The sequence below is a fragment of the Rhinichthys klamathensis genome, unplaced genomic scaffold (genome assembly GCF_029890125.1).
Source record: "Rhinichthys klamathensis goyatoka isolate OS25496 unplaced genomic scaffold, OSU_Roscu_1.1 h1tg000210l_1, whole genome shotgun sequence".
In the NCBI taxonomy this organism is placed as follows: Eukaryota; Metazoa; Chordata; class Actinopteri; order Cypriniformes; family Leuciscidae; genus Rhinichthys; species Rhinichthys klamathensis.
This window is the reverse complement of record NW_026606735.1, coordinates 3,064,035-3,203,453: the sequence shown is the minus strand read 5'-3', so window position 1 is coordinate 3,203,453 and position 139,419 is coordinate 3,064,035. Positions and strand designations below refer to the sequence as shown.

General features: G+C 38.1%; 1 protein-coding gene across 1 annotated transcript; it reads right to left on the bottom strand.

The window, feature by feature from the left end:
• Window positions 1-19,491: 19,491 nt before the first annotated feature.
• Window positions 19,492-115,132, bottom strand: galnt9 (polypeptide N-acetylgalactosaminyltransferase 9). The gene is made up of 11 exons (XM_056263924.1): window positions 114,268-115,132; window positions 102,962-103,142; window positions 83,691-83,857; window positions 77,436-77,610; window positions 60,371-60,568; window positions 53,415-53,532; window positions 31,969-32,154; window positions 26,252-26,389; window positions 25,034-25,129; window positions 20,746-20,913; window positions 19,492-19,963 (listed from the first exon to the last, which is right to left on the bottom strand). The coding sequence occupies exons 1-11, from the start codon at window positions 114,506-114,508 to the stop codon at window positions 19,817-19,819; spliced, it is 1,815 nt and encodes a 604-aa protein (XP_056119899.1). The 5' UTR covers window positions 114,509-115,132; the 3' UTR covers window positions 19,492-19,816.
• Window positions 115,133-139,419: the final 24,287 nt, after the last annotated feature.

The window sequence follows — 139,419 nt, the reverse complement described above, 5'->3', positions numbered from 1 at the left end:
TTGGCCTTGTTAAAGAGCATACGAATAATTTCAGCTTGTTACTCCTGTGAATGCAGCTTTCTTTCTTTCTTTCTTTCTTTCTTTCTTTCTTTCTTTCTTTCTTTCTTTCTTTCTTTCTTTCTTTCTTTCTTTCTTTCTTTCTTTCTTTCTTTCTTTCTTTCTTTCTTTCTTTCTTTCTTTCTTTCTTATAACTTATCATCAACATTGCACTCTCTATTTTCAGTACACCAGTTTTTTTAACAAAAAATGTAACCCAATTTTCAGCTAACTCATTTGCTCAGATTCAACTAAAGCTATTTCTGGTAATCCAGTAGACCGTGACTGATTTTATTGCGTATTCTCTGTGAGTGCTTGACTATTTCTTGCCATATTAGCAAAAAATGAATTTGCACACATTATAGCCTGAAGTCTTTCTTGTGTTGAACCTCTTTTTATATTGATGATAATCTTCTTCTCCAAGAAGCCTGGAAATGGTGATTAAATGTTGATTTTCCATCAGTGGAGCGGCGGATGAAATTTTACATCCCCGTATCCCTGAAATCAGCTGAGGACTGATAAAACGAGCCATCTCAATGCAATATCCTCAATGTTTTAGGGGTGATATGGTCTGCTTTCTGTGTAATAAATTATCTTATTGCTTTTTAACTAAATGGCAAAATAAGAATTAGCAATTTCGCTTTAAGCCACATCTTTGTAATGAAGTTCTCTACTATCTCAACATATTTATGTTCTTCACTTCCTGGTGGAGAATTACACACAGGCTGCTTTTAAGTCCATGGGTGCTTCTCAATACTCAAATTGATGCTTCCTCGTGTCCTCGCTGCTACGTCCTCAAGCCCGTGACCAGGAAACCAATCAAACTCAGCCATCTTAAAGGAAATCTCAATTCTCTAATTGCACTGTGAGGCGGCGAGGAATGGGGAGCGAGGAAGCTTCCTGAGGAGTCATGAGCGAGGATGCATGGGTGTATCCTTCCCAAACATCCTACTGTGGAGCTAAGAAGCGGGGAAAGGAAGCGAGGGAAGAAAACGAGGATGTACAAATAAGAAATGAGAAGCACCCCAGTTTTTATGCCCTTCCCTCGCTACCTTTTCTCCTTCTTGTTCACTTGGATGTACATCATTGCATATATGTTGCATGAGAGCCCACAGCTGGTGGAACCCTTGCAATGTGTTTAATGGAACACCCTAAGCCCTTGATCACTTGGAATCCACAATGGTGCTTACTTGTTATTAAAAAAATGTTTCCTTAATAATTTGTTTTACTCACCATTCTATAGGCCTGTATGTATGCTTGGGCTGTTGGAAAAAATATAAAAAGTGTAAAAACAGTCAGCTTAAGGTAGCTACAAGTACTATGCGGTTAAATGTTAAAATAACTCCAATATCATACACTAGAGTTGTGAGGGGTGGGGGTAAATTAAGAGAGATCTGCTGTGACGTCACAATCATGTTGCATGGTGATCTGCCTGAAGTGTATATATTGAGTAGACTCGCTCCCTCTGTCAAAATCAAGGGGTCGAGGGTCTGTCCAACACTACACTTCCCTTGCCCACTTGACGAAGTTTAACATACTTCAAAATGGAGGAGGGGATTCCTCCAAGAGGAAGTGCCTAGGGAAGTTCAGGAGTGTGTGTGTCTCAATGTCTAATCTCTATTCTTGCACACAAACAGATATTTTTTTGTTTAAAGCCAGTTTGCATGTTATAGAGCAAATTAACAACAATTAATTTTGTTTAAACAAAGAAAAAAACCAACAACCGGTACCAGAATGGCCAATTTGCTTGTGAAAATATCAGAATTGTTCATGAAAAATCATGATCGTTGCATCACTAATAATAAGCAATGCGATATTCCATGAAAATAAAAAAAAAGAATTGCCAATTTTAGTTCATGGTGACTTCAAGCTGCAGTTTTGAAAACAGCTGAGTTACTACTGTTACTGTACTGAAAATGTATTTTAGTGAGGTCACAAAGATGCTTGAAAACGATGCATTCTTCCCCTTTGCAGTATCCGCTCCGAGTACTTTACATTCATTCATATCGTTTGACTTCCTCCCTGTCAATAATACATTACATTTATCCAGTCTTTATTAAAGCCAAATTGTCCTCAACAATTTCATACTTTTGTTTATGAGTCTATCATTGAGTGAGTGCTAGGTCATTTCTGACTCCATCACAAAACACACTTCATTCCGCCACTGATGTCAGGGAAGATGGAGCACTCTGCTGCAGTGTATCATCGCAGGGCTGGACGCTGCCCAATAAGAGGACGCCAACTCTGACAATTCAATTAAATCATCCAGCGCCCATACCGTGGCCAGCTGACCTGCTTGTCCGCACTGAAGCTGCAACAAAATGATGGTGTCATTTGCCTGAGTGTTAGAGAGTTAAAATCCATTTAGGCAGCTCGAACAGCTATTCATCAGACTAACTAGAACTGTACTAATGGAAGGCAGTGAGCTGAGAAGAAATCCATATGTACAATGAAATAAGACGTATTGTATGATGTACTCATTTAATTTTATTTGAAAGAACGGAGTGTTCTTTTTGGAACCGCATATTTCCGTGGCACTTGAGCGTGTGCAGTACAGCTTAATTGTGAAATGAAGTAATTTCCTGCTAATTGTCCTAGGCAGAGAGGGACTTGCCTCAAGTGCTAAATTACCAGTGTATTTCTGACTTCATTATCAAATTGTTCTTCTGTTGCTAGAGGCAGAATGACGATGCCTCTGCGCTTTTTTTGTATGCTTTGTATGCGCTCACCATTGTAAAAGTCATGTGTTGAAATTCCATGTTAGTTTTGCAACAACAAATAGTTTCAGATACATTCTTAAATAGCTATTAATGTGTGTTTGTTACATGAGCTGTTCATCAAATTATAATTATTATGTGTGATTGCCATTTCAATATTGTGATTGTGTTCTTGTCTGTGTACAAAAGTTTTCGCACAAAATTTTCTGACTGTTGTGGCGATTTCTCTGTGACTTTTTCTGCAGGTTACATATTTACCAGTAGGTGGTGGCATGTGATTGCCTTTGTGAGTCACTGAATCATTCCTTCAAATGATTTGTTCAAAACGCTGTTTCTTTCAGGAAATAAGTAACTTGCTTTATGAGTGAGTCATTTATTCAAATGAGAGCCCAGTGCTTCAGCTATCCAGCTCTGAGGAGTTGGATGTGCTCAGTATCAATGCAGGAGAGGTTGAGGATTCGCCACCTCACTCTCCTGCCTAAAAGTAGCTGGTGGAGGTTATAACTCATGCCGTGGTTAAGTTAAACATCATTTGGCTGGCCAAGAGGCAGTATGTCTGTTCCAATAGCAAACTGGAAATACGTTTCCTGCCAATAAAATCTCAACCTTCACATCGGTACTGCCATTTTTTCCCGATCTCCATACTGAGGTGTCGAGATCGTGGATGAAACCCTCTTCAGCCCGGCTTTACAGTCCCCAAGTAATGAATTGTTATAATTTAAGGGGACTGAAAGAGCTGGTATGGGGCCTAAAGTGGAACAGATACTTGCCAGCTATCTGTCTCCTAATACGGCATCGTCCCTTGAGGCCCCGACATTACAGAACAATGTTGGTTTTGGTGGGTAAGACTTATACGGCAGCAGGTCAGGCCGGTGTGTGTCTGCATACTATGTCACTGCTGACATGCTTTGAGATCTAGATGAAGGAGAGGGGGTTTCGAGAATTGCACTGGGCCGCAGATTTGTCTCTCTGGGCCGCCAAGGAGACAGCCACAACCATTGCCGTTCTATGGCAGCCCTGGTGGCTATACGGAGAGATATTTCTGGCACAATTTATCTGGATTAAAGGAAAAAGATAAATCCTTTTTGTTGGATGCTCCACTATCGCCTTCTGCCCTCTTTGGCGACTCCAAAAATACTGTCGTCGAGAGATTTCAGGTGACTAAAAAGCAAGCGGCAGCATTTCAATGCTACCTCGCTCGCCGAACTCAGGTCTCTGGGGCTTCTGGGCGGGGGCAGCCCAGCCGTCAGCCAGCTCGTACAGGGCGCAGTAAAAAGAGAGCGTTGCATCCTGAGCCCCCCACATTAAGAACGGGGGTCGGGCCGGCTCTCTCAGCTGGATCTGAGGACTGCCATTCTCGCGAAGAGGGCTTCGGCAAAGAGGTTCTCAGAGGGCAGATGCCTCTGGGAGGGAAGGGTCCACACCTCATTATACGGTGCCTGTTTATCCTCTGTGTCCTCAGGGGACTGTTCTGCCAACCCCACCACCCTTGATGTTTCAGGCACCCTTGAAAAAAAATGTGCACAACATTTTCTGACTGTTGTGGCGATTTCTCTGTGACTTTTTCTGCAGGTTACATATTTACCAGTAGGTGGTGGCATGTGATTGCCTTTGTGAGTCACTGAATCATTCCTTCAAATGATTTGTTCAAAACGCTGTTTCTTTCAGGAAATAAGTAACTTGCTTTATGAGTGAGTCATTTATTCAAATGAGAGCCCAGTGCTTCAGCTATCCAGCTCTGAGGAGTTTCCAGTGAATTCATGTCTCAGTGTCCGCCCAGGTTCGTAGCGGCACTGGGAGACCCACACCCTCAGAGGAGGTTACTAGAGGATCCAGTCTGGTTGTTCCCTGCCGGTTATCCGCTTTAGAGCGGCGAGTTGACTTCTCACATAACATCAGAGGCCAGTCTCAAGAGCCTTAATAAACCACCTGGCAGCTTGGAAACTTCTGCCAAATGTGTCTCAAGGGGCCCTGCACACTGTAGAAAGAGGCTACAGAATCCAATTTGGTTCTCGCCCGTTTCGATTCAATGCTTCCCACTGTGGTCGACCCCGAGCAGGCTCTGATAATGAAAAAAGAAGAAGTGACTCTCTTGGACAAAGACACCTGAGAGAGAGCTCAGGTTCTACAGCCCATATTTCCAAAGAAGGTTGGGAGTTGCGTCCAATATTTTTGCATTATTGCGTGCATTTAAATGGATTGATCAAAGATTTAAAGTTCAAGATGTTGACATTGAAACAAATTGTGGCTCAAATCAGATCAGAGAATTGGTTTGTCACGATAGAACTCAAGAGCGCATACTTCCATTTATCCATCCTTCCACAACACAGGAGAATGAGGTTTTCTTTCATGAAGTTTGCTTTCGGGGGCGAACCCCAGCTCTGGCTCCAATGCAAGTCCAGGGCATTCACGTATTAAATTATATCGACGATTGGTTGATATTAGCTCAATCAGAGCAGATGGCAGTTCGGCATTGAGATATGGAAGTATGGAAGTGTTGGGTTTGAGGCTGAAAGCAAAGAAGAGTGTGCTTTCTCCAGCACAGAGGACCATTTTTCTGGGCGTGGTGTAGTATTTGACGACGATGCAGGTACGTCTGTCTTTTGCTCATATTGTTTGCAATCCTTACAGCCGTAAACTCGATCCAGCGTCCAACATGATACCTTTTGGTCTTTTGTACATGTGACCTCTGCAGTCGGTGGTCAAGACCAAGGGGTTTTCCCTGAGCGGGAATCCGTTTTGCATGATTAAGGTCACACACAGGTGTCTTTGTACCTTGGTGATGTAGAAAGTCCCTTGATTCTTGTCCCAAGGCCCCATGCTGGGAGCTCCTTGTCGTCGCATGACACTTACAACAGACGCATCTCTCATGGGCTGGGGAGTGATCATGAGTGGTCACTTAGCACAGGGTCTGTGGAGGGACCACCATCTTTCGTGCCACATAAACTGCCTGGAGATGAAATCTGTTTTTTTTAGGTCTGAAACACTTCCTCACAGACCTACAAGGCCCATCTCGTGCTTGTCCGCACAGAGAACACATCGTATATAAATCACCAGGAGGGTCTGTCGTCATGCCCACTTTACAAACTAGCGCACCAGATCAGTATCATGGCTCAGGGAAAGCTGCTCTCCCTGAGAGCAGTCTACATCCCTGGGCACCAAAACCTGGGGCAGACATCCTGTCAAGGCAGGGGCTGAGGCACAGGGGGTGGAGGCTCCTGAAGAAATGACACACTGTCCTTTCAAGAAATGACACACTGTCCGCTATGGTTCTCCCTCATTCATTCAGCTCCGCTTTGATTGCAGACGTGGCCAAGTTCTGGAGAGGGTTCATCGGTACAGGGCTTGTCTGTTGCTAGCAGCCCTGTTCTGGCTGGCCCGAGTTTGGTTTTTGGACCTTATGTCCCTCCTTCCTTGGGAGATTTCAATCAGGCGGGACCTACTGTCTCAGGTGGGGGGCTTAGTATTTCACTCCCACCCAGAGTTGTTAAAGCTGTGGGTTTGGCCTCTGAGGGGGGAACTTTATACCCTGAAGTGGAGAGTATTCACTCGCGGTGCGAGAATCGTCAGCTGGACTCAGCAAACTGCCTGGTTGGTACAGTGCTAGAGTTCCTGAACGGAACTTATCCCCCTCTACTTTAAAGGTTTACGTGGCGGCCATAGCGGCTTACCACACACCTTTGGGTGGTGAGTCTTTGGGGAGGAATCCATTGATGACACGTTTCCTCTGTGGTGCTGCAGTCTGCAGTCAGCACAAGTGTATCGGCCTGGGATCTGGCCGTTGTAATGGAAGGTCTCTCTTTGGCTCCCTTGTTCTCTTCTCAGGGAACAATGGTTACAGCCGTGTCTAATTTTTTTTCAAAAATGAAGCACCAGCTACTGTGTGTGTGCTCTGAAAAGTACATTTTGCTGTAGTTTTTATTTTTTACTTTTTTCTAGTTAAAATGAATAACCAAACTTAAAAAAAAATGTTTATAATATTTGCTAATTTACTTGAATCTACTTGAATGAGGAAAAAACTAAATCTCCAAAAAATAGTTTTGATTACAGTTCTCTAACATATTTCAAACAAGGAATAAATCAAATTAGACAACAAAGTTATCACATTTTGCTTCTTTAGCTTAACTCAATGGCAATTGGTTCTTTTAACTGGAAAGGTTGGACTTTTATTCTTTCTACTGGCATTTTGAACTGTATTATTAATTTCATATATTGAACACATAGATTTAGATAACAGTTAACTGCTTGCATTTTAAGCATTTATTTCTGACTTTTAGACAAGACTTTCTGCCAGTATGCATATCAAACACTGTCCAATATATATATATATATATATATCTTCTGTAGAGGGACCTCAAATGTACTTTCAAATAAAATATGGGAATCACATCCTCCAGGATCACATCAGAGAGCTCTTCTGTTTTTTCAGTCTTCTAAGAGGCAACCATTATAACTGTCACTTCTCATGATGCATAAAGGACTCTGAGCCGATTGGATGACCTTGGCAGAACTAATTTGCATAACCCTCAGCACCCCACCACTCCTGCCAGTGTGCCATTCTCAGTTAAGACATGAAAATGCAGCTTGCATTTTGGAAAAGAAACACACACACCCTTTCCCCCTCTCAGACACACAAACACTCCAAGATATAGACACAGTTAGTCATTTGCTGGAGAGCTTCAGATATTATGAGATCTGCAGCTTTCAGTCTAAACTTATGACTTTGCAGAGTGCTCACTGATGCTGATCTTTTGTGGCGAATTCATCCTTTATTGGTCTTTAAAAGTAGAAGCGAAGTCGCAATGCAATTATTTGAATATTGTGTATGTTGCCGCAAAGCTTCATGCAAGATCATTAAAGAGTTTGTGAATTGCAGACAGAGAAGGGGGAAAGACAGACAGATGATTGCATCTTTGCAGTAAATATTTAGCATAATAACCTCATAATTAAATCAAAGGCTTTTCGATAAAACAAAAAAAATATCATTTACAAAAAAATTGAAAGTAAAGACCTTTATGTCCTTTTTGATGTTCAAACAAAACCTACATCACTGCACAGATCAATTTTAATCTCCTTTATATAACGTATATGTTCTGATAGATTATTAGTTTGTGATATATTTCTAGCATCAGCTGATAAAAATCGATATTTCATATCTATCGGTTGTATGCTTTCACAATAAATCTCACATTTACACAGGATTTTTGTGAGTAGGTGTGATAGTCCTTCCTTTCGAGTAATTGTAGTGCTTTTAATTAGATTTTTCAATCTTGGTCCAAATAAATCCTTACATTCCTACAATAGAGATTTACGTTTAAATCGACATTTTATCATGAGAGACTGGCAGAAGTGCTTTAGCACAAAAGAAGATGTTGCATTCTCTTTTCTGATGCTTTTCAGTCTTTGTTGAATTCAGTGCATCGGATATGTGGGCATGTAGTAAGGGTTTAGGAGATCTCATAAGCGTGTTCTGTATCTTTAAATTAATTGTTTTAAGTGTGCATTCATTTACTGTGTTATTTAAATTTGGATTTTCTGAGAGCTTATGTCATTTATATTGGGTACAGTATGAATTAAGCAAATCATACCAGCAGACCGATGCCCAGATGAATTGTACACTATCATAAAATAGTATGATAGCTATTTTTTAAGATGGTCTAGTTGGTCTCCTTGCCGATGTTCAGCTGGTTTATGATCTCAAAAGTCTAAAAACCCTGTTAAAAATTAGCATAACAGACTAGCCTTACTGGGCTGGGAAACCATCTAAGACTATGAACTTAGGCTGGTTGAAGCTAAAGGAATATATAGGGCCAGTTTTTTAATTACAGTAAAACCATGACCAATTTTGTATGGTTTTAAAATTGTTCCGATGACATACATTTAAGGCAGTGCTGTGGATCAATAGAAAATCAACAGCGACCAATTGAAAGTCTGAAGTAAAAATACAGGACCTTGCAAAGATCACTTTAGAGAACGAGTGCTACAGCTTTATTAGAAAAATGAGGAGTGCAGACTCAGAATCATATACGAGAGCACTTAAATGCACCGCACCCCACTTATAAATGACCAGCAGTCGTGCTGCAATTCAGCCAGAATCTCAGTCAGTGACCTTGACGTCTCAGCCAAAGACGGTCCCACATATAAAAAAAAATAAAAAAACAGATGTGAGACCAGTGGCCTGCTGTGACCGGCAGGCAGGAGGCAGCATCAGCCAATCAGAGGTTAGACGCACTGATATGGGCACACAAGTGGTTGTGGTAATGAGTGTTCTGCACATTTCTAAATCAAGGGCAGCAATAAAAGACACAGTGGAATCCTGGGAATCATAGACATTCAATCAACTCAGAAGTCAATTCGAAGATGATGATATTTCAGTTTTTTTATTTCTTTCAGGTGTCAAAAATCAAAGAATCATTTAACATGACATTCCAACGCTATCTCACGACCAATTCGTACGAATTCGTACGAGTGAGTAAAATGTGACTGATTTGTATGAATTCGTACGACCTCACTCATACGAATTCATACGATCTGTCTAAACCCCAGTGACGGTTAGGGTTAGGGGCGGGGTCAGGGGTAGGTCATTCCAAAAATTCATACGAATTGGGCAACTTGTAAAATATGTACGATTTAGCAAAAATCGTACAAATTCGTACAAGTGAGGTCGTATGAATTCTTGCAAATTAGCCACCTCGTAAAACTTTTGACGCAATCAGAATTCAAAATGATTTTATTTTTCAACCTAAAATATTGGACAACATTTTACAGGAAGGTTGTATACATTAAGCATAGCGTCAGTTCTGGCAGGTCACGTTAGTCAAGCTCGCATCAGCTGACTCTCAGCTGATCCACGTCTACTTATATGAATATAACGCCTATCACAGCATCCATATATAAGCTCCCTTATCAGCAGCTATCGCGTTTCTCAGGAGCGAATTACCCTCCTCCATCCCCAGCTCCTCCTCTCGTCCAGTCAGGATTTGGCATTCTGATTCCCCTAGAATCAGACGAAATTTCTCAAATTATGTTGTGCATTGAAATATTGACATTAATATATTTAATACATTTATTTTGGTTCTGTTCTATTTACCCAAAGGGGGGTTATTGCTCCTCTCCCTGCTCTTATTCATGCTATAGGCTGCATGGATCCTCAGGGAGTTCTTGTCCAGAACAGAACCATACTGCCAATCCAAACTGTATGATAATTGTCACACATTTGACGATAGTAGTCCTGACAGGTGTGTGTGTGTACACGAATATATGAAAGTCACATTGAGGTGTCTACATATTGCACTAGACCAGATTTCAATAGATAAATGAGAAGGGAGTGACCAGCCGCATCTGATCAAAGCAGTCCAGTTGACGTGTATAGTTTGTGAGAACAGGTCATTGACTGCATTGAAGACCACAAAGTGTCTTGAAATGACTCCTGGCAGCTGCGGGGCAAATATGTGGTGGAAATTCATGAATGCTCAATCCAAGTCAAGAAGTGGTATTCTCAATGTTGATGCAGTCAGACCAGAAAGGAATAAGTTAATATAACCCCGGTGCGTGTATATTGTGGGACACAGCGGCAGGAGCTGGAAGTAATATTTGACAAGTGAGAGCAGTTTTTTGTCTTTTACCATGACTGTTAATCTGTACTTTAAAGGAAAAGATTAACATATTAAACTTTAAATTTATGCTCCCCTGAAGTCATTAAGCACAACTGTAAAAATGATGACTTTTTTTTCAAACAATAGGCTTCCTGAACCCCTACAGCCACCCCACCCCCGAACAAAATCGACAAATATCAAAACAAACTCACAAATCTCTCGTTTATGAGATTCTCTATGCATTTTAATATATCCATGCAGTAAACAACTTTAAAAATAAATGATTGCTGTGGCTACTTTATTATAATTGTCAAAGCTCTTTCAGGTGTATTTGCATACAAATACAGTCATGCAGGGTCTGGTTTTAATTGTGTCTTGGAGCGGCATCTTTCTCTCTCTCCTCTGGAGATCTCATTACGGTTTCTGCAAGCTGTTCTCCTCAGCGGTTGTCGCATGCTCATCATTATAACACGGCTTTGCACACTGATCTGAGAACGGTTGTGGTGGACCACCTACTGTGTCTAAAATTATGTTGAAAGTGCTCATTCGAGATCAGTGTTTAGAGGCACATCCACACCTATATTGTTCATATTTATTTTTATTATATACACATCTAATGAATGACAAATATGTACTTACCGCCAGTAACATTTACAAGATATCACTTGATTCACTTCCTGTTTTGCCAACAACACCTTCTCACTAGAGTTTTATTCCCACCGGTTCCTCAGACTTCTAAAGCCAGCCCTTACAAAATAATACTATGGCAATGTGGGGGTTCAGATGGTAATACTACAAAAAAAGCTTTGATATAGACAGTGGTACTGAAGGATTGCCATATTCATGTAGGCCTACTGTTATTTTATTGACATTCAAAGTACTTTAAAGGTGCCCTAGAATGTTTTTATTTTATTTTTTATAATGTTTCCTGGGTTACCCTTATAATGTTAGTATGTTTTTTAGATAAAAAATAATCATAATTTAGAAATAAATGGCATTTTTCCTAGCCTGCTTTTAGCCTCTGATTTGAACACTCTGTTTGAAGGGGCGTGTCTGCTGTGGGATTCAGTGTAACCGCGGCCACTGCTGTGATTGGCTGACATGCTTGCATATGAAATAGCTACTCATTACATGTGAAACTCTCTCCCGAATACTTTTACTACTGCTATTATACGTTTTTACTATAACAGCTATCGAGATTAACGAATCGTGAGATGTTTTTAAAGTATTTAGATCTATTCCCATCACATAAAATGTTGCTGTGATGAGCATTGAGCAGATGACAGTGTTTTGATCGCGAGAATGAAGATCTTATCATTGCAAAGCAGTTTCTGCACTCTCTCTGCTTTCACCAATGCAAACACGATGATGTAAATACAGTAAGAGCTTCGTTGTGCAGTAACGTGCGTCATTGATTTCATAACGAGTTTGGCAAGTGTCCAGATAAACTCGCGCTGTGTGGAAAGATTGTTCTTTGATCGCTTTCTGTATATAATTTGTTCACAATTTAAATACGATTATTTTCATCCTACTAAAAGAAACGATTTGAAGCTGATATTTTAGTCACTGGCTTGACTTACTGATGCATAAACAGTATTGAACGATTTTGAGAGAAAGATTACCTGTCTGAACTTGAACAATTACACATCAGAAAGTGTTGCTTGGTAGCTCGATCCGAGGCCAGCTCTGTATTGGCCCAAGTTGAGGAAACAGTCGGTGAAATGTTTGGAAATTTCCAGAGAAAATAAAATGAACCCATTGTTTCTTCAGAGGCTCAGATGAAGGAACTAAAAAATACTTTTGTGTTCATGTGTACATCCACACTGAGTAACTGCCATGCTTCGGCTGCTCAGTTCCGCCTGGCATTGAGGGCTGGCATTTTGCAAATATTTGGAGGCGTACATATTAATGATCCCGACTATTGCGTCACAGTCGGTATTGTGTGGAGAACCGACCGTTTTTCAGGGGTGTTTTTCATAAACGTGAATTAAATGAGAACGCGAAAACAGTCCAGTTTGAGATTCACTCTATGTCATGTCCATGCACTGAACTCTTGTTATTTGACTATACCAAGGTAAATTCAATTTTGAATTATAGGTCACGTTTAAAGAATATTATAGAGTAATTCTGTGCAAATTTCAGAAATTTCCATGGCAAATTTTTTATTTATTTTGTTAATATTTTTCCTGAAGAAAGACTAACCTAATAGTGTTGAAAGCCAAAATATGAAATGCCATGGATATTTAGAGTTATCAAGTATAAATATATATATATATATATGTATATATATATATATATATATATATATATATATATATATATATATATATATATATATATATATATATATATATACCTTTGGTCTAAGACACTGGTTTAGGCTGAAAATAAAATAGAATAAAATAAAATAAAAATTAAGCATTCTGTACTCGCTCAAATGTTTCTGACTGTGATGTAATTTCCTCTTGTATAAATAAGAGATAAAATAAAAGTATGCCGGTTCCAGCATCTTTACCAAGAGGTTTGAAAAATACAATAACGTAAAATGAAATAAAGTGACAGAGAAATTCTGAATAAAATTAAAAGCATTATGTATTGTGGAAGGTAAGCACCACAGAAAAAAAACATCAAAAAACATAAAAATGTTCCACTTTCACTTCCCTCCGTGCAAGTATTCTTGGCATGGTGTCCTTGTGACCTGCTTCTCTACTTCTTCTCATTCCCATCCTGCCTTCCTCTTCAAAGCTCCCTATTACTCTGTCCACCATCCATCCTGAGTGTCAGAGGAAAGAATGGAACGGATAATGTGAGCCATACATCAGTTTCCACTCTCCTGTGTTGTGAGGGGAGCTGCCCTTGTCAAAGGCGTGAACCTGTAACTGTCCTTTTTGGGTAAATTGAAAGCTGTCTCTCTCCTTTTGTGTCCCCTGGGTGTTTAACAACTCTGGGAGTGAAAACATTAACATTTCACAACTTCTGCTTTTATCCTGCAAGGCCAGACTACACAACACATTTATTTTGTCTCTCCCTTTAACATGAAAGAGATACTGTTATGGAGACACTAGTTGTTTTGAGACATTTACAATCATAATATCTCTTCTGACAGAGTGAAGATAAAAGTAGAGACATTTATTGTGGTTTTAGACAATAGTTCACCCATGAAAATTCCGTCATCATTTACTCACCCTCAAGTTGTTCCAAACCATGAAGATATTTTGAAGAATGTTGGTAACCAAACAGTTGATGGACCCCATTGACCTCCATAGTATGGAAAAAATATATATATATATCCTATCGGAGTCAATGAGGGCCATCAACTGTTTGGTTACCGACATTCTTCAAAATATCTTCTTTTGTGTTCAGCACAAGAAAGAAATTAATAGGGGGAGACCGGGGACAGTTTCAACAGGGGATGGTTGCAACATGTAATTTTTCTCCAATCAGAAACAAGCTAGAGTGATGACACTCACACTGCACATGCTCAGCTGGATGCCCCGCCTTCCAGAGAAAATATCGAGGAGATTTCTGAGCTGCTCCAGGATTTATTGACGAAAAACTATTTTTGAGATATGAAAGTATTTTTTTTCTTGAGCTTTATTTTTGTTAAACTGCATGTTGTCACTGTTTTTGTGATTGAGCTCAAACTTATATGGTTTAAATGAGTGATATGTTAACTTTAAGCTAGTATGGTTAGCATGTATCAAGGTAGCCTTGTTTAGCTAGCACATGAGGTTTTATTGAACTGACAGGAACGGGGATGGTTGCAAAAACTGTTGCAACTGTCCCCGTACAATGCATAAATAAATAAACAGACCACAAAAATGATAATATAAAAGTTTTTAAAAAATGTTTTACATGACAATAGGCTAAATAAAAGTTAATTGCCTCACAAATTGTTCCATTCTTCCTATGTCACTAAAAGCCTACTGTTTTTTATATCAGCTTGAATATTTGACATCTGCACATAAGGCCTAGTCATCTAGACAAATCTATAATTGTCATCTAATCAAAGCTGATGAATAAATAACACTGTAAAATTATTATAACTTACATTTTTGATAATAATCATTTTTCTAACACGGACATATATTGTAATATATTGTATTTGTAACATGTTGCAACCATCCCCAAACAATGTTGCAACTATCCCCGGGCCCGGGGTCAGTTGCAACATCTGACTCCTTACATTCAAATGCAAATTGTGAAAAATGTAGATTCTGTAATTATCTTTAAATGGTTTAGACTATTAACAGACAGATGTAAGATTATTGTATAAACAATTGGTTTGTCTAATCCAAACCATCTCTGAGTAACAGAGCCAAATACAAAAAGTGTTGCAACTGTCCCCGGTCTCCCCCAGGTTTGAAACAACTTGGAGGCAAGTAAATGATGACAAAATTTTCATTTTTATGTGAACTATATCCCTTTAATGTGAATATTTTAGAATTTGTTAAACGAATCATTGTTAAAGGAATTTAGTATTTAATATTTAGTATTTTATTTACAGGATAGTCTTTTGGAGCAGCCAGGGTTTATTTAGTATTTAATATTTAGTATTTTATTTACAGGATAGTCTTTTGGAGCAGCCAGGGTTTATAGTATTTAGTATTTAATATTTAGTATTTTATTTACAGGATAGTCTTTTGGAGCAGCCAGGGTTTATAGTCAACATCAAGGGAATATTCACCTTATGTATTTTGAAAATGTGTGTTATACTGTAGATCTTATTGTGACCGATCATATGTGTGTGTGTATTAAAAAAAAAAAAAAATTTGTTAATATATATATATATATATATATATATATATATTAATAAATAAAGATTATTGTTAAAGCAGCTATTGTAAATACTATAATATGATAAAATTAAAAATGTGTGACATATTTAAAAAGTGTATCTAGACAAAGTATGCATATTTCTGAATGTGCATCAATGTAGAAGAATGCTTGGAACCAGATGATGTAGTTACTCTCACCAGCCAAATTCTGCCTCCCTTTGCACTTATAGAGCTAAACTCTTTTTACAAACTTGAAGGCATAAATGGAAGAGATATAAAGAATGTCTTCTGTTGGCTAAGTTTTTAATTAGCTAAGGGGGGGGGATGTGCTGGCAGTGGCCACCCAATATTTTGTTGTTTACAAAGCCTATGGCTGTCACAGAGACTATGTGAATTCTCAGGACACTTATTTCAGTGATATCTGTCAGGCAGAGGGACATTTTATGCATGGTATTCAAAAGCACCTAAACTTCTCCTGTCACAGTTTAATGTGCAGAAACAAAGTAAGCCTTTTGTAGGCTAATTTCCCCAAAGACTGTAAACACTGTGACTCCATGGAGATGCTGTGCTGTGCTTGTTTGCGAGCTCCCATATGTCAACTTATTGATCTTCCAATGGCATGAGTTTAGGGTGGAACTAAATGTTCACATCACTGCAGAAAGGGGGGCAAGTGGAAGGGGCAGTAATAGTGTTTTGGAAACCTACTTGAAAACAATTTTTTGGGGGTTATTCTCAGGGAATGTCAGTATCTCATCAGTTTTGTAAAATCACCCCACAGCAATGTTTGGATTTGAACTTTATCATAAATAACCAAATTTCACTGCTATCCACCTTTTGCTCAGCAAACCATTTATATGTTTACGTAGATTTCACATTCCACCACTTCAGACACGTCGATGAGTCCGCCATCTTGGAACAATAAGAATCAATGATGCCACAACATTGCACAGCTTCTGGTTATGAAACCACCGAGATATAAATTCCCGAAGAAATGGGATTATCTTTCACAGGAAAGAATGTGTTGGCTTGTGTTTTTATATGCATTTAAATAAAAAATACAGTAAAATTATTTTAGGAAATATTACAATGTTTTAGATTTTAAATACAATTTATTCCTGTGATGGAAAAGCTATATTTTCAGCAGCAATGATGATTTGGCACTCAAGAAATATTTCTTATTGTTATCAATGTTGAAACGGTTGTGCTGCTTAATAATTTTGTGGAAACAGTGATTAGCTTTTTTTCCCCAGGTTTCTTTGATGAATTGAAAAAGTTAAAAAGAACAGCATTTATTTCAAATAGAATTATTTTTTGTCATTAACTCTTTTTTAACACAAGCTGTAATTATGAGATGTGGCACAAACAAATCAATAACAGCAAAGAGTGTAAATAAAACTACCAATTACATTGTCTTTCAACATCTTGATCAATTCTTAATCGCTTGTAAATATAACAAAAACATCCTAATTACAAGTAAATTACAGTTTAATTCATACAAGTTTTCTTTTACTTATTCAATAAAAAAAGGACTTATTCTTTTTAACTACAAAATTGTGTTTTTCACACTACTGGCTCAGAGTGCAGGACTCAGCAGGTCTACTGCATTATTTGGTCATCCTGAAGGAAGCAGATTGTGGAATGATTCATTGGTGCGTGCTCACTGTGCGTTTCCCCCTATGACTTCATCGCTGAACTGCATCATGTGTAAAAAGCATGAGGAAAAACACAAGCGCCCCAGCCTGGTTATATATTTCTCCTATTTGTTTCATTGCACCACATGCCTGCTATGGGCACATTTGCAGCGACAGCGTTTGTTGGGTCTCCAGTGTGGTTTTAAATAAGATCTTCTCCTTGTAGACGAGTGGAGGGAGAAGACGCTTGTTTAGGAAACCATTCAAGCTGAACAGCTGAAGCCTGGCATAGCAGGTTTCTGCAATCTCTCTTAGTAAACACAAGGGTTGGGAATTGTTAGAATTTTAGACATTCCGATTCTGCCTATTGATTCCGATTCTTTTCGATTCCCATTTTTGATTCCAGTAAGGTAAAAACATTTAGCCAAACATTTATATCAAACATGTTTATTCTGTGTCTTTTGGCAAAATGTTTTGTTGCCACTGATTTCCATGAACAAAAATCCTCAGCCTACAAAAAAATCAGCAGCCTAAAGAACACTAACATTTTCCTATGGTTTTAACAAAAAGACCATTTTTAACCAGTTTTAACAAAAACAACTAACCGATATAAATTTCAAACATTACTAAAGACAATTTTTTTTTGGCAAAAATAAATACAACTGAAAACCCAATTCACTATTATGCACTATGAGAGGCAGACTTTGGATGTGTGCGTAAAGAAAACAGTATGTGTAGCCGAATTGAGTTCTCTTTCGCGTCTTCTTGTGCTTGAAAATGGTTAAAAATCACATTAATATGCACACACAGGAATCGATAAGCGGGATCGAAATTTTTATTTTATTACAAGTATACAATTTCTGACATTAGGTATTCGATTCCAGAATTTGAATATTTTTTTTTTCAGATTCCCAACCCTAAACAACACTCTGGAAAACAAAAAAAATGCCTAGAGAACACACAGGTGGTCATATAAGAAGTGCTTACAGTTGGATGGCTTCTTTCTGCAGTAGTCAGACATTGTGCTCTCTTTCAGGACTACAATAAATACCTGAGAGGAAAGTAATCGAGTGGCTTTCTCTGCAGATGAGAGAGGAAAAAAGAATGCATACATCAATGAAAAGCAGTAACATTTATTTTCGAGAGTTTTTGAGTTTGATTAAGAGGAAAAAAAGAAGCTGCGCGCTGAGATTGATCCCTTTGAAAAGCGCTCAGCGCTCCGATTGTGTGTTGTGTGGTTTGTAATGATTAGACTGCACATCCTGTGGGGAAAGTGTGTGTAAATGAAAAGCTTTAGTTTGGTTGTCTTTTCTGTGTCAACCAACTAGTTTCTCAGGCCTCTGGACATCGACAAATATGCCAAGATTTAGAGAATACAAAGAAGGCAAAAGGAGGCAAAAAAAATAAACAAGATTCACTTTTTAGCACACATTTATGGTCTTACTTTGATCGATTTATCAGTGAAAAGTCAAAAATTTCATAAACATGTACTAAAATCAAATCCTTGTATAGTTTTTGGTATTGACGACCACATTTACTTACAGGTGTAAGTAATCTCAAATGTCCCGTTCACACAGCAACTTACAATAGCATCTCGAATACTGTGTAGTCAAGCCTATATTCTCTTACCAGTAACCATAGCGACTGTGACCAAAGTAATGTCAAAGATGGCGAGGTCCATAAAACTGAAAAATCTTTCACTTTTGACACGACGAGAGCCAATATATGCAGCTTGTATATCTGGGCAGAGGGCGTAACACTCACCCCCCATCCGGGTCACGGCACCAAATGTAACTGGTCCTACTTGCTACTCGACCTGCTCCGAGTGGGATTCGAACCTGACCTCCATTGCACATAGAACACACAACTGACGGGAGCAGCTTTGGTAGAGAACAGTGACTGGATTTACAACCTTCAGATGACACACGGCTCATATCTCTGTCGCTGTAAGTTACCGAAACCACACATGAAAACCCATGACACATTGTAGACACGCATTTGTGCAGCGCAGAGCGCCTCTCGCACTGTTTGTGACAGGCAACTCCGTTCACACAGTGCAGGTTTTCTGAGAATGCAGTTGTCACTCCGGTAAATAACCGTACTGTGTGTGTGTGTGAATGTAACCGTATTAAGGACTCAAATACAGGACTGATAACCATATTCTGCTGCTGTATGAATGTGGCCTTATCGCTTCCAAATGTGATGTCACCTATTCTACAATATGAAACAACTGACATTTCACTGCACTGATTTTCACATAAAATACATCATACAACATTGTCCAAAAGAAAAGAAAACTTGTTTTTATTGTTTTGATCTTCCTGGATTATCATGTTTTGAGTATTTTACAACGTGTTTCTACAATAAGACCTCTTAACATTATATTCATGTTTTAATTAATTTAAAAATCAAACATTTTGTACATGCTTAGGGAGGAACATTCCCTGGTCTGATGGCATAAAGATGGAGAAAGGCACATGAGTTCATGAGTGAACACATGGTTTTTGTTGTGCATTAGCAAATAAGTCTGTAAATAAAGGAAAGAAAATACTCAATAGATAAAATAGCTGAAACTATTGTCAGATTAAAGTCTATACTTTTTTTTTTTTTTTTTTTGTAGCACTTGGGATTAAAGTTTCAATGTGGATAATCAATTATCCAAAGCAATTCATAGCCTGAAGAAATAAGTGTTGATATGGCAATTGATAAGAAGTAAAACTCAAGACTTTTGTTTCCGCAACTCTTTCGAATTTTCCTCTTGGAATTTCACTATAACAGCTCATCAGAATTATGCTGTAGTACGCTGGGAGTCTGAACAGTGGACTTGCAATGAACCAGTCTTTCTCCTGTGATGACGGTCTTCTGATTTAGCTGCTCGTTCAACAGTAAATGCGTCCAAAGATAATATTCCACCTTTGGACGTCTATATTAAAAGCATTTTACCCTGAAAGAGAGTATCTTGCACGCGAGTTCATCTCCTCTGTCTCAACCCCATACTCCAGGGTTTGTCTATGGATTCTCTTCAGCTCAGGGAGGTTATTTATCAGGTTGGATGTTCCTCAGTGTCTGGGGTGTTTTATCCAGTTCCGAATCATCCATTTCTGCCCTGAGCAGCGCTGGACGACCAGCCGCAAGCCAAAGTTCGCATCTTTTGACATTTCAACCTCCAGACAACGTCCTGTGTCTCGACTTATGATGGGCCCATTCTAAGAAACAAATATTCAAAAACACTGTAAATATATTTAATATATAAATATATCTGGCATCACACACTACCTACAAAAATTTGGGGACAGTAAGATTTTTTTAAAAGAAAATGTATTGAATTAATTGACAATAAAAACATGTTACAACATATTTCTATTTCAAATAAATGCTGTTCTTCTGAACTCTCTGTTCATCGAAGAATCCAGAATTTTTTTAACTTTTTTTTTTTTCCAGTTTTCAAAAAATACTAAGCAGCACAACTGGTTTCAACATTTCTAATAAGAAATGTTTCTTGAGCAACAAATCAGCATATTAGAATGATTTCTGAAACAGTATTTTAGTGTCACGAATATAACATTATTTTTTCTGTTTTCATTTTAATTTTAGTTAAAGTTTTAGCAGTTTTGTTGTGTTTTTGCCCTTTTTATTAGTTTTCTGTCTCTATTAAGACAAAATATTACTAAGTATTTATATTAACAAAATATTGCTGTTTTAATCTATTTTATCAAATAAATATAGACTTGGTGAACATAAGAGAATTCTTTCAAAAACATTATAAAAATCTCCCAGACCCCAAACTTTTGAACGCAAGTGTGCTATAATAAAATATACAGTATATTTTAAGAATCTAATATAAAACACTTGATGCTTTTCTTCGACAAAACAACAATCTTCATTTAGGGAAATCAAATACTTAAGTCTCAAGTGGAAAATAAAATATTAGTATGAAGCGTTCAGCAAGCTTATGAATAAATTGTTTTGTATGAGTGCATTCTCTTACCTGAGTAAAATCCCAGAGCCTCTGGGAGGACCGGGTGACAGAATCACATTTTTTCAAGCTGGGAGTCCTTCCTCTTCCATCATCCACCAGGCATTTTGTGTCAGGCAGAAACGTAGTCGACCCCAAGGGTCCTAACTGCAATAAGCCCTCGGTGGTGTACCTTGCCAGCTGAAATGAAACATCAAGTTACAATGCGTAAAAAAAAGAAAGAAAAAAAGATATGGTCAGAAAAAGAAAGTATGTGATGTATAAAATGAAAAGGAAGATCGTAGATTCAGTTTAAAGGAATAGTTCACCCACAAATGAGAATTACATTTTCTCACATTCATGTTATTTCAAACCTGTATGACTTTCTTTGGTGCACAAAAGAAGTTTGTGCACGAAAAATGACTTAGTGTCTTTTTGTCCATATAATCATAGTCAGTGGGTTTTCACAGTTTCTTCCAAATATCTTATTTTGTGTTCTGCAGAAGAAAGTTAATGTTTGGAACAACATGGAGATGAGAAAATTGATGTAATTTTATTTTTGAGCATAAATTGTTGTAATTCATGAATGCTTTAGAATACAGACATACTGTAAGGTTGGCCTCTTTATTTTTTTTTATTTATTTTTTTTTAAAGACACTCAGAAGATTAGTGTAAAAGTCTTCAAAATATGAAAGTTATAGAAGTTTAAGTATACTTGAAACAAATTTTTATTTCATGCAAAATATATTATTAAAAATAATTTGAACTCTGAACTTACTAGAAAATAAAAACCATGTCTAACCAAGTTGTGTTCCAAATTTGAAGTTATCACAAAAAATTAGGTAAAAGGTTTTAAAAGACGAAACTTTCATATCATTCGAATGATACCTAATTTATGATTACTAAAATATGTGATGGGTAAAAAAGGCAATAAAAAGCGTACCAAATGTCCCGCTACCCATTAACAGGCTATAGAATAACTAACATTAACCATTTTTAAAAAATCATATTTTATAGTAAAAGATTTATACCCTACACCTCAGCTAGTTTACAGGATGGAAAGCATTGGTCTGTCCGGTAGAGATTGGCAACATGGACCATCAGAGCTGGGAATCCACGGCCAAGCCCTGCACCAGATCATCAAAGAAACAGCAACTACAGCAAAACACTGCAGTCAGAGGCCCAAGATGATGGGAACACACACCCAGGCCTGATCAGCCTAGGGTGGGCCTGCCTTTGCAGAGCGATGCGAAGGTACACAACTGATGATGTGTCCCCTACATCAACCTGGAATCTATTAGTGGTTGGCGCATTTCAGCATTAGTGCAGTGTAAAACACTCTTAAGACTTATAGGGATAGTTCACTTTGAAATTAATTTTTGGTATGTTTTAGCTTACCTCAAGGGCATCCAAGATGTAGGTGTCTTTGTTTCCGCAGTAGTTTCAATTTTGATATTTTTAGGTCAAACCGTTCTTGTCTGTCAGTCATATAATGCAGGTCTATGGTCACTTCCTCAAAGAGCATGCAGAGAGAAGTCCAAATTAAACATGATTTAATGACTCGTAAATGTAAGTACACATTGATGGCCTAAGACACGAAACGAGCGGTTTGTGTGAGAAAACGAACAGTATTTATATCGTTTTTACCTCTTGTAAACACAGCCACGTCCAAGTGATCTGAGGGCGCGGGCGCTTCGGTCTTTTCCGGCAAGCGCCGGAAGTGATCTCTCGCGCGTGTACGTCACTCATACAATTGTTTTATTTTTTATTTTATTTTAATTGTTTTCTTTTACGACGGTTTAAACATCCTGGATAAGCGCAAATTAGTACCATTTTAATTAGCCGTCTTACCTACAATCTCTGTTCTGTGTAAACAATGAGTGACGTATACGCGCGAGAGATCACTTCCGGCGCTTTCCGGCGCTTGCCGGAAAAGACCGAAGCGCCCGCGCCCTCAGATCACTTGGACGTGGCTTTGTTTAAAAGAGGTAAAAACGATATAAATACTGCTCGTTTTCTCACACAAACCGCTCGTTTCATGTCTTAGGCCATCAATGTGTACTTACATTTACGAGTCATTAAATCATGTTTAATTTGGACTTCTCTCTGCATGCTCTTTGAAGAAGTTACCATAGACCTGCATTATATGACTGACAGACAAGAACAGTTTGACCTAAAAATATCACAATTGAAACTACTGCGGAAACAAAGACACCTACATCTTGGATGCCCTTGAGGTAAGCTAAAACATACCAAAAAATTTTTTCAAAGTGAACTATCCCTTTAAGTTTAAAAGGGACAATAACCATCTTGTCCTGTGTGTTCAACTCTTTAGTTTTGAACACTTATGTTTTTTTGGGGGGTTTTTTGCCCATGTTGGATTTTTATATATATATATATATATATATATATATATATCAACACATAACCATAAACATGATGTGATTCATTTAAAACCTCAGGCGATTCATCCAGACATCAAGTACGTCACAAGCTGAACTGTTCCTTTAAGAAAACTCCAGGTATGAGCAGTGCTTAGCTGTATGATTAAAACCACCATCATACTAGAGTTTACACAAACTAGCCAGAGAGATGGAAGTCTAGATAGCAGCTATCTATTACGGTAAGTACACTGCACTGAATAACACAGGTCAATAATTCAGCTGAAAGTCAATCTCTCAGACATCAGATCCCAAGGTCGGCACATCACAATGAAGTACAAGTTGACATTCATTGAAAATCAAGCTCGCTCTATTGAGTAAAGTTAATCTATAGAACCGAGGGTAATTGCCCAGTGACCAAGGTGAAAACAGTACTAGGACAATAGAGTAAGCTCATCTTCATGCGTACTGTAACCCGATTATATACCACATGATGTACCAGAAGCGCTCATAGAGGACGAAGCAACAAAGGATTTTTCATTAAAAGGATGAGACGGCACGCTGTTTGAAAATGTTTGACAATCAAAACGATGAAAGGAAAAAATGATCAACCTTTATTTTTTCTCCAAGAATCTTAGAGATCAAATAATACAATCAAGCCACAGCAATTATTCATACCAGACACCATAAAACACTTTGAAAAATGTTTCTGATTCAATTTGTAATGCTACAACCAATATTAACTATGAATTTGGGATTAATTTAATTTAAACATCGTTGAGCAAGGAAATGAAAAAACCTGGGAAAAAAATTAAGCTTAGCTGTATCATGTAAAACCAGACTTTATTGTAATTTGATGATACAATGGGAATATACTTCAATTGCTTTATTTTCCTTAGGCCTGGATTATGGACTAAGGCTGTCATTCCCTTACAAGATTTAGGGGGGAGGAAAAGAGAGAGAGAAAGAGGGGAGTAGAGAGAGAAAGATTGTATTTTAAATTGTTCAAAGGATCATATCTCTCTTGTGCATGGATGACAGTGAAAAGGTCACATCACACTGTCAAAGGTCATAGCCCGGTAGAAAAACTGTTTGATTATTCCACATCCATTTAATCCGAATGAATCAAAAATGTCAGATGTCAAAGTCACACAAACTAATGACTTATAACCACTGCTTTGCAAGGGAGGCAGTTATGAAAGGACAGGACACAGAAATTGAGATACAATCAACAGGTAATTTCAACCTAAGAGGCTCTCTGTCTCCAGGCAATGTCAAATAAGAGTACATTGAGGTTGACAAGATGTTTCAATTACAAATCTCATTTAACTCTTGCAATTGGCATCAATATGTGCTGGTGAAAATGGTGAATTTTTTCCCTCTCCAGACCGCTGCATATGTCAAAATTGATATAGTGATTTATCTTTACAAATGTGGCATATTTTTGGCTCCCTGTCCATGCATTTGCCAGTAACAAGATTTTTGCTGTCTGTTCAGGGCATAAATGTAATGCGAATGCAATGATGTAACCACATGAAGATTGAGAACAAGATTGAGGGGATTTTTTTTTTTTTTTTTTTACCATTGAAAAAACAAAACAAATCAGGCGACTACTAATATAATAAACATGTCCCACTCATGTCTATGGTGGTTAATATACCACTACTAAATGAAGACTATGACATATCAACACATGGAAATATAAGAATTATGCAGTGACTGCAAATATCAAATTTCACCAATATTGTTTTTATTAATATAAAAATGTATTATGCGCTTTAATTTAAGGGTATATATACTAAGCTAAAATGTATTCCTGAAATGTATTAGTTGAAATAGAATTTTTTTGCAACAATTTAAAAGTCTTAACTGTCACTTTTGATCAACTTGATACTGACCTATACAAAAACAAACAAACAACAACAACAAAAAACACTTACCTGTGATGACATGCCATGGCATGGGTAAAGTATGGCCCTGTCATCCTCCTCTGACCCCTGGTCAAGGCAGTACCCACTGGCTTTACTGTTTCGCACCTGAAAAATGAATAAACAATAATAAACACAGACATCTAAATCATGAAGCATGAGCACAGTGTACTATTAAGTAACCCAATTAAGCCTATAGCATTTGTGCTGCTCTGAAGGTTGAATATAATTGCACATACACATGCTTTGTCAAATCTATTTGGGAGATGACAACATTGACCGTCCATAAAACCTAATACTGGGCAGAGGATGAGATATGTGGAATCTGTGATCTAGCGGGGATATTTTCAGAGACAAACTATTCCAATACAGCTATAGATTTTCCGCCCCTGCAGTTCCAGAGATCAATGTAGAAATGCAGGTCTCATTTTTTCTCCAACAAATTGAAAACGCTGTTAGATTTCTCTTCTATTGAGATCTAGGCCTGTTGAATTCTAATACACACATGTTGGGTTTCCATGTTTTATTGAGACTTTTCATAGACAACCCTAAACACAACCCTCACAGAAAACTTTCTGCATTTTTACATTTTCGACAAAAAAAACAACACTCTTCTTTATGATTTATAAGCGGTTTTCCTCATGGAGACCAAAAAATGTCCCCACAAGGTCAAAGATTTCCAGTACACACACACACACACTCCTCCCTTCCTCACTCCCTCCCTCCCTCAACCCACACACACTCTATAGTTAATAAGGGCCTCATTAAATCTCATTATGAGGAAATTGGAGCTAATCCCAATGCTTGCTACACTGTTGCTATGGAAACCAATTACCTTTAAATTTCTGTTGGATTTATGCAGTTTTTGCCATTCGGTCCAAAAATGCAACTTGCAGTGCTTAAATAATGTAATCATATGGAAATGGCAATATACTATAGTATAAAATGTTATTTACTTTAGAAAGATTTAGTCAAATAAATAATATCAATTTGTATCTATCTATTATGGTCCTTTCTTCACAGGTGCTTAGTATATTCTTCAAATCTTTAGCAAGCTGCTGAAGTGACATTATTACTTTAAAACCTGCCAAAAACAAAGTGTAACAGAATGATGGATTCTTCACAGGAGTACAGAGGCATTAAACTAACAGTGTATGAAAGCACGTGCATTTCTATGAAAGGTTTGGTTGTTTTGAAAGGTGCATAAAGGGGTTAGTTTGTCTTTATTACCTCTCCATAAGTGATGGTGTTATTGTAAATTCTCATCTCGGGATAGACATGCTCGAGGTACCAGCGAAAGCTCCTGCAGTTCATTTTCGTCCTCAGTGCTACGCGCTCCGACACGTCTCCAAAATCCACTCCTGGGTTCTGGAACAACAGAAAGTTAAGTTTTATATATATAGTTAATTAATATATATATATATATATATAATGCTGGAAAAAGATAAATCAACTACCCCAAGTGAAGTGTTGTTAGGATTTATTGTCACACTAATAATAAATGGTGTTATGAATTTAGCCCGCTAATTAAAGAACTGTTCATTTATTAATTTAATGGGATTACATTTTCCGCAACCTGCTGTTAACTTCCTTGACTGTTCAAGCTTTTTATGGACTAGTTATGTACCTTAGGAAAGTCGGTTCTGGTAGTTCGTATTCATCATTTGAATTTCATATTCACCGTGTTCCATCATCAGACCATCGCACATAAACAAAAGAGCTCTAATCCGTCTGAAAATTGTCAGGGAGAACAGGAGGAGTGCGTGTTTGCGTTTATGTCAGTCATGGGAGACTGCAATTGTTCATTCATTAGGAGCCGCTAACATGCTAATCATCTGTTTAATTACCAGCGCTAGCGAGTGGGCTCAAGTAAGCATGGAGAACTGCTCAGTGGACTGAAGCAAAGAACTTCTAATGGTATTCAAAAACACGCTCAGAATCTAAAACTCAATATCTGATTCTCAGTGGAAGTACTAATAGGAGTAGGGTTGCCAACCATCCTGTATAATACAAAAATCGTTCTGTTGTTCAGGAAACACAACTATGTTCAATGCATACCGAATGCAGTTTGTCCCATATTTTAAAGAGGCTTGCACCCAACAGTTGAGAAGCCTTCAATATTCATCCATATTTTCCACTGGTTTTGATGCCGTTAATTAAAGTGTCTAAAATACAAAGCACTTACAATGTGAGGCTTGAAATATTTACACACGTAGAAGCTAAATTGATAGGTGTGTAATGATGGGTAACAATTTATTGTGACATTAAATTAAATTTATGTTTACAACAGAAGCAATGAAGTCATACATCAGTAAGCAAAAATGAAAGTGACTGTATTTCAAATGCATTTTAGCAGTTAATTCAGTCAAGCAATAACATTGTTATACACATACATGGCTGCAATCGTACTATGACTACAGTAGTTGTGACCTGGCAGGGCTGCAGCACTACAGTTGCTAAAATAATAAAATAAATTAATAAAAAATAAATAATAATAATAATAATAATAAATACATAAATAAATAAATAAAAAGAATAATAAAAAAGAATAATGCTGAAAAATAAAATAAAATAATAAAATATAATGCATTCATCCATAATTTATCCAATTAAATGTATGTTTTATGAATTTGATGCTGGAAAATAAAATAAAATAATTTAATGCTGTAAAATAAAATATAAACATTTAAGGTCCCACTTTATATTAAGTGGCCCTAATACCTGTGAACTTACATGGTACCTAGATATGTACTTAGTATGTAACTACAGTGTAAATACACATTGGTACATAGTATTTACAACTGTAATATTTGTGTAACTACACATATGTAACAACCCACGGAAAGGTATGTGTAAGTACAAATGTGTAACAGGACATTGGTAACAACACTTTTTCCACTAAAGTAAGTACACATGTGTAACAGGCATTATGTAACTACATTTTGTAACAACAATATGTATTCACACAAGTTGTTCCACTTCCACACGCAGTCTTTCATACTGTAGTTACCAGTTAAGAACACACTGAAGCCATGATGATTCCTATGTGTATACCATGTATTTACTATATGACCGGCAGGACTTATGTTGAATTACAGCTAAAGTTTTCCCTTGTGGTACCAGTGTACATACATGGTCACTCCTCAGGCAACATCTTGATACAATGTGTTAAACTGTCATAACTTACTGTGTATTATGCAAAACCCAAAGCTCTGTGCAACTGTACTAACAGTGTACTAACATGGTAACTCCTCAGGAACTGTCCACTTAATATAAAGTGTAAAATGGTCATAACTTACTGTGTATTATGCAAAACCCAAACCTCTGTGCAACTGTACTAACAGTGTACTTACATGGTAACTCCTCAGGAACTGTCCACTGAATATAAAGTGTAAAATGGTCATAACTTACTGTGTATTATGCAAAACCCAAACCTCTGTGCAACTGTACTAACAGTGTACTTACATGGTAACTCCTCAGGAACTGTCCACTTAATATAAAGTGTAAAATGGTCATAACTTACTGTGTATTATGCAAAACCCAAACCTCTGTGCAACTGTACTAACAGTGTACTTACATGGTAACTCCTCAGGAACTGTCCACTTAATATAAAGTGTAAAATGGTCATAACTTACTGTGTATTATGCAAAACCCAAACCTCTGTGCAACTGTACTAACAGTGTACTTACATGGTAACTCCTCAGGAACTGTCCACTTAATATAAAGTGTAAAATGGTCATTACTTACTGTGTATTATGCAAAACCCAAACCTCTGTGCAACTGTACTAACAGTGTACTTACATGATAACTCCTCAGGAACTGTCCACTTAATTTAAAGTGTAAAACGGTCATAACAGAGACCATCTCAGCAAACCCAAACCTCTCATAGTTTTATTAACAATAGCATTAAAATATATTTTGAGCCACTAATCCTACTCATACCCCTAAACCTACCCATAACCATTCCTTAAAACTACGTAGGCTAACGTTACACTTATGCAGAAAATAAAAACATAACAGACAGACAAGTAACGTTATAAATTTCACAATAATTTGTTTATTGCGAAAAATGTTAAAAAAAAACGGTACCAAAAGACGTCGTTCACATGATGATGCGTTGCAGCCGCTGAGCCGCAGTCCTCTCTGGCAGTATTATAACAGTTGTGTATGAGGTACAGATCAGAGTATAAATTATTAATCCATGAAAATGTTAATCCGGTTTCGGTTCGCTCTGTGAAGGCAATGGTGAAGGCGCGCGCGCTTCTCCATTTCAAATGTACTACACCGACTGAAACACGGCATGTCGCAATCTGTGACGAAGCAGGCGAGAGCCAATGAGCGTTTGACATCACGGCCGTAAAACATGTCGTAACGCTTCTTGAAGGCGCATTTTTTTAATTTGAATTCATCACCAGCGCGCCTGAGCGCGGGATTTGACGTTTGCGGTCGCTGCTGAGAAATGGAGATGAAGATCATAAAGGGCTGAATTTGGATCTGTTTCTTGCAAACAACGTATGGATTCTAAAGATTTGGATTACATTTACATCAGGCTAATACAATTTATGTTTTTTGTGAATTTATGTTGTGTTTTATTGGAGAAAACGCTTTTTGTGTCTCACGGTAAATGAACTAAATACTACAAAATGGTTAAACGATTAAACAAGGTATTTTTAAGGTTTTAAAGTGTATGCTATTCTTGTTTATTGTTTACAGAACACTGTAATTTACTGTAAAGGCAAATAGGTCACCACAATGTCAAATAAAAAAAATCTAAAATAAAGAGTAAATCTTTAAAAGTGCTATGCCGTAATATCCCAGAATCTATCAAAGCATAACTATCACATTTATATTTCAGAGTTTAATATCCACTATGTAACCTTGTGGTTGTATTTACTGTGGTACACAACAATGACCCTAACAATTACACTTTATATTAAGTGGACAGTTCCTGAGGAGTTACCATGTAAGTACACTGTTAGTACAGTTGCACAGAGGTTTGGGTTTTGCATAATACACAGTAAGTAATGACCATTTTACACTTTATATTAAGTGGACAGTTCCTGAGGAGTTACCATGTAAGTACACTGTTAGTACAGTTGCACAGAGGTTTGGGTTTTGCATAATACACAGAAAGTTACGACCATTTTACACTTTATATTAAGTGGACAGTTCCTGAGGAGTTACCATGTAAGTACACTGTTAGTACAGTTGCACAGAGGTTTGGGTTTTGCATAATACACAGTAAGTTATGACCATTTTACACTTTATATTAAGTGGACAGTTCCTGAGGAGTTATCATGTATGTACACTGTTAGTACAGTTGCACAGAGGTTTGGGTTTTGCATAATACACAGTAAGTTATGACCATTTTACACTTTATATTAAGTGGACAGTTCCTGAGGAGTTACCATGTATGTACACTGTTAGTACAGTTGCACAGAGGTTTGGGTTTTGCATAATACACAGTAAGTTATGACCATTTTACACTTTATATTAAGTGGACAGTTCCTGAGGAGTTACCATGTATGTACACTGTTAGTACAGTTGCACAGAGGTTTGGGTTTTGCATAATACACAGTAAGTTATGACCATTTTACACTTTATATTAAGTGGACAGTTCCTGAGGAGTTATCATGTATGTACACTGGTACCACAAGGGAAAACTTTAGCTGCAATTCAACATAAGTCCTGCCGGTCATATAGTAAATACATGGTATACACATAGGAATCATCATGGCTTCAGTGTGTTCTTAACTGGTAACTACAGTATGAAAGACTGCGTGTGGAAGTGGAACAACTTGTGTGAATACATATTGTTGTTACAAAATGTAGTTACATAATGCCTGTTACACATGTGTACTTACTTTAGTGGAAAAAGTGTTGTTACCAATGTCCTGTTACACATTTGTACTTACACATACCTTTCCGTGGGTTGTTACATATGTGTAGTTACACAAATATTACAGTTGTAAATACTATGTACCAATGTGTATTTACACTGTAGTTACATACTAAGTACATATCTAGGTACCATGTAAGTTCACAGGTATTAGGGCCACTTAATATAAAGTGGGACCCGTAGGGGTCGAAGAAATCTTTTTATTTTCTGTATAAATCTGTCATTTGGATACGCAACAGAAACACTGTAAGCATGAAAACCTACTGTTGCATTTGCTGTGTGTCGCTGCTTTGCTTCTGTACTGTTTAAGTGCTGTGTGAAACAGGCCTAAATTCTGTATTGACTATGATAAGTGTTTTATAAATAAACATCCCTATCATTGAGTACTGAAGACCAGTTACAAGCTTAGTGAGGGCACTTTTGTAATAGACAGGAATGCACCATGTGGAATTGAACACTACTGCATTATGAATAACTATTAATAATGTATACTTGGCTATTATGAACTTGCTTTCCATTTTAAAATTGTCTGATATAACTGTTAAGAGGTAAAGTATCTCATTGCATTTATTGACCAAGACCATTCCTGAAACACTTCAATGCAATTAAACCTTTTAATAACTTAAGTGCTGGCTCTGGTTGAATTATCTTTTCAATACAGTTTTTTCATATCAGGAAGAAAAATGGCCTGTGTTTACAAATCATAATTAATTCAATTAAATCTATATTTTATTCATCTAATGCTGGAAATTGCAAAGTACATGAGTGCCCTTAATAAAAAACTTAAATTGACATACAGCTTATGTTTTTGCAGCATGAAACCTGTAGCATTTGAAACTGTTCGTTAAGGACGACATTAAAACTGACTCTGACAAGCAGCCAAACTTAATCTACAATCTTGTTCTGTGTACTGTGCCTTGCACAGAAGACACGCAAGTAAATGAATCAGGACAAAATTAATCACAGCAATCATTTTCCATTAACCATTGGCTGCCTAGACTCAAACAAATTAGGTTGGGTGAGGGTGATTACTAAAACGTTCACTCACATTCATGGGGATATTCCAGGCCATATAGACGTGGGACTTAAACTCATCCATCCAGACCTCTGCTGCCCGCAACGCGTTTCTCTTGGCATAGTAGTCGATGTCATTGTTGTACGGTTTCTTTGTACGTTCAATGTGCGCTACTCTGGCACATGGAAGAACCTCCATACTGCCGCCACACTGCCACACCTGCGATAGAGAGAGTAAAACAAATTTACAACTATTTTTCTTTTTCTTTTACTATTGTGTGAACAAAAGGTTCGAGCATGTGCAAAACTGATGCTAAGATGCCTATCATTTGATTAATAAAGGTAGTTACAAAGGCAGTCAAAAGTGTGGAATAATTAAGAATGATTAAATGTTTTTGAAAGAAGACTTTTGAAAGAAGGCTGCTTTTATTTGATGAAAAGTAAAAACAGAAATTATTGTGAAATATTATTAGAATTTAAAATAACTTATTTGCATTTGAATATATTTTTAAAATATAATTTATTTTTGCCATGGCATGCTGAATTTTCAGCAGCCAGTCTTCAGTTTTACATTATTCTTCAGAACATGCTAATTTGGAGCTCAAGAAACATTTCTAATTATTATCAATGTTGACAAAACTTGTACTGCCTTATATTTGTGTGGAAACCATGATGCACTAGTATTTCAAAATTTGGGGGTAAGATAAAAAAAAGTTGAATTGATAATAATATGAACCAATAATACTAATTGATAATAACTGAGCACTAAATCAACATATTAGAATGAGTTCATGTGACACTGAAAACTGGAGTAATGATGCTGAAAATACAGCTTTTCCATCACATGAATAAATTACATTGCAAAATATATTCACATAGAAAAACAAGTTATTATAAATGGTAATTTAATTCACAATATACCCGTTTTGAGAAGTCCAGTCCAGATTGTGACAGTGAGCATATAACCATAACAAATTATGTGCAATTTACAGCAAATGAAAGAAGTCAAATGTATTGCCATCTAAACATTCTCGTCCAAACATCACATTGTGCTCAAAATTGTCTGCTTTTTATCAGAGACGCCTACTTGCCCAATGAGGTTTGCCCCCTTCATAATAGAAAGTGTGTGATCTTGCTTGATACAGCAATTAAGTGTTAAGGGCCATTAGTTTGTGCAGAGATGAGAGAAACAGGGGATGATAAATGAATGTGTGGAAGATCGAGCGCAAATATGTTCTTCCCTCGAGACCCACCAGTCACACTAATATGCTGACTCTGTCTGCCTCCATATCATAAAAATATATGAAAAAACAGGCAGTAAATGCACACTCTAAAAAGTAATACAGAGGGCCTGTTACCACAACTTATACAAATGAATTGTCGAGAAAAAAAAATCGAATTTACTGATTTAATTAAACCTTTTAAGTTGCAAACAGTTTTTAAGTTCTGTTGACATCTTATTGATCATTACATTAACTTAATATTGTGCATTTAAACACTAATTTATGTTTTGTTTTTTATTAAGTTGTAGTAACTTAAAGACCCCCTGGTGAAAATCCATCGTTTAATGTTGTTTATGTCTATGTGGTGTTTTTTAATATGCTTTAAGACAAACCATGTGGAAATTCATAAGTCAACACGAGTATTTTCTCCTTAAAACTGCAGTGAACCAAAGACAGTGTCAAAAACGTGGTTCGATATCACTGGTGTTTCTGACGTCACAAAATAACCAATCATGACAACGTGTGATCATCAACGAGTGGATCTCTGAGCTAGTGTGAGTGAGAGGAGGAGGGGCTAATTTGCATATTCATAGAAATGTGTATACTAAATCAGTCAAGGGTGTAGAGTTACATTCAAGCTATTTTAAGGCATGAAGATTTTCTTCAAAGAAAAAAACGTTTAAATATGTAATTTTGGTGATCAAACATGAGTTTTAAGTGATAAAATGATTGACTGCAGGGAGACTTTAATGAAATTTGTCTTGATAACTTTGGAAATTGGGCCATTATAAACCAGAGCCAGCCTGCTTCTTCAGTGATGACAGGGGCACAAGAAAGTTCAAGGAAACGTTGCTGAAATGGCTTTTCTGTTGGAGCATAGATACAGACGGTCTGCTGACCCGAGAGGCCGGCTTCTTCCAAACGAACATATGTAGATTAATAATTGGCTATTAACATTACAGTACTGGGTATGGCATCCTTGTGCTTTAAAACTGAAATTAATTGTTGTAAAACAACAATAGCAGCTCTACTAGACCTGAAAAGACCACACATTCTACACTTTTTAGCACTTGGTCAAAGGTTATTGCACCAAAAACAGTGAAAGTTTAAAATAAAAATGTTCTACCCTCATTATGGCCGTTAGAATCAATCATGATGTTTTTCCTGAAAAGTCTATGAGTTCTATATGTAAATGACCTTATGATATATGCTACTGTTCAAAGGTTTAGGGTCAGTGAGAAGAAATTGATACTTTTTTTCCAGTAAGGATACATTAAATTCCTTTACATTCCTTCTTTTAAGAGTCCTCTAAATGGACAAACATCTATAATATAAATGAAATATCTGTAGAACTAGAACTAATTGGAGAGAAAATTAATTAAATCAATATGTTTGATTAAAAGAAGCTAGACAAATAAAAGGAGAACAACATACTGTACATGCACAAATACACAGAAATAATGAAAAACAAGTAACACCTAGAACAAATCAAGTGAGAAAATAGGAAACGGGGGGGGGGGGGGGGGGGGGACAAACTCGAAACAAAACCAAATTAGGAGTAAATCAGTTAAATAATATAATGCATTTTTTTTAACTGTATTTGCATCTTTGGTGACTTTACGATTGAGAAATACTATAGTAGAAGTGCACTACATCTCTTCTGCACTCCTTCGCTTTGAGAGCTTGCGGTCCTCTGTCTTCCACTAACCGTGACATTAATGGAACTAGCTATGCATTCACTGACTTTCATTAGCTGTGGAAATACTTTCAACTTCAGCACCACTGATCCATAGTGCAACCTTGGTGTACAAAATCAATCTCAGAGTAGTAGAATCCTGTTATGTTCTTACTGCCAGACGACACATTCTGTAGGTCTACCTTTTTCCTGCTCTCTCTCTACAATGAATACTCCATTGTATGCTTTGTTCAAGCTCAATTTTCAGTCACGGAACACACAAAAGACAACAAATTAACTTGTTAGCCCTCACTGTTTGGATTGGAGTTGTGTAAAGAGACTGCCCACTCTCTGAGAAGGACGTCAAAAGGACCTACATTACAATTCTAAGATAAAAAACATCAAAATAGGAGTTTGCATTAAGGTTATCTATATGCTAATGCACTTCTAAATGTTGACCAAATTAAATTTTAGCAGACAATTTTTATTGAAACAAAAAATAAGTAAATTAATAACTTGTTTGGAGAGGCATGTTAATTGTTGTCAAATGACATGCTCTTAGAATGAGAATGTTGCATTCCCTTTAAATAAAGACCTGCTTCTGAATCAGAACATCAAATCTGTTGTCTTTATTGCTTTCGTCTGTTGTCAAGAAAGGCTCAAGCTTTAAATGTCCTACTGCAACTTCCGGTTTCAATAAGAAATACGTTAATACATTAAAGAGGCCCTTTTACAAAGTCTTGATTGTTATGCTTGAATGTTCAAAAAACATAATTTTTTCCATTATTGAAGCACCTATCTTTCCAGTCTGTCGGAAACGCTCCCGTACAACGACGTAACTCTGCTTAACTACCATAGTACGATGCATTGTTGAAGAAATGAACTAGCTAGTCACGACTGTTTCCTGAAACTGTATTGTTGCAAATTGGTCGTTCAACCACGTTGGTTAATGATGTCACGCAGGTGGTGGAGTAATAACTTATTTTAATGAAACTGTTTGAGATCGAATTAATGCTAGATGTTTTGATATAAATTACAGACATGGCATCTGAGGAATATTTCTCATTTTTCTCAGTTAATTTGCTTTATTTCCAGATTCAATAGGCTCGTTCTTACATACTAGAGCACGTACGCACCTGCGCACTCTTCAAAAACGGTGCTTTAAATCGCTTGACAAACTCAAAGACGTAAATTTAATTTGTATGTATTCTAAATAAAAGATATAGATTGTACTGAATGTCAGCTTGCTTAATTGGCTCAAGATAAGTATTTATTGAGTCCACATGTCATGCAAACAAGAAACTATGCTTCTAACCACAGGTCGAGAGCTGTCGTTCCAACCACACAACTTTGCGATGCTGTTTGCGAATTTTCGCTGGAACGATGGTTTCGGGAAACATTGACTCGTAAACTATGCTGATAACGACGGAACTTGCGACCATAGTTGGCTAACGATGCTTTCGGGAAACGCACCCCTGATTAGTTCCGGTCTTTATGAAGCCCCTCCTTCCGAAAGTGTAATGTGCTCTGATTGGTCGCCTGGACGAGTGTGTTGTGATTGGTCAACTGCTTCGAGCATGTTTGGGAAATGTCACGCCTATTACCATAACCGTGAGTTGCAACACACTAACGCAATTCAACCAGGCCTCGTCCCTTTTTCTGCATATACCTTGGCCGGGATTTATTTAAATGAAATATTGTGACATGTTCATTCCCGGAAGAAAACTCAAGACTATAATCGAGGCGTTTCAGGGAGTACAGAATCAGTGCTTACTGATATAGAGAATAACTCCCTTTGGGGTGAACTTTGCAGACCTTTTTCATGCTCAAACAGCAACAACATTAAACACACAAGAAGACACACGTTTTGTTAGCAAGGTATTGTTTTTTTACAGATTTAATATTCGGCTCTGCATAAGTGTTTAAAGAGAGTCGATGTAATGCATTTCAGTGGCTTATTTCATATCCTGCTATAACCTATGTTTTTACGCTTGCTTCTGAATGACAGGGTATCACTGAATAAATAATAGCATTTATGTAAGATGTCCTCAATAAAAATGGTCTCTTTTACTTTTTAGATTTGACCTTCTTTGCTTACTAGCGGGAGTGATTTTGTATGATTGAAGGGACGGTAGGTCAGTGGCATGCAGGTCACGTTCCTGCACGTCTTCCTGCAGAGCTCCTTCAGAACATTAGTAAAACAAATCAGACTCTCTTTGGACTCAGGCGCCATGTTGATGAAATGATGATTGTTGAAGAGCCCTGACAGAAACACATTTACCTCATGCCGAGAGGGAGGGATTGTCATTACTGAGTTCCACTTTTTTTTTTTCTTCAGCCGTAATTAAGCGGTCTGGAGAAGAGGCATCAAGGTCAAAAAACACATGCAGAACAAGATGGTGGCAGTGCAACTGTAAGGAGCTAAAGCAAGGAAGAAAATATAATAAATATTTTTTTTAAAATCTCAGTCTAAACAATTATTAAATTAACATAAAATACATAGTAAAATCAACACAAGATAAAGATTTGCTGTAAACCATGTATGTAATTTTAACTACCAAGCTCAGTGTTATGATGATATGGTTACAGTGTTCAAAAGTTTAGGGTTGGTAATCTATTTTTAATATTTTGGAAAGAAGTCTTTTATGTTCACCAAGGCTGGATTTATTTGATCAAAATACAGTAAAAACAGTAATATTTTGAAATATCATTATAATTTAAAATGACTGTTGTAATATATTGTAAAATGTAATTTATTTCTGGTATGGCAAAGCTGAATTTTCAGCTGTCATCAATCTTCCCTGTCAGATGATCCTTCAGAAATCATTGAAATATGCGGATTTGGTTGTCAAGAAACCTTTCTTATTATTATTATCAGTGTTGAAAACTGTTGTGCTGCTCAAATATTCTGTGGAAACTGTGATACCCTTTTTTCTTTTTTCTTAAATAGAAAGTTCAAAAGAACATAATTTGATTTAATATAGCTTTTTTTTTTGTAACAATATAAAAGTCTTTTACTTTCACTTTTAATCAATTGAATGCATCCTTGCTGGATAAAAGTATTACAGATTTTTCAGATTGCTTACACACTAAAAGTGGAACTTGAGGCCCACTCAGTGAAACATTTACTCATGCACCTAATCTTCAGACCAAGGGCCCTATCTTGCACTCGGCGCAAATGACTTTGTACACTGACGCATGTATCATTCCTATTTTGCACTCCACAGACGCACGTCGGTTAACTAAGAAATACACTTGCGCTCCCCGGGGCGTTTCAGCGCAAAGAGGAGGCGTGTTCCGGCGCAAACTTTCCCTCATGCTATTTTGCTGTTCTATAAAACAATTGCGCCACTGACCAGAAAAAAACTAGTCTAAAGTCAGTGGCGCATTGCGCGTTGTTCATTATGCTATTTTAAGGGCGCATGCTTGGCCATAATCAATGTAGCGGGTGCACAACGCGCATACACATTGATTCTCTCATCTAAGCAGCAGTTTTCATTTTTGCAAATCATACATTATTACGATAGATAGATAGATAGATAGATAGATAGATAGATAGATAGATAGATAGATAGATAGATAGATAGATAGATAGATAGATAGATAGATAGATAGATAGATAGATAGATAGATAGATAGATAGATAGATAGATAGATAGATAGATAGATAGACAATTTATTATAAAAGCATGTAGCTTACACATTTACCCAAATTATCATACGCCTGTTTAACAGAAGTTAATTTGGGTGGGTTTCTCCATCCCCAATGTCACTTCTCTGTGTTTTACGGCCCTGACGAGAACGTTGCTCTCCTCGGCTGTGAACCGCTCCTGGCGCGCGCCTGGCAAATCCGCCGTTATAATAGGAATCCGCTTTAGAACAAGCGCGCCTGCTCTTAAAGGGAATGTGAGATGACGCTCTGATTGGTTTATTTCACGTTACGCCCAAACCACACCTATGAATAATGAAGCTACTTCAGACCAACCCCTTTTAGATTTGCGCCAGGCGCAAGAGGCATTTATCCCGCCGGGAAAATAGCAACAGCGCCGGGATCCCCACACAAAGTTACTTGCGCTTTACGCTTTGACACTTGCGTTTCAGATCGTTAAAATAGGGCCCCAAGTCTGCAAAACTGTAAGCACATTATACACTTTACACTCAGTTTCAAATTGAAAAACAAACTTTTTGCAAAACTCCAAACACAGTTCTCTACATGCCACTACACTCTACACTCATTTACTGATGGCCTACACCCAATGCTCATGTGTGAAAACACTTATACATAAATTGATCACATAGAAATCAAAATTTAGTTTTGAGAAAGAAAGAAATTATTTTTACCCCCTTGAATTTCTGTTTATAGTGTAAATAAATGTATATATGTGTGTATGTATATATATACATACATGTATATATATATATAGTTACATATATATATATATATATATATATATGTGTGTGTGTGATTGTGTAGCCTATGTATGTGTTTCTCTTAAAACAGGCACAGAGATTCATGAGAAATTGTGCTGCGGATAAATCAGCACGATCAAAAACTTGCGCGGTCATATTTTTCCTTAAAATAACTAGTCAATGTGAATAAAGGAAGCAATTGGATGACACTATTTCAGATAGCCCGGGCAGGCCGGTTATGCATTTTGGTAGCCCGGAAAACACAATAGCCACAAACTAGCGATTTTGCGAGCCCTGTGTATATACAGTGTATTTGTGCACATACACATGTAGTACGTGTGACAAACTCCTGTACACTCCACTGCACAAGCATTTTTCACATCCGTGCGAAGTTCGGTGTGTAGCCTATAACAATTTTATGTTTGTGTGCAGTTACTACACAAAAACACAATTTTTAGAAGAGTTAAAATAGTTTTAAATGTTTGCTTTTTCAAGAGATGTCTGATGTTTTGCATGTTGTGTGCATTTTTGTGTTTTTTTTTTGTGTAGAGAAATTGTGTGCAAGCAATTTGAAAAAACGGTAAAAAGTATGACCCCCAAACTTTTGAGCGGTAGTGTGTTTGAATGCTGTATTTGGGTGGAAAGCACTAAACAGGGAGAATGTGTGCTGTATTTCTTGTTTAAAATCCAGTTTAATCAGGCATTTCCAAAAACCTACAGCTATCAGAACCAACCCCTGAAAATTGGCAATTGTGGTAGGTAAAATGCGTTCAGCCCAGATTTTGTGGGTGCGTTTGCAGTTACATGATTTGCATAATTCCTTTAGTGAACTGTGTGCTGAAACAATTCAAAAAGCACATTAAAAAAAATGGAGCTATAAGCTGGTGCAATTCATTAACTCCTCCCTCTAACTCTTAATCAACCACTTCTGGACAGTGTTTGAGTGATGCACTTTCATTTGTTTTAAAAAAACGTTACATCATCTTATCCTCTGAGACACATCCCAACCCTTTGAGAAAATTACGCTCCTCCTCTCTCGCTCCCCGGGCATTATATTCTCTGTCTCACTCTCTTTCCTATTCTTCCTATGACAGGGAACAGACAAAGCTTTGCCATATATTATTTTAATCACGTTAATTATATCAGACGGTTTCATGTGATGTACGGTTCAGATCAAGCACTGGCTAATTTAATTGGACCCTCTTGCCAGCCTGTGCTCTCTGTTTCAATGACCAGTCGCTTTTGATGATCATTACAATGATAAAAATAGCAATAAAAGGCCATGACTTCATGCTGTCAGACCAGTAGATAGATAAAAGTGCCACGGTAATTCAAACTGAGATTTCAAAAAGCTACTAAAAACGATTTTGACATCAAGGGCCCTATTTTAACTATCTAAGCGCATGGTCTAAAGCACACGGCACAAGTGCGCTTGCTTGTCCGAATCCACTTTTGCTAGTTTAACGACGGGAAAAATGGTCGGCCTATAAGCGCATATTACTGACGCGCTCTTTAAATAACAAAAAAAAAAAATTGCGCCATTGACGTTAGGCCACTTTTCAGTTGGTCAATGACGCAGTCTATTTCAGTTGCCTCAAAATAGCAACGCGCCAACAATGCGCCTGAACACACCTCGTTTTCAGACCAGCACGCCCATGGGCGCACAAATGAGTGCAAATGCATTTGCTATTTAAACAACGTGGCGCAGGACGTGAAAATGATAATTGCGTCAGGCTGAAACTAGCAAAAAACACTTGCGTCACGCCTGCCGCTGCATTGCGCCAGTTATATGATAGGGCCCCATGTCTCATTAACCAAAAAAGGTTTCACTGTATAAATTATGCTGCCTAAGGTTAAGGTGAACCGCACAAAAAATGGACCAAACTGACCATACTTTCAGCCAAAATACCACAGTAAATACAAAGGAAAAATGAAAGACTCCCATACAGTCTTACTTTAGGATAACCATAGCAACTGTGGTATTTTGGCAGAAATAGAAGCTAGTCAGCATAAACCAACATATTTGTTAATTGAAATAAAGCTGAAATAAATCAAATAAGGCCCAGTTTCACAGGCAGGGCTTAGATTAAGTAAGGATTAGGCCTTAGTTCAATTAGGACATTTAAGTAGCTTTTAATGAAATGCTAAAAAATCATTACTGGTGTGCATCTTGAAACAAAACAATGACACTGACATTTAAGATATTTTAAGAAATGTTTTCAGTTAAAACAGCTCAATAATTTTAGTCTGGGACTAGACTTTTTATACCCCCGGTTGCACAGACAAGGCTTAAAGTAATAGTTCACCTCAAAATAAAAATTCTGTCATCATTTACTCACCCACACGTTGTTTCAAACCTGTATGAATTTCTTTCTTCTGCTGAACACAAAAGAAGGTATTTTGAAGAATGTTTCTTCAAACAGTTGATGGACCTCATTGACTTCTAGTATTTCCTACTATTAAACTCTGTTTGGTAAGAGACATTCTTCAAAATATATTCTATTGTGTTCAGCAGAAGAAAGAAATTCATACAGGTTTGAAGCAACTTGTGGGTGAGTAAATGATGACAGAACTATTACTTTAAGCCTTGTCTGTGCAATCGGGGTATAAATACTAAATTAAAAACTTAAACGTTGCCTTAAGAACTAACTAAACTAATAAAATGACTATAGCACATAAAAAAATGACTAAAGCTTAAACTAAACTTAAATAAAAACAGAAAACATAAAGATAAAATCTAATTCAAAATTGTCATAAATACTATAATGGTATAAAATAACACGGATAAATATGCATACCATTAAACAACACCCAAATGAGACTTTTTGAGTTGATACTTGGACAGGAAGGACAAATCTGGCTAGACGTGTCGGCTACTGGAGTATGAAAGAGAAGCCTTGAGCCTGAAAGCATATGTCCACTGTGAGCAACTCGAATAGGATAATCGACTTTTCTATTGTGCCCTTTGGGGACATTCTAAAAAAAAAAAAAAAAAAAAAAATTCAGTTTAAGATTCCAATTACATATTCATTTTCCCTCCCAGGACAGGATGAGATGCATAGGCTGCATTTCTGCCAGTGAGCTTTACTAAATGAATTATCATTTCCCCCTCAGTCGTCGCTAACTGTGTTTGCCGAGGATCTTTAAACTGTTTGAATTGAGTTGCATAGTAATAGTTTTTGCCAAGACATGAAGAAGATAAACATGACATAAGGAAATAGGATTGGATGATGGTACGTACTTATCTTAATGTCACATAATAAAGAAGCACACATTGGCATTCAAATATGACTTAATCCTTTGAGGTAAATGAAGGTTTATGGTTCCTGTTCGAGGGTGATACAGTAAATGTTTGCACCTATTCACATTACATGTCTAAGCCACCAGTGAAGGTGCCGTGCTGTGGAGTTCTTGGAGCGTAGCAGGAAAAACAATCTTCTCACGCAGAGCATGTGATGATATATAATGCAGTGATGTTTGAAGGTTAATGTAAAGTTTAAGCTCAGGGATGTTAGATATCATAAATCAAGGCTTGGCTTTAAACTGTCAGACAAATGCAAGCACGCTAAGGCCCAATATTCTAAATAAGGGGTTGCTAACTATCTGATGTCAAGGACCCCCCACCATGACGATCCCCTAGCTTGTGAGGGACCTTCTTTATAATATATACAGGCAGCTGCACAATTTCATGTATGACACATTTAAGCTGTGAGAGAGAAAAAAACGTAGTTACAAAACCAAAAAAATGTTTGCAAAATAAAAGAATTGACTGTATAGCCTATGTCAGTTATGAAGCCAAAACACATTATTAAAATGCTATCTAGAAATTAATTACTTTTGTACTAAGTTAACATCTGTTTTTCCACTAGAGGTTCAATTGCATTCAAATTTATTTGTGCAGAGCTTTTCCTCATTGCTAAGCAGTTTTCAGAGAATATTACCCTTCAATTCCCATGTGAGCAAGATAAAGGCAAAAATAGCAGGGAGAAACTCTGCAGAAAGATAAAAGTTTTTTTTTTGTCGCAATAGAGAACAGACAAATCTATGTGGAGATTTATTTCTTATTATTATTTCTGTCAAAAACTATGGTTATCAGTAGAATTAAATAATCGCTATTAAACTGACAACTCCAGTTCTAGAGTTCTCAACGGGCCTGAAAATTACAACCCGACCCGAACCCGGCTCGTGGCTTTTAAAGCCCAGACCCGATGTAACCCGACACATCAACATGAATTATCTGCCCGAACCTGGCCCGCGGCCCGACTCGGACGCGCTCTTCAATCTATCGCCGTTGCGGAGACTCCCTATTCATTCCGGTGAAATCACAAAATAAAATGCACACAAACTTAAAGATTTACTTACTAGTCCATCATCAAAATCGCCTGGTCAGCATCCCTGTGCTGCTTTTTAACTCGCGCCAACGAGTGAAAAGCCCGACCGAATGGGACTCTTGTCCGGTTTCTCACGCGGTCAGATTCTCTTTTCCTTTTCCTAGTCTCTTCCGACCGCGTTTTCTTTGCTTTTTCCATTGTCTAGTATCACGTCTGAAATGCGCGCAAGTGCAGTGTTGTCAACTATTTTCAAAGGAAAGTAGCTAACGCCATATCTGTTTAAATAAAAATCTTCACACAATAATAAATAAAAAGAACTCAAACATGTATCCAGCCAGCGGGCGGGCTACTTTTCACACCACACAATTTTTGAAGAGTTTTGAAACAAAATAGGCCTAGCCTACAAACATAATCGTATGCTTATAAGGCATCGTGGAGGAACAGTAGTGCGTCCACAGTGGATGGACTGAGGCGTGTTCTCCTCTCTTACGGCCAGTCACCCACGATGCACGTTGCACGCAGCAGCCAGACTTTCTATACGGTGAACAGCAGCGGTGATTAATAATTTTTTTTTTTTTTTTACTGAGCGGAAAAGATTAAGCCCGAGGTCCGACCCGACCCGAGTCATTTGCTTATATTTCCGACCCGAACCCGCGGGTCCCGTCGGGTTTGTCGGGCCGACCCGACCCGTTGAGAACTCTATCCAGTTCTTCGGAAAGCACATATATTTAATTAAAACTGCCACTAGGGGCACTATAGACCGTATTCAGAGCAGCGCCATGACAGGTATGAAAGCGAGGCTGTGAGGGACAGACTCTCTGTGTTTTCCATAGCATCCGCTGTAAAAACCTGTATAAAGCTCCTAGATCACTTAATAATTTCTACAGCTCATGTTGTCTGGAGTTTTTGGTCTACTGAAACCTCTTGGAAAGGTTTTTATTTTTATTTATTTATTTATTTATTTATTTTCATTCCAGAGCAACAGTTTGGAGAAAATCTTTCTGAGCTACAATTGATGCTCTCATAGCTAGCTGCCTGAATAATAAAAATTTGTAATACACACCGTAGCATACACTGCTGTTAAAAATGCGGGGGTCAGTCATATTTTGTTAAAGGGGTGGTATTAATGCCCTTTTCACAATATGTAAAATAAGTCTCTGATGTCCCCAGGGTGTGTATGTGAAGTTTTAGCTCAAAATATCCCACAAATATTTTTATATAGCATGTTAAAATTGTCACTTTTTGAAGGTGAGCAAAAACGCACCGTTTTTGTGTCTGTCCCTTTAAATGCAAATGAGCTGCTGCTCCCGGTACAGAGGGCGGAGCTTCAAGAGCTTGTGTCTTTTTACCTCACACAGACACACACTGAACATCTAAAAAACTTTTAGCCTTTTATGTTCAAACAGGAGTCGGACGAAGATGGAGAGACTCAAGAAGTGACAACATGTAGAGCAACAGGACATTTCTGAATGGTAAGTTGATGAATTTATGTAGCTGATGTGTAGTTTTCTTCTAGTCACTGATTAGCATATGTCATGATAATCTATAAATTGCGTTTTAGGGTTAGTGATGTCACTAACCCGGAGGAATGTCGTGTATTCCCTACCAGCTGTTTGTTGTAGTCCTTAAAAAGCAATTTCTTTAAAAATAAAATATCTCCCTTTGCTTTGAACTTTGAGCGTCGTAACTTTTGCAGATGTTGTTTATGCTCAAACAGCAACATTACACACTAACTGAAGTTAAAAAAGTGTTTTAAAGTGTTTTAACTTCAGTTAAAAAAGTGGCGCCTCAACTGAAACACAAAATTACTAGCTCTCTTGGTACACGTGTATACTGATGAGCAGGTACAACACGGAGGGAGAATATACCCGCGCGCACACACACAGACACACTTCGCATCCCCAGAGAACCAGTCCTCTGAAACAGCATGATCTGTAGCATATATGGTTAAAATATGACAATATAAGTCTGTATGTGAAGAGTTGCACCAGTTCTAGAAGAAACTATTTAAAATTCAACTCATGCCATCTTTTCTTTGCTTTACAAGCTCTTACTCTAAATTCTGAAGTTCTTGACATTTGCTCTTTTCCTTTTATATGTGTTTGATAAGCTGTAGTCTTTTCCCTCCCGGCGCCAGCTGCTAGAGTACTCAGGCCGCCCCAGCTGAGAGCGCCAAGCTGAGAGAAAGCCACCATGAAAAGAAGAACAGCCATCCATTCCTTCCATTTTACAAATTGTCAAAACTTGGCGCCTCAACTGAAGCACAAAATTACTAGCTCTCTTGGTACACGTGTATACTGATGAGCAGGTACAACACGGAGGGAGAATATACCCGCGCACACACACACAGACACACTTCGCATCCCCAGAGAACCAGTCCTCTGAAACAGCATGATCTGTGGGATGTATCAAAAAGCCATAATGGAGCCAAGCACCCCCAAAGAGTTCTCTTCACTAAACACAGAACAGGGGAGGTCAAATGAGTTCGCTCCAGATCTGCAGGGTGAACTAAGCCTAATGGAAATTATAAAGCCTCAGAGGAGAAAATAAATTCAGATTGTACAGTGAGGGAAACATTGGAACAAACTCAGCTCCTTGGCTCAGCTCCTTATGAGATTTCTGTGCCGTATTATTAGTTTTGTCAGCTGTCAAGCAATATATTCATTATAAGACTTATAAGACAAATTTAATACAAATTAGGCTATGAGGCAAGGAAAACTGACATCTTCACCCTTTATTTAAACATCTTTTCTTTTTCTTTTTTTAAAGACTTTGAAAGCATATTGCGTAGTTGTGCTTGGAGTCAATTTTTTATTTGTGATAACGCAATGCAACATGCCAAATTGTGCGGACATAACTTTTTGGCCAGCAAAAAGCATTCACAAAACATAAAAAAGAATGATAATAAAAATGTAAATAAAAGATAATAAAATAGAAATATGACAATAAGAAAATAAAAAAGTAAATATGGAAAATACGAAAATATAATGGTAAAGAGAGGTAAAAAGGACATTTTTGCTGCTCTACTTTTATGGCAATCATCTTTAAAATGTATATGGTGTTAAACTTTTTTTAGTGAGGAAAAAATACTGTAGACTTCTATGTAAACCGTAAAATGAGCAGCCGCTCTTACTAATGGTTTTTTAGTTCACTGTCATGTCCAATAAAGTTTGCAGTTCCCCATCCTTCATTAACAAGCTCTTTACAAAGCTACTTTACGCAGTGAGAAAATGTGCCACACAAACTGTTAAATTCAATAATGTGAATGAATTTATCAATACTTAGGTCACTCTTCACACAGTGAACACAACAGCTTTCTATGCAGACAAAATTTTGCATCCTTTATCATTGCTTTGTCACAAAATGCATCCAATGACTATTTATTTCATTTTTTTAAAACTGTTTTCTCACTTAGATACAGCCACCACCCAAAAAAAAAAACACTGTACCTACAGGCCAATTTTCACATTTACATACTCTTTTCAAAACTGTTAAACTTAAGTTCAAACCTAACATGATTCAAAATACCATATACCGTAATACCATATTGAAATAAAATACAAAATAAAAAAAAAATGTCCTTGCTCATGATAAAATGAGCAGCCGCTCTTACTAATGGTTTTTTAGTTCACTGTCAGGTCCAATAAAGTTTGCAGTTCCCCATCCTTCATTAACAAGCTCTTTACAAAGCTACTTTACGCAGTGAGAAAATGTGCCACACAAACTGTTAAATTCAATAATGTGAATGAATTTATCAATACTTAGGTCACTCTTCACACAGTGAACACAACAGCTTTCTATGCAGACAAAATGTTGTATCCTTTATCATTGCTTTGTCACAAAATGCATCCAATGACTATTTATTTCATTTTTTTAAAACTGTTTTCTCACTTAGATACAGCCACCACCCAAAAAAAAAAAACACTGTACCTACAGGCCAATTTTCACATTTACATACTCTTTTCAAAACTGTTAAACTTAAGTTCAAACCTAACATGATTCAAAATACCATATACCGTAATACCATATTGAAATAAAATACAAAATAAAAAAAAAATGTCCTTGCTCATGATTGACCCTTTTAAAACAAATCAGATTACATTCCAGTTATGATGAGTTCTTTGTCGTCCAGCTGGTTATATCAGATCGGTTGTGATATTACCTTGAAATGTCTATAATTCTTAAAGCGTTCTGAGATTGTACACATTTTAGAGTCTGCTGATCTTCTTAAATATAATACACACAGACGGGGAAATGTGCTCCTAAAGAAAGCTTTCTGTCTCCAGTCCGTGTCGCAGCCAGTTTTCTAAAACAGCTAAAAAACATATTCCCCCAATAACCCAATTAAAGAGAAAAGCTACACTGATCCATAGTCACTAGTTAGTTATGCAAATGAATTCCATCTATCTACATAAAGCAACGAGAGACAGTCTCTCAGAAATTGAGCAGCTTCCCATAGCGCATATCAACAGGGCAAAATATATGCCTTTGAGTCCATTAAAGCTGCATTCGATTGACCAAAGGGCAAACCAATTGTGATTGTACAATACAACCTCAAGCAAAGATGCTGCTCAGAAAGATTTAAAAGCTTTACAATTCGCCAACATGATCCAAAGGTCATCTTCCTTCTCTCTCTTCACTGGTTTGTTTTGTATTTGCCTTTCAGCATACGTATGTGTGCGCGTGGGTGTGAAGTGAAGCAACCCCAGATGGAAAAGACCTGCTCGCCTCTGTTCATAATGAAAAAATTGCTCCCTTTTCGAAGCAAGGACAATAGTCACTGGAGGTCTGACTTGCTGCTTTAGCCTCTGTTCAGGTTGTGTTTTACATGCAATTCTACATGAAATCCATCTCATTACGTCCTTTGAATCATTAAAAAAAGGTTCTGCAGAATTGGCTCTGTATCTGAGCAACAGTCTCGCTGAATTTGTTCGCCATTAGTTTCATCAGACCTGAATAAAGCAGGACAAAAGACATCAGAAAATTGTGAAATCTATATAAATCTTTTAAAAGATGTCTCCATCTATTGCCATAGTTCATTTTTTATATCATTGACGATACTGAAGAAGACAAAACAACAAAAAAGTGATATTTTAGTTATATATATAAACAAATTAATTTTGACAGCCCTAATGTTTATATATCACTATAATATGCCTGCCCGTTCTCATCCCAAGGCGTCATACATGTGACGCTTTGGACATTTCGTCGAAATCTTACGCACATGGCATCCTTTAGCGTCAATATGAGACGCAGAACCCAAGGCGTCATACAGGTGACGCTCGTCTAAATCCGACGCACATGGCATCCTTTAGCGTCAACATGAGACGCAGATCCCAAGGCGTCATAACCGTAACCCTACCCCAGACCTAAACCTACCCATAACAGTGTGTGTTATATTGACGCTAAAGGATGCCATGTGCGTAAGATTTCAACAAAATGTCATATGGCGTCACCTATATGACGCCAAAGGATAAGAATGTGTTGAATATGCCGCTAAAGCATCTTCACACACTGTAAGTTCAGTAGTGTCTAGGGGCGTGACGGTTATCATATAACCGTGAGACCGACGGTTATAGTTGAACACCGTCATTAGAACTCTATAACCGCCAAAACCGTATTATTAAAATGTCTTGCAGATAAGGTTATACTAATATCAGTGTTGGGAGTAACGGAATACATGTACCGGCGTTACGTATTCAGAATACAAATTATGAGTAACAGTAGTCTCCACAGAACATAAAATATTCATTTTATTTTTATGTTTCGTGTTCGCATTTATGAGGAAAAAACAATGTTACGGATGTGACCGGTCTGAAAGCGCCACTAAAAGACGTGACATTTAATCACATCTCACAGAGTAAAACGTTCACAGAGACGTAAAACAGAAAGCACAAAACCTTTCTTTAAAGTGAATTTCGTTTTGGATTAATTGCATCTTAATTTTAATGAATGTTTAATCAACCAATTGCCTGGATTTAATAAATAAGAAGTAAATATAGCAGACGATAGATCATCACGAAACGGAGGCGCCGGCGCGTGAACTGGAGCTCGTCACATAAATGAACCGAAACTCAGCATATAAGGTAGACATGTCACAGACATGTCTACTTTTAAACAGAACAATTCAAACAGACTACAGCTTATGTAATCCGTATGAAATGTGCATTTCTCTCTTGAGCGTTGACTACTGCGAAGATCGCGAGTCAGCATCGTCAACTTCATCTTTGCAGCCGACACTGACAAAGAAAGGCCTGTTTTTTTTAAGGATTTGTTTACTGTGTGTGATTCATTTAATGGAAAGCACATTCACTGCTAGTTGCTGTTAATTCAAAATAAACGTAGAATTAAAGAACAGCCTTTGAAAGCCCCCCCCACAAGCATAAGGTTATGTTACGAACCGTCACATTTGACTCACGTCATAACCGTCATCACCAATTCTGAAACCGGCACACCCCTAGTAGTGTCACTCAAATAACTGCATCTGCTAACTGCATACATGTAAATTAAAGGCACAAAGTCAAAAAATGTGCAGTTGGTAAAGAAAGTAAACAAATTTGTTGATAATCCTCATACTATAAAATACCACTCAACGGTCGGTTCCCTGTGAGTACCCTTTCATATGAACTCCTACTTGCATTGGTAAAAGAGCAAAATGTCAATTCAGGATAAGATTTAACTGATATACACTAAAATTAAATTACTTTGGGCAGTAAGTGTCAATTCAGCTCTTTCTGAGCCACTTTAAAGCAGTTTTAATTTCCCTTGTGGGCATTTGGTACACTTCACACAAATTAAACTCCCATCATACCACTGCACATATTTCCTAATGTTTTTTAGTCTTCATATAACCTATTTAATCAGTGCCAATTTCTCTACAATGTCTTCTCTTCGACTCCCCACCTCTGAATCTCTTTAAGAAGTGAACTGAGGTTGTCTATTTGGTGTGGCATAAGGTTAATTATGGAATATGTTGCTGTCAGTCAAATGTTATTCCTCTTGAATGAGCTGCATCAGCTTCGGAGGATTAATCAGAGGCTGAGATGGATCACATGTTCCATCACTGTGTTCGGCATCAATAAGCATTTGGTTTATTTCAAAGCTGGGACGCATTTGCAAAACTGGCTATTCTGTCAGTTTTTTCTGTTACCTTCTGCAGCATGTAAGGAACAAATAGAATTCACATTGTCTGCTGGGCTCATGCAAATTTGGGGGACACATGCAGATCACATGCTTACGGTAAAATAGGATAGAGTGGGATAAGTCTGTGCCACTTTTTGCTGTGAGCAAGTAAGACATGCTGCTGCAGTACAAAACATCCTTTATGAATTGCACGTAGCATATCTATACAGGTGGAGCTGGGGAAGATGGAGGTTTTATGATGCGTACTGCAAATTTTACAGAAAAGGCTAACCAAGTATTTGAAGGTTGAGCAGCGAGCTCATTGGCTACTGGTACTGGTACGGATCAGCTGTGCCCTATAGAGAATGATGTGATTGTAAGCAGATTAAGTTAAGGACCTATTAACCGGCGCTATCTAGAGTTTCATGACAGAACATTGCATGTTTGGCTAAACTATCTGTCTTTGTTGTCTTTAAGGCGAGACACGGCAGGCAAAAACATCGCTTTTTCATGCAGTGATCAGTTTTGAGATTTTGGGCTAGTTTACTCCTTCAATATGTGTTCTTTCAAGCTGCTATAAAGAAAACGTTGAAAATATACATTCCAACGCGTCATGCCACACTCCGTCTGTTTACTGAAGTCTGTCATGACCGGTATCGTTGTAAAGCTCTGAGTCTCCTGCACAACGCTATGTAACCCAAATATGGGCATTTCCTTTCTATCAGTAACCAATCGTGAATGTCCAAAGAGTGATTTAAAGCTAATGATGAAATCTCATTGGCTACTGCTGGTTTCTGCTAACGTGATTCGCTCAGACGCATCACGAGGTGTACTCTGCCAATGTTAATTCATTGAGTTACTGCAGTTGTAGGCCTTTTATGCCTGCCATGCTATTAAATAATCCGTTTTCATGAGCTTGAAATATTATATATTATTATTACTAAGGGCCTGAGCATTTATTCTGTTTTTGAGCATTTTTTTTTTCCAAAAGAAATGTATTAAATTCCCTACTTAAATCTTTAAATGCCTTTTTCTCAAAATTAGTTTTTTGTCATTCTCCAGTACAAATATCTCAGCCTATGTAGCACCTATGTACATCAAACTGTCCAGTTATAGACTTAGCAGTATTCTGAAGATTTTTTCAGAGGGATTTGTTAATAAATCATTCCTGGCCTGATTTATGTGACATTTTAATACAAAAAAATATGGCGAAAATCAATTGTATAATCCCTCTGAACTTTTTTTTTCATCTTGTGTGTAAACTTTTTGCACCTGGCTTTATCATATGTTCAGATCTATCTACCAAAAATATATGCAAAATTGCACATATTTAATGAGAGAATGCCTAATTTGCATAATTAAACATACAAATTTCAACAACTTATAATACATTTTTTTATATACTTGTGTAAGTAATCAACTGAACACTAGACCTGGGGATTTCAAACTGGGGTCAGAAAAAATGTGTTAAAATGTATTTTAGTAAAAAAAATATATATATTAAATAAAATAAAAAATATATATAAACTTCTCAAAAGTGGTCCATGAAATATTAGTAAATATGTGAACAATTAACAATAAAAATAAAAATATCAAGTCTTATTTTGCTGCTTAAATCAGCCAGGATATGTCTGACCAAACTCATTACTTTATAATTTATTGTACAAAAAGCAAAAAAAAAAATGTCTTTAAAATCAAGTCTCAGCACATAAGCAGCTACGCAAAATATCAGAACATGTGCACTGTTCTCCAGACTATTGGGGTGCAAATAGTCACTGTGCAATTTCAATCAATACCAATCGCTTGAAAATAAAGGGAAAACAATGCCTCTGACGTTTCAGCAACACTGTTGATGCTGATTTTGGTATTTTGAGACTGACAACTGTATGTAAGAGAAAGTACAACATAACAGGAAACTACTTACAAAGAAACCCACAAATGACTGAGTCTGCTATTGTATCAACTGTCACTGAGACTTAACAAACAGACAATTTAAACCACCTTCAATTAGACATTTCAAACAATACTATTCGTCTCTATAGTTCAATCTATCTTCAGGCTGAAAAGACTTTTCTGTCAACCAACACTGGCACTGAATCTTTAAAACGAGTTAAAGGATTTTTATCCAAATTATGCAAATCTTCCAAGGATATTCGACACCCTACAGAAAAAACAGTTTCTGAATTTAAACAAGTTCAATTCTCCACAGGCTCACAGACCATGTGGGCCATGAAATTTCTCTCAGGGCTGCAGCTGCAGGAATCTACTTTCTTTGTACTCTACTGCCTTTAAAGCATTTGAGTCTGTGTAATTTGGCACTGAGTACTTTCATTTCCTGTGGGCAATGCATTTACTCCTTGATGGAGTGGGGAATCTGCATGCTTACCCCCAAACCAGTCTCTAGTTTGATGCCTTGGGCATGAAAGCATGAAGAAATGTAATTAAACGTATGTCAAATGCTCAATCTTTGTAGATAGACTTAATTATATGTCACCTGTGAATTAACAGAAAGGGTGGCCAGATTCAAGAATTGTCATTTCTGAGAGGGTCTCACATGCTACACTGCTCAATGAATTCCAATTACAAGAATACACTGGTCTGTGAATGTCTCAAAAGAACAAAATTAACAAGGCAGACACTTCTTTGTCTCTACTGCCATTCTTTGATTATCTAAGGCAAATAATAATAAATAAAAGGCTTTGGTCAGGACCCTACTTACCCTCATACCAAGCTCAATGTTCTCTCCTCCATAGACCTCCATGCCTGGGTCAAGCAGTCCGATTTCTCCAAAATACTCACGATCCACAACAAAGGAACAGCCAATCATTGCAGGTGTCCTGTTTAAAAGACACAAATACATGTGCATGAGCAGTGCATTCCTATTTATTTATTCATTCAGACAGGCAGATAGGACGATTCACCGAGAAATAGAACGATAGATTTATAAATAGAATGACAGACCAATCGATATGCCGATAGATAGATTAGCCGATATATAGATAGATAGATAGATAGATAGATAGATAGATAGATAGATAGATAGATAGATAGATAGATAGATAGATAGAAACTTAGTAGCTGACTCTGAACATGGCTATAGGAAAATAAGTGCTAATGAATTAATAGCTCTTAGAGAGAGAAGTCGACTGGAAATCATTTACGAATCAGAGGTTGCAGAATCTGCCCTCTCACAGAGCATGAAGAATTTCTGTTTGAGTGGGAGTGAGATGAGCCAGAAGTCATATGTAAATTAGAAACTGTGTGTGTTTAAACAGAAATACACACCACTGAGAGACTGTGTGGTGAGAGTAATCGTGCAGACAGCAGAGAAGTGTTTATTTGTTTTTGTAAGTGGGTCTCTTTCTTCCCACTCTCCCTATATTCCCACTTGGTTTCTTTCTCCTCAGCGTCCAATATTAAAATAACTCCACATATGGCAGATTGCTGAGAAGGCAGTTATCCCTAGATTCCCAGGTCAGAGGTATACTGAACTTCTTTTAAAGAGTTTTGAATTCAAAGTAAATGTCATTCTTTGACAAGATTCTGATAGAAATGACCTTCAGAAACGCCAATGATTCAGGTGTTAAAATAATGAAAGTAGTTTCAAAATGAGATTCTTTTATAGAATTAATCAATTTGATGTTTAATTGGCATGCTAGAGCATGATGCCAGCAACGCTATGGTTCTGTGTTCTATTTCCAGGCAAATGCCAAGTTCACACAGCAACAGAATGCACTTTGCACTTTTAAATGCACTTTGAAGATAAGCATCAACAAAATGCATAATAAAAAAAATGATATATATAAATATTATATAAATATAAATGCATAAACACAAATATAATTGGACAATATTTATTTCTGGTTTTCATGTACAGTAAAAGTTAAAGAGAAACCTGCATGAACATGTGGGAGGAAGGTGGCTAAATAAAAAAATTCTATTTATTTTTGTGTTGGAGTCATACAGACACAATGTAGTGAGTTTTGCAAAAGTTTGCTCACCAAGTTTACTTTTCACTTGCATCTGTTCTAAAATTTTGCCTTTCTTTCAAAACCTTTGGGTCAGATCTGAGGTTTGATGCAAACACAGCAAGGGGCAAGAACGATTCTGAACCGCCTCTGAGGCTGTCAAATCTCCACAGACAAAAGATCTGTTGTGTCTCAGGAACTCAAGATGAATTTGTCATTGAATGTAGTTTTTGGTTTGGTGCATTGCTGGTGGGTTGAAAGTGAATTGTTTGTTGGCTAACCACAGGTGGGCTGCTTTGAGAGGCTAATGAATGCTATGCACAAGCATTTCTACTGTGATCCATTATTAAGATCACAAAGAATGAAAAGAAAAAACACATACAGTATCTAGTCCATGTTTTTGTGTAAACAGTGCTGTCTTGGGAAATGTTTTACCTACATCAATATTGATTTAATTGTGTCCAGAATAAATCACTATAGATACTTTTGCAAATAGAAGATTGTTTGAAAAGAAACGTTTTCATTGCAAGAATAATCTGTGGTGTGTTTTGAAAATGCTGATTTACACTTTACACTAATTTATTCCTTCTTTATTTTGGAGTTGGAAACAAGTACAGTGCCTATAAAAATATACACACTCTTGGAATGTTTTGTTTTATTTTCTAACAATACCGAGCCACAAAGGAATTAATGTGGCCCGTTTATCACTCAACAGAAAGGAAAAAAATTGTCAGACAATCTCTTCGTTCCTGGTGCGATGTGATGTGCTTAAAGCTCACACTTTAGAATCAGTTGTCTATGCTTGGTTACAATGCAGTCCTGTAGCTCAAAATACTGTACAGCATGGCGCAAGGAACACTGTGATCAAGGGTTCAATTCTCAGGTACGGAAGCCCTAAAGGGTCATGGTGAAGTAAAATGCAACGCTGGGGAACACAACAGTTTTGCGAGCAAACGCAAATGTTTTGAAACATATTTTGGTAACACTTTACAATAAGGTTTCATCATTTAACATTAGTAGACTACTTTAGCTAAAAATGTATCTCGGGTTCATTAAATAATCAATTCAGTAAAACAATTGGTTGCACTTTATTTTAAGGTGACGTAGTTACATTGTACTTACTTAAATAAGTACTGAGTGTTATTAATTAACTCTATACTATAGAGTTACAGTTAGGGTTAGAGTTTGTTTTAGGTTTAGTTACTTGTAATTATGCATAATTTACTGGGTAACACTAAAATAAGGTTTCATTAGGTAACAATAGTTAACTACTTTAGTTACACAATACAGCATTTTTTAATAGCAAGCACAGTTTTCAGTTTACAGTGACCCCAAAACGTATTTGGACACTTAAAAATGTCTGAATTTCATTGTTTTAGGGCCATATGCAAATAAAATGATGCTATCCTCTATCTCTCTCTCTCTCATGAAAAATACAGAATTTTTTCATATTAGTTAATGTTAATTTCAGAATTTTTTTTAATACATTATTAAAATCAACAAAGATTCATAAATACTGTAATAAATGTATTGCTCATTGTTAGTTCATGTTTGTAAATACATTAACTAATGTTAAAGGGTTAGTTCACCCCAAAAATGAAAATTCTGTCAGTATTTACTCACCCTCATGTTGTTCCAACCCCGTAAGACCTTCGTTCATCTTCGGAACACGAATTAAGATATTTTTGATGAAATGTGAGAGCTGGATCACTCCTCCATACTAGTCCATAGGCTTCTTCAGGGATTGAACTTACCGGCCTCGAAAAGTTATTAAAGACATAGTTAAAATAGTCCAAGTGACTACAGTGGCTCAATCTTAAGTTTATCAAGCGACGAGAATACTTTTTGTGCGCAAAAACAAACAAAAATAACGACTTTATTTCAACTATACATTTCCTTCTATTTGGGCCTCGAGTCAGTTAACGTAGTGTGATTCCGTAGAGCTACGTCACACGTAGGCTCACTATTGGCCGACGCTGGTCATGTGGGTGATGCGTGTGACGTACAACAACAGAAGCTTACGCTATTACACTAGTGAACTGACTAGAGGCCCAAAGAGAAGGAAATGAATAGTTGAAATAAAGTCGTTATTTTTGTTTTTTTTTGCGCACAAAAAGTATTCGCGTCGCTTGATTATTAAAGTTGTCTTTAATAACTTTTCGAGGCCGGCAAGTTCAATCCCTGAAGAAGCCTATGGACTAGTATGGAGGAGTGATCCAGCTCTCAGATTTCATCAAAAATATCTTAATTCGTGTTCCGAAGATGAACGAAGGTCTTTCGGGGTTGGAACAACATGAGGGTGAGTAATTACTGACAGAATTTTTATTTTTGGGTGAACTAACCCTTTAACTAATGAACCCTCTTGAAAACAACGATTTTCTATCAGAGGGCTCCTAGTAAATAAAATCATTGATTATTTTAGATGACTTTATAAAAATGTATCTTAATTTTTACATTAAATGATCTTTTTCTATTGATCAATGCCAAAAAGCCCAATTAGAACACTGTGATTCAATGCTCTAAAACAACAAAACAATACAATCCATGAGCACTTTTAAGCATTTTTATAAGCACTTCATGTGCACAGCCTAGCCAAGGTGGTCTTTCTTGAAAATGTTTCGTGGAATATCATAAGCATTCATGGCGTTTATCCCTATAGAGCGACTAATTGCTTATTTACAGACATTTGAATTGGACTGTCCTTCATTTAACAGTAAACATGAATCATTTAAATAAACCCTGCTGCAGTGTGCTATGAGTATTGGGATCCTCAGTGCTGAATAGCCACAGGCTAGCTGAGCTGCAGTGGATACACTGAGAGCTCGAGAGAAGTAGAGCTGAAATGATTTCCAATAGTGCACCACATTGACATACTGCAGGCCTGCGGGCGGCCATTTTGAACCTGTCAATATCAGCACTTGAGGGACAATGACTGTTGCCTTTTTCTGTAATGAGATTTTGTTCAAATATTTAACTTATATTGTTACCTCAGGTCATATATGCTTATATGATTTTTTTTAATTGAGTAGTGAAGTACAGTAGGAATCGATCTTGAGAGATTAATCATATTAATCTAAATTCGTTTGGAAAGACTCACTAATCAAGATCCTAAAGCTGTAGCTCATCTGGTGGAGCATGGCGCTAGCAACACTCGCTGATAAAACATTTATACTTTGAATGCACGAATGCACGAATGTGTTTTTAAAAGGTGTTTTAGTTCATAATTCATAGGTTTATTTCATTGTATTTATAATTAATGATAGTAAGTAAGATTTTACTTTAAAAAGGTCTTGATGTTGTTTGTGGTGTCTACTACAAAAGGTTTTCATGCTTGAATGTTCAAAAAATATTATTTTTCACATATTTTACATTATTGCAGCATCTCTCTTCCCAGTCTGTCAGAAACGCTCTGATTAGTTCCGGTCTCTATGAAACCCCTCCTCCCGAAAAGTGCAATGGGCTCTGATTGGTCGGCTGGACGAGTGTGTTGTGATTCGTCAACTGCCTCAAGCATGTGTAACCTGTTCTACTCGACCCGCTCCGAGCGGGATATGAACCGTGGTCTCCGGCGGGCGCTCTAAAAACAAGGCTAAAGAACGCAACCTCTAGCATTAGTCGGTAGAGCGCCTCTTGAGATCAGGGGAGTGAGGTTTACACGCACACCTCTTACTGGTCTACGATAGTTACACGTGTTTAGGAAATGTCACGACCCTTACCATGACACACTACTAACGCAACTCAACTAGACATCCCTCCTTTTTTTTTTTGTGTATGCCTTGGCCGGGAATTATTTAAATGAGGAATATTGTGACGTGTACGTTCCCGGAAGAAAACTCAAGACTAAAATCGAGGCGTTTCAGAGAGTTCAGAAACCGTACTTACTGATTTAGAGAATAACTCCTTTTGGAGTGACTTATGCTCTGTAACTTTACAGACGTTTTCATGGTCAAACAGCAACATTACACACTAACAAATGTTGAAAATATAAAAACGCACAATTGGTCCACCACAAAAGTACACTTACGAATACAGTTCAACTGGCGGTATTCTTGCAAACATCCATTTTGTGAAGATTTGTGACTGTAAAGTTTAATATATATGAAAAAAAATACGTTTTAGATGCTATGCGCTAAATACAAAAAAATGTTTACAGTATACGTTTACTTTAGGTAGGAATAGTTATAAAAGTGTATGGGATCACCCTGGCTCTCCAAATCAAAAGCTCTTAGGATATAAAAAAAAACTTTTCAGTAACCAATATGAGGCATCACAGGGATCAGCTCCAGTAATACTGGGCTACAGGCCTAGTTTCTCTCTCCAAATAGCTATCAGTCAGAGGCATGAATAATGAATGGGATTTCTGCTGTCCTGATACTCTCACACAATAGCGACCTTGACCAGATTTCATACGAAATGAAAAAGTCCACTCTTTTCTGGCAGGGTATATCCATCTCTTTCAGGGGTTTAGGACTGAGCTGTAACAAAGCTCATTTCACCAAGTTGGTTTTAAGCATAAAATGAGTATCTCACTGTAGAGGCTCATGATTTGAGAATTGGAGCATGTAGGGCTGGGCGACATCAAAATTGTGGCTTCGGTATGAGACCATCCACTGATACCTTGGTGGGAATACTAATTGTATTAAACATATTTATACTATCTGCAATAATCTTACTTGCATACAGTGACCCCAAAACGTATTTGGACACATTTAAAAATGTCTGAAATTCATTGCATTAGTGCCATATGCAAGTAAAATGATTGCAGATAGTGTGTATGTTTACTACAATCAGTATTCCTACCAAGGTATCAGTGGATGGTATCATGTACTATATATATATATATATATATATATATATATATATATATATATATATATATATATATATATATAGAGAGAGAGAGAGAGAGAGAGAGAGAGAGAGAGAGAGAGAGAGAGAGAGAGAGAGAGAGAGAGAGAGAGAGAGAGAGAGAGAGAGAGAGAGAGAGAGAGAGAGAGAGAGAGAGAGAGAGAGAGAGAGAGAGAGAGAGAGAGAGAGAGAGAGAGAGAGAGAGAGAGTATAGCATCATTTTATTTGCATATGGCACTAATAATATGAAATTCAGATATTTTTAAGTGTCCAAATACTTTTTGGGGTCACTGTAAACTAAAAACTGTGCTTGCTATATTTCTTTAAAACAAATATGCCACTTATTTTGATATTTTGATATCCGTTGCAATAAGCTTTATGCATTTTTAATTGTAGTTTCAGCGTCCAAATACTTTTTGGGGCCACCATGTATGTAGGTAATATTTGAACAAAAATATATTTCATACTTGTAGAGCTTTGATTATAATTAAACTCCATTCCCTGGGAATCAAAACATTTCCATGATCTTGGTGTTAGAAATGTTTGAGCTAAAATCCTGAGTAGCATCACATTGTCGTCCTGGTCAGACACCATAATAATTCTCTCAAACTGTGGTAAACCATGGTACTTTTTAGTACTGGTATGCCGTGCAATTCTACAGTGTTGACTGAATTTTTTTTTTCCACACTCTGTGAAATAACACTAACAAGCACTTCAGGGAAACGAAAACATTTATTGCACATGCAGGAAGCTAACGCCACCTTATCACTTCTAAAATATTAATCTCTTATATCCCTGGTCATTTATATTTCAGAGAATGTCCTCATGCATTATGGAGTGGACCGCTGGATGCCCTTACCTGATGGGGGCAGTCTCATCTCCTTTGTCCAGCCAATCCTGCGGTGGGATGATGTACATGCACCAGAGTCCCCAGTTGTAGCCATGAGCTGCATTAGCATATTGCTGCACCTCAAAGGTGTTGTACTTGATATTATCTATCGCAGGGAGGATTATCCTAGTGTGATCTTCTTTCACTCTGGTGAGGATAGGCTCAGCCCTGAATAAGTGATAGAGATCAGAAAGAAAGAAGAATAAGAGAGAGAGAGATCGGGAGTTGAGACATATTGAGCTTTTCTTACTTCCAGTACAAATAGTGGCTATTATATTCCTGCTACACAGAGCAACAGAAGTAAAAGCAAGTGTTAGGATGTCAGTGTGAAATGTTCTTACATTTTCTTAAAACATTCTCCAAAACGCCTACACTCTAAAAAATGCTGGGTTGTCTTAACCCAATTATGAGTCAAATATGGACAAACCCAGCCGTTGGGTTACATTTTTTTAATTACATTTTTAACCCAATGTTTGGATTTGTCCATATTTGACATAAAATTGGTTTAAGACAACCCAGCATTTTTTAGAGTGTATACCAGAGGCTGAAAGCAGGACTGATGGAGGAACTACAAACATTCCACAACTGAGAAACAACACTTGCCTGTATTAATCTTCTCAGATTTCATCCATATTGTCCACACAAATCACATTTTTGAATGTCATAGGAATACCAAATTGAACCAAATATTTAATGAGATTGATGAATAATTAAGGTTGTTGACAAGGTGTTATATTCACATTTTACACTGTGCCTTTTTGAATTTGTGAAAAGTAATACAATTTGTACATCACACAGTACACATACTAGATTGTAATGCACAAATGCCTCTGACATTGTAAATAACCAAAACAAATTAAATGCTACTTTCTCATTCAATTCATTCATCTATAGTATACAGCTTCTGTTTACTTTAAAACCCATGTGGCTGTTTCCAAGAATAATCTTGGTTAGAAAATTGATTCTGTCATTTTTGTAAATAAGCTTGTATCCCATTATCACAACCGGTGTTGGTTTAAAAGGAGAACAATCAAGCCTGGCAGCGTGATCATCACATATTGACATTTTCAGCAGAAGCAAACACTAGACTAACAAGAAAACCTGCAAAAACTTTCTGTCAGTCCCTCCCATCAATGTCCTTTGTGTACCTTCTCCACCTCGCAAATCATTTTTGTCTGCCGTCGATCTATGTCTTCTGAATGTACTATTTCTTATCTTTACATCCTTATATGTCTCTTCCTTTGGTGTCCTTCGTCTTTTTTTGAGGCCATCCTTAAAAAGCTCAATCACATTAAGGTAATGATCAACACGGAGACATGAGTTTTAATAGGGCTGTGAGTGGGGCTTTCAGGAAATAAAATAGCCTACTGAGAGGCTTCTTAATGTACGTGTCCAATTAACAAGAAAAAAGGGGTTTTAAAAGGGCTGCATATTGGTATCATCTGGGACAAAGGTCTTTTTATAGGGAATGGAGAAGGGATTTCCATGGATAGAAAGACAAAAGTTAGATAGTGTTACCTTTTGTAACATTACAAATGTCTTTATTGTCATTCATTTCTCTACTTTAATGCATCCTTGCTGAATAAAAGTATTCATTTCTTTAAAAAAACATCTTATAGACCTTAAAATTTTGATGGGTAGTGTATATATACCCAGAAAAATACATATCATATACAGTATAACAATAGGATTTTTGCCTTTTTATTCATAGATGAGGATGAGGATAGGATTAGAAAATGTCACAAGCCGGATTTAAATTTGACTCACTCATGCAAAAAATCTAATCACTGCCCTACAGTCCAAATCTGCTTCCAACCAACTATTGCAATTTGTGGTACAAGCTGCATTTAAACATGGTGCAAATTGTCAATTTATACTATATAATGGTAAATAGCAACAACTGATCTAAAAAAATAAAAAAAAATAAAAAACAGAAACTAAAACCTGTCAATCTACTATTCTACTACAGATGTCTCTATAGACCAGATGGCTGCTCTTTCATGAAAGCCTGGTCTTGAATAAGCCCGACACAACACATGTGGGGAATGCGAGGATGTACTGATACGCTAACCTTGCAAGAGAAACCATCCCTCTTGTGAACCCATCTATTCATCTTCTCTGTCCTTGGGCCGCTGGCGTCATAACCTGGACTAGCTACATGTAAGATCCCAAAGGAGCCAACTCTGGGCTATAAAAAACCTGTGGTGTGCAGATAAGATTCCACACGTCTTGTGCTGGTGAAAAACAATTCTAATCTGATCATTTGCTTAGTAGAGTCTCCATAGTAAGCTGAGATGCTAATAAATGGTTTAGTTGAGTGAAAATAAATCCAGTGTGATATATTATATAATGCTAGTAGCAATATGAGGAAACATAGCATGAAAATAACCAAGCATATCAGCTTTCCCTGATTTTATCATCCTATGTTATAGGGCCCTAGTTTAACGATCTAAGCGCATGGTCTAAAGGGCGCAAGTGCACTTAGGGCGTGTCCGAATCCACTTTTTGCTAGTTTAACGATGGGAAAAATGGTTGGCGCGCACGGCGCATGGTCTAAAAGTGTTGTCCCTATTCTCGTAATGAGTATGGGTGTGTTTTGGGTGTAATTTTCCATTCCCTTTAAAAGTCAGTTGCGCTCACACCATGGTGGATTCGCTATTTACGTGGTGGGCGTCTCCAGAGAGCAAATCTGAAAGCAATCTGCTCGTGTGCGAGGTTAAAGCGCTCAAGCAGACCATCTACTGGACAATCCAGATTGTACCATATCTTTATCTTTACACAAAATTCATCTTTTACATTGTAATCCTTTAATTTTAATATTTGGTTAGTTTGTGTGCTGCGCGTCCCCGTGTGCAAGCAGAGTGTATGTGCGTTGTGGACCCGCCGATAGGTGCACATTACTAATGCGCCTTTTATATAACAAAAACAAAATTGCTTTATTTCAGTTGCCACAAAATAGCAAGGCGCCAACAATGCGCCTGAACACACCTCGTTTTCAGACCAGCACTCCCATGGGTTCAAATGCATTTGCTATTTAAACAACGCGGCGCAGGACGTGAAAATGATAACTGCTTCGTGCTGAAACTAGCAAAAAACACTTGCATCGCGCCTGGCGCTGCATTCCGTCGGATGTATGATAGGGCCCATAGTCTTACGTCACCACTTAGTGCTAATATGCATACCCCACTGAATGCAAGTAGGAATCTGTAAAACTAGTGTTATGAAAGGAAATGTTACAGCCCACATTCCGTCCACTCTAGGATGTCACATAAAAGAACAAAAAAAAGAGAAAGAGGGGGGAAAATCATCAAAATATAACCGTACAGTATCACAGAGCCATGACTAGAGGGTTATAAGGCTAAACTCAAAACAAACATATCAAGTGCCACAAAAGACAGTGTGAAGGGAGTAAACAGAAGGAGAAAAATAAGAAAAAAAAGAAGGAGAAAAAAACTTCTAGAATATAGACAGGAATAGGAAAATTAAAAAGTAAAAAAATATGCTGCACTGCCTCCCCTAAGATGAATGTCCAATTTTAAAAACTCCGTCCTAATACTAACACAGCTGCCAGTAATTGCTAGGATTAATTACAAAAGGGACTCTCTTTGGTATACAAGACGGGGTGTGCAGAAGGGCAACAGTGATCAGTTCTTTCATTACCCACAGGACACGCTTGGATATTTCCAAAATAGATGAAAAAGCCAGACACGAAATCAGAAATAATAAATAGGAGAAAAAATATTGAAGGAAAATCTTGTATTAACAGCCTTAGATTGACAACCATCATCGATGCCACATTTAAAATGCCAGGTTTAATAATGATATTTTGTTTTGGTTTATTCTAACATCATTCCTTCATGTACACTTTATGTATATAATGTCTCAGACAAAAAACAAATCTGCATGCATCTTAGAGTAGATACACAGTGGAGTCCAAAACATCTCCAGGAATCTGAAATTTGAAATGTAATTTAAACATTGAATATAAAAGTACATATTTTTGGATTTTTTAACATTTTAAAACAAAGGAAAATCACATTAATAATAATAATCATCATTATTTGCAGATCAACTTTTCACTCAAATTGTTATGCTGATCATATAATTTGTCAGGAAAATGTCTGTATTAAATATGAAAAATGAAGAACAAAAGCATTCTCAGTCTCAGACAGTCTCAGCCCACAGTATATGTTCTACCCAGTGTTATTGTTAACAAAAACTACAAAAAAAAACAATTTTGGTAGCAGAAATAACGGTGAAATACAATTAGATATAGCCTAAATATTAGATAAAATAAAAAAAATACTACAATAACAAACTAAACTGAAATAAAAATAAAAATAATTAGAGCTATTTAGAAATGCAAAAAAAAATGACAAAAGCACATAATAAAATAACAAAGATTAAAATTAGAAATCTAAATAAAAAAATAAAAGCTAAAAATATTAATAAATACTATAACAGTAAATAACACTAAAATAACACTGGTATTGTGGAATAGATGTACAGTCTGTTCAATGATCAAAAACTGAAAATGTAGATCCAACCTGGGACTTTAAAACATACAATCCCGCAACCCATATGTCTATCTCTCACAGCCACGTTTTCATTCATGTCAACTTAAATATGGCGCCTACCTTGACTAAGGTCCATGGGGTACATCATAAATCACTTAGTCGAAACAATAAAGCTCTGTAGCCCATGCACAGTCTCGCACAATTTGCTGAGTAAACGGATCTCTATCACCCCACATGCTTGACTTGGCATGTCATCTTATGGAGGTAAGTCTTCCTCCCTTTACAGATAGTCCAGGAACACAGTCCTTAGAGATTAGCCCTCAATTCTCCACAACTGATGAAACTCCTGTGTGACATATCCAGAATTAGGAATGTTTCTCTCATGTGCCTCTATCAGAAAATGAAATCTTGCCTCATTCACTGCAAAGATCCCATGAACTGCTTGTGTCTGCTTAGTGTGCTGGGAATAGTGCCTGGTTAAAAAAGGTTAGTCTAGGGCAAAATGTTCCCCAAAGCTTTTTTTATTCCTGTAGTAGGATGGAGGATTTAATTTTTTACATGCTGTTTTTAAGCACATTATGAATCTGTTGAGCAGCTTAGAAGCTGGGATAGATTTATCGCCTTTAGACATGTTGCAGCCTGTCACGGTAAAGCTATGTTAGCCTCATCCTGTTAAATGTTTTACTTTTCCCCCTCCTAAATATTTATGAAATGTTCCCAAGAGCAAGTCCATCATCCTCACAGTATCTGTGTGCTGACTTCATAATAATATGCTCTAAAAATACATAAGCTCAATTTAGACAGTAAACTCATTATTAGGTTGAAAATTGGCCACTTGCAGTATCATCCATATTAATTAACTATAAACACAATGATTAATCACTTACCAAATATGATGAATGATTCATTTAACTTTCCAATAAGCCAACACAACTAATTATGTCTAAATTCCTTTAATGTCAAGGTATATTCAAATCACTGGTTACTAATTGGTGATTTCCTGAACAGAGACTAAACCCACTCTCCTGATAAATCATTTAAATGTGGATTAACTCTAAAATGCGAAATCAGCAAAGACCTCGACTAATGTTTGAACATAATTTTAAGTCAGGATTACAAGTTTCACTTAGTCAGACATCAGCTAGTCCAAACTGCGGTTTAGTAATCGGTCGATCTCACCAGCACATAAAGTGTCTAAAATAAAAAGACAGATAGATAGAACAATATAGATATAAAGAATGATGGAAGGAATGAAAGAAATAACAACATAATGGTAGATAGAACGGCAAAGTGCACGATAGATGGCAACTTTTTGGCAACACTGTATATGTCAAAACTAAAATAGAACACAGACTATTTATTTATTTGGTTGTTTTACAATAGATGGAAAATGTGTATAGGAATCAAATACAAGCTGAACTAACTGCCTATGTTGGGTATGATTAAGCTGAAAGTCTTTTTTTTATCATTGGTTCTGTAGTGGAGGTCTGGCAGTGAACATTTCTCTGTGAGCTTTTAGCTTCATTTTGCAAGTAGCCTACTGTGTTTGTACTTCCAATTGACTGGCTTCAAAAATGCTCATCCCTCATACTTCATTAGCTTTAATCACTTCAGATTTTTCATCTGGAGTTCTTCATCAAGTTCCAGTAGATTAGTGTGGTAAAAGGTGAATCAACAATTATGTAAAGCAGCTCTAAAGTCTTCAATGGTGCATGCAAGCTAACCTGTCTTTAGTTCTGACAATATCACATCAAAGGATCTAAAAAGCACCAAAAAAAAAGCACAATGACACTTTACCAATATCACACGTCATATAGAACACTTTTAATTCACACTCTTTTCCTGTTACCATTAGCTTATTATAAATTTTACACTTGATTTCAAACCTTAGAAAGAGCACAAATTAAGCCTTCACAAATAGTATTGACCCGACATTTGGCTCTAGATACAATTAAACCATTTAGTGAACCACAGATTTAAAACTATTTCAAAACTGTTACTGGGATAGCCTAGTGGTTAAAGATTCAATCTAATAATCAATAGGTTGTGGGTTCAAACCCTGCACAAAGGGGAATCTATAAACTATCATCATGTGGCCTTGAGCAAGACACTTAGCCTGACATTGTTCGTGTAACAATACTGTACACTGATAAACTGTCAGCTAAATGACAAATCTGACATCATTTTTATCCTGAGATTCACTTCCTGAGATAATAAAAGCATCTAAGAAACTATTGATTAAGAAACCGAAAGGTGATTTCAATAGTGCAAACAGAAAGGCTTTCATTGGGAGGAACACGGCAGTGAGTCCTTGGAGGTTTGCTTGAAATGTTCATATGGGCTCCTGGAAAGGTCGTCCCAGTGAAAGCTATGTATCGATTAATGTTTTCATTGAGACACTGAGGTCAGAGTTTAATGTGAATCCCATTAATCATCGTTTTGAAAGTATGTGACACCAATTATAGAATTTTTGCTTTATTGATTTTTGAGAGTGCCTTTCTATCCAATAAGCAACTGTGTGGTACATGTCAGATATTATATTATAGAAATCGCTCCTCTATGAAATCACTATGGTAACCACCATTAATGCATTTCAGTGCTGTGAAATCATTAGATGTATATTTAAACTGATCTGAATCTCTTCACTAAAGTCACAGGCGGAATTCCAATGCACATCCTATAAGCATGCAAGACGATCAGTGCATCCCAATCTAGAATATTGAAAATTGTATGCTAAAGGTGCCTAGATTGCTATGTTTTCAAAACTATTAAAGGCTACACTGTAAAAAAATTGCTGTAGTTATGCAGCTGTTTGCCAGTAACTTACTATAGATTTAAATTGATGTAGCCTATATTTACTGGCAACAGTTTGTTCAAAGTTAAATGAACATTAAACATTAACAAGTCTTTGTCTTTACAGAATAAAATTATAAAATAACAATCTAATGCAAAGCATTCTGGGAACCAGAAATCTAGATTAAACTTTTTCTGTTTTTTTTTTCCTTCAGATTTTGGTTCCCAAAATGCTTTGCATGAGGCTGTTATTTTAGTTTTATTCTGTAAAGATAAAGACTTGTTAATGTTTAATGTTCATTTAACTTTGAACAAACTGTTGCCAGTAAATAACATCAATGTAAAACTACAGTAAGTTACTGGCAAGCAGCTGCCAGTAATACTGTAATTTCTACAGATTTTTTTTACAGTGTAATTCACACTGCATCGACACACAGAGACCAACGCCGATAGTCAACGAATTACAGTATGTTACTTCTAAGACATTTCAAGACCCAACGAATGCTGGTTCAACATGTTCAATCGGTGAAAATAAGCAACATACGCCAACAGGGGTGTGAACGTGTTTTGCCATCTGTTGATGCAGAGTGAATTAGCCTTAAATTGTGCACACATGCATTTAGCCTAAAACAGTTTTTAAAAATGACTGAAAAACAGGCAGGCAACAACATTTCAAATGTATAAACCTAAGATTGAGTGATTATGAATGTTAAAGTAATACATTAATTATGCAGTAAAAGTATGCAAATTGAGATTCAGCCACAATCATTAAAAAAAAACAAGTGTTAAGTAAATGCAACCAGTTGACTACACTGAGTTACGTAAAATGAATAAGTACATACTTTTTTATTTTACACAAAATTAATTTATCTTGATTTTAGACATACCTGTATATTCTACAACCTAACCACCTCTACATGGTGACCACAAAAACTTTAACAAAAGAAACTCTAGTAAATATCCAACATATCTGAACATTAAACTCTAGAAGGACTTTGCTTTAGGACACTTCATTTCAACATTTACTTTCCAAATTCCTACAGCATGTTGTGAACTAAAAATTCAAATGTAGTCCCAACACAAATTAAGTAAACTTAAATTTGACATATTTAAGTGTAGCTCTGGAACACATATGTACATTAAATAGTCAGTTAAAACACACAAGCACACACACTGTCATGTATTTGTCTCTTGTTTTGTGTGCAAACACATGGCCGGTTGTTTTGGGCTATGTGTTGGCATTGTCTTGTGTTTTACCTGGTTTCCTTGTTAATGTTGTATCAGTGTCACCTGTGATTGTGATCATGTGTCCTTACCACGCCCCTTGTTCCCTCGTTAGTATTGATGTTCATCAGTGTCACCTGTACCTTTTGTGATGTGTTCTATGTAAGCTCCCGGTGTTTGTTCCTCAGTGCTGGTTCGTCTTGTTAACAGTCGGTTCTGTGAGTATTGTGCTCTGTCTGTGAAAGTTCCAGTTCCTATTTGTGGTCAAGTCTAGTTATTGTCTGAGTTACTGTTTGTTTGCCCCATCGTGGGTTTTTGTTTTCCGTTTGTAATAAACCGTGTTTTGTAAAATTACTGTCTGCGCTTGGGTTCTATTTAGCGTAACGTGACAGATCTGTCACGTTACGCTAAATAGAACCCAAGCGCAGACAGTAATTTTACAAAACAGCGGGGGAACAAACACCTGAGGAACAAACACCAGGAGCTTACATAGAACACATCACAAAAGGTACAGGTGACACTGATGAACATCAATACTAACGAGGGAACAAGGGGCGTGGTAAGGACACATGATCACAATCACAGGTGACACTGATACAACATTAACAAGGAAACCAGGTAAAACACAAGACAATGCCAACACATAGCCCAAAACAACCGGCCATGTGTTTGCACACAAAACAAGAGACAAATACATGACACACACACACACACACACACACAGTGTGTGTGCAAGTGCAGCCAAGTCCTGCAACTTTAACAAGGTCACATTCTGGCCCACATAATCCATCTCAGTTATCAGTCTCTGACATCCTATATTGCCATAATATGAAGAATAGGATGTTTCGGCACCTTTGTTTATGAATATATTTATGGCTACAGTTATCAAATCCATTGAAGCAAAGGTGAAGGCATAGAAATAGCCTGTTGTACACAATTTACATCTATTTCAGCAATAATCTTGTGGTTGCACAGATCAGCAATAATCTTTTGGTGCCGTTGTACATGAGAGGATAGTAGAATAAGGAATTTGAAAGATTAAACTGAAATCCTACTGCATGTTTACACAGCTATCTAAATGGGGAAATATTATAACCTAACCCTAATCCACAACCCTAACATAAATCTTTCTGCATTACTACAATAATAATAAAAAAAAAACATTTGATCAGATTTAGGTCACTTCTGAGTAAAAATGTAATAATAATAATACAAATTATTAAATAATAATTCCCCAAATATGCTGAAATAGTAGGAACACATACAAAGTTACAAACATTGTGGTTCATAAATGGAGAGTCCTGTCGACTTGGGGGGGGGGCGATTTTCCTTTTACTTCTATTGTTTTTATGCTGGTGATATTTTCTGTTCCCTAAAACTTGGCAGGTTCCCACAATACAGATGATTTCAGGTTTCATCTTCCTTGTGGGGATATCTGATCTCCACAATGTATGCAAAACCTCATGCACACACACAGGAGAAGACAAAATCGATGAAGCTGAAGAATGTAATACGTGTGCCACTTACGGGACTAAAGGGAATAGAAAAAATTAAGATTTTCAGGTTTTTATGCAGGTTTTCCAAACACTCCTACCACCCCATTCCATTATTTGGTCCTGCTCAGAATTCGAAACTCTTAATCATATAGAAAAAAAGGTTTGCGAAGACACAGCGTAAAGGTTTGGAACAATGTAAGGATGTATAAATAATAAGTAATGACAGAATTCTCATTTGTGTGTGAACTATTCCTTTAAGATTAATCATGTCATTTCATTCAGTTAAACTAGCAGCACCAAACCTAATAACAGCATACCAAATACTCCATTTATTCACAAAGTCCCACTAACAAGAAGTCAAAGAAGAAAGTTGGACTGCTCAAAACAATCAAAGCCACAGTGTTTACAGTCTTCAAGAAGTCAACATAAGAATGGCGTACTTAAGTTCAGCACACTAAACTGGGACAAGAGAAAGTATTTTTGAAATTGAAAAAAAATTACACGCTTCAGCTTTAAAAAACATATCAAAAGATCAGACAATTACACCCACAGAAGGAGCTGATAAACAACTATGTACGTTTGTTTATATCGTTGTGGGACACATACCTGCAAGGCTTATATTTTTTGGTGTTGCTATTGAATTTTCTATCTAGTACCACATATATAATACATTTCAGATTCTCTAATGTATCACTGTGTTTCTCCCTTTAAATCAAACAAAGCTCCCAAGAAACCTGAGGCAAAGATGCAGGAAGAAATTGAAAGAGAAAGAAAAGGTGTGGGAGATCGACGAATCAAACCAGTGTCAAACACAACTGTGAACAATGGGGACTGGAAGAATAAGACACAAGGGCAAAAGGTTACAGCGGTGGAAGGCTGGACATACTTTTCAGGGGGGAAGATGGCCTACAGATGAGGGCTCAACAATATCAATTATCAGTCACCTGTGTAATGACGCACACACACACTCACACGTTTACCATTTCAGAATTCAACAGCAGATGATAAAAGACCCAAGTCATGAATAATCAATAATGTTCAACAGAGGCCTTCTCTTGTATTCATACAATCACAGCTAATTCTGCCAGTCTACCGAACACTGTGCTGGGCCACTCTATAAAGGTTAAGCGTGTGTTATAAATAATGAAATTCTGTCAGGAGCCAGATGCTTTAATTTAGGCATGTATGTTCAGTACAAGTACAATGCATATTGAAATACACACCGATTGTGACTTGGGGTGCAAAGGTAGATCTTGTTCAGCTCAGGCAGCTGAAAAATTCTGAAATGGAAACACCAAGATGGAAATAAAACTTCCTGAAATGTAAAAAAAAAAAAGAAGAAGATGTTTTCTCTTTCAAAATTTAATTAAATACCTGCATTTGATTTGAGGCAGCACATAAAATGCAGAATTGCAAGGAAGTGCAATTAAAATTAATTAAATTAGAAAGAAAAATATAGATGTAATTTTAACAAGAAAAGCACATTTGGCATGGCAAACTCTGAATGCTGACTTAACAATATTTTATTTGAAAGGTTTTAAAAAATCATATTCCTGTCATTCCAATTCAGCTCAAGTCACGTGAATGAATAATGAACGAGTTTAGAACACTATGTTCTGTCCTGGAGAAAAGGTTTTGTGTAAGTCATAGTAGGTGCAATTTATGACCCACTGGACTGGCTGTATACTCTATCCTCATGTGACACACACACACATCTTGAATCTGACAGGCCGACAAGCTCAAATTAGGGTGGAATTACAGGCTGTGGTTTAATTTGTTATGTGCTGTCCACAAGTGTCACTCACACTGAAGACTGAAGCACCTTTAGAAAATTACATAATTCACAATCTAGAGCTCTACAGACGACAAGCTAAATCACACATATGCAATTGAGTGAGTAGTCGAGTGACTACAAAATTCCCCCATGCCAAAATCTGGCAAAAAACAAAACTTGTTCATGTAATATAATGTAGAATTTGTAGAACTATAAGAGGGCACACACTTAAAATAATGTACCATGCACCAAAATACCATGAATGTTAGCGCAGATAATATATAGTCTCCTATTCCTTGGCCAAACTACCATGCTCAACATGACTTCCTTAAAATGATTACTCAAAATATTACTGATCCCCTCTGTGCATAAAAGTTGGTGCAACAGTGATTTGGGTTGAAAAGATTTGCTGAACCTGTCGGGAGCTAGATGTAAGGTTGAAAGATAACTTGTCAGACCATAATACCCTTTCCGTTGCCCATTGGTCCAGGTTTTATGCTCCATACACCAGGTTATGTCTTTGTCTGTTGGCCTTGGAAACAAGAGGATTCGGAGCAACATCCCTGCCATAAATCTGAGCTTTGTGAAGCACATGACGTTAAGTTTTTTTTCCAGCTCAGGTCACAGAGGATTCAACTCTGTGGTCATTTTTAAGGATCTACTTCTGAGGCACTTAGCAACTGTACTGTGAAATATCCATCTACTCCTCTTGGGAAGGAAAAAAAAAACTTTAAGCAAGGAGCCTGTTGAACTAAAGGAATCACTATGCTCATCAAGTAAACAAAGCCACAAAATCTAAGCAAAACAATCAAACGTGTTGTCACAAAACAATCCGCATAGCATTCAAGTGTCCACTATATGAGTGTAACATCTGCTCCCTCCAACCAACAGAGGGAGCCCTCACCTGAATACTGACATCACTCAATTTCTTCTGCAGCCACTTCCTGTTTGGTATATATAAAGGCCCTGTCCCAAATGGCGCACTTCATGCGGACTTTCGGTCTCGTGGACTTAAATTGCGCGTGCTCGCCGAGTCTACGAGTCCGTAGGCCGTCCCATTTAGCATTTTAACGCTCTGAAGTGTGCTCAGCAGCGCCCCCTTTGTACCCTTGAAGCGGTCTTCCGCGAAGCCCGCATAGATGCAGGCTCCACGCACTTTAACTACCCAGGAATCCTTGCGAAAGGCCAATCAGACAACGGATGGGAGGAGATTTCGCTCACGGACAATTGTTAACATGGCTGAGAAGAAAATATTTAAGTGTAATTATCATTACGGTTTTTATGACAAGTTTATACAAACATTATGATCATCGACCAGTGGTTGATGTCTCAAACATAGGCTAATAATAGCGAGCTGAATAATACGATCGCATTATGATTCATTAAATAAATAGAACAGAATCTCAGGGCTTTACTGAGTCATATGTAAACACAACAACAATAGGCAGCATATTTCCCCGAACCTGTAGCTCCTGTCCATAACAACAATCAGACCGTCTTCCTGTTTCCGGTGTGACGATCGAGTCTGTCGCAAAAATACCTCTCAATGCGCTGAGTTCATTACAATGAGCTCCTAGTTAATAATTCTCTGTAATAATTTAAATGTCGCTCCAAACCTGTATGACTTTATTACTTCTGTGAAAGCACAAAATAAGATATTTTGAATGTTTCAACTGCTTTTGCCCATACAAGGAAATTCAAAAGGGTCCAACACAACTTTAAACACAGCCAAAAAACAAAGCACTGAAACATTCTTCAAAATATCTTCTTTTGTGTTCCACAGAAGAAAGAAAGTCATACAGGTTTGTAACGAGGTTCAGTAAATGATGACAGAATTAGAATTTTTAGTGAATTTACCTCTATATTTTAGAAACTGTTGTTCTTAGCATATATGAAGTACTTCACAGTTTCTGTGACCGAAGCTCTTGCAGTTCAGATATTGACTAATTGGCCTCTTTGGATTTCTGTTAGTTGCCTCCGGTTACTTTGAAACTTAAACATCAAAGTGCTAATTGTCAACCCTCCTGCATAGCACGATATGTCCTGCCAATATGAAATCAACTTTCCTTTGAAGCTTTGCTTTACGTCAAGTTACTTCAAAGTTTAACATGTGATGTTTCTATAAATAGAAAAATATTTCTCATCAAATGTGGAACATATTTCAAACAAAATAGACAATATATCCATGGGAAGATCTGATGGTACAATGACTAACAATAACAAGTGCAAGTCCTAGGTCAGGCGGTTCTATCTGACGACGAAATGATAGGCTGGTGATGACATGAAGAGAGGAGTTCCTCACAATTCAGAACAGATTTTATTTTTGAGCTTGGATATGATCACCCTGTGAAAGCTAACAGTATGTTAAAGGTGCCATATCATTAGGAATCAAATGTTCCTTGATCTTTTGACATACATGACCTTGATGTACTATGAAAACATGCTAATTTTCGAAACTTCTGCTCATTTGTGAAGAGGGTGTTTCTTAAAGGCGCAGCAGCAAAACACATACTGTTTATTTCAGCCAGACAGAGGGTGGAAAATCAATATGCAAAAACATTACATTAAAAAAATTATGTTAGAGGAACGCTAAGGAAGAAAAAAATAAATTATGATATGACCCCTTTTAAATAAAACACTAAAACGCATTTCATTTCCGACTGTCTCATTTCACACCTTGAAATTTGGAGCTCACACAGAAGCAAAACCCATTTAAAGGAAAGAGCAATCCAAGTTTTGCACAAGGGAAGTGATAATGAAACAAATTTAATTTTGGCTCAAAGACAAGCATCTCCTGTCTTTCTGACCGCAGATTCAGCATCATGTGCCTGAGACGGTGGCCTCATTCAGTGATCATCTCTCCATTAAATGTTTATGTTGTGGAACAAAGAGGAAAAGCTCATTAATGGTTAATCCATAATTCCCCAATGGAGGTCATAATGGGACGCCTTAATGAGAACTCATTGCTTTTGAGTTGAAGGAGGTGACAGATGAAGGATGCCTAAGTTCATTTAAGGATTGTGAGTGCGGGCTGGTAGTGCAAGTCTCAGCACATCGGAGCTGTTTTGTGTTTTTGGAGGCAACAAACAATGGATTTATTCTTCTACCTGGATTGTAGAGGTAGATTCTGGAGAATCGCGTTTTTTTTTTTGTTTCAAATAGAGATCACGATTCTCCCATTATTCTAAACAGACAACTGAATACAATAACACACTTTACTATAGATTCTGACAAATGATTAATTGCTGCAGTCTATTTGTTAGAATTAATTATTTTTAAAAAACATTGGTACGAATGAATGATTCAATAACCCACTCAAAAATACGTCACTCGTTTCATGACTGGATGAATCAGCGGTTTTGAACAAATATCTTGAATGAACGATTCAATGACTCACTCATAAATAATTCACTTGTTTCATTACTGGATGAATCAGCGTTTTTGAGCAAATTGCTTGAATCAATGATTCAATGACAAACACAATTTTTAACAGTCACTTGTCGCAACCTAGTCAGTCCCTCCAGGATTTCACGATTTTTTTGTGTGATTTTTGCGATCAAAATGACTGATTTTGTGGTGGTAATTTCCAGAAATTTGTGAAAAAATTTGCGATTTTTATATTTTATAATTAGGACATCACATTTACCATAATAGTATTATGTCAGATGCACAATAGTCATACATGACACAAATGACAAACAAATTGCATAAAGCTTGTTTATTTGGTCTAATCAAATTCTTTTTTTTAAATTGTGCTGTAGCCTATTGTTGTTGCTTGCTTGAATAACATTAACAGCACTGACAACAGCAGGTATATTAGGTTACTGTCACTTTAAGACCTACTACAGTAATGACAAACGTCCCAATCAGTTATTACTGATTGTTTTACGTAAATACTTGCCAAGATTAATATTTTTAAGTAATTGTAGCTATGTGTATTTGTTCAAGCGCTATAAAGAGAATTCAATATTCTAACTAGGATGACAGGCGGTGACACGCAGTCAGTCAGTCACACACACACACACACGCTTGCAGTCAGAGACAGACTGTCACTCGACTGGCTGAAATTAGTTCTCTTTCACGGTATGCTGCGCTTTTAAGAATTCTTTTTAGTACCATCGAGCATATCATACTTTTTGTTATGTCATTCAATCATGTTAAATGCGTTAATAAGTTTGCCGTATCCCAATGAAAACCTGGGCGGTTATGTGAGAGGGCAGGAGAGACGCATTTTCTTTCGCCATGTTTCTGACAGACCGCTCACAGACATCACGCGTGCGCAACATCTGTATCCACGTAAAAATGCATTGAAACTTTAACTAGATATATTTCAATTGGGTGATTATAATTTAAAGTTTTATGAGGTCATTTTTTGAATTTTTGTGATTATTTTGCGGTTAAATTAGGAATAATGCAGGATCGCAAAAAAACATTTTGTTGATTTTGCGTTGTATTCAGCGATCGCAGAATCGCGAAAAACTGGAGGGACTGCCTAGTGGCGTAACAATGTAATCGATACAATCGGTATTTGAAGCGCCAAAAGCTTACTTTCGCTATCTGCAAGAATAGCTGCAAGAATAGCACCAGCTTTCTGTAAGACAACCCGTTCAAAACTTGTATCCCAGTACTTCTGTGATCATTTGATTTATTGTAAGACAGAAATAACGATACTGTCTCTTTGTGAATTTGTTTCATACCTATACACGACAACTGCTCTCTCTGGGTCAGCAGAAGCGCGAACACTGATTTGAATGTTCCGGTGTGATTTTGTCAAAGGTTTAATAGACATAGATTGAGTGGTTGTTTGAATCGAGATTGTGATCTTGTAACGATTAATTGTGCAGCACTACTGGATTGACTTAAAAAAAATACATTGGTCACCAGTGTATGTTGTAGTTTGGATGCCGGTTCCCAACCAAACCAGCACTAAACGGCATATATTAGCTTGAAACTTCCTGCAGCCCATTATCATCAAAAAGGAAAAAGGTTATATATTTTATGGCACATCGCATTCATCCATTTCTCAGATCATTAATCTATCAGTTTATTTTTGACAGATGCTTTAGATAAAAACCCATCCGGCAGCTCTCTTCGCTATAGTCTAAGCTCCCATTGATGTCATGATGAATATTCTCTGATAAATCAAGCCTTTGTCATAAGAAGCATCCCAGTGATACTCTGAGTGGCGAGACAATGCCACATAAAATAATAAAAGACTGAATCCCACTTACCAGGCCATGTTGAACTCCACGTGGGCGTCAAAGAAGCCCACAACAGGAGCAGTGGCTGCGTTCCAGCCGTGAATCCTGGCCCGAATGAGTCCCTCTCTCTTACTGTTCCTCACGATCTTCACCAGGCCAGGATATCGCTTATTCACGTAATGATCCAGATTGAACTTCAGCTCCACTACGAGAGAAAAACAGATCATGTGAAGCCAATCTTCCTACGCCAATAATAGGGATCTCGACATCTGTCTATTTATTATATGAAGGTCATATTGTTTTGTAAAGCCTTTTCATGCCATTTTGCATTTCTTTTATGTTTGTTACATTTATGCATAGACTTTATTGTTAAGATATCGATTAATAATGGTTATCGATTCAGGACACCAAACTTACACATTCTAATCATCTAAACAAAGAGTGAAATATCATTATTTGTGTGAAATTTTTCTCCAAATTGACTACATTTTTCCAAATGTTGGTGTTCTTTGTTATTAAGGACACAAAGGAGTGTAAAGAAGATAAGAAATGTAATGTGTGAAGAAAATGGATCAAGGTAAAAATAAATCAAGGTAAATAATGTTTTAATCTTGCATCTTTTTTGTGCGTCATCAAGCTGCAATTTTGTTAAATTCTGCAAAAAGTTTGAATATATTAATTACGTATGTTTTTAGATACATATGATGCAAACTGTTAAAAGTTGCCTCTTAAAAAGACTACAGTCTTTTTTTCCTCAAAATGTTTTAAATGTCCTTTTCATCACCCTCAGAATCTGAGATGTGATGGAAATGTCCTCTAAAGAACACACACACACACACAAACACACACACACACACACACACACACACATTTTAAGGTGTCCTTGTTACAGTGCAATTATACAATTAATTAATGAGTAATAGTAATTAACTACATGTACTTATTACATAATAAGGGTTAGGGTTAAGGTTTGGTGTAACTTAAATGTGTAACAGGGACACGATAAAATAAAGTGTGTTCTTGTGTGTTCTTCTGTGATATAGTAATATCCACAGTTACATATAAGTAAACAAATTAAACATTACATGGCTTTTTCATGTGGGCATTACAAGTCCACATGGCTAAAATCGGAAGAAACACCCCTAGACCCATTCGCTCATGAATCTGAACAAACAAAAATGTTGAAAAAAAGATTTCAGGTTTAACGAAAAGGCTTGAGTGGACTCCTATATGATAAACTTACAGCATAAAAGAAAAAAAAACAAGGTTTTAGTGGCACTATAAATGACATGGTAAATAAATCTGCCTGAATCTCCCCACTCCTTTAGTTTCTCAGAGTTAGCTTAGCTATCTGTCCTCATTCAAAAAGAGCTCTGGTAAGTAAACAAATGGAGTGCAAGGAGAACACGCACACACTCAGAGAGACACACGCTCACATATACACACTCAAGAAAGATAGATGAGTGTTTGGGCTCTTTCCTGCAGGTTGCTGAGTGCTCTAGTTTCTATCGGGAGAGGAATAAGGAGGAACAGAGCACTCTTTAAGGCACTGATGCACACAACTACCTCCCCCTCTCATTCATCAGCTCAGAAGAACGATTAACATTTCAATCTTTCAGTGCAATGGGAACCCTTGAAACTGGACTTAATCACCCAAGAATATGATTTGAAATTACTTTACATTACTTTTATGTTTGCCCATAAACATGTATATGACACATAGGCCATAGAACAAGTATGACTGTTTACTTTAACATTATATAATATGTATTAAAGTGCTCATTTATGTTATTTTAAAGGTTCCTAATGTTGTTTTGGAGGTCTCCTAAAATAGGTTTGCATTCAGGTCAAAAAACTATTTCATTTTCTCACATTATACATTGCAGCATCACTTCTTTTCTTACCGTGTCTGAAATGGTTCGAGCAAGGATTCTGTCTCTCTGTTCCCCTCCTTTCCGAGAGCCTACTCTGCTCTGATTGGTCAGATGGCCCATTCTATCGTGACTGATCTACCGCTTACAACGCGTGTTGGAAATTAAACGGCCATTACCATATCTAAATTTCAGCTCTTGAGCTTTCTTAGCACTTGTATACGCAGTGATACGAACATTAACAATGGTGTCAGTTTTATCGTATCAATTTGAGCCCAAGTCCTGATCCTTTGGAATTAAACGCAAAGTTTATTTGCTTTCGCAGCACAGAAAACATGTCGACAACCCGAACCTACAACTACAGTGTTTGAGGGCTGGTCAAAGTAGAATTTTTTTTTATAGCCAGTGAAGACCATATAGGTTGGTATTATGCAAATTTATTACAAACCTATGTAGTTTCGTGCAAGAAGTAAGACTGGAAATCTGGAATTACCGATGACTTGTTTGAGGCAGTTAATAATCGGTTCTTTCTTTTAGGAGATAATAACTCCATTTATCGTGCACTTTGATCTTTGAAAATTTGCAGACCTTGACATTCGCAAACCGGTATAATACACACTACATGAAAGGATCCGAAAAACCATAGGGGCACTTTAAGATTATGATTGTTTTACGATTATGATTACTTTGATGGATGATCCCATTTCTCATTAGTGTAATGTAAAAATCAAACAAACAAACAAAAAAAATCCCATTCTCATTACTGATACTCATACTCATTACTCATACTCATTACAGCAAACTACTGACAAATAAGACTGATTGTCCGGAAAATAAAAATGCAGAAAATATAATGCAGGATTTGCTTTTTATATATAAGATAAAATAAGTAATTTAATAATATAATCTTACATGTAATGTTTAAATTCCTTTTAATTTGATTTGGACATTTAGGATTCGTTTTATTCCGTGAGATTCACAAGTGCTTTTGCGAAAAGCCTCTGCTAAATTAATAAATGTAATGTGAATGTATAGTACATAAATATGTTAATAAAAAGCTGACTGCTTTTAGTGTCAGCTATGCTCTGGTTATTATAACACGGCCACATTAGTGCGGGCACAAAATGCCATTGTGTTGAACAGCGCGCGCGCGCGCACACACACACACACACACAAACGTATTGTGAAAAGTTATAGGATTCCCTCTGGTGCGTTCTGGGAGATACTGAAATTAAGAATCATGAGGCAGAAATATTTTATAAATTCCTCAATCAATAAAGAACAAATATCCATCCATCATACTGTGAATAGAAAAGCGAAAATAAGTTACGCAACACAGCAGATCAAAATTGAGCATTATGAAAATATTTGAAATGCATGCTGATCCAGATAAATGAGCTATGGCAAAGGGATTGCTTTGATTTATTTAATCAACATAGGGGTTTTTATCATTTTTCATCTGCATACATCAAGAGCTCTGCCTTGATATACAACCCCACACAATAAATAGTGAAGGCTGCATATGGCACTGGAATAGCAATTAATGTAATTAAAGAAAGCCATTTTCCTCATGAATGCACATGTCTACATGTGTGCCATAACACTTGTGTAAAAGTAAAGCTTAAAGGGATAGTTCACCCAAAAATTTAAATTCTAATAATTCTCCTTTTGTATTCAATGGAATAAAAAAGTGTCTGGAACGACATGAGGGTGAGTAAATGATGATAAAATGTTCATTTTTGCATGAACTATTCACCACTAATGTTATCTGCAGAATTTGGCTAAATATACAATTAAATTCCAAATGTATTGGGGTTTTAAATGAGTAGTTTGCTTTTAGGGATAAATCCAGATGTCATTTACTAGCTGGAACCTCAAATAAAAGAATGTCCTTGAAACGTATTAAACAAACTCTTCATCTAAAGGGCCAAAAATTGGACTGAAACCCATTATTATCTGTTTACAAGCAATGTCTAAATGAATTGAATTTCAAGGGCGCAATACAACTCCATGTCTGATGAGATGAGAAAAAATAGATGCAATGTCCCTTAATATTATTCACAAGGTGAGGATGAATGTTACCCTGCATAACAGGATTCAGCTGAGATTAATCCAAACAGACAGGGATGATGGAGGGACAGAAAAGGAGGACAAAAACCTTATTGGCTTCAGTGAACAGTGTCACACGAGTACGGCACTCTATTAAATATCTTCATAATGGACAAGAGACAGAGAGACAGAGACGCGCTCGCTAAGGTCAATTCATTATTCAAGTGTTGAGGGTGTCTGTGCTTCCAGTCGTTTTTTGGGGCGTGAGCGCTAAACCAGAGACGACAAGCTACAGCGCTGAGAAAAGGTCAAGTAGGCAACCTTTGCATGTTAACAGTTTAATGCCAGCTAGAAGAAGCTGAAACATCAGCAGGAAATTAGCATATGAAATTAGAAATGGTCAACGCCGCATCCAGAGGAGCTGACTGTGTGAGATAACTGCAAATTGGGAAGATAGTGGTACTGCAAGTCATCTGTTCTCCACAACGCTGTTCCTGTGTGGGTATCTCTTTGTGTTCGCAAACAAGATTGAGAAGTACTGCTGTTTTAAAAGTGTCTATCTGCTAAAGGGACATTTTGTCAACACACACACACATATACATCTATACATATATCACATATACATCCACTATCGGTCAAAAGTTTGGAATCATTAGGATTTTTTTTGTGTTTTTGCTCACTAATGCTGCATTTATTTGATTAAAAATACAGTAATACTGTGAAATATTATTACTATCTGTTTATATTTGAATATGCTTTAAAATGTAACTCATACCTAAAATTTCAGCATCATTACTCCAGTCTTCAGTGTCACATGATCCTTCTGAAATCATTCTAAAATGCTGATTTGGTGCTCAGTTATTCTCAAGAATTATTGATTTTCAGTTAATAATAATGGTTCTTATTCAATGCTAAAAACAGTTTTTGCTGTTTAATATTTTTGTGGACACCATTATATGTTTGATTCTTTGATGAATAGAAAGTTTAAAAGAACAGCACTTATTTTATTTAATATTATAAATGCCTTTACTGTCCCTAATTTAATGCACCCTTGCTGAATAAAACTATATTATTATTATTACGATTATTATTATTCAAATCTTACGGACCTCAAACTTTTGAATGATATTCACAAAAACATTAAGCAGCAAAAACTGCTTCCAACATTGATAATAATAAGAAATGTACCAAATCAGCATATTAGAATGACCGTTTTGACACTGAAGACTGTACTAATAGTTGTTGAAAATTTCCATCACTGAAATAAATTACATTTTAAAATATATTACTTAAGATATCATAATAGAAGAAAAATTGAAAAAAAAAAAAAGCTATTTTAAATTGTTATAAAATTTCACAATATTAATGATTTTACTGGATTTTTGATCAAATAAATAATATTGAGAATCAGAGAAAATGATTTAAAATGTTTGATTTTAATCTCCAGAATGAACCAATTTGCTAAAAATGAATTCCAAACAATGCATCAGAGATTGGCCCTGTGTCAAATGGCACACTCGATGCGGACTTTGGTCTCATGGTCTTCGCTCAAGCGTGTCCATGAGGTCCACAAGCCTGTAGGGTATCCCATTTATCATTTTATGATTCAGTAGGGTGCTCATGAGCGGCCCCCTTTACAACCTCTATGATGCCAAGCCAAACCTGCACTCAAATGAACTACTACCCAACAGTGATGAAGAGGATTCTAGAAGAGAGTGATTGATTATTGCTCTACTTGCATGGTTTTAAGGCTGCATGCTATAAATAGAACAGAAAACATTTTCAAGTTAAATTGTAAAAAAAAAAAGGTTTAAAAACACTATTTTGAGAACACTTGAGTCGCTGTCGCAGTCACACTAATAACATTTTTACAATTTATTTGTATCAATACTTTTATACTGGTCTCATTTGACCAGATAAAATGACTGCAAAATGCACAGTATCAGTGGCAACAGTAAGAATGTCTTTGATTTTAAAGGAGCGATCTGTCTTTTCTTTTAAAGATTATTTATAAACCCAGAGCTGTGTGCAAGAGTACACACCTAAAGGTTTACTCTCGAGGTGTTTGTCTCTTGCTGTCTATTTTTTCCTCTTTTTCTCAGTCTTTAAGCTCTGTCTCTAACCAAGCAACAAAAAGGTTTGTTTGCTCAGACAAAACACAGACTGTAGCTGCTTTCCAAAACAGGTTAGTCATATTTTATCTTGGGATGTCGCGCTGTGTTTATTTACACAGCATTTTATGTACACTTTCTTTATAAAATCTTTTATGTCTGGAGCAACAGGAGAAACTGGTAAACATTTAACAGCTGCTTTCGTTTCAGACTAAACAAAGCAATAAACAAATCACAGAGGGATGTGTCCTTACCGCTGTCACTGTTGTCATCCACCAGTATGATTTCTTTGAGCAGGTGTGCTGGGGTGTGGTTGACCACGCTGTGAACAGAACGCAGGATGACAGATAGAGCTTCGTTCACAAAGATGAAGACGACGGAGATCTGGGGAAGGTCATCAGGGTAGGTCAACTGCTTACACCTGGAGACAACAGACATCAGTGTATTTATTTATTGTTCACAATTCATCAGAACATAAAATGTATTATTATTATTATTAATACTATTATTATTTATTAATAATATTATTTATTATTTAAATTAAAATCAAGTCTCAAACTAAGCATTTTACGCGAAATATTCTGGATATCTAAATATTTTGGAAATACATCACAAAAATTAAATATAAGGCAAAAGGCATTTGTTCTTAGGACATTGCACTAGTTTGAGAATTTAGCTTTCACAACATGTCTTCTTTCAGACAAGTGGAATAAAAACATCCAAAATACACACATTTAGGTGTATATTTTGTTAACCTGTACATATCTTTATGTAAATCAAGTTTCTTTCCATTTTTATTCCTATCTATATTCTGAAGGATTTCATATATCATTTGCCTGAAAAACATAATTCGCCTAAAAACATAGTGGAAATATATATTTTTTTTCTAGTTGTTGACAGTATTTTCTGATTCATGGAGCTATGAAAAGAGATATCCAAAGTCCCTTCTGTATAAACTTTTAACTCTAATATGCCAACAAAATTAAATTAAATATGATATGGCTTTATCCAATGGTTCCGATTTCTTAGAGAGCAGGGTGGCCGATATAAAGCCGATATATTTATAATATATACTTATACTTTATATTTATTTTACTTAATATTTAATAAATCAACCATAAGTTCTTGATGAACATCTCACTGTGAAATCTCTCCCTCTATCCATCCTGAGCCCTGGGAAAACAGCATGAGGATCCTGCCTGTGTGGACTTTACTCTCAGCTCTTTTAATATGGCTGAGGATTACGGAGCTCAGGAATAGGTTATATTTCATAAAATACGATTACAGAGTCTAGGTTTGGCATTTAGCAGATTAAAATTCTCTGGGCAATCACATTATTGAAGAATACCAAAGTTGTTTGCTCACAAAAAGGTATAGTGAACAAAAATTGTATTGGAAGATGAACTGGTATTAGTTAATAATGAGCATCGGTACAGTATATATTCTAAAATGTGCAGACACTACAACAATACACACACACACACACACACACACACACACACACACACACACACACACACACACGAAAAGCACTGTTTATTTAATTTGTATCTTTGTTCTTATTTTATTACTGACTCTTTACTTGTCTTTAAAGGGATAGTTCGGCCAAAAATGATATTTAAACGATGCATTACTCACCCTCAAGCCGTTCGAGATGCATATGTCAATCTTGTTTCAGACGAACACATTTTCAGTTATTTTAGAAAATGTCTTAGACCCTTCAGTGGATATAATGTGAAGCAATGGGGTCCACCTCCTTCAAGTCCCAAAATGTGCATATATCCTTCACAGAAGTAATCCATCCGGCTCCAGGGGGATAAACGAAGGCCTTATGAGGGTAATCCGTGCGGTTTTGTCGTAAAAATATACATATTTAAAACTTTATAAATAAAAATATCTGACTTCCGGCAACGATCGACGCGCGTCCACGGGTGATGGAAGTCGGCGTACGAGGTAGGACGTAGCGTCGTGACGTAGAACGAACGCGCCCGCGCAGCCAGAGAGCTATGCAGAGAGCAGAGCAAAACATCACCCGTGAACGCGTGTCGATCGTTGCCGGAAGTCAGATATTTTCATTTATAAAGTTTTAAATATGTATATTTTTACGACAAAACCGCACGGATTACCCTCATAAGGCCTTCGTTTATCCCCCTGGAGCCGGATGGATGACTTCTGTGAAGGATATATGCACATTTTGGGACTTGAAGGATGTGGACCCCATTGCTTCACATTATATCCACTGAAGGGTCTAAGACATTTTCTAAAATAACTGAAAATGTGTTCGTCTGAAACAAGATTGACATATGCATCTCGAACGGCTTGAGGGTGAGTAATGCATGGTTTAAATATAATTTTTGGCCGAACTATCCCTTTAATCATGTTCTAAATTTACATTAATTATGTTTTTGCTGTATATAGAGAATTGTGACATTTCACAGTTATCTAAACATTTGAACCACTGTCCAAACCAGCCCAGTAGAAGAGAAAATCCTCAGCATTGAAACCTGCTGAAGCAGCTCTAAATATGTGCTGTGCTATTAAATGAAAGATCAAATATGATAGAGCAATAGAATGAACAGTGAAAGTAACAGAGGCTTGTACAATACATTTTAACAGGCATATTACCAGTAAGCATGAAAACAACTGAAGCAAATATATATTTGATAAACAAATTAAATCAACGAATATGATTCATATTCTTTTGGTTTCTATACCTAATATATTTAAAGCTGCAGTCCGCAGTTTTTCCTCTTTGTCACCATTTCTGTTCAAAATCTGCAATTGCAGTCATTCGCGGAATTATTAACTTTACGTGAGTTGTACTTCGACACCCTCGACACGGCACAGCGCGGATGAACACAATGTTTGAGGAGAGTGTGCAGCTGTCAATCACCGCACCGTTGTCGATACTGGCATTCAGAATCACAGATTATTCTTTTTGGAAGTATGACCAACATAAGAATTTTCACCGGAAAATGTCATCTGAACTAGTAAGTAACATCCACTTTTGTTCTGGTTCTGACATTGCAGTAAATCGCGCTGATTAAATCTAACAATCGCTTATCATATCACGCAAAACCGTGCAAATTATACTTTGTTCTCAAATTGTTAATGTTAACAACGTCAGCATTGCGTGACTACATGTAATGTGCTTCCGATATGTATCCTTGTTTTCGCACGGCCCGGTTGCAGTCTCTTTTTTTCTGTAGCCACTCCGAAGTCGAACGAAGTCTTTTGCATTTTACAGCGGGTGAATCTGTTGTCACTGGTGATTGTTATTTGAACCTTTCTGGATCCGCCATCAAATTGATAAGTTTAATTTTGTCAAGTGCTGTGAGAAAAGGCTATAAATCTCCACCTCCAAAATCCTCACACGCAATATAGCCTACTAGCCGAGACTCCTTCTTTATGTGTACAGATGTGACGTAATGACGCAAAGACATGCTCGAATCTCCCGCGGAAATCCACCAGTACCACTGGAATTAAAAACATTATTACAAGCTTACCGCTTTGAATCGAGCTACGGCAAGCAGATAGTTTTGAACACTGGCTGGTTATGTATTTTCTCAAAAATGTATTTTGGATAATTTTTAACCCCCAAAAAGCTACGGACTGCAGCTTTAAAAATTACAAATGCAGTAAAAATACAGATATGGGTATCGGCAAGTACCAAAAAGGAAACTACCGGTAGCGGCCTGGTTCTGGAAAAAGTGGTATCGGTGCATCCCTAATATATTTGTATATATACATATACAGTATATTAGGGCTGGGTATTGACACAAATTTCACAATTCGATTCGATTTCGATTCACAAGCTTTCGATTCGATTCCGATTCGATTCGATTCAATATTGATTATTTTGGATATCAGGTACAATACATGGCAAATTTTCTCAAGGAAAACAAATCTCTTGCTGTAAACTATGGGAGTCAGTTGTAGCCTACTAGGCTTCATTAGCCTACTATAATATTGAAGGTAAAAATTAACTGATTTGTAGCTATACAAACACTTAAATTACACTTTTATTTATTTATATAATAATAAAGTTATATGAAATATAAACATTTAAATGGTGGCTGTCATAAAAACTTGCCAGATTTATTCAAACATGCATTAAATATCGAAGAACATTAAAAATTATAATGAATATGTAATATGGTGCATATATTTAGCAAAATGCTCCTCTTTAGAGTTAATTTTTCTAGCTGACTAACGAGTTTACGGTCACACATGGTTTTTCTGAGGTAAATGTGACGTTACATGACATTGTTTACAAGTTGTTTTACTGACGTCTTTCCACGGTTGAAACACTGATTGAGCGATTCCATGTGACATGATACGGATTTCGATAAGTTGTACTCTATCTTTTAACACACTTTCAGACGTTCATTCATGTTTATTTCGCGCTGTAACTGGTATTATTAAGGCAGAAGAGGAGATCATGTGCGCTCCGCGCTGCTGCTTCTCTTGAGCTGAGCTGAGCCAGAGCGATCTCACGCCACAGCGCCAAAACGGTATTTATGTTTTTGAATTTTGTAAGAAAAATGGACGTAATTTGAAATTTGAGACTTTATTTAGTATCAATAGTAACAAAGCACGAAGATTATTGCGATTTATTGGATGGGATGCGCGCTACAATGTTCCATTCATTCATCAAATGAAAACAGGATGACTAATCGATTCTTGAGATTTAAGAATCGATATCGGTTCGTAAAAATGAGAATCGATTAATATCGAGAAATCGATATTTTTTACCCAGCCCTACAGTATATATATATATATATATATATATATATATATATATATATATATATATATATATATATATATATAGATATATATATATATATATAGATATAGATAGATATTGCAGAACTATCTGCATTTTGAAGAGTTGTATACAGTGTTTCAGATGAGGACATTTTTTCATTTATACTGCAAGACAACAATTACAGATCACAGATGACTAATGGTCCACTAAAACAATGACTCTAATCAATTTATGCATGGGAATTTCTTTCATTACAACCTCCATAAATGATTTTCCTGTAAGATCTGAGGTCAGCAGGCAATTGTGCCTAGTCTTAACACAACCACACTATCACGAATACTGGTATTTTTATGAGGAATGTTAAACGGTGAAGGCTTTTTTTGAAATAACAAGCACAAAATGTCCATGTCTGACAGACATCACAGAAATACTGTAGGTGTCCAGAGAAATCACAAAAGTCTCTGTTTTAGCCCAAGGCTCTGTAAACGGCAAAAAAGGATCTGACCATGGCTTGTGTGTTACAGCCTATCAGAAATCCTGGAGTTGCACCTCTACCCGTCAGTCATACTATGCACTGGGGTTTGCAGCCTTGACTTTGAAGGATGGAGGTTTAGAGAGGAGGTATAGTTGAAGAGATGAGTTGTGGTCTGATTCCATGGCATAGTCACTCCCACTAGCCACTTTGGCGGGTTAAATGCTATATCAAATTAAATGCATATATGCGCTGAGGGTTTCAGAGTGAAGCGCGATGCTTTCATTATTTACATGCATGCAGGTTAAGTGTTTCTTCCAGCGTCTCAGAGCTCCGTTCACAGTTAATTCTGCACGACATGCGTCTCTGCATGTGCTGTTTGTTTGGGTTTTCAATAACATGCATTTGGGAAAGCATATAAAGTCTGACACGGTTTGTGTTTCATAGCGAAGTGTTGCACTGTTATCATGTACATGCGCGGAGCGTGTCTCAGCAGCTCGGTTAACAAACTCCATCTCTGCATATGCTGCGAGTACAGAAGTGAGCTAGTTGCCTATTAGGCTCAATTTGCTTACAGCAGCTTTTAAATTGTCCTTTATTGTTGGGTAACATTTAAGGATCTTCATCGTGAAAAAGAGCAGAACGATTCCTGTGTAAATCTATGTAAAAACAAAACAAAAACATTCTTACATAAACTGCTCAGTTCAGTGCAACAGTTAATGCAGGAACGGATTTATGGATTTACAAAAAAAAATCATCATGAATAAGCCCCCCAAAAATGCTTAATTTATATGAAAGACGGACAAACCAGTTAAAAACTTTTAAGATATGCCACACTAAGAATTACTCAAAACAGAAAAAAAAACTAATCTTCCCCCACCCCTTAAATACAGGGATAATGTTCCTTGATCCCCCTTCTGCCAGTCGATAATATTTAACGGCTCTGCCCCCCTCAGTGAAAATCCCCTCACCCAATCTGGAGCAACAGCTTTCCCTGTGTGAATTTACACACTTTTGCACCCACACACTCACACGTGTGAAAGAGCCACGTAGTCTTAGTGAGTCAGTAATGGTGATGTTCAGTGTTTTAACTGCAGGTGGAGAACAGTCCGTCTGAAATGATGCAACACTAAGAGTAGGTTTAATCCAAAGATATCCAAAAACACAATTCACATTAGGTGTTAAAAAATCTCAAATTCCCACTCTATCTATAAAATATATGCAAACAATAAGTACTCTATACAAATAGACTAAGCCAGGGTTATTGTAGTCAAAGTCGGCATGTAACGGAAGTTGCGAAAGTCTTTTCTTGACATATATCTGAATGAAATGGTTTCTCAAACTAATAATAAAGGGGGGACTTGATTTTGTCCATGGGCAGGGCCGTCGCTAGTGGGGTGAAAGGTGGTGACAATTATAGGGGCCCCCGCTGCCCAGGGGGCCCCACAAAATCCAGCAGTTATACTATTTAGGCCCCTGTAGTATGAATAATTCTAATATTTATATTAGTTGTATGCCTGAGATTTAAATGAAAACCACAAAAACGTGCAATTTGGGTAAATATTTTTCCAAATATCTGCTTCTCTTACCTCCATAAAAATGGTTTAGTCCGACCTAAAGTATGTATTAATTATTCAGTCAGAGTCAGTGACAAACATCAGATGGACCCAATAAAATTGTAAGTCCCGCCCCAGCTCGTGAACAGAACCAATCAGAGTTGAGGCGGCAGCCTGAAGCAGTGTTGCCAGATTGGGCGGGTTCCCGCCCAATTGGGCGGTTTTGAATTTGATTGTGCGGGTAAAAAAGGGTTTGGGCGGGTGGTCAAAATTTGGGCTGGTTTGGGATCATTTCGGCGGTTTTCAAACATCTACATTTTAAAGTCTAATTGGTTAAAAAACGAAACTAAAGTGCATGTAGTCCATAAAATCAGTCATCATGACATTACTGTACACACACGCTCATGCAGAGTCAGCTGGCGTTAGTGTTGACATCACCGACGAGCACGCACTTTTAGCCAATCAGCGATCCGCAGGCAGACGCGATTGAGCGCGAGAAGTTGTAGCTGTATATTCAAGTGATCGCTAAGGCAAAGTGACATAGCCTACTATACAAAAGAGTGTACAGTAGTGAGCAACTCTAAAAAACGCACACGTGGAAGGAGATCACTTTATGGTGAATATAACTCTGAGAGGAGAGCACAGTTGAATGACTTGAATTGAAATCAAATATGGGACGATTCCTGTCCATGTCATATGTGCACACTAGCCTAACCAAACATCTGCAACTTTACACCATCCAGACTGCACTCTACTTGTCCCTGACAGCTGCTGAAAAAGGTTTGAATCAACGATGAATCCGTTTTGACCGCTAAATTCTGCGTTATGTTCTGCAATGTGTAACTTACTTCCGAGGGTTAAAGTCATCGGTTCATTTCTTGATTGCCGTTTTGACAGTGTCCACCTGGACATTTTAGTCATATTGGCTAATTCTCCTTAATTATTGCCCTGTTTTGATCTGTTTTGCTGGAAAATTTATTTATTTTTTATTTTATTTTATCATCGTTATTTTGTTTTAAGGAGATACAAGTTGTGCTTATCAACCTTAAATGACATGGTAATGAAATTATATCACATTATTTTGGCAGTAAAATTTTGGGCGGTTTTTTCTTGTAGTGGGCGGGTTTTGGTGAGCTTTTGGGCTGGAAATCACCGTCCCAATCTGGCAACACTGGCCTGAAGTTAGATGAACTTGGTGGAAGAGCAGGAGACTAACTGACTGAAAAATGTCTGGGAAAAGAAAACAAATCAGGGAACCAGAAATGCCAGGAAAAGACGGAGAGGGAGGCAAGGAGAGTGGTTGTATCCCAGTCGATCAAGACGTTCTTATAAAGACCGGTTATATATTGTTATTTCGCTGGGAATTAGAAAACTTCCGTCTACAGTCTGCCGTGTACAGTCATTTTTTATTATCGTTGCGCGCCGCAATCGACCGAATGATTACGTGGTCTAAATTCCTGTCTTTTTACAGTATTGTAACTAGAGTTTTTAAAAAAATTACACGAGTCACGACGCATTGCATTATGCATCTTACCTGCCGGCTGATGATATTTAAAACATCGAGAAAACATGAATACAACACACTGCACTTGGATGAATAAATGTATTCGCTTTATTTAATAATATTACCAGTTCCATATTATCTTTATTAAAAAATAAGACAATGAATGCTTTTATTTTTTGAATTAGACTGCATTCTTGTCAATTTTTTAAATGTTTACTTTTTGATTTATGAATTATAACAGACTGATGGGGAAAAAAATTATTACTTTTTAAAAATTGGTTTTATTATTATTTAACAATTTCTTGCTTTTTTGTTAGTTTTTATTAGTTGTAATTTTTATATAAACATTTAACTTTTAAAATAAAGGTTTTACAACAACATCACCATCTTCTGTTATGTGGGCCTCCATGTTCATCTATTGTACAGTATATGATATTGGTGGAGGGTGGTGGGGGCCCACATCAATATTTTTTCAGGGGGCCCCGAATCCTCTAGCTAAGGCCCTGTCCATGGGGCTTGATTGGATGGTTGTGGTTTGCTATTGCTGTGATGACATGTGAGTGAAACGTTGTCCCGTCTCTAATGATGTGCCCCGATAAATCATTTTTAATAAATCCGGCAATATTCCATTAAAATAAGTGGCTTTAACTAAACATTAATAAAAAAAAATTTGTGTTACTTGAAATGAAATAAAAAAGCATTATTTTCATTTAGTTATACATTTAGTAAAACTAAAAACTATTTTATTAGTTATTAGGAAAAAAAGAAAAAAAGATGTGTGTATATATATATATATATATAAAATAAAAAATGACAAAACAAATCACAAAATCTTGAAAATGAAAATGGAAAATATAAAAATAAAAACTAATTCAAACTATTAATATAAACTATAATAATAGAATCTCAGTGATACTAAAAAAACAATTTCATTTACTTGTTTAGTAGACACATTTATCAAAACTACAGCCTCAAAAAAGTCAAATGATCAATTCTTGGACTGCATGATTATGGAATATTTCCTCTATCAGCTAGATTGTACTAAAGCGAACATGCAGCTATGGCTAACATCCAGTGCATAAAAAACAAAATATTATAATAGTTTCAACAGTGACAGGTGTGCAGATATCCTTCAAAGATATTTATAACAGTCCTCTAATACCATGTAGTTTTGCAGCCATAGCAGCATAAGGAAGGTTTGATTGATCAGGCCATTAAAGTATTTTTTTTCTCCTTCACAGCAGGTTGCTGTTATTCCAATCCCCCTTTTTTTTTTCTCAATTGCTCATGCAAAGCACTGTGAATGCAAAACTGATGTCACCAGCCATATTTTTCCACAAAATGTGCATGAATACATCAAATAAATCCAAGTAAATCCTTCTACGTGTTATCACAAAGAAAAGCATCGCTGCGTTCAGGTGAATTGTGCCAAAACAACAGTGCAATGTCACATCAACGCTTGAAAAACAAGCCTATTTTTAATCATTTGTAATCTTTGATTGAGTACAAATATTAATTATATATATATATTTATATATTTATATATATATATTGTTACGAAGCGTGGAAACAAAGGCTGAAGTCGGATCTAAATGCAGCAGTAGACTTTAATTATATTCAGAACAGACAACATACTCGTGGTACGCACATTAAAACACACATTCAATAACTGACCATGAACAAAAGAGCAGACAGGATTAAAATACACAGACGGGATGAGGGAACAAGACACAGCTGGGGCAAATCAGAACACAGGTGAATAAGCTGAACACTAACAAGGAGCGGGAAAACTGGGAACAGGACTGAACCAAATACACAATGACGGGGAAAACTCAGGGAAACAGATACAGAACAGACATAACTATAACATTATCCCCCCCTTCCATAAGGCGTGTCCCCGCGCCGAATAAACATCAAATAGGGGCGGGAGGGTGGGCGCCCTGGAGGCTGACGAGGGCGTGGCTTGCCCGGAACAGGAAGCCTCCAGGGCGGAGCAGGACGTGACGGCGGCCAGGGCGGAGCAGGATGAGGCGAAGGCCAGGGCGGAGCAGGACGAGGCGAAGGCCAGGGTGGAGCATGGCGTGGTGAAGGCCAGGGTGGAGCATGGCGTGGCGAAGGCCAGGGTGGAGCATGGCGTGGCAAAGGCCAGGGTGGAGCATGGCGTGGCAAAGGCCAGGGCGGAGCACGATGAGATGGTGGCCAGGTCGGAGCAGACTCAGACGAGGGTGAGGACCATGTCGATGTCGTCTCCATGGCCCTCACGGAGTACCTTCTGCCCCCCCCCCCCAAAAAAATACTTGGGGAAATCCTCGGGAGGAACCTCCAGGTGGTAAATGGGTTCCGGGCAGGCCTCCCGGAGCTTGAAGGGCGCAGGCAGGACGAGGCGCAGAGGCGGGGCCGGCAGGGCGAGGCGCAGAGGCGGGGCCGGCAGGGCGAGGCGCAGAGGCGGGGCCGGCAGGGCGAGGCGCAGAGGCGGGGCCGGCAGGGTGAGGCGCAGAGGCGGGGCCGGGAGGGCGAGGCGCAGAGGCGGGGCCGGCAGGGCGAGGCGCAGAGGCGGGGCCGGCAGGGCGAGGAGACTGGGAACGCCCTCCGTAGCCTGGCGAAGTAAACGAGTCCTCCTCCTCCTTCTGCGACGACGCTTCACTGGGCTTGATTCACTACTGGACGTACTTGACTCAGTAGACTCAGTAGACTCGGTAGACTCACTTGACTCAGCAGACTCGGTAGACTCACTTGACTCAGCAGACTCGGTAGACTCACTTGACTCAGCAGACTCGGTAGACTCACTTGACTCAGTAGACTCGGTGGCACTTGACTCACTTGACTCGGCGGCACTTGACTCACTTGACTCGGCGGCACTTGACTCACTTGACTCGGCGGCACTTGACTCACTTGACTCGGCGGCACTTGACTCACTTGACTCGCTTGACTCGGCGGCACTTGACTCACTTGACTCGGCGGCACTTGACTCACTTGACTCGGCGGCACTTGACTCACTTGATTCGGCGGCACTTGACTCACTTGACTCGGCGGCACTTGACTCACTTGACTCGGCGGCACTTGACTCGCTTGACTCGGCGGCACTTGACTCGCTTGACTCGGCGGCAATTGACTCACTTGACTCGGGAAGCGCGGTCTCACTTGACTCGGCGGCACTTGACTCGGGTTCGTCGAGGCTGAAGTGATGTGCGAGTTTGGCTGAGCGGACGAGAAGCGCGGGTTCGCGGAGCGCGGTCTCGGCAGGGCTGGGGTGAAGCGCGGGTTCGACATGGCGGGACCCTGGAATGACGGTCTTCCTGGCAGCACGTGCAGACCTCATAGGAGGATCAGCCACGCTGGAGATCGGTCCCGTACGGCCATAGACCGATCCGGTGGCTGGCTTGATTGCTGGCAAGACGTGGAGCGCGGTCTGAGGGAGCGCGGGTTCGGCTGAGCAGACCTGAAGCGCGGGCTTGTGGAGTGTGGTCTTGGCAGAGCTGAAGTGAAGCGCGGGCGCGACCGGGCTGACGTGAAGTGCAGGCTCAGGCAGCTTCTCCTCCACGCCCACGGTAAACGAAGAGCCGCTCCACAACAGGGCCAAGTCGATATACCACTCTAAAGAACCGTGCGGACCCGGTTCGGGCATCAAAGACCGGAGTGGTTCCGATAATCCTCCGCGGAAGAAGATCTTCAGGCCGTGGGTGTTCATTTGCGCGAGATATGCCAGCTCGAGGAATTCTGCAACATAATCCTCGATGGCGCAATTCTCCTGGCGAAGACGGAGGATCTGGACATCAGGACTCCAGGTAGGCATGGCTGCTAGATCCTAGTGGGTCAGTTATTCTGTTACGAAGCGTGGAAACAAAGGCTGAAGTCGGATCTAAATGCAGCAGTAGACTTTAATTATATTCAGAACAGACAAGATACTCGTGGTACGCACATTAAAACATACATTCAATAACTGACCATGAACAAAAGAGCAGACAGGATTAAAATACACAGACGGGATGAGGGAACAAGACACAGCTGGGGCAAATCAGAACACAGGTGAATAAGCTGAACACTAACAAGGAGCGGGAAAACTGGGAACAGGACTGAACCAAATACACAATGACGGGGAAAACTCATGGAAACAGATACAGAACAGACATAACTATAACATATATATATATATATATATATTATTAATATTTGGCTTAGTCTATCCTTTAGGTGAGTGTATATATCAGCTAGACTGTACTAAAGTGAGCTATGGCTTACAACCAGTGCATAAAAACAATATCATGAAAGTCTAATCAATATATATAGTATATACATATGTGTGTGTATATGTGTGTGTAAAGATTAGATATATATAGGATATGAAAGATATATCCTTTACTGTATAGAGGACATATCTTATCTAATATATATATATATATCTTTCATATCCTATATATATCTATATATACACTCACCTAAAGGATTATTAGGAACACCATACTAATACTGTGTTTGACCCCCGTTCGCCTTCAGAACTGCCTTAATTCTACGTGGCATTGATTCAACAAGGTGCTGAAAGCATTCTTTAGAAATGTTGGCCCATATTGATAGGATAGCATCTTGCAGTTGATGGAGATTTGTGGGATGCACATCCAGGGCACGAAGCTCCCGTTCCACCACATCCCAAAGATGCTCTATTGAGTTGAGATCTGGTGACTGTGGGGGCCATTTTAGTGCAGTGAACTCATTGTCATGTTCAAGAAAAAAGAAACAATTTGAAATGATTCGAGCTTTGTGACATGGGGCATTTTCCTGCTGGAAGTAGCCATCAGAGGATGGGTACATGGTGGCCATAAAGGGATGGACATGGTCAGAAACAATGTTCAGGTAGGCCGTGGCATTTAAACGATGCCCAATTGGCACTAAGGGGCCTAAAGTGTGCCAAGAAAACATCCCCCACATCATTACACCACCACCACCAGCCTGCACAGTGGTAACAAGGCATGATGGATCCATGTTCTCATTCTGTTTACGCCAAATTCTGACTCTACCATCTGAAGGTCTCAACAGAAATCGAGACTCATCAGACCAGGCAACATTTTTCCAGTCTTCAACTGTCCAATTTTGGTGAGCTCTTGCAAATTGTAGCCTCTTTTTCCTATTTGTAGTGGAGATGAGTGGTACCCGGTGGGGTCTTCTGCTGTTGTAGCCCATCCGCCTCAAGGTTGTGCGTGTTGTGGCTTCACAAATGCTTTGCTGCATACCTCGATTGTAACGAGTGGTTATTTCAGTCAAAGTTGCTCTTCTATCAGCTTGAATCAGTCAGCCCATTCTCCTCTGACCTCTAGCATCAACAAGGCATTTTCGCCCACAGGACTGCCTCATACTGGATGTTTTTCCCTTTTCACACCATTCTTTGTAAACCCTAGAAATGGTTGTGCGTGAAAATCCCAGTAACTGAGCAGATTGTGAAATACTCAGACCGGCCCGTCTGGCACCAACAACCATGCCACGCTCAAAATTGCTAAATCACCTTTCTTTCCCATTCTAACATTCAGTTTGGAGTTCAGGAGATTGTCTTGACCAGGACCACACCCCTAAATGCATTGAAGCAACTGCCATGTGATTGGTTGATTAGATAATTGCATTAATGAGAAATTAAACAGGTGTTCCTAATAATCCTTTAGGTGAGTATATATATATATATATATATATATATATATATATATACACACACTGTATATATATTCTGTATAAATATATCCAGTATATATTGTTTTATTGACTCATTAAACCAAAAGAATCTGTATGCGCATTTCAAATGACACAGATGCTTTTCCATACAATGTGGGCTACACTATGTAGTGTATCCATTTAGCTTCACGACCATAAGTAATGTTACACTTTCATTGCTCTAGTTACTACCTGCAATCTAGGCCATTGCTCAAGTCTGAATTTGTACCACTGGACAGGGCCAGGCAGCTGCGGGCTGTAACAAGATGAGAGATGGACTCATCCGTGTGAAATAGAGCCAAAGCTGGCTGTCCAGTTATCATAATTTGACCTGGAACAAAGCATGACAGAAACAGACACCTAGATTAAGACGTATTCCCATCTCTCTCTCTCTTTTCCCACTGCCTCTCCCTGAATCATTTCTCTCCATAAGACTTCACATTAACCTCTAACACTTCCTTCCTTTCCATTCTGGTTCCAGTCTAGAAGCAACTTTCTGATTGTGATCATATACTTCTGCTAAAAAAAAAACATTTGCCTTGTCACCGCTCCATGTTTTCACTGATAACATCTCATCAGTAGAAGAAGTGTTGATAGATAATGCCCTACACTCAATGTGCCAATAAATTTCATTTGTTTGTGATTGTTCAATCTCCTTATACAGTTTCCTGCATCATCTTTTCGTGGGTCAATAATAAAATGGCTCCTTGATGTAGTTATATTGATTTGTTTTCTTTGGTTGGTGGTAAATTAATTTGCCTCGAGTAGTTTGAGCTAAGGTCAGCTTGACCTTTTTAAGAGACTACTTTTCTTGTGCCTGCATAAAATATACGGCCTTTGTAGTTTGAGAAAACACATCAATTAGACCTTCGGCCAGAGAGACTGAAGAACCACGTATCCTTGAGATTTGCAATTAAATATACATTAAAGAGAAATGGCCATCAATGCACTGCCCCTTCTGGACATCGAAGACCTTTGGAGGATGACTCCTAGTAAGCATTAGCCAAGTAACACATCAACACCTGTTTGCATGGGATTTGCGTCAGAGAAACAAACCACTCTGAGGCTCAATGCTGCTGGCTGAATGCAACTGGTGGTGTTCTTTCAACGTGATCTCACGAGAATACGTGTGTATTTTTACATAAAGTGTGATTCTACCAAACGTACATTTACTTACGGTTTCATACCCATTGCAACGTACAATATTGACGTATTGACAGAACTAAAACGTAAATTATTTATCTGTAAATATTTTGCTTATTTTTCCTTGCTTATATTCACCATAATTATTATTACTATTATTCATCTTTTTGTATAATTATTTCACTTATGTATAATAAATTATCTTTCTTTCGCATTAGGTGTTGTCTCTTGCCACCCTAATCACACCAAATTGTATCATGATCTCAATGTTACCTCTTTTGACCTTAGATCATAAGAGTTCGTAACGGTATTTAACTGTCATATCAATTACATGTTTTGTCGCATTTATTTAATGCAGTTTACTCATCTACTAAATATGAAATAATAACATTTCGCTCTGTTCTGTGACGTTCTTCCAGTTTTTCCAGTCTTACAAGCTTATAAAAACTCCTAGGGCCCTATCTTGCACCCGGCGCAAATGACTTTGTACACTGACGCATGTATCATTCCTATTTTGTAACCGCGCAAAGCGGGCTTTTCCCTCCACAGACGCACGTCGGTAAACTAGGGAATGAACTTGCGCTCCCTGGGCGGGTCGGCGCAAAAAGGAGACGTGTTTCCGCGCAAACATTCCCGAGTGCTATTTTGCAGTTCCAGAAAACAATTCCGCCACTGACCAGAAAAAACCTAGTCTAAAGTCAGTGGCGCGTTGTTCATAATGCTATTTTAAGCGCGCATGCTTGGCCATAATGTAGGGGTGCACAACGCGCATACACTTTGATTCTCTCATCAACACAGATGCAGCAGTTTTTATTTTTGCAAATCATACATTATAACAAGGAAAAATATGAACACATGAGGGAAATCATTGTGGTGTCCATGAAGATGTAAAAAAAAAATGTAGGCCTAAATCTAGCTTACACATTTACCTACATTTTTCAGGCTAATTGTAGTAATGACGGATCAGACCTGTTTGCCCAATAGTGGCAAGACACATATGTATATAAGGACATCTGACAAATTAGTTTGTCCGTCAAGAACCAAAAAAAATAAAAAATCTCCCATCCCCATACAACGTCACTTCTCTGTCTTTCACTGCCCTGACAAGAACGTCGGTCTCCTCGGCTGTGAACCGCTCCTGGCGCGCGCCTGGTAAATCCGCCGTTATAATAGCAATCCGCCATGCAACATGCGCACCTGCTCTTAAAGGGTATGTTGGATGACGCTCTGATTGGTTTATTTCACATTACGCCCAAACCACACCTATGAATAATGAAGCTATTTCAGACCAACCCCTTTTAAACTTGCGTCGGGCGCAAGAGTCATTTATCCCGCCGGTAAAATAGCAACAGCGCCCAAGACCCGCCCACAAAGTTACTTGCGCTTCGCGCTTGATACTTGCGTTTCAGATCATTAAAATAGGGCCCCTAATGTGTAATGTATACAATTATTCAATAGTCTGATTTGATGTTACGGTGTGGGTGGTCAGAGTACCGGCGAAATCTTCAAACTATACAGTTGTTCAGCATATTAGAATGATTTCTGAAGGATCATGTGACACTGGAGACTGGAGTAATTGTTTTGCCACTGTTGCCTTGGCTTTTGGCTTGCTTAGTTGGGGACATTTAATATTCAACAATATTATTGATCTGCCTTACTTAAGGTGGACGTTGACGCAATTTTCTTCCAGAAACAAACTTTGTTGTATTATTTTCATGTTATCACTGTGAAGCTGCTTTGATACAATAATGTATTGTAAAAAGCGCTATATAAATAAAGGTGACTTGACTTGACTTGACTTGACTAATGATGCTGAAAATTCAGCTTTCCCATCACAGGAATTTTTTTTTAAAATATATTACAGAAAACAGTTATTTTAAATTGTATATATAATTGTACCATAATACTGTTTTACTATCTTTTAATCAAATAACTGTAGCCTTGGTGAGCATTAGAGACTTCTTTCAGAAACATTTCACAGACTTAAATAAACGAACTGTATTTTAGCACTGCCCATGAGAATGACACAAACACATTTCACAGTGTTACTTGCAAAATTATGTGAGGACTGCAAGCCGACAAGTTCATTTGAATTTTTCATGTTTCTTATCAAACAAGAGCCTGTGAATTATTTACCACGATTAAAGTACATGTTAAAGAAATCATTATCATTAAGTTTTCATTCTCGAAACAAGAAGAGGTGTATAATAGTTCCTTCCCCTCGTGCTGAGTGAGGGTCGGATTTGTGATGGCTTGGATTGTGCAAGTCAGACGGAGATATCTTAGGTAACACATGTTTGTGTACAGGAGCGTGAATGATTGTGTTTATCAGCGATGCAAGTGGGAAGCATTATTGCCAAGACACACTATACAGAGAATCGTGATTTGCACACAGTTTGAATAACAACAACTAAAGCGGCTTCAGAATAGCAACTGCAAGACAACCTCCATCATCAACAATGGCTTAAATCGAACACAGACCCATCAGTGTGATAAAAGCAACTTTTGTCAAGAGTATCTGAAAAGAATTCATATTTTTATAATTCGTTTTTTACAGTTGACCACCATTAACCACAACAAACCAAGCTAGCTATCAAAAGAAAACCCAGATACGGATAGCCTTTAGTATCTCCTTGGATCTGTGCTTTGGGTCATGTTCTAAATATATAACTTATTATGAATGACCATTAATATTCCAGAGCTGTTTCTAAGGTCGTTTTCCCCCCCCCATATAAAATACCCCTTGACTGTTACTGCATTATTAACATTCCTACCATTAACACTATCCTAGTGGGCAGGGATACTATTCCACACAGTCATATCTCCTTTGTCTAACACAATGCTTTTTCACTGCAAGCTATTGACTCTATTAATGTGATTCTTCCCTGAAGGGCATTGTAATGCTAAAATGTGGGAAGTGATTCAGCCACTGGGCTATTTATAAACCTGTTTCCTTTTTAAAATCAACCCTGCAGTGTAGATGGTTTTAAAGGGCCATGACATGTGTGGCAGCACAAGTCAAAGCAGCCAATAAAGTCGGATTTTCTTGCACACCACTCCAAATTTGACTTTTACTTCAGAACATATCCCAAAATGGAATGAATGTTCTCAAATATCTTGTGAACAAATTCTGTTCACCCTCGTGTCATTCCGAACCTATATTACAAACTTCTTTCTTTCAACGTTTGATTATAAAAGAAGATATTTTGAGGAATATTTTAACTCTTATATCCATACAGTGAAAGTCAATGGGATCGATCTCAACATCGGACCCAATTAACCTTAACTTTATTGAGAACATTTTTTGTTTGTTTGTTTCTTTATAGTTTAATGCCATGCCAGGCTATATCTACCATGGCTATATTTATGGTGATAAAAAAGTGAAAGATATAAAAAGTAAGTAATTAAATAAACAATGTAGCCTACACAAACTTTTTTTATTTCCTTTTCTGTTCTGCAGAAGAAAGAAAGTCATATAGGTTTGGAATGACATTAGGGTTAGTAAATAATGATCTCCTTATTAATATATGGAATTTAATTGCTTCATATTTTCAATGCAAAAACCAAGGTCATTATTGTTGGAAAAAAACTCAAACTAAAACCATGCAAAAACATTATAAAAAAAAAAAAAAAACGTTTTTGTTACTTAAGATAAACTTTAACTGAGATAAAAAAAATATTTTAAAAAGTGCAAACTTGTTTTCTTTCAGCTAGTTCCCAAAGTAACATTTTTAATTTGAAGTGCTAAAACAATTCAAACTAAAATAAAAAAATGAATAAAAACTATATAAATATGTAAAAAATTAGAAAACTGACAAAAACACAACAAAATTAATAAAAATAACAAAAATGGAAATTAAAATGGAAAATATAAAAACCAATTCAAACTATTAATAAAAACCTTAAGTGTCTCAATGATACTAAAAAAAACATTGGCACAAAAAAATCGAATGCATCAGAAATTAAATGATGTTTTATTAACAAAGTTCGAGAGGAGCACATAGTCTACACAATCATTATGATTAAAGAGGCCTATATATATATATATATAGCCGACTCACCTTCGTTCCTCTGCAGTCTTTCTGCATCCCGACTCCTCACTCTTGGCTAGTTCCTATCCCAGCCAGAGATACGGGTTGAGTACTCTGGGTTCGGGCCACATTCTGAGCTCGGAGCCTTACCCCAGACAGCATGCCAAATACCCATACTATTTTACACAATCAAATTTTTTGTAAGTGTGAACTTGTGAAATTGCAGCCTTTTTTTTAAGAGTGTGTGCTAGAGTAGAACAAATGCCAGTGCACACTGCGGCTCACCTAGACGTCTATTCTTATCTCAACCTCCAAGGGCATGTTCTGTGTTTAAAGTCATTGCAGCATACTCACTTTTTCGGCCTGTAGTCCGGAATGTTCCTGTCCAAGGAGATGCGGTCACTCAGTTGAGCATTGTAGCCGTACTCCTCGTACCTCCCTTCGCTCTCTCGGCTGTCCTCCCCCAGCGTAGCAGCTGCACCACCCTGTCCTAGACCTCCAGGTCCCTCCACCAGTCCCATGGGTTTGGCTAGACCTGCAAAGCAGAAAAGATGTTTGACTTCAGTTGACATGACAAAGGTCAAAACATCCCATAAGTATGGTAAAGCAAAACTGGGTTCATTACTGCGGGAGTACCCACCAGTGACATGCAAATCATAACTGCTGAACAAGAGTATGGGCGATAATTGGATGTTGGACACCAAGACACCACCTTCGCCTTATGTCACCTCTTTCATACAGATCTCCCGGGAGGAAAAGGTGGAAAGCAAGTGAACTGTGTTTAAAGGGTTGTCAGTGCAGAGTAAGTCTTCTTTACCTTTGGAAATTCAGGTCTAATTTATCCTGTCGCTCTATGCTAATTAGAATGGGATTGATGCAAGGGTTGTTTCCGGCACAGGGCACATCAAATGCTGTGTAGTTTGACACCCAATGAATATGACGAAGAAGAATTGTACAGAATGTATCCATTATACCAGATAGTGAATGCCAGATGGTTGTTCCTAATCAGAATCATTGGTCAGAATAATTGGCGTTATTTAAAAGTCTAGATTTAAACCTTTGCCGTGCTCTTTAAAAGGGATGAAATGTGTAACATCCATTAAAGATGCCGTTTCATTTTGACATTTAAAAGAGCATAATTATATGTTTCACTAAATTATTAACAGCTACATAAAAATTCTATCAAGTTTCAGAAATAAGTGTATGATCCAAGGATGTTCGTTTTAAAAGCATTGAATTACAAAGTGTTTCTAAACTGGTACTATATTGAAAGAGGGAAATATCTTGTATATTTTACTTGCTCTTTTCATAAACTGTGCCATTGAAATTCAGAATATCAACCTGTGTTTAATTTTTTTTTAAATTAATAATTAAAATGTGGCATGTTCTATAAGCTGCTGCACAATATCAGTCAAATCACTTAAATAACCATACATTCTATATCAATGTTTCTACGTAGCTTGGCAAACATACAACAATAAGCTAATAAACTACTTGGCAGAGTTTATTTCCCAATGTTATCGATACACATACGGATATTTATTAAACATCGGTGTCTTTTATCATATTGCTGTGGTTTGTTACTAAGTGACAGTGTGTATATAACACAGTTTATAAATAAATACAGATTAAAACAATTACCTAAAACAATGCATAAAATAAATAGGGTATTTCATGAAGTATTACTTTTAGACTGAACAAGGCTTCATAGGAAGTGAAAGAGAGAGTCTAGCTCTAGTCAATTATATTCATATTGACAATGCACAATCCCAAGTAGGAAACCAGGGGCAGTGTTGTCATAATTAACTAAAACTAAAATTATTTCAAATGATTGAAATAAACATTACATAAAAATATGAACTTAAAAAACTTAGATTAGAAATGCCTTGGCAACTTACTGATATAAAATAAGTTTAAGTATTATAATTAAGAAAACTAAAAAGCTTTAAGCTAAACAGAAAACTAATAAAAATGGCAAAGCACATAAAAATGGGTAAAACAAAGTAAAGTAAAAATGAAAACTGAAATATAAAAATTCAAAATTTTAATAAATACTATAACAATATATACATAGTAGTAAAATAACACTGACGGGAAGCACTTAAAATCAGCATACATAAGGACAACCCTTAACTGTGGAAAAGCACAAGTGACGTATTGCGTTATTTTTCTGTGGCCATATAGGATTGATATAACAGCTCATTATGACTCTAAATGTTCATGTTTCTCAAGACCACACATTTGAAACCTTGTCTACCAGGCAAAAAGCTTCCATGATCATAGGCTTATCCTTTCACAAACATCATTAGAATTCAAGTAATTCGGAGTGATTTTTGAGAAGGGATGGTTTGGCTCTGGGGGATAACCATGCTTGGCAACAGAACGTACAGATTGTGTCTTGGAATCCAAACCAGGCTGTTCCACAAACACCAGTTGGTGCAGCATTAAATCCTATTCCACCCTGAACCCTAAAGCAACCACAAATGGCTGGTCTACATAAAGTATTCCAGGTCTGTCTCTCTTCCTGGCAGTCGTGACCTCCCAGAGCGTTGACTTGACTTGGAGTCTGAGTTCTTGCATCATAGGTGTTCTGGCAAGCTTGAGCTGAAATTGTAATGTCTCTCTGAAACCGTCTGAGGGTTTGTGTCTCTTTCACTGTCATTGTTATTTCCATTGTCTCGAAGGCTGCCTCTGTTGGCTGTTTTGAGAGAATTCTATTACATAGCGGCCTGGCATTTTGACACTAATCCCTGAGAGCCAGCTGTCTATGGCAGAGAGAAACTGCATATCAATGATTTAATGCAGTGGTCTGCTAATACAATGCAAATACAATCACTTGTTAAGTGCTGTACAACCAACTTAACAAACTGAAAACCAATTTGGCCAGGCTTTGAGACCATCTAGACCAGGGTTTCTCAAATCCAGTCCTAGAGGGCCACTGTCCTGTTTACCTCCAGCCCTAATTAAACACAACCGAACCAGCCAATCATGGCCTTCAGAGTAGGCCATCCAGGGCCGGATTTGAGGGACCCTGATCTAGACAATAAGAACACCCCTTTACCCAGGCTGGGAGACCTTCTAGACCAAGGGTGTCCAAACCTGCTCCTGGTGTTTTGCAGAGTTTAGCTCCAACAAATCACACCTGAAACAGCTAATCTTCAGACTCGCTAGAAACTTCCAGGCAAGTGTGTTAGAGCTGGTTGGAGCTAAACTCTGCAGGACAGTGGCCCTTCAGCAGCAGGATCGGACAACCCTGATCTAAACCATCTAAGACTAACAAATAATAAAATACACTGCAGTGTCACCTCTTTTCTCACAGTATCTGAAATTGCGTGATCAAGGATCCGGTCTCTCTAAACCCCTCCTTTCCGAGAGCCTATACTCTGCTCTGATTGGTCAGATGGCCCAGTCTGTTGCCATTGGTCTACCACTTACACCGCGAGTGTAAAAAACTTCCAGGCAAGTGTGTTAGAGGTGGTTGGAGCTAAACTCTGCAGGACAGTGGCCCTTCAGCAGCAGGATCGGACAACCCTGATCTAAACCATCTAAGACTAACAAATAATAAAATACACTGCAGTGTCACCTCTTTTCTCACAGTATCTGAAATTGCGTGATCAAGGATCCGGTCTCTCTAAACCCCTCCTTTCCGAGAGCCTATACTCTGCTCTGATTGGTCAGATGGCCCAGTCTGTTGCCATTGGTCTACCACTTACACCGCGTGCCAGAAACTAAACGACCATTACCATATCTGAAATTCAGCTCCAGAGGCTTCCTCAGCACTTGTGAACAGTGATATGGACAGTAATGATGGCATCAGTTTTATTGTATCAATTCGAGCCCAAGTCTTCATCCTTTGAAAGTGGCAATATAGCAAACGCCTCCATGAAAGTAGACGTAGGGTATTTCAAACTCCAAACTAACTAGCTAACTGACTATTTTCGTGGCTGCTAATAAATTTGGCAATGGAGATTGTGTTTTAGCTGCTGTTCAGCTCAGAGATGCTATTAACCGGTGTCTATGTAAATGCGTGTGTACTCATATAATAATATGCCTCGAAGGCTGTAAAGAGACAGCAGTGATTACAGTGAGCTGAAGAAATTAAGTTACAAAGACCAAAGGAAACAGGCTCTGTTTGTGGAATAGCAATTATTCTGTTTTCTTCCCTCTTAAAAAAAATCGATAGCCCTCTTACCAATATTTCATCCTCCAAATGGAAAGGGCATGATAGAGACTTGTGATTTGTACTTTTCTAGTTTACAAATCTACAAGTCTGGAAACTAATCGGCAGTTGCTTTTAAACCATTAGCACGGTTTCTGTTTCTATTTTCAGCTCTACATGAAAATAAACGTCATAATTACACCAATTTATGAAATACATTTAAAAAAAGCAACAAACTAGAAACAATAGACCCTTTCACACATACAGTCTTTACAGTAAATTACCGGTAAATTACCGATAACAGATCATGTGTGAACAGGACCTTTTCAAATATACTGATAAATTGGTTCCGTCAATTTACCAGTAAGGGAAGTTGTAACATTACCAGTAAACTACCGGCATATGCACTGTGTGAACACGGAATGAAGATTATTTCACGTTCTTTTGCATATACGAGGTCAGAACACGCTGACGTAAGAAGTGATTTGGGCCAATCAGAAGGCATTGAAAAAGCAACGGCTCTGGGCCATTCATAAAATTACGAAGCACTGTTTACAAATGTCTTCAAATTGGAGTGATACCGAAACTAAAGCACTTCTCGTCGTCCGGGCGGATGAAGAGATTTGTCAACAACTTTAGAGATCACTTTGGGTTAATGACATCACAGAGTTTACCGGTATTTTGGAACTGATGCGTGAATGGTCTGAACAGCACATTTTTTAATTTACCGGTAAAGTCGTTCTGGCAATTTTACGGTAATTTACCAGGATTGCTGCGTGAAAGGGGCTATTGTTTAATGAGGTTGCACATATTAGGACACATATAAAATTTACAGACTTCTTATATGGAAAAACTGACCAAAGCACTGTTAAACTAATCATTTATTTTGCATTCAGAAATGTATACAAATTAAATGTATGCCTAATGTAATGAATAGCAAATTATGTTTTGAAATGGTAAAATAATTTCAACATGGCTGATGGAATATTTCATTTCAAATTTGGAAAATAAAAATAAACAATGATATGATATAATAATTCATGCACTAGATGGTAATAAAAACTGTTTCTATAGGAAATATCTCAGCACTGGAACTGTAATTTGTGCTTGTTTCGTGCATTCAATAAAACACATGTGTTCATTTTTAAAAGTAAAGGGAAAAGGAAAATAAATGGGCTCCAATTTGGTCTCAAAATGTCAGCTAAACAATATAGAACACCATTTTTTCAGTTTTTTTGTTGAAAAAGTGAAGGATGTGTGTCTGAAATTCTAATACTCTATCATGAGTCTCTCTCTCTCTCTCTCTCTCTCTCTCTCTCTCTCTCTCTCTCTCTCTCTCTCTCTCTCTCTCTCTCTCTCTCTCTCTCTCTCTCTCTCTCTCTCTCTCTCTCTCTCTCTCTCTCTCTCTCTCTCTCTCTCTCTCTCTCTCTCTCTCTCTCTCTCTCTCTGTGACATTTTCTCTGTTTCTGTAATGGACTGGACTTTCCAGACTCATTATTTTAACAGGCTGCTCGGCAGTCTGTCTTTGAGAAATGGCTTATGAACGGATCCTGTTAGCTACGTTTTGCAAAAAGCTTTGAATTTCATGACAGATAGCTCCAATTCCACTTTCTTTTAAGCATATTCTGTGCATGTGTACTTAGGCAGTTCAGAATCATGAATACCTCACTCATGATAAGCTTTACAGTCCTGACAACCAGGATACAGATCCCAGCCCAGAGGAATGTTTTCCTTTTTGCTTAGAGGTTACTGTTTGATAGCTCACTATACTTAATTGAGTTGTCAGTTTAAGTTTCATTAAGTATCAACCGGATCTCAGATGTCTCTTCTGTAGTTACTAAAGAGAAATAAGAATATAAATAAATGAGACAATTGGTACTGTATAGTGATATATAATAACAGTACAGAAAAGTAGAATGTGGATAACAGCGTAGATCTTAGAAGAATTTCATGAGAAATGTTGGCGCTCATACTGAAATCTCTTACTTTTGAGTGCAGACTTTGTTCTCTTGGCAAATGTGATCACAATCTGAGACACTGTTGAGATCTCTGCTAAAAGGAGTCATGAAGTCTTTATCTCAGAAGAACAATCTGATAATTGGGAGACTTCAGAAAAGTTTTCTTTCCATTCAATCGTATTGTTGTCTAGTGTCGGTTTCAGACTACACAATATTTTTGTCGATAGTCACAGTGTCAGATAAGATTATGCGATTTTGACTACTAAATTATTGTTGTGTTATGGACTACATTTTGCTTTCCAACCAATCATTGCTTGGCGTCTTTTAAAGACTTGCGTGATGTCATTGAGAAGGCGGACCTAGCGACTGACTTCAGAAAACAAGAGAGTAAACAATGACTACCGAAGTGGTATTTCAGTACTCACTGGGTGACTGAAGCACCTCTGCTATCGTTCGCCAGCATTTAACATTTTCCACTCGTGGTAGGAAACATCATAAAGGCAGGAGAATTGAACCTTGCATTATTCCACCTAGCAGCAGTCTTTTGTTTTGCCATGTTTGAAGAGCTAGCTCCTATTGGTCAACGTCACAGATGTGACGGAACGCATTGTGGAGGACGGGAAAAAAAATTCAACCTGCTAGTCTTTCTGTCGGGACGTCATAAAGCATCAAAGACGCGGCGTAGGTGGTCTTATCCCAATGCCCATTGTCTTTTTACGAATCACCATGACATCCTACGTCAACAGATCGTGCCAAAATCTAGGCCTATATACAGTATATAACTGGCTTAACCAGTATGGTTTAATCCACTGTGTTTGTGGAGGTCTTCAGTCATCCATCTGTGATACTACCAGTCAAGTTTATCTCCTGCTTTCTTGTAAAGTGCTCTGGCAGCATTCAGGCTTGATGCACTTTTACTCCGAATTGCTTTAAATTATGTAACAAGATTTGAAAAAGTCTTACTGACCCTTTATGGATTCCAGGATAACAGACACTCCTTTTTGAGGTGATTTGGGAGCTGAATGAATATATGAATTCATGTCAAAACTGATGCTAGTGCAGCATAAATATTCATGAGGAAAATGTGGTTAAGGGGACATGGATTGGACAGTCCCCTTAGAGTCCACTGTGAATGCATCAGACAGTAAAATGTGCTGGGTCATAAAGCATCGACAGTGGTTAAATACTTACTCAAAAGGCTGATTTATACCCAGAATTCATAAAGTAATACAAGGTCATATAAATTAAGAAACAAATTATAAAAACGTTTGTAAAAAAAAAAAACATTTAAATCATATCTGTAATCTCAATTATCTTGTACATTGGGAGCAGGAAGTTAGTTTATTGATATTATATATTATATTATAATTTCTTCCACTGGATTTCATTCTAACTCTAAATGACTAGAGCCAGGAAAATTACATTATCCATTGTATCAGCACTCTGTATCAGAACAATGTCGGGGCGGTCGTACTTTTTATAGATGCATGGCATACGGAACACCTACACAGCCTCAACCCTATAGGGGGCTCCCACGCGGTGTGATAAGCCATATACAGTATATAATGGTTAAGCTTGCCATTTAAAACTACACAGAAGCTGCATCTAAGTGCCAAGTGAGTTTTACTGTGAAACGGGATGTCCCGATTAAGTTTTAGTGCTCCCGATCCAATCAGAGTCATTGAATATTGAGCAACTGGATTCAACATTGATAATAATAGAAAGACATGTTTCTTGAGCACCAAATTAGCACATTCGAATTTCTGAAGGATCATGTGACTCTGAAGACTGGAGTAATAGCTACATGACATTTTAAAGGAGTAGTTCACTTCAGAATTAAAATTTCCTGATAATTTACGCACACCCCCATGTCATCCAAGATATTCATGTCTTTCTTTCTTCAGTCGAAAAGAAATTAAGGTTTTTGAGAAAAACATTCCAGGATCTTTCTTCATAGTGGTCTTCAACGGGAACCAAGGTCCAAATTGCTGTTTCAATGCAGCTTCAAAGGCTCTACGCGATCCCAGCCGAGGAATAAGGGTCTAATCTGGCGAAACGATTGGTCATATTTTAAAAACAAAATACAAATATATTTACTTTTCAACCACAAATGCTCGTCGTGCACGTCCACAACTTCACGCATTACAGTAAGTAATCACGTTGGAAATGTCAGGCGGAAAATGTAGGAAAGGAGGCGAAAAACTTCTTCTTTTTTTTTGTAAAGGGTGTTTGACTTAATCTTTGCACGTTCGCTCTGTAAACACAAGGTCGGTACTTCCGCCTACATCACGCGTGACCTTTCAACGTGATTACGTAATGTGTGGCGCATCACAGCTAGTGCAAGACGAGCATTTGTGGTTAAAAAGTATCATTTTTTTTTAGAAAATGACCGATCATTTCGCCAGATAAAAGCCTTATTCCTCGGCTGGGATCGTGTAGAGCATTGAAACTGAAATTTTTACTGTATTTTTGATCAAATTGATGAGCCTTGGTGAGCATAGACTTCTTTTAAAAACATAAAAAAATAAAAATAATAATAATAATAATTCGCACCAACCTAAACTTTTGAATGATAGTATAGCCTTCTCTGTCTGTTTATATCACTTAGAAATCGGTTCAGTCTAACGCATCTGTGTTTCCGAAGGTAAACCGAACTACAGCTGTAGAAATTAAGCACACTTTAGCGGTAATGCTCACGGTAGATCTGCTGCCTAATCAAGGGGCTAATTGCACATTCTCATAGCTCTGCATTTTTATAACAGTCAGATAAAGGGTCACAATAACACAGCGTTTCTAGAAAACTCAACTGTCCATCCCTGATTGGCTCTCTTTGCATCCTGGTTTTGTCCAAATAGTAAACGTCATTACACTTCCTGCGCTGATTAACTTAATCTATGCTGTTGTAGTTTATTGTACTGTTTAGCTTGTGTACAATGTAAATTAATTTGACTCTCGTGACTCAAGGTAACTGATTTACATGCATTATTTAAGTAATTGCCAAACTATTCCGGTTTTATAGTGACATTTCCATCTCCCTCTCGCACTTTAGCTTCACAACTATCCCTCAAGGTCAGATTTAGTTGAGTAAAGCAATCCTACAGAAGAATCAACATGCACTTTGTAGCAAACAATGATGAACATTACAATATGACTTGTTCTCTGTTATCACAAACATATCACATACAAACTGGCACATCTGTAAATGCACAGTAATAGAGCAACTATATAAGAATCTCGATGCTATTGGATATATATACTTAAACAATCTTACAAAACAAAATTAAACTACTTGTATACCACAAACATGTACAGTATACTTTCAAACTAAGGTAGAGTACTGTGACAAAAATCATCCATTTATGTCAAAATGTGGTCCATTCAGTCAGGTCACACCTTCTTGCACAAACTACATGCAATGCATGATGATCCCTGGCTGTCAAATCTGCAATTTTTCCACCACCGATGCCCTTTCAATAAAAACAGGTGCATGATCATGCGGTGTACTATGATTCTCATTTAATGAATGTTGGGGGTTGTAAATGGTGATTCAGCTGTCCATCTCAAACCAGAAGCACTGTCTATGATTATGTTTTATATGTTCTCTGGGAAATTTTTCATCAAAGTAATGCTCATACAAACATTTACTGCATATTTGCGAAGATGTTTCAAGGGATGAGGGCGCCATCAACAGCCAGACAATTACTGCTTTCTTGCAAAACTCGCTGAGTCCTAGAAATCCAATCGGACCTTGGCGTAATCCTCTGGGTCTCATTGTCAAGACAATAAACAACAGAAAAATGGACAATTACTTCAAATCAACATTGGAAGCAAATACGGCAACAGAAATGTAAAAACATCAAGGGAAAACCTATTCCAGTCTTAATATCACATACAGTCGGCGGATACAATCTCGCACGTTTTATGCGCATCGGATAAATATGTGTCAAAATAAAATGTATAACGGCCCCAACATCAAGAAGATTTGTGACAGACTGGTGAATTCTACAGAGTGGAAAAGCCTCCGGGAGAAATATGTGGTGGCACTTGTGCAGAATGAAAGCCCTTTCAATCAGTAGGGTACATTAGAGGGCCTTTTTTTTGTAAAGCAGTCCCTCTTGGCTTTCCTCCAAATGCAAGATGGATAATTCTAACTGACAGAGTGACCCCCTTTATACACAAATGGTGGCGGTCTTACGGAATAACAATCAGATCAAATAGATGCACTAAAGAAAAGCAAAAAGAGAGTGATAGGTCTTTTAACAGACATTTGATGGAAGGATATAGCACATCACGTGAACTATGACCTTCAGATGTGTTCTGGAAGAAAATGTTCTATGGTCTAAGAACATAATGATTGAGGAAATGGGCTCTAATATTCTAAGAAAAGAACTCAGAAGAGAGAGGATAAGTGTGGTTATGGCAACAACAGATGCAAGTGCATGGGAAGCAAGATCGTAAAGTACAATTTCTTTTTGCAGGCTTCGAGAGAATCTGCAGACTTTTTTTCTGCACTGTTTTTGGGGTAAAATCTGTGGGATTACGTGACATGGATTTAAAAATGGTTAAATATACTATAGAAATCTGAGAGTTCTTCATTCTTATTGGTAGCTGAAAGCAAATATACATGAACACAGAGACGAACGAATTTGTTTAATGTTATGAATGACGCAGCGTCTAATTCAGTGGAAATCTGCAGATTTTATATGGACATATATCTGTGAATACTGCAATTTTTCCTCAACCATGATTGGGAAATTTAGAATAATTGTAATATTTATTTCAATTCTGATTCATTGCTTCAATTTCTTGAATTGCTTTTTTGCTGTCAAAATAAATACATAAATAAACAGTCTTAAAATTTTTCCTCTCCTCAAATAATGTGTACAACTTCAAGTTCAAGAGAGGTCAGTTTTGTATTCCAGATTTAGACATGTAGAATTGCATTTGAATTATAAATTAAATTGGCCTTAAAGAATTAATACACATTATGAAAGACAGCTTACTCTGAGAAATGCGTAAATTGTTGTCACTGCAGACATAATGTAACAGAGAAGCAAGAAAACTTTCAGAACAACATCTCTGAAACCCCTCAACATGCCTGGAGTTAGAGACACAGCACAAAATGTATTACTGTTACAATCAGTCAATGAGCCCTTACTACACTGTCCTTTCTCTAATTTCCCATAGCACTTTATATTTCAGCAATAACATTAAAAAAACATTATGAAATCATAAAATGCTTAATAGATCATTACATTTAATCAGTTATGAGTGTGCTAACACTTTGATTGATATATATATTGATAGGTTATGTCCACTTTATCCTGTCTTGATCTTCCTGACATGTTTATTGCATCATAAACATGTCTATATTAATCGTCATGTGATAAAAAAGTCTCATTTAAAGTATTCAATTACAGTAAATTCACAATAAAATCCAAAGTGTAAACCTAGATGTCCATAAAACACTGATTTATTATGCATTATATAATTCATGTGAATGACTTATTAATGAAAGTCAAAGATGATTAAAGCTAACATACCATTTAACTGATTATACACCACATCTTCTAGTCGCTCGAGCCGTTTGAGAATGGACTGTCTGTCCAAGGAGTTCGTAACTTTGGCATTCCTGCCTCGCAGTCTCTGATCCGACAGCCTCCCGATCTGCACGAGCTCTTCGGATCGGTCCTGGATCCTGCAGTAGACCGAGAACAAGATGATCCCGACGAACACCAGAATGTTGACCGTCAGCAGAGTTTTGATCTTGCGTGCCACAGCCATTAAAGCCCGAGAGCGACACTGTCAGACCCCTAATATTGATCCATATGATCCGCTGTGGTGGGAGCTGTCCGTTCAGCACCACACACAACCCGCGCGCGCCGCAGTTTCACAAGCTTAACTGCTGATCAACGCTCCTATCTGATGATGCAAGTATATATGATATAGAAGTAAAACACGTAATAGAGCTTGCAATCAAATAACACCGCCTCGGGGTCTTGTGCTGACCCCCATTACAAACGTTTAGAAATGTGTCAGAGCAGCCTACGGAGATTATGCTCAGATTAAAAGCATGCGCTGTGCACTCATGAGTCGAAATGCACGAGATGTGCACGGTTCAGATGGCTCATTTTAAATGTCAGTGCATGTCAAACAGCGATCCTCCGTGTGCAGCATCCTTCACGCGACTCCGTCTGTTAAAGCAAAGATGCATCGCGCTCGGGCATCGAAATAAGATGAGCGATTTCAATGACCGGACAGATGAAATGCACAATCCTTATGCAACGAACGCAGGTGGAAGTAAAAAAGAAAAAGAAAAAAAGACGCTGTCAAGCGATGGTTTGCATGGCAGCGTTCTTCTCTCGCGCTCCCCGCATGCTCCCTCCCTCACATCCCGCTTTTCACGCGCTGCTCAGCGCTCTGGTGACGTCGGCAAACTCATAAATATTCAACACTGTGTGAGGGGATGAAAGGCTGGAATTTGATAGATGATGAGGATAACTGTTGGATTACATTCTAATGTTTTCACGGAGACTGGCCAATTAAATTACATAGAGTTTGTATAAGAATAATGATTTCAATGTTACGCCCAAGTGCAAATGTGGCATTTCCAAGGAATAATACAATCAGTGGGTCATTAACAAATGAAAATGTTCTCCAAGACAAGTTTACTTGTCTTCCTTTATTTTGAGTCTTTTATATATTCTCTTTGTGTCTCTTGCCAGTTCGTTCTTTCAACCTGTGCTTTTGTTTTTCTTGCTTTCACTGGGCACTCTTGAGCTTCTAAAGCCTACATCTATCAAATGTTTTGTTTACCATGAAGAAATACTTAAGTCTTCCGAGAAGCACTTTCAAATGTGTCTGTAACCACAAAAGCAAAATAATATATGTCAGCCAGAATGCACTCAATGTGGGCTATATGCTCACAAAGTCACATTTATCTAAGGTTAGGATATCAACAAAAAAAGTGGATTATTGTCATATCTCATAATAGATTTACACTCAAATAGATTAAAAAGAATTACAAAAACCTTTTGTTTAAAATATCCTTAAAGTAGTTGATCGTATCATGCTAAAAGCGCCAATACATTTGTATTGCGGTAGACATTCACTTGCATTACTTTACTCTGACCTGGAAGAACTTTATATTTTATAACTTAAGACAGGCGTCACATGGACCACCTTTACGATACTTTTAAGTTGAGCTCACCAGTTGGGGAAAGTTACTTTTAAAAGTAATGCATAACAATATTGTGTTACTCCCTAAAAAGTGACTAATTGTGTTACTTAGTTAGATTTTATGGAAAGTAATGTTACGTTACTTTAACATTACTTATTCTCATCTCATACCGTTTTTCGCCTATACAGTAAGGATGTATGCGATTTCGGATGCAGCCCAACAATCTTACTTCAGCTATAAAAAAGAAAATACAAATGTGATGTTTATCTAGTAATTTTTGCTTATATGTATGGTTGAATTGGACCAAAGGTCAGGAGTAACTTGCGTTACTTATTAGAAAAAGTTATTTAGATATTTTGTTGTTGATTTAAAAGTAATGCGTTACTTTACTAGTTAAAAATAATATGATTGCGTAACTCATGTTGATTATAATGCGTTGGCCCCAACACTGGCGCTCACATTAGCGAAATTTCAGTCCATTGTCTATAGTCAATGTTGTAGTCATTTTCAAACCAAGCAGCTTTCTGTAGGATATGAGGCGGACCCCTTTGACCAACTTGAACCCGTTGCAAACTCTACGTGGGGAAATATTTTGCCCTCACGAAATTCTCGATCACGTGGGTTTCTGTTGAAATGACTGAATTACGTCAGTGAAAATTCACCTAATAACGGTAAATGTGACCATACTTTTATGGTGATCTACTGTCCTTTTTGAACCTCGACATGTTCAGTCCCTATTCATATAAAGAGAAAATCCATTGCTTGTAAAATACCAGAGATGGGACCAAGTCACACATGTGCAAGTCTCAAGTAAGTCTCAAGTCTTAACCTTCAAGTCTCAAGTAAGTCCCAAGTATTTTTTTCCTGGGCAAGTCAAGTCAAGTCAAGTCACAGGCTATGTCAAGTCAATTCAAGTCAAGTCCTGTAGTAGGTCAAGTCAAGTCCAAGTCAAGTCACCTTATTATTGTAATTTTACCTGCAGAATTTGATCTATGGGCGTCAGTTTGGTCTGAAATGAACAGAGGCGCATTCGGAAGTGCATTTGGGAACAATGACGCATTCATTCACTTTTCTCTTTCACGCAGGTCATGTTTTGAAAGATGGTGTCCTATAGCTTACTAATTTAAAGAAATAAAAATGTATACAAAAATGTGATGATGTCCGACTTCTTTTATGAAGAAAAAAGCCTTAAGTTTTCAAAAAGCATTAGACATATGACCCACTATTCTGCTTCGTGTAAGTTATCAATGAATTCAAACGTGCTTTCACGCGTTGGCTGGCGCTGAGCCAGAGACATAAGCCTTGTTTATACTCGACGCGTCCGCAAGAGCGCGAAGTGCCCTCGGCAAAAATGACGTAATTGCGGTGTGGGCGGTCGTGCGCGTTGGGTGCGCAAGACCCCATTTCGCCTGGCGGTGTGCACGGCACTTTTTGTAACATCGCGCGCGGCGCCGCATCCGAAGATGAACGACTTCGAGCCGAATCTGGCCGAACTGGTATGTCTGTACCACCATGTTTATGATCCTTCTATACACAGAGACATTTGCATTGATGGGCGACCATAAAAGCCTCTCATTTTGTGAATAGAAACACATTTACATTAAGCACCCAGTTTGCACTTGTATAAAGTAACTGCTTACATTTACAAAATAAGCCTACAAAAGTAAGCCCTGCTGATGAAATTAAGGTTTAAACACTCTTCAATAAGGCTTCAGTTGTTTACTAGTTTACATGCAGCGAAAGTACAATAAACCTACTGCATTTATTACTCTTTTTATATGAATCAGAAATTAATAAACTACTAATAAATGGCAAACTACTTCTTCACTGCTGATTCCTGGTGGTTTAGAGGAGAATTACTCCGAGTCGCCCCCTGTCGTTTCACAGAATAGCACAACGGCGAGCGCGTCAAGTATAAACGCCTCGTCCATGTGGAGAGGTCCGCGCGCAGTCAGCGCCAGCGGAGACTCGCACTCGTGCGGACGCGTCGAGTATAAACAAGGCTATACGCTCTCAGTGCTGTCATATATCACAACTGTTCAGTGTTTTCAACCACATAATTTTTATTTTAGGTTTCAGACATTTAAATACACATAAGTACTAGCAAAAAAAAATATTTGTATTTTGTAAAATACACACTGATGTCTACGGAAGCGTCAATAATAATCCTTTCCATTATAATAAGACGTCATGTTTTATTCATATCAGATACACATTGTGTAAGTATAGCTTTGCATTTTACCCTATTCTTCTCCCAGTTCACCGGTCACTTAACGTTACTTTCATGTATTTCGTGAGAAGTTGAGAAATTGACCTGTTGTAAACGTTAACATGGCACCGCCCATTCGCACATATACAGCTCAACTAACGCGATCATTATAAAGGTGTTTAAACAACAAAACACATCCACTTACACATATTTGACAATCGGAATATCAGTGTTGTATGTTATAGCTAATACATTTGTGAACATTTTGAATAAAACAGGAAAAATGACATAAAAGCAGATCATCATTCATTCAGCGCTGTGTTGTGGTTGCGGTGTGTCACGTGACAAGCAATGACGCGTCACCATGGAAACATTAAAGTGAGTGATAGGTTCTAAATAACGGTCGCCTAGAAAAACTCACGCTGGGGGATCAGTTAGAATAGTTTAAACTTACTTGTGAAAGGGTTAATGGCTACTTTAGCTATTATTACATTAGCTAACTACCAACTAACATTAACAAATTGACAAGCACTTACTGGGCAGAATGGCTCTTCAAATGACGGACGAAATTGGAGGTTGTCGTCTGGCTGTCCGCAATATTAATGTTGCATGTCTTGCAAAGCGCTGTTCGTCTTTTGCCATCTTCTGTGAATAATTCTTGAAGCCGAAAGCGAAGACCCTCGGTAGCCCTCCGGCCGACATTTTGATGTGATATCTGATCTAAGTGGGCGTGGTGTGCGTAAGGTACGAGAGGGCATGACTGATGATAGTGTCGTGATCAACTTTAAAAAAATATATAATTTATATATTTTATATTCAAACTGAAAACATGATGTGATTAACACTCAAGTCATTCAAGTCATCGTGTCTCAAGTCAAGTCAAGTCCCGAGTCTTTAACTTCCAAGTCCGAGTCAAGTCTCAAGTATTTCATTTTATGTCAAGTCAAGTCACAAGTCATAAAAATAGCGACTCGAGTCGACTCGAGTCCAAGTCACCAAGTCACAAAGTCACAAGTCCCCATGTCTGTAAAATACATTATTAAAAATTTCTCTATTTGTGTTAAACAGTGAGTAAATTATGACAGAATTTTCCCTTTTGGGTGAACTAACCTTTTTATATAAACAGTATTGAGCACACTCATTTACACATGAGCAGACCGACACGTGCACAAAGCAACGGGCAATTCTAACACCCTGCTTTTGAATGCTTGCCATGGGAGCTGCCTGACCAGTGATTCAATCTAAATAATGAATCCGGTAAGTTGCAGCTGAACAGATGGAGAGACATAAAATAAGAGAAGGGAAAAGAATGCCAGTGTCAGCTATACAGTAGCATACCAATATGCATACCATTTTTACACTATACAGTATAGAATGCTGCATACATGCATTTTTTGCTGTATTTATAGATACACTGATGAGACAACTTACTTACTACATTTGCAACAATGTGCAGTATTCAGCAAAAGCACACTGCACATAATACTGTATCCTATAATGCAATACACACAACTTGACTTTCCATTTCAGTGCGAAAAGTGAACCAGAAGTGATTATAAAGTGTGATCGGTTTCTTCAATCATTATGTGATTAGAATGTCAAAAGATCTTTTTTTTTTTACTCGAAGTAGGATTCAAAATGCAGAATAAGCACGTTTCATTTCCTAGATGAAAACTAGATGCCACATACTACTATGTGAAATGTTTATACTTTGAGATACTATTCCTGCATTATGCATTCTTTACAAATTTTCTGTATATAAATGTGTTTTACTGTTTAAACAATAGTCTGCAGTTTTCAGTGTATAATGTAAAGTACACACTATGCTAATATGTCATTTTGAACATTGCCAATGAGTGTGTGTGAGACAGAATGCTTTCACCTGATTAGACAGTAAAGTGGGCCACCAAATTCAATTTCATTTTCCACAGATGTATTATACTAGCATTTGAATTTATCTTGGTTAATTGTATTCAGTGCACGCCTCTTTTATTTACAGAGCAGCTAGGGCAGGAACTGTGAGCTGGCACAGATGTATTTTACTGTCTTGTAAGGTTTCTCACACTGCTGTTGAGATAGAATCAACAAATAGTGCTCATAGGCAACAGCTGTATTGCTAGACTAATCAAATAAGTCATAAGTCAAGAGCAGGTGAAAAGGCATCCGCCATATGAATCCTAAAAAAAATGTTAAAAAGATCCTGTTGAGGAAAACATCGTGCCCTGTTTGTGTTAAACTCAGATTTGTTCAGCCAGTCTGACTGTAAAATGGAAGCTGCAAACGCTCACACAAATTGTATGATGAGCAAACCTCGCCTGGAGGTGTTGGAGTTTAATCCTCTCAAAGCAACCCATGCAGCCTTGGTTACATGGCATCTTCAAAATAAAATAGTAAATAATTTATAGAATAAAGATAGAAAAACTCAGGAGACTGCACTCAGTAACATCCTAATGCATGCATGCTGTCAGAGTGAGAGTTGGCCGCGAGTTGACTAAAAGTTAAACTGAAACAATGGTTCCCATGATGTTTTCAAAAATAAAGAAAAAGTCTCAGAAATCCTGTAGATTCACCTGTTTTTTCCCCCTGCGTTCTTTCATGTTTATTCAGTTTTACCTACTTCAAAGTAACCATAGTCCTCTACCTACAAATAAGGGAGTTGGAAAGTACAGGAGATATGTATTCATCCAATCCTGTCAATCACATTGCATCGCAAGGGTATATAAACGACCGCTTGCCACACTCCTCTGAAACCACCCCAAATCTATTTTTTCTAATAGTCCATGGGAGAAATGTAGAGTTTCTGTCGAATCTCATTCCTCCATCATGAACAGAAAGCTGAATATATTTATCTTTACCTCATTTAAGGTAAAAGTCTAAGTCTAAGTCTAAGTCTATTATAAAAAATGTGAACTCTTGAGTTCTCCTTACTGTAGCTTAAGACATGTATGTCATTTGTTCTCCTATGCAAAACAAGAACTGGCTGTCTTTGCAGAATTTAATTAGTTGTCCTGCCTAATGTGAATCGCATTACAGAAAATGCTGATTGGGTTTGTTAAGACGTCTGCTAAAACAGATGGGACTGGGAAATGCTTGCGTTTTCTCCAAAACAATAGATAGAATGTGATTGCTGCCGATCGATTACAGCTACTGTATAGTATAGTATAGTATAGTATAGTATAGTATAGTATAGTATAGTATAGTATAGTATAGTATAGTATAGTAATGTATAGTAAATATTTAAATGTTTATAATAACTGTCTGTAATGCTCATCTTTTGTTTTGTTTTTTGAGCCACAGTTTAGTTTAGTTATTTGGCATGAAACTTAAACTGCAACCGTATTTTCTTCTCTATTGTGACATATATTTTTGAGTGAAACGGCTTCTTGAACAGTGTTAATTTTGGCAGCCATTTTTTATTTAGTCTTAGTCTTCATCTTCAGACGAAAATGCTTATTGGTCTTAGTCACATTTTAGTCATTTTTTCTTTCATAGTTTTAGTCTAGTTTTAGTTGACGAAGTCTGCATTTTTTGTCAACTTTTAGACATTACTTTTAGTCAAACTGCAGTTACCGACTTTAATTTTGGTAGCTATTTTATATGTAGTGTTTAGACAGAAAATGTCCTTATAATTATTCTCTCTAGGCCAATTCAATTAAGCTTATGAGAAATTTGAATCAAGGTAACAGGCTGTATTGACATTGCACTCTTAAGCAGTAGCACTTGTGCAATTCTACATATCCCCTTTCCTTAGTTCAGTGGTTCTCCAATATTTTAGAGTGCCGTACCCCCTGGTATTTCTTCCACATAGACTGCAGTCACACCTTTTCCTTTAAGGGACAACATTTGCCCCCTTTAATTGATTTTTCTATTTCATTTTTTACCTTTATAAATACCTTTAAAAATAAATAATGCTTTAAATAAAACAAAGTTCAATAAATATGCAATGATTTTAAAAAACGCTTAATATTAATAAAAATATTATATTAAAATTGCCAGTAAGTGGCGGTAACTCACTGGGCCCTATTTTAACGATCTGAAACGCAAGTGGCAAAGCGTAAAGCGCAAGTAACTTTGTGGGCGGATCCCGGCGCTGTTGCTATTTTCCCGGCGGGATAAATGCCTCTTGCGCCTGGCGCAAATCTAAAAGGGGTTGGCCTGAAGTAGCTTCATTATTCATAGGTGTGGTTTGGGCGTAACGTGAAATAAACCAATCAGAGCGTCATCTCACATTCCCTTTAAGAGCAGGTGCGCTTGTTCTAAAGCGGATTCCTATTATAACGGCGGATTTGCCAGGCGCGCGCCAGGAGCGGTTCACAGCCGAGGAGAGCATCGTTCTCGTCACAGAAGTGACATTGGGGATGGAGAAACCCACCCAAATTAACTTCTGTTAAACAGGCGTATGATAATTTGGGTAAATGTGTAAGCTACATGCTTTTATAATAAATTGTCTATCTATCTATCTATCTATCTATCTATCTATCTATCTATCTATCTATATATCTATATATCTATCGTAATAATGTATGATTTGCAAAAATGAAAACTGCTGCTTAGATGAGAGAATCAACGTGTATGCGCGTTGTGCACACGCTACATTGATTATGGCCAAGCATGCGCCCTTAAAATAGCATAATGAATAACGCGCAACGCGCCACTGACTTTAGACTAGTTTTTTTTCTGGTCAGTGGCGCAATTGTTTTATAGAACAGCAAAATAGCATGAGGGAAAGTTTGCGCCGGAACACGCCTCCTCTTTGCGCTGAACCGCCCCGGGGAGCGCAAGTGTATTTCTTAGTTAACCGACGTGCGTCTGTGGAGGGAAAAACCCGCTTTGCGCGGGTGCAAAATAGGAATGATACATGCGTCAGTGTACAAAGTCATTTGCGCCGAGTGCAAGATAGGGCCCACTGTCTTTATGAGTGAGTCATCGAGTCATTCATTCATTCATTCAGTAACGAAGCAAGTGGCTATATTTATGAACGGATCATTGAATCTCACGATTCGTTCAAAGCCACAGATTCGTTGACGAATCACCGTTGTGTGCTGCAGTTCTGCTGTGGCTTTCGTTGCAAAATTGAGCAATAAGCCTATTGGCAATACTGTTTTAAATGTAGTACATCACTTAATGTTACCCTTTTGTTGTTGTTGTTTTTTTTTTTAACTGTTGTATAAAATCAATGTCACATTTGAAATCGTGTGGATATTCGGGAAACATTGCATTCTTGCTCATATAATATGATCAACATTAAAAACACTGCTGGATATCAGCCTGCATTTTGATCGCAGATTTAGTCGCACAAACAGCGCAAGCGCCTCGTGACAGAAAAAAGACAGACTGAATTACACTTTAAGTACAAAATCTCAAATGAAGATCGCTGAACGTCTCGGTTACGTATGTAACCCTTGTTCCCTTTCAGTTCGGTCACGTTCGACGTAGAGGTAGCCGGACGTACTAATTGGGATCACGCTTAGGGAGCCTGTCATCTTCGAGTATTGAAGAAACGAGCCAATGCACATTGGCGTGCGAGATTTGCATCTCACAATCCACCCCACGGGTATAAATACGGAAGTGGATAATCGCACCATTTGTTTTTCGCTGAGGAGCTGAGCAGAGCCCGGAGTCAGCGGTGGTCCAACAATAGTGGCGACGGGACTACATCTCTGTTCCCTCCTTCAGGGAACAAGGGTTACATACGTAACAAAGACGTTCCCTTTCAGTTCGGTCACGTTCGACGTAGTCGGACACACCGTACTGATTGGGATCCCCAATAAAACGCCACTAGTGCTGCCACCTTCCAGTGCCTAGACAAAAGCCTCCTGATCCCACCGCATTATTGAGGCGAAGATAGGACAGGGCTTAGGCCAGGGAAGTCACTGCTGTTCCGCAAGACCCACTCAGTCAGACTTGGGAAAGTTTGCCCCTTCGGAGGAAAGGAAGACGCTTGGGAAGCCACATCCTGCTCGTAGGGAGGTATACATGTGGAGGATACACATATGGACTGGGTGTTTTACCAGGCAGTACAACATATGGAATGTCACTGAGGTGGCTCCAGCCTATAACAGGGGGGAGACTCATCCGGTCAGTGACGGCAGAGCGGGCTCTGCCAAGGGAAGACACGGGCTCGCCGCAGGGATCCGTACCGTGGAATAATACACATATGGGATCGACGTAGGGATCACAACATATGGACCCAGCCTATCACAGGTTCCACCAGTGCATACGAGTGTTAGGCCTGACATCGGACAATCCGCCACGTCCGTTGCCGAAGGGTGTGGAGGAACTCAACAGGGTTCGGCTAAAGAGGAACTTTACTGAAGCAAGAACGGCGCACGTATCCAGTCCATAGGATGGGAATGGCTCAGCAAGCCGAAACTTCGAACTGGACTTACAGTGCAACTGGCTTCATTTGAAGGGAGCCCACGGGAAGCAACCGGCTCAACACATAGGCTATTTTTCTAGCGAATGCGTTTGGTGTCGCCCAGCCCGCAGCTCTAAAAACATCTGTCAGCGAGGCACCTTGTGTCAATGCCTAGGAAGGAGCTATACTCTCTCTTTGGAGAGGCTCACCACCCAGGGGGGCACGGCGCACCTTGGGAAAAAACACCAAGATGATCGCAACCACTATCCAGTGGGCCAACTTCTGCTTGGAAACAGACTTCCCTTCTGTGGTCTCCGTAACAGACTGAGGTCCTGAGGCTTTGCATTCTGTCCAGGTATAACCGCAAGCAGCGGAAGGGACAGAGAAAAGCCAGGGCTGGGTCTACTTCCACCGGGTCACGGCTTTCAGGCTCACCACATGGTCCCCTTTTCAAGGGAGAAGTAGGAACCTTGGGCACATATCCAGGCCAGGGTCTCATGATTCCATGAGCGTTGGCCGGCACGATTTGTCAACCGTAAATGTGTGCAGGTCCCCTACCCTCCGGGTCACGGCTTTCAGGCTCACCACATGGTCCCCTTTTCAAGGGAGAGGTAGGAACCTTGGGCACATATCCAGGCCGGGGTCTCATGATTCCATGAGAGTTGGCCGGCACGATTTGTCAACCGGAAATGTGTGCAGGTCCCCTACCCTCTTGATAGAGGCCAAGCAAGCAGGAGAACTGTTCTTTTAAAAACAGGTTTTTTAACTCAGCTGCCTGGAGAGGCTCAAAAGGAGGTCTCTGCAGTACAGTAGCACCAGAGATAAGTCCCAAGAGGGTATAGAGGGGGCACAAGGCGGATTCAGTCTCCTTGCTCCCCTCAGGAACCTGATGATCAAGTCGTGCTTCCCCATGGATTTGTATCCACTGTATCATGATGTGTGTCAATTCATAGAGGCAACATATAATTTGAGGGTGGAGGGAGACAGCCCTCGCTCTGACCCATCTTGCAGAAAGAAAGCATAGAAGAGATCGAACATCTTCGGGGGTCTTCCTCGGTGAGAAGAACACCACTCAACGAACAGGTTCCACTTCAGGGCGTAAGCATGCCTCGTAGAGGGTGCTCTCGCAGAAGTGTTATGGTGTCTACGACATGTTGATCACCTAGAACCTCCGCGTCCCTTTCGGGACCAGACATGGAGTTTCCAGAGGTCTGGACGCAGGTGCCAACGGTGCCCCGTCCCTGAGAAACTGTCTCAGAGGAATGGGTCAGGAAGGGCTGTCGAGAGGAGCATAAGTTCGGGGTAACTAGGTCCGGTTGGGCCAATAAGGGGCAGCTAGCAAGACCTGCTCCTTCTCTTCCCTGACTTAGCACAGTGCTGTGCAAGAAGGCTCACTGGGGAAATGCATCTTTGCGTAGGCCACAGGGCCAGCTTTGTGCCAGTGTCTCTGTGCCGAGGGTTCTCCGCTCGGTCAGGGAGTAAAACAACTGGGAACGGGACGAGTCCGGAGAGGCAAACAGTTGTAACTGTGTGGCCCCGAAGTGGTCCCCGATCAGCTGGACTGCCTGGGGATGGAGTCTCCACTCTCCCTGGCCACAGGCTGTCGTGAGGCCTCGGCGGCAGCACGATTGAGCAGGCCAGAAAAATAAGTGAAATGAAGCAACCTCAAAAGCGTCTGACTCCAAGGAGGAGGTGGCGGGCGAGTTGCGACATGCAAGGGAAGCATAGCACAACGGTCACAGTGTTGTCTGTACAGACCAGTACGGGGTCTGCAGCGGGGTCTGAGTGTGTGGTGCGACACTTACCTGTCTCCACGGGTCGGCAGGGTCCAGGGGGTGCGTTAGAAGGCGTAATCGGGTCCTCGAACTGCACCCAGCTGCCGGCTGGCGACACAAGAGGGGACTGAGGGGCGCAAGGCTTTACAGGGTCGCACAACGCCAGTCTGACCCTCTTGGGACCCAGGAACAGAAGAATTTGCTCTTTTGACAATTTGGATACAGAACGGTAACCATCTGAAGAGCTCGTCCCCCCATCCCTGGGTGGCCTGTCTCAGAGACGCTTAGTCTTGGCCTGGATGGAGGCTGCTGCGGAGGCCCAGCGGGAGCTGAAGCGGCGGCGAGGTGGAGGCAGCAGCGGGCCGCCGGGGCAGGATGTGCTGGATGGCCTCCATCTGCACTTGGGCGGCAGAGAACTGTTGGGCGCAGTTCTCCACCGGGTCGCCGAACAGCCCAACCTGGGAAATTGGGGAGTCCAGGAACCGAACCGTGTCCGCATCCATTATTTCACCCAGGTTGAGTCAGCGATGGCGCTCCTGGACCACTAAAGTGGACATCGCCAGACCGACCACGCACGCCACAATGCTCCTGCCCCGGAGAGCGAGGTCGGTTGCAGTGCGGTCTGGGCTACCCTCTGGGCTATCCTCGTGCATGTCCATGGGTGCCTTAGCCTGGTAGACCTATAGCAACGCCATGGCATCCAAAGAGGAAGCTGCTTGCCCACAGGCTTTGTAAGCTCTGCCCGTCAGAATGGACAAGAACTCACAGGCCTTAGAGGGGAGACGAGGATCCCCCGTCCAAGAGGCAGCGGCCGCCGGACATAGGGGTGTTGCGACAGACCGCTCCACAGGAGGGATAGCCTCGTAACCCTTCACCGCTCCTCCATCAAGGGTAGTGAGGGGAGAGGAGCTACTCAGGCAGTTTCTGGCAGAAAAAGGTACCGTCCAAGACCTGGTAAGCTCACATTTCAGTCTCGTCTTTTTTCATCAACAATATTTGTATGTGTTGATATAGTCACAGTTATCGTTTAATGACGTGGGTGTCGTCTCTCATGGTCTTGTCTTAGTCAGAGGAAAAACGGTCGTCAACGAACATTTTTCCTCATAGATTTCGTTAGCGAAATTAACACTATTCGTGAACAAGAAAGAAATATAGGGCAGGACTTGATTTTGCCCATGAGGAATTGATTGGATTGTTTACAGGTAAATCATTCATAATAAACACTGCAATATTCCATTGAAAACTTGTTGGTGCTTAAAGTTTGTAACAATTTTCTTGTATTTTACTGAACTTCAACACAGCGACGAGAAAATAGAAATATACTTGCACGAAGCTGATCCTCAGTGACATGCTTTATTTGTGCTTTTGCTCCACACAGAAGCTAAAAGCCAACGTCACTTGCCTTTCAGGGCTTTTAGCAGCACTAGCTCAAGGGGAAGCTATTCTTTCCTTGTACACCTAGTTGTCAGACTCCAGACCTGAAAAGAAGAGAGAGAGAGAGAGAGAGAGAGAGAGAGAGAGAGAGAGAGAGAGAGAGAGAGAGAGAGAGAGAGAGAGAGAGAGAGAGAGAGAGAGAGAGAGAGAGAGAGAGAGAGAGAGAGAGAGAGAGAGAGAGAGAGAGAGTAAGAGTAAGAGTACTTAAGGGAGAGTTGAAGTAATGTGTCTTTACCCAGCAGCGTCCTACACAGCCCTTCCAAATTAACAAGCATATCATTAATCAGCAAATTGAGTAACTGCTATATATCAGGTACTTAAGGTGCATAATCAGCAAGTTAAGCTATTCATTTATTTATTGGTTTGTTTCTACTTCTGTTGCAGAGGAATGCATTTTAGATAAACAGAAGTTGAATTAAGTGACTACACAAAACATATTGCAACTAAAAAACACATTTTGCTCACATTTTCCTCCACAGGATATGTGGATTTTTGGACATAATATACTGTGGTAATACCATGTTTTTTTTTTAAGTATATGTAATGATAGTATGGTATGATATATTTAAATGTATTAATTTAGCATCCGCTTGCATTCACAGCAGCTTTCAAATTAGGATAATACAAACTAGATTTGGCAAAGCAATTTTCAGCAGCTGTTACTTGCAGTCTTCAGTGTCACATGTTCCTTCAGAAATAAATTGAATATGCGAGATTTGGTGCTCAAGAAACATTTTGTATTACCAATGTTAAAAACAGACAGAGAGAAGCCTAACTATATTAGCCCCATATTACTGGCCTAGAAAAACCTTTTATTCTGAACTTTTAGTGTAATATATAACGACACTAATCCACTGGAGTGTCTACAGGTCTGCCTGAGTTGTACATTATCACTTCCAGCTAGCCTGCAGCTACCCACTCCTCCCTGGTTACATTAATATGCTTATTAAACATGCAAGAAGCATTATATATTAAGATTTTGTTAAAGTCCCCCTGTAGTCAATAATTATATCCCTTAAAACCCATCTGTAATCAACAAAATGACATATTTAAATGTTTTCCTGTGAAAAAAAAAAGATTCATGCCTTAAAATAGCTTAAATATAACTCTACACACTTACCCCATTTAGTATACAGGTCCTTCTCAAAAAAATAGCATATTGTGATAAAGTTCATTATTTTCCATAATGTAATGATAAAAATTAAACTTTCATATATTTTAGATTCATTGCACACCAACTGAAATATTTCAGGTCTTTTATTGTTTTAATACTGATGATTTTGGCATACAGCTCATGAAAACCCAAAATTCCTGTCTCAAAAAATTAGCATATTTCATCCGACCAATAAAAGAAGTGTTTTTAATACAAAAAAAAAAGTCAACCTTCAAATAATTATGTTCAGTTATGCACTCAATAGTCAATACTTGGTCGGGAATCCTTTTGCAGAAATGACTGCTTCAGTGCGGCGTGGCATGGAGGCAATCAGCCTGTGGCACTGCTGAGGTGTTATGGAGGCCCAGGATGCTTCGATAGCGGCCTTAACCCTCTGGGGACCAGAGTGTTTTTGGGGCCCTTAGGATGTTTTGACATGCACTGACATTTGTGCTTTTTTCAGTTATTTATAAACATGTTAATGGCAAAGGTGTAAATTCACTCTATATAGCACAAACTTGGCTACCATGATATCTGAGCAACATGTATGTACATGTTTGTATTTTTAATAGAATAATGTTTATGCGTGGTTATTGAAAAAAATAAAAATGAAAGTTGCTGAAATAAGACCACAAAACACATATTGATTATTTCTTCACAAGACTTTTGAAAATTGTATCACATAGCCTAGAATATTTGCTCCAAAACTATGTGAGAATCATCCTGACTACTCATTCAGATAAGTCAATAAAGTCTTTTACATTTTTAATGACGTGTTTTGTTTAAGAAAGCTTTATGCAGGAGGCGTGATCTCTCATTAATATGTGTGGCATTCCACACCAGAGAAAGACAAAGACCCTCCCCATAATGGCCCTATTAGGTGCTATCAGGCCCTATCATTACAGGAGCCTTGCACAAAGAATGAGGAGATTTAAAAAAGAATGGCTTTTAGATTGTTTGGATTTATATAAGGAAAATACAGGGTGCATACGTCTGGACACTTCTATCACACACCCTTCACCATATAGACATGGTTTTATTTCAGTTCAAAGTTCAAAGTTAGAGTTGGAAACATCTTGAAAAGAAAATTGTCTTTCTCCATAAATGTCTTAGTTTGATCATACATATTTCAAAGTTGAGGATTCATTATTTTGATATAGCTTGAACAAACACTATAACATCTTAGTTGATTAGTTTATTGACAAAACATACTATATATTTAACATATGAGCAGAAACTCCTAAAAAAGCTTATTTGATGTCTATTTTAGAGTAAAAACTTTATCCAAAACGAGTCAACGAAATGTTGTCTGTTATTTAGTCTGTAACAGTGCGTATCTGTGCGTTCATTCATTCATTCATTCACACACACACACAAACATGATTCACATTTTTAAACAGTATGCTATTTTTCCGTTTACAGACACTACGTTATTCTATATCGCGATTAGAACAAAGCACTTGCAAAAAACACTTACTTCTCAGCTGAATCTGTTCATCCTCGAAGTGAAAATAAACCCAGTGGTAAATGTCCCAGGATTGTTCCTCATATAGCCGCGCAAGACGACAGTAGATTAATCTGACTAAAAAATAATGTGTGTTTTCAGAGTTTATGGGCGTTAACGCGTCTCAATGTGTTGCTTCACATATTTGCGTTTGAATAGCGCGTGCTCTCCGTGGGCGTGTCACATTACCAGAGATAATCAGCTCGAGAACGATAATGAGACGGGCTGACACGTCTCTCTTTTTATATAGATGACAAAAACGGAGAATATTAATTTTAGTTTTGAATCGGATCATTTAAAAGTACAAACTCAAATGATTTAAAAGATATATTGCTTATGGCTGGGTGAATAGTATTAGCTGAGTTGTGTTGAAGATTAGAGACGTGCTCCAGAAAAAAAGTTCACGGTGACTGAGAGGCAGAACGCACACCCTGTTTATTTTCTTTATTTTACAAAAGCACAATGTTTTATTTCGATTGTATGTGGGCACATAAAAAAGTAGACATTTACCAGATTATTTTTTCATATTTCTTAACGCCATGTCTATATGAACAGAAATGATGGTAGTACTTTAAGTCTATTTTTCTGCTATGTGAAAAAAAACGAGCAAAACGCACCGGCGCGTTTCTGGTCCCCAGAGGGTTAAGCTCATCCGGAGTGTTGGGTCTTGCGTCTCTCAACTTTCTCTTCACAATATCCCACAGATTCTCTATGGGGTTCAGGTCAGGAGAGTTGGCAGGCCAATTGAGCACAGTAATACCATGGTCAGTAAACCATTTACCAGTGGTTTTGGCACTGTGAGCAGGTGCCAGGTCGTGCTGAAAAATGAAATCTTCATCTCCATAAAGCTTTTCAGCAGATGGAAGCATGAAGTGCTCCAAAATCTCCTGATAGCTAGCTGCATTGACCCTGCCCTTGATAAAACACAGTGCACCAACACCAGCAGCTGACATGGCACCCCAGACCATCACTGACTGTGGGTACTTGACACTGGACTTCAGGCATTTTGGCATTTCCTTCTCCCCAGTCTTCCTCCAGACTCTGGCACCTTGATTTCCGAATGACATGCAAAACTGAGCAACAGTCCAGTGCTGCTTCTCTGTAGCCCAGGTCAGGCGCTTCTGCAGCTGTTTCTGGTTCAAAAGTGGCTTGACCTGGGGAATGTGGCACCTGTAGCCCATTTCCTGCACACGCCTGTGCACGGTGGCTCTGGATGTTTCTACTCCAGTCCAGACTCAGTCCACTGCTTCCGCAGGTCCCCCAAGGTCTGGAATCGGTCCTTCTCCACAATCTTCCTCAGGGTCCGGTCACCTCTTCTCGTTGTGCTGCGTTTTTTGCCACACTTTTTCATTCCCACAGACTTCCCACTGAGGTGCCTTGATACCGCACTCTGGGAACAGCCTATTTGTTCAGAAATTTCTTTCTGTCTTACCCTCTTGCTTGAGGGTGTCAATGATGGCCTTCTGGACAGCAGTCAGGTCGGCAGTCTTACCCATGATTGCGGTTTTGAGTAATGAAACAGGCTGGGAGTTTTTAAAAGCTTCAGGAATCTTTTGCAGGTGTTTAGAGTTAATTAGTTGATTCAGATGATTAGGTTAATAGCTCGTTTAGAGACCCTTTTCATTATATGCTAATTTTTTGAGACAGGAATTTTGGGTTTTCATGAGCTGTATGCCAAAATCATCAGTATTAAAACAATAAAAGACCTGAAATATTTCAGTTGGTGTGCAATGAATCTAAAATATATGAAAGTTTAATTTGTATCATTACATTATGGAAAATAATGAACTATCACAATATGCTAATTTTTGAGAAGGACCTGTACACGGAACCATGAATATTTTTTTTATTATAGCTTTATTTAACATTAGAAATATATACAGGTTAACAATTACATTAAATACAATTTAAAACACAAAATGATTATGTGGAGAAGCAACTGCATGTGTCCGTGAACAAGGATGATATAATAGTTTTAAAAGATGAAATTGAAGTATCTAGTTTGAGAATATTTTGCAGAGCATTCCAGTCTGTGAGCGGCAGCAGATTGAAAAGAAGCAAGACCAAATGCAGAGTTAGTTTTGGGAATACATAATTGAAGATGAAGTGAGGACCGGGTGTTGTATGTGACAGGCGGCTGGCAACAGGTGACCCAAGTAAGGAGGTGAGCGGCCGAGAAGGGTCTTATAAATGAAGTGAACCAGTGAATTTTGCTGCGATTGTGAAGGGAGGGCCCCAGTTGACAGATGAATATAAAGCGCAGTGGTGTGTATTGAAAGGAGCATTTATGGCAAACCTGAAAGCTGAATGGTAAAGAGTGTCAAGAGTGATAGAGTGGACTTGCAAGCAACCCTGTATATAGTGTCTCCATAGTCTAACATGGGTAGGAATGGCCATTTGAATAAGAGTAAGTGGTGAAGGAAGAGCGGTTCTTGCAAGGTAGCTTGAACAGCATCAGGGGAGGAACCCGTGGCATAAAGGATTGTATCATCAGCAGCATATAAGTGAATGAGTGAATTACCAACTGCCTTGGGAATGTTATTAATATAAATTGAGAAAAGTGTAGGGCCAAGGATGGAGCCTTGGGGGACACCCCTGGTTACTGGTAGAGAATGGGAAAAAAGGTTTTCAAATCTGACACGTTGAACCGGAGAGAAAGATAATTTGAGAACCAAACCAGTGAGTGATCAGTGACACCAATGCTGCTAAGTCTGTGGATGAGTGTGTTGTGGTCCATGGAGTCAAAGGCTTTTGCAAGGTCAATAAATATAGCAGCGCAGTGTTGTTTGATATCTAACGCGGATGTAATGTCATACATCCTATCCTATCCAACTATCAATGGAAGATGCAAAAACAATAATTTATGGTGTCATCTGCATATAAATGAATACTTGCGTTCTGATAGGTTATCACCAAGATTGTTTATATATAGTGTTGTAGCAACAATGACTTATTTTGGGGAAATTATTTAACTCAAATGGGGAATATTATTCATTAGATAATGAATATGTAATCGCATACATAAATTAAATTATCCCAAATAGGGAATGGACTAAACATTACCATATATGAATAATTAACACGATTGATCGTAGTAATTATTGATATATAGGTCAGTTAAGTCAGATTAGTTTTCAGAGTAAATTTACATGTGATTCCAACTCAGTTTGTCAGGCCCCCGGTTCGTCCTGCGGCCGGACCCGAAAACTTCCTTATATCACAAGATTACCTGCCTGTATACCGAGTGAATATTTTCCGGTGGCCACACGGAAGTATTTGCTCGTATACGGCAGTTTCAGATGTTTAAAATAGTTAACCGAGGTAGAGCTTTGGTAACTTTACAGACCTTTGACATATTACAGAGACTTCAAGCATGGGACAATGAGACAGATTCGATTCAAAGGATTATGGAATTTAATAACACAATACTAAGGGTTATATAGACTACTAAAAATCACGCAGGAGTAAATAATATGCATATCAAAACAAACAATTAACACAGGATTGCCATATGACGTATTTAAAAAGAGGCAGATAGAATGAGAGAGAGTGAGAGAGAGAGAGAGAGAGAGAGAGAGAGAGAGAGAGAGAGAGAGAGAGAGAGAGAGAGAGAGAGAGAGAGAGAGAGAGAGAGAGAGAGAGAGAGAGAGAGAGAGAGAGTGGGTGTGAGAGAGAGTGAGAGAGACAGAACAGTTCAAAACAGTGCAACAGAGACCCAAAGGATTCCAATATTAATCTAGACAACTTTAAGCAGCACTTAATTGAGATTTGTACGTTACTTGATTTAAACACGGTCCCTTTGTGTTGAGTTGTGTTACAAAGGCAGCGTGGTTGGAGTTGTCTGGCGCGTCTTCCGGTAGGAGGCAGATGTTTGCGAGTGCTCCAGCTGCGGCCCGTACGAGAGACGATTTATCTTAAACTTGTTTCGTTCGTGAATACACTGAATGAAACCGAACTATCAACTGAGGTAGATCGAAAGAAAGCAACTTAGATTTAAAACAAAGTAGAAAAACGACGAAGAAGGAAAACTCCGGCTGGAGTTTAACAGGAAAATTTAGGAATCTCTCTCTGGCGTAGGAAACTGCAAAGAGGATAGGGTGGCGGTCTATTTTAAAGGGGCGAGGGACACGCCTTTCTCGCGTGTCTGATCCAATCGTTTTGCAGGAAGGCGGGTCGGCAGACCTTGTGATTCACGCCTTCCGGATCATGTGCATAGTGGCTAAAACTTGTTCGAAATACACTTCTAAACTAGTATTAATAAAAGCATGCATCATATTACATTTTGGGTTGATGATTCAATCTTCTTTGATTATTCTGATTACAACCATACCAAGTTCGGCATTCCTAGGGCTTAGTAAAATGCAGATACATGATTTTCGTGATTAAACAGATGTTAAATTGATCACATTTCATAAAAGCTTACAGTTATACCAGTTTTGTCACCAGGGAATCATGAAGCACAACCAGAAAAACATTTCACACATTTTACAGGGTGATTTTGACCATAGTGTTCAGAATGAATGTCTCTCGTGTATGTGTGTGCGTGTGTCACGCGGAGAACTTTTGGTCATCTTCTGTTCTGTGTATGTGTGTGTGTATTCAGAGTTCTTAGAGGGGGATTTCACGTGTGTGCGCTTATCTGAATGGACAATGTTCGTCTTGTCACCTTCGGAGGGGTTCTTCCGTGTGATTCTGATTCCAAGATGGGCCCTTTGGTCACATGTCTGTGTCACATGTGATAAGCAATGCCTTTCTTTGTTTAACCATTCGTGGCAAACGCCAGTGTGTGAATCAGAGTCAGTAATTCAATCAAGTCCAAGCCCCATTTGCTTTGTGTGGCAAATTACAACAGAGAGACTTTGTGATTGACTCGGTAACCTAATCAACAGTCCCATGACCCTTACTTTTGTCATAGTCTCTGAATTAAAAGAATGCAAAACCAGCAGTTTAAGAAAATGGCAGATCTGACCATGGCTACAGTGTAAATAACAGGGGACCCAAAACGGACCCCTGTGGCACACCAGATTCAATACTGAGCCTATCAGAAAGAGACCCCTTAATTTGCACCCTTTGGCACCTATTCTTTAAATAGTTCCTAATCCAACCAATGCGGTTTCAGAAAGACCGATACTATGTAGACGTGATAGAAAAATATGCAAATGAGCCCGCCTCCACTCACTCATACAGGCTCGTCTACAAGTCGATGTATCAGAATTGTAATGCATTTTATGTATTGCTCTCTGCGAAGTCGGACACATAACGGTATTGATATGATTAGCCTTTTGCTTGACTATCAAAAATCGAATAATGTGTTGCTAATGTTACACAAACCATGTTCCTGTTTAGCATTCTTAGAAATGCTTTGAACAACTCAGAACGTCAGTGGAGAAATGAAAGCTTTAGCTTAAGTTCTGTCAGGAAGACTCAATCAGGGCGTCATGTATTACCTCATTTTTATCCAATCAGGTGTTAACAGTCACAGTATAAAAGATTGGTACTTACACCTGTCTGAGTTCGCAGATGCTGACGCTGCCATTCACCTCCATCCTCCCCAACCACCACCAAGATGGTACCTTCCCCTCCATCCTCCCCATCACCACCACCAGGATGGTCCCTTCCTTACCTCCAGGGGGTCGGCTGCGCCCCCGCCTTCATGTCAGGCGGGACATGCAGATTCGGCTAACCTCGCTTTGCTCGCTAAGGACGGGGCCTACGCCAAAGAACTCATAAATTTATGCTTGCTGAGCTGTCAATAAATGTATACAGCTTTTCAATTTATCTCCCGAGTCTTTCTGGTAGAAAGGTATGTTCATCATAACATCGTAATATACATCATACATCCGCTATACTGCTAAATATACCCGATTTTTCATATCAAATATACCGGGATAACTTGGCTTCTTTTAAGACTCCCCTGCTTAACGGCATAGTAATGATATGCTAAAGGTCGCCCGCACGTTGACATGATTGGTTACAAGGTAGTTTGTGACATCAGAAACACCAGCGATTTCAAACCGCGTTTTGAGACTGTCTTTTTTTCACTGCATGTTTTAAGAAGAAAATACTCAGGATTGGTGTTGATTTATTTGCACATGGTTTGTATTAAAGCATATTAAAAACATCACATAGACATTTAAACAACATTTAAAAACTGGATTTTCACCACAGGGGGTCTTTAATTGACTTAATCAGATAATCTGGTTATAGTCCATTGATTGGTGGCAGCTCCCTCACACTCACCTTCCTTTAAAAAAGCTTCATTAACAATCAGTTTTGCAATTTAAAGGTCTGACTCAACTAAGGAGCATAGGGCAAAGCTTAACTGTATGCAAATTATGCTCAAGCAACTGTCCTTACTGCTGCAGTATGCTGGCAAGAATGGAATAATTAACATTAGTGCCTTCAGATTTACATGCAAGCTGTAGCACTGCAATAAAGATCTGAATTCTTGACGGAAAAAAAACGAATGATGCTTTAACATAACTATATTGCTGTCTACTTTATATTCTGTTGTGTAATGGCAAGATTCTGTTTAAAAGTTGTAGATGCTTATACTTGATATGGTGACTTTGGATTCCAGTGGCCAGTGGATGACCTGCATGTAGGACACTGTTTATCCCAATTTTGGAAAACAGTCATAGTAGACCACCTGAATACAGCTTGAAATGAACTAAATGTTCTGTCGTATGGGCTGTACTTTCACTCAAAGCCACGTTTAGTTCATGTCAAGCTAAATATGTGTTCTACACTGACAATACAAAAAATTGGGATACACAGTCATCCACCGGCCACTGGAAACAAGTCCCTTAATGAGAGACAGAGAGATAATGATGATTATGATTATCATTATTATGGTTATTTTTTAATTAGAGGCTTAAGATGGCTCTATAAGAAGTGCCAGTAGCGTCTGGTTGGACTTTGGCATAAAACCACAAGGAATTCTGCTGCAATTCCACTGCAAAAGTTTAAAACTGGCACGAGCTGCACCTGCCTGCTAGTCACCAGGGAAACAGGCCAATATGTATGGGTGTGTGTGTGTGTGTGTGTGTGAGTGAGAGAGAGAGAGAGAGAGAGAGAGAGAGAGAGAGAGAGAGAGAGAGAGAGAGAGAGAGAGAGAGAGAGAGAGAGAGAGAGAGAGAGAGAGAGAGAGAGAGAGAGAGAGAGAGAGAGAGAGAGAGAGAGTGTTTGGGGGGATGTGCATGCTCTCTGTCCATCTGTGGTTATCTACAGACCAGCTGTTATTGTCTTGATGGTTATGATGTGTTACATACACATCATGTTAATACAGACAGTAGAACAGACACATAACACCCATACAAACATGCACATATGGTCATATCCCCTTCATCATTCCTTTAGCAGGCATTAATGCACACACACATGCGCACACTTTGACAAATCCCTCCACACACCCTCAGCCGAGAGTTGGGAGCTAGATATCAAACAGCGAGACTGAAATGGATATTAGAGAACAACAGTGCAGCAAGCCAAGAGCCACACCCATCCAATCAACTGTCATTATCACATGGTCACCAGATAAATCAATCACAAAAATATACAGTAGAATGATATCATACAGCAGCTCTAAAAGAAACTTGATGGTGACAGAAAAGGAAGGGAAAAAAAACCTTGGGATAAACCAGGCTCAGTCAATGCGCCAGTTCTCCTCTGGCCAACAAACGAACACGGTGTGATTATAATATATGCAATGTGATACAGTATAGGCTATGTGAAAATCACATGGCAGCATCACAAAGTCACAGCATTGAATAGTGGACACGTGTCATATCACATAACAGCAGCAATCACACAATTATGGTTGTAACAACATCAAACAAGCACAACATGCTGGCATCACACAATCCAACCTTTTCAACATCCCAGCAACAACTAGAGGATTCCAGTACCACACAATCACAATATGATGTTATCGTATCCCTCCATCATGCAAACACAATAACATTTAAACATCATCACGCAATCACAGCATTATACAATTTTGACATACCAGCAAAAGGATATCAGAACTCTAGTATCAGTCAAATATAATACCCAAAATCACAATTCCCACACAATCATACTGTATAATCACAGCATTGCAACTTTACAAAAAATCACAACAGAGCAGTACTCTACTGGGCCAAGTTCCAGTAACATTATATAGTGTAAGCACAGCTTTGAGCAACCATTAATCTATTCTTTTTCATTTCCAACAGACGAGGCAATGCAGAAGCAAGGAAAGATCAAAGTATTGTATAGCTCCTCTTTCACTTCCTCTCCCTTATCCTCCCCCACCCCGCCTTCATGTGTGATTGTAATTACAGATAGAGGCATTGCATGGCAGTCCTCAAGAAAATAATTAAGTAAAGTGACAGAGGGTGGTTGTGGCTTAAAAAAGACAAAAGTTAGAGAAAAAGTTAAGGTTATTGAGGTCACATGGTAGAAAAGAAGAACGGGGACAAACAGGGAGAGGACCTGCAGGTCGCTAATTGAGCGCAACAGCCCACTTTATCAACAGCCTTGCTTCCAGAAGTTGTTCACATTCATGTTCTCCATAGGGATTAAAAACAACTTCAAAAAAGGGCTCTTGAACCAAACCAACCAGCTTTGAGAATGAATCATAACATTACAAATGTAAAAAAAAAAACTCAAATCTATGAATATTTGGAGGGGAAAAAGAAACTATGTAAATGGAGGAAACTGAAACACCATGAACTGAATTTTGTAAATTGAATAAAATATTATGAAATAATATAAAACTATTAACTTGATAATAAGTATAATGATCAATAATCTTATAATGTCAAGTCAAGCCACCTTAATTATAGCGCTTTATACAAAACAGATTGTTCAGAATTAAAAAAAAGCTCTAAAAAGACCATAGTAAAAACAGTCACATTCAGTCGAAATCAGTTCAGCGTTGATTCATTTTGATTCAATAACTGTGTAAAATACATTAATTATGAAATGAGTTCAACTCAGCTATAAAGCAGCTCTGCAGAAAACAGTGACGACATCATCCAGCTAAGTTGAGTGCTCATCCAAGAGTGTTAGTGCAGTCAGATCAATAACATTGCTGAAT

What these genes read in the sequence shown, in the direction of transcription:
- galnt9 (XM_056263924.1), bottom strand. Translation starts at nt 114,508, where the DNA reads ATGGCTGTGGCACGCAAGATCAAAACTCTGCTGACGGTCAACATTCTG. An exon ending in ACATTGAGCTTGGTATGAGG is followed by an intron (nt 32,155 to 53,414) that starts GTAAGTAGGGTC and finishes TCTCTATCGCAG; the next exon opens with GTGTGGCAGTGTGGCGGCAG. An exon ending in CCTGGAATATCCCCATGAAT is followed by an intron (nt 26,390 to 31,968) that starts GTGAGTGAACGT and finishes CTGTTGTTCCAG; the next exon opens with AACCCAGGAGTGGATTTTGG.